At 45.6% G+C, this 143,353-nt stretch overlaps 7 protein-coding genes and 1 pseudogene across 15 annotated transcripts; 3 read left to right on the top strand and 5 right to left on the bottom strand.

The window, feature by feature from the left end:
* Positions 1-2,743: 2,743 nt before the first annotated feature.
* LOC308437859 (translationally-controlled tumor protein-like) lies at positions 2,744-3,248 on the bottom strand (annotated as a pseudogene). The gene has a single exon. The product of its transcript is annotated as a translationally-controlled tumor protein-like (transcript).
* Positions 3,249-5,440: 2,192 nt separating this feature from the next.
* On the top strand, positions 5,441-9,221 carry LOC308437732 (olfactory receptor 5BS1-like; the record flags this gene model as incomplete). The annotated part of the gene is made up of 2 exons (XM_080938864.1): positions 5,441-6,204; positions 9,059-9,221. The coding sequence occupies 2 exons, from the start codon at positions 5,441-5,443 to the stop codon at positions 9,219-9,221; spliced, it is 927 nt and encodes a 308-aa protein (XP_080794990.1).
* A 5,171-nt stretch (positions 9,222-14,392) lies between these two features.
* LALBA (lactalbumin alpha) lies at positions 14,393-16,184 on the bottom strand. The gene is made up of 4 exons (XM_080939293.1): positions 16,052-16,184; positions 15,604-15,762; positions 15,073-15,148; positions 14,393-14,604 (listed from the first exon to the last, which is right to left on the bottom strand). Exons 1-4 carry the CDS (start codon positions 16,179-16,181, stop codon positions 14,544-14,546), a joined length of 426 nt encoding a protein of 141 aa, XP_080795419.1. The 5' UTR covers positions 16,182-16,184; the 3' UTR covers positions 14,393-14,543.
* Positions 16,185-28,226: 12,042 nt separating this feature from the next.
* Positions 28,227-29,159, top strand: LOC308437772 (olfactory receptor 11A1-like; the record flags this gene model as incomplete). The annotated part of the gene is made up of 1 exon (XM_080938929.1): positions 28,227-29,159. One exon carries the CDS (start codon positions 28,227-28,229, stop codon positions 29,157-29,159), a length of 933 nt encoding a protein of 310 aa, XP_080795055.1.
* A 16,775-nt stretch (positions 29,160-45,934) lies between these two features.
* On the bottom strand, positions 45,935-62,427 carry KANSL2 (KAT8 regulatory NSL complex subunit 2). 5 transcript variants are annotated; one of them, XM_080939210.1, is made up of 10 exons: positions 62,378-62,427; positions 61,607-61,865; positions 59,584-59,762; positions 59,173-59,287; positions 56,501-56,668; positions 56,103-56,265; positions 54,128-54,224; positions 52,705-52,856; positions 48,430-48,537; positions 45,935-47,556 (listed from the first exon to the last, which is right to left on the bottom strand). In XM_080939210.1, exons 2-10 carry the CDS (start codon positions 61,855-61,857, stop codon positions 47,425-47,427), a joined length of 1,365 nt encoding a protein of 454 aa, XP_080795336.1. In that variant the 5' UTR covers positions 61,858-61,865; positions 62,378-62,427; the 3' UTR covers positions 45,935-47,424. The 5 variants fall into 5 exon arrangements, with proteins under 5 accessions (XP_080795336.1, XP_080795333.1, XP_080795334.1 ...); XM_080939207.1 differs by having other exon boundaries at positions 45,936-47,556; positions 52,603-52,856; XM_080939208.1 differs by having other exon boundaries at positions 45,936-47,556; positions 52,603-52,856; positions 62,304-62,392.
* Positions 62,428-70,639: 8,212 nt separating this feature from the next.
* CCNT1 (cyclin T1) lies at positions 70,640-96,811 on the bottom strand (the record flags this gene model as incomplete). Of its 2 annotated transcripts, XM_080939558.1 has the most annotated exons (9): positions 70,640-72,146; positions 73,754-73,824; positions 73,974-74,137; positions 75,663-75,708; positions 78,014-78,076; positions 79,931-79,991; positions 88,032-88,160; positions 94,080-94,161; positions 96,651-96,811. In XM_080939558.1, 9 exons carry the CDS (start codon positions 96,809-96,811, stop codon positions 70,752-70,754), a joined length of 2,172 nt encoding a protein of 723 aa, XP_080795684.1. In that variant the 3' UTR covers positions 70,640-70,751. The 2 variants fall into 2 exon arrangements, with proteins under 2 accessions (XP_080795684.1, XP_080795685.1); XM_080939559.1 differs by lacking the exons at positions 73,974-74,137; positions 75,663-75,708.
* Positions 96,812-99,842: 3,031 nt separating this feature from the next.
* On the top strand, positions 99,843-121,038 carry SPMIP11 (sperm microtubule inner protein 11; the record flags this gene model as incomplete). The annotated part of the gene is made up of 4 exons (XM_080939678.1): positions 99,843-99,921; positions 115,088-115,210; positions 120,245-120,389; positions 120,906-121,038. The coding sequence occupies 4 exons, from the start codon at positions 99,843-99,845 to the stop codon at positions 120,952-120,954; spliced, it is 396 nt and encodes a 131-aa protein (XP_080795804.1). The 3' UTR covers positions 120,955-121,038.
* A 407-nt stretch (positions 121,039-121,445) lies between these two features.
* Positions 121,446-140,895, bottom strand: ADCY6 (adenylate cyclase 6). 3 transcript variants are annotated; one of them, XM_080939094.1, is made up of 22 exons: positions 140,794-140,895; positions 135,395-136,253; positions 132,119-132,268; positions 131,639-131,760; positions 131,374-131,542; positions 131,144-131,271; positions 130,258-130,416; positions 130,038-130,179; positions 129,791-129,919; positions 129,495-129,520; positions 129,126-129,273; positions 128,765-128,862; positions 128,555-128,642; positions 128,286-128,402; positions 127,904-128,062; positions 127,434-127,612; positions 126,571-126,606; positions 126,358-126,487; positions 125,779-126,042; positions 124,912-125,116; positions 124,101-124,225; positions 121,446-123,921 (listed from the first exon to the last, which is right to left on the bottom strand). In XM_080939094.1, exons 2-22 carry the CDS (start codon positions 136,250-136,252, stop codon positions 123,796-123,798), a joined length of 3,558 nt encoding a protein of 1,185 aa, XP_080795220.1. In that variant the 5' UTR covers position 136,253; positions 140,794-140,895; the 3' UTR covers positions 121,446-123,795. The 3 variants fall into 3 exon arrangements, with proteins under 3 accessions (XP_080795220.1, XP_080795222.1, XP_080795221.1); XM_080939096.1 differs by having other exon boundaries at positions 131,431-131,542; XM_080939095.1 differs by lacking the exon at positions 140,794-140,895 and adding an exon at positions 139,072-139,173.
* Positions 140,896-143,353: the final 2,458 nt, after the last annotated feature.

Here is a 143,353-nt window from a genome sequence, read left to right as displayed (position 1 = left end):
AACTACCCGAGATTACTACAGAAACAAAGACAAAAAAAAACAAGGAAGAAAATAATCAGTCAGACTCATCTTAAGAAGCTATGGTAACCCCAAGAGACCCATCTTCTGCTCTGAGTGTCAGGATTTCAGGGGCCACCATGCTCACCCAGTGCCACACCAAAGCAGTGCCATGCCCACACAAAGCCATGGCCACAAAGTGCCAAGCTCACCTCCATCACAATCAGCTGGCGCCATGCCTGACCGGTGCCAAGACCATTCAGTACCACACCCAACAAGTACCATGACAGTCTTGTGTTTACTTGGGTTCTGAGGATCCAAAGCCCTATGCACACGCTTCTGAGCCATCTCTTCGGATAAGTGCTGGTCTCCATTTACTTTGTCAAAGTGTGACAGCAGTTTGCAAGATGGCTTCCCCTTTAACAAAGCCAGAGTGGTTTGGGCTATATTTTTTAAGAAAAAAAATATGCATTAAGAATTTCATACAATGCATTTTGATCAATTCTCTCCTCTATCCCTGTACTGGCTGGTTTTGTGTCAACTTGACACAAGCTGGAGTTATCACAGAGAAAGGAGCCTCAGCTGAGGAAATGCCTCCATGAGATCCAGCTGTAAGGCATTTTCTCAACTAGTGATCAAGGGGGGAGGGCCCAGCCCATTGTGGGTGGTGCCATCCCTGGCCCAGCCCATTGTGGGTGGAGCCATCCCTGGGCTGGTAGACCTGGGTTCTATAAGAAAGCAAGCTGAGCAAATGAGGGGAAGCAAGCCAGTAAGTGACATCCCTTCATGGCTTCTGCATCAGCTCCTGCTTCCTGACCTGCTTGGGTTCCAGTCCTGACTTCCTCTGGTGATGAACAGCAGTGTGGAAGTGTAAGCTGAATAAACCCTTCCCCCCCCCCAACTTGCTTCTTTTTCATGATGTTTGTGCAGGAACAGAAACCCTGACTAAGACAATCCCCTTCCCGCCTGTTCCTTTCCCTGTTTCCCCAGACCACTGTTCCCTTCCAATAACATGTAATTTGTGTGCACACACACATACACATCCATATTTGTGTATGTGTATATGGGCTTAGATTTTTCAAACCCTATTTAAATGGGATTCTTAAATGCTTTAACCTCCTTTGTAGCCTACTGACCAGAGATAGCAGAAGAAGATGAATAGGAAAAACTGAGGTTGTGTACCTGTTTAGAAGTAGTTCTTTGGGGTGATTTCTTTATACTCAGGACACCAGCAGTCCAACAGCAAACATCAAACACAAATCAGTAGCAGCTGCTAATCCAGAGGCACTGCAGTGCTCCACCAATCAGTACATGTCAAAGCAGCAAGACTCCAGTGAAAGACCAGAAGTTAGTTCTTTGGTGCTTTTCTCTCTGTGAAGTGGAGACCAACATAGTGTTGTAAGGCATACCAATGCGGGAGCTTCCTCTCACTGTCTCTGGAGTCCTGTTTATATTTTTCCTAAACATCACGTGCCCTCTCACGTGTCTGCTTCAGCAAAATAACCTCTCACAAGATAAACCTCACATGAGATTGAGTATGTACACAGCTTCCAGAAAAACATCACCTGACACAACTGGGTTTCCAAAGAAAGCAGAAATTTCAATTTTAGACAATTCATATACATATAGACATACACATTACATATACATATGGTTTTCTAAAACAAAGTATCTCCATGTAGTCCTGGCTATCCCAGAACTTGCTGTGTAGACCAGACAAGCCTCAAATTCAAAGAGATCTGCCTGTCTCTGACTCCCAAGTGCTGGGATTAAAGGCATGCACACATGAAGCCCTGCTTATTTTTTAGAATTTCACTAGAGTACTGTATTTACAACATCCCCCCTCCCTCTTCTCCTTACACCCCTCCCATGCTCCCACTTCCCCAACTCATGAAGCTTCTTTTTGAAGTACAGGTCACTACAGACAGATAAGTGGTCAAAACCTACAGAACCCTGGACAGAGGGTGCCTGACACCAACTGATTCTTCGACAACACAGCCACCACACTGAAGGCTCAGGGGACACCATGGATGAAGGGGTAGAGGGGTCACAGAAGCCAGAGGCCCAGGGCATCTGTCTATATATGACAGGGAAGCTGTACTCACTAAATCTCACCAACGTGGCCACCTAAAGAAAACCTGAAAAGTGACAACAGCTGACATGCCATGGTGGATGGGGAATCAAGGCCTTGCCCCTAGATGAAGAACCACTAGCAAGGAGTGACCACTAAGAGAGGAATTAGCCAGTCTGCTCAAGGAATGAGCCCCAGACAGGAGAGCCTACTCCAAGCAAGCAGACCTAACACATGTATGTGTGCATGAGCAACACTAAACTCCGCAGGTCATATTCATAAATGTGAGGTCAAGCGTGTGTGTACAACAATAATTCAAGAATAAATAAGAGGCCACAATTTAGGCTCTTCGAACTTCATGTCTGAGTAAGCTCAATTGCAAATGAGTTTACTGTAAGGAATGTTTAAGTTGAAAATACCATAATAACTTTATCATGGTTTTATTTCACTTAAATAAACTTTATTTTTAGACAACCCACATGACATGTTTTTCTTTAATTAAAATATATATATATATATATATATATATAGCCTCCACTACAAACAAACTATGGTCAAAATAAGAGCTCAGGATGACATCAGTCCCATTTGTCCTAAGTCGTGATGTTGAATGGATGGTGAGAAGAGCCAATTAGGATGACAGGTGATAGATCCAATTGGTTAAGAGTTTTCCATCTATAAGCCACCCTTCAGGAAAATCATGAATGGAGTCACACCATCATCATGGTAGTCCAGGAAAGCAACAATGCCATCTGGATTCATGTTTCACCAAAAAAAAAAAAAAAAAATCTGGTAGTTAATGAAGTGAGCAAAGATAGGCTTAATGTGCTCTGCGGCTCCAGTCATGAAAGGCTTCACTCTTTCTGGTTTATGTTCTTTGAGTTTGCCTTCGAGTGAATTCATGGACTTTAATGTGCTTTTTGTCGGCCTCTTTGATGAAGCTTGTAAGTGATGGACGGTTCATGACAATGTGAACACCGGTGGGCACTGGGCTTTCCGTACCTTCGCCCTCTGACCTTCAGCGGAAGCATTTCCGTCAATGAACGGGTCATGGATGGCACCCTCTGTTCTGCTGACCATCCTGCTCTCCACCTCCAACACAGCCATCGACGATCTCCTGGATGTTGTAGATGTCAGAGAACAGCTCTCCGTGGCTGGTGAGGTCCCCGTAGGTGATCATGGTGACCCCTGGGAACAGCAACCTGAGCAAGGCAGCCCAGAGCCAAGAGAATGGAGCCAGAGCAGCTGGGGGGAGAGAAGGCAGAGGAACAAGCAGAAAGGCAAAGTTTTTTTTCTTTTCTTCTAATGTTTTGGTTTTTGTTTGTTTCTTTGATAGCTAACATTTTATGAGATTTGTAGAGCTATGGAAACAACACCATGACACTGTAGTCAATAAAAATGCACTTTTGGGTAAGAAGCCTAAGAGAGGAGGCACCGTAGAAATGAAAGCAGAGCTGAGCCATACCAGAGAGAGAAAGGGGGGTGCACCAGATGTCTGTGTGCCAGCTCCTGTGGGTGAGCATGTGAATGTGTGGTTCATAATTTTGTACAAGTATACCATAAACATAACCATAACCTACTATTATATCAGTGGGATTTTTATATAATAATAAAAGTAACACCAGAATCCTGGCCGCCTCAGGTCTCCCTTGTATGATGTAACCCATTGCAGCAAGAGCAACACAGAGAAAGAGTCAGTCAGGAGGACCCATAGAGAATCAGAGCTGACCTGCTTAAGGGTCTCTCTAGGGACTTATTCATCCTCTCAGGTCTGAAGATGACTTCAAGTCCCTCTGGCCATTATTATTTGAAAGTGGAAGCTTGGAAAACTATGCTTCCCCTTAGACACAAAGACTATGGGGGATGAATCCTTATTCAGAAGTCTCTTGAGTGCTAGAGAGACAGTTCAGCCATTAAAGGCTAGGGCTCAAAACCAAATTTTAAAGAGCTCAGTTCCCAGAAGTCCCTTGCCTGCATCCCCTAGGACAGAGCCAAGGGAAGCCCACGGAAAACAAGACCCTCGGCTTCGCGCAGTGTGGGAAGGATGTGCTCTGGGCATCTCCTCCACACTCACCAGGTTTGGCCTCGGGATGGAGGAAAGAATAAATCTTTTCACATCCATTTCTCCTAAAGGTGCCCAGCTGGGGAACCCAGAATTGGGTAAGTTGTGAGGAGAGGGAGATCCCCACTTAGGAACCTTCTAGCTATGTTCTGAGAAGAAAGGCACCTCTTTCCCTTCCTCTGGTCTCAACTGAACCTTGTAACTGTCCCTTCTACCAAGTAAGGTTTACCCTCCTCCTATGGGGAGATAATATGTGTAACATTCAGAAGCTGAGTCTCTAACTGTGGTCTGACTTTAACTATATCCAATTCAGAATCTCAGGTCTTGTGCTAAACCCTGGGAATGCAGTAGGAACGGAGCACATTGTGACTCACTAAAGCTAGAAGGCTTTGGAAGGGCTCGGGAACACAGCCCTCACATCCATTTTAATGGCTCCCTCCATCTCGCTTCCATGAAACTGTGGCCACCTCTGCTTCGAGTAGCAACCAGAATGACAGGGATTTCTATTCAGTAGTAAATGCACCCCCACAAAAATACCCAGACATGTCTTTCTTAGCACGTCTTAAATGGATGGAGATTAGAAACCATCTAGTTTTCCAGATTTTTCTTCCTTACATTTCTTGGATTGGTGCATGGTGCCCACTGCATACATGTGGGTCCAGAAGACAACTTGTAAGAGGTCAGCACTCTCCTCCCACTCCGGGTCCAGGGACAGGACTCGGTTCATCATCCTTGCTGCCAAGCACCCTCACTGGCTAAGCCATCTGACCTACTCCACTGATACCTTTTTTATTATAAACCTTACAAGTGATTTGCAAACCTAGAGGACAGAGAGGGGTTTGTACCTCATGATGTGTCAACAGTGCCTCTAGCACTTATTCAGACATCACTATGGTCTGTCACCTAGAGGCCAAAATGTTTGCTGCTGATTTCCTAGACCAGTCATTCCTCTTGCAGTTTGAACTTCACTCTCTTGGGAAGGAGAACAGAAGCCTCTCAGTGTCCTGGGATCTGCCCTCAGCTTCCTCCCATTCTTCCTCCTGATTTCTAATCTTCCTTCCCCTTCACTGTCTCCCCAGGTCTCCTGTACACGTTTTCCACACACCTCCACTTCGGCCAGGAGCTCACTGCCCTGAGCTAGAAAGTACTGAGGATCCACAGAGAAGTAAAGCCACATCCGGGCAACTGCCCACACCCCGCTTTGCCCTCCCCCCATGTCAGCCCAGCAGTGCAATTCGCCATCCTGGGCCCACAGTCAACAGAGCAGCTGAGCCATCTCTTCAGTACTGGTCTCTCAGGTTGAATGCTTCATGGAAGTTAGAAATGTCACTGAGTTTGTGCTCCTGGGACTAACCGGCAGCCCTTGGAGCCAGGTACTGCTCTTTGTACTGTTCTTGGTGATTTACCTCTTGACCCTCGGGGGCAACCTGCTGATGCTGATGCTGATCAGCTTTGACGCCCACCTCCGTACCCCCATGTACTTCTTCCTGAGATACCTCTCTTTTGTGGATGCTTTCTATTCTTCGGTCATTGTGCCCAAGTTGCTGAGGAGCCTTATTTCGGAGTGTAAGACCATATCCTTCATTGGGTGTTTCGTTCAGGTCGGTTTGGTCCTATTTTGTGGAGCTGCAGAAGCCTGCCTCCTTTCCGCCATGGCCTATGACCGGTTCCAGGCTGTGTGCCACCCTCTGTTGTATGTGGTCACTATGAATGGAAAGGTATGTTTTGGGATGGTGGCTATATCCTGGACCATAGCAATGATTGTTACCATTGTAAACACCCTCCTGTTAGCTCGGGAGAACTACTGTGGCCCAAACCTCATCCACAATTTTGCCTGTGAGCTTCCTCCAGTGCTCCTGTTGGTCTGTTCTGACCCCCACACGACTGTTGCCTCCATGCTGACCACCTTCGGGATCTTGGGGTTTGGTTCACTTGTCCTCCTGCTGGGATCCTACAGCAGAATCATCAAGACAGCCCTGGGCATCAACTCGGCCACCGGTCGGAGCAAGATCTTCTCCACCTGTTCTTCCCATTTCCTTGTGGTTACCATCTTTTATGGTTCAGGAGTGTTCAGGTGTGTCACGTGATAGTCCCTACTCAGAAGTGCCGAGCATCCCTCTCCTAACCACCCTTGACCTACAGAACAGCATAGCCATGTGGCTAGAAGGAGCCATTCTGAGGCTCTGTATGGGATTATTAAGGACTTTAGCTCCTCTACAGCTCTGCAGTAAACTGGCTGAGAGGTTTGCAAATGTGGAAGGAGGGAGGGAGAGAAAGCAAAGAGACCGAAAAAAAGGACGGAGGAGGAAAGGTCGTAAAAAGGGAGAGAAAAAAAGAGACATGGAGGGAGGGAAGGAGGAAAGAAGTGATTGGGTGGGGGGAAGAGAGAAAGAGAGGGGAGACCCTGTAGGCCAGGCAGAGGGGCATATGCCTTCAATCCCCAGTACCAAGAGGATAACGAGTTCAAAGCTGGGGTTGCCCAGTGAAACCCTTTCTCCAAAAGGAAGGGCAGTGTACTTTTACCCAGTCTGAATTGTCTATTCTAGAATGCAGCTTAGGTAAAGACTACACATTTTTATGCCTCACTAATCTACAATTTGAGTTCTCAAAGAAAAATTTAGAATCTTTGGTAGATTTTTATGTAGTGCTTGAAAAGAAGAGAAGTCCAGCATCTTTGATGGAGACACCAGCTCCCTTCCGACTACAAGTTGATGTCAGCACAGTTGGTCCACACTGTTATTATTAGGCACTAACTGTTCACTAACTTCTGGGTGTAGCCAGGCTCCATATTGGTGTGAGGTCACTCCTACTGCTTTAACCCCCATGTCAGGTAAACAGCTTGAGTTTGCAGAGGGATGAAGTATTCATCAGAAATCCCAAAGCAAGATGGCAGTGGCCCCAGCTAAGTGTATCCCATGATCTTGCACTGTCTCAAGGAAGAACTGTGACCATTGAGCTTCCCCTACCTAAGACAGATAAATAACGCCTGTGCTTCTGCTGCTGAGCTGGATGTGAGTACACTGCCTAGTGTTTTTCCCCTTTGCTGTGTCAGGGAGAGAATTGATGTGGTAAAGCTGGGTATGGGAGAGCTCCCCACAGCTGAGGATAAATGTCAGAGATGCCATAAAGCGTCCATAAGATTTCTCCTACTGATTTCACAGAAAATTTAGAAAAAGAGATAATTTAAAATAATAGATAGCTAAATACCTTCCCCTTAAAGACTATGTGTGCACATGTCTGCATGTTTGTGTCTCTGTTCATATGTGTATATGCATGTGTGTGAGTGTGCATGTATGCATGTGTGTATGTGTATGTCTGTGTTCTTCTGTGTTTGTATGTATATGTATGTATGTATAAATGTGTATGTACTTGTGTGTATGTTTGTATGTTAGTATGTATGTGTGAGTATGTGTGAGTGTGCATGCATGAGTATATGGATGTAAGTGTGTGCATATATAGGTATATAGGTATGTATGTGTGTATGTGTATATATGGGTATATGTGTGTCTGTATGTAGGTGTATGTGTGTATATCTATGTATGTCTGTGTGTCCATGTGTGTCTGTGTATTTATGTATGTCTGTATGTATGTATGTATGTATGTATGTTTATTTGTGTGTGTATGTATGTATGTATGTATCTGTGAATGTACATGCATGTGTGTCTGTGAGTATATGGGTTTGTGCACGTATGTGTGTATGCATGCACTCACATGTGTGCAGAGATCTCCGGAGGACATTAGATCCTCTGAAGCTAGAGGTACAGGAGGGCCTGAGCTGTCTGACGTGTGCTCAGAAGTGAACTACAGTCCTCCATTAACACAGCTGAGTCCCGGACCACTGAGCTATCTATCTCCCCAGCCCTCGACCTTTTAAATCAAGTCCACAGTCCATGAGAACATTCTGGATATGTCACATTTGTCCCAGTGAAGGTGATGCTGTTGAAAAACATAATGATGTTTCTTTGAGAAATAACCCGAGAAATACTTAGATACATCCAATGGTTTAATCTCAGGATGTTAAATTGACGCCACATGTTCTGCTTAATCCACTTTCATCTCTCACGTTATTCACAGACTTTGGCTCCTTCATAAGCCAAAGAAAAGTGAAACTAAAAAAATTGTTCTGCCAGGCATTATAAAAATAATGTGCTGGGGCTGAAGAGATGGCTCAGTGGTTAGAAACAATTGCTGCTCTTGCAGAGGACCCAGGTTAGGTTCCTACCACCTACATGGAGGCTCACAACATCCTGCTCCAGGGGACCCGGATCCATCTCCTGAACACCATGAGTACCAGGCATTCACACAGTGCACATGCACATGTACATGCAAACACTCCAACACACAGGGTGTGGTGATGATGGTGATGATGATGATGATGATGATAATTTACTGTGATTGAGAGTAATTGTCAGGGCCATGATGTGAGAAACAATATCAATTTTGTGAACTAGACAAGTAGTTTTACAAAGGAAACAATCATCACTGAGTGAGAGTCTCCTGTTTCAGAATTGTTGTGATTATAGAAAAGGGGTAGTGCTGTTGTCATGGCTACAAGCCATGAGGCTTGGAAGAGTGGGAAGGAGGTGGAAAGGACTTGGTCTGATCCTTACCAGAGCCCCTCAGTCCACAGAACTTGTTCTCCTCTCTGTGCATTCACTCCTGACTGGAAGCCTGTGAGGGCAGAAGTGACCGACTTCCCAGTGAGGGTGACAATGACAGTGGAATGAGGTTCCAAACTAACACCCAGCCTGACCACAAAGAGAACTTAGTGAACAGTTGGTGCTGACAGGTCCCCTGTTGCCATGGTGACCCTGAGGTACACTTTGAGCACTCTGAGGGAGTGGGATGGACCACAGACTTGGGTGGTATCCTGATCCCCATCCTGAGTTCCTGAGTTCACGTTGCTCCTTTGTGTAATTCCTCCTAAGGTACATGACTCCAGCATCCGGCTCAGCCTTGGAACAAGTGTTTTCTTTGCAGTACAGTGTGGTGACCCCACTGCTAAATCCCCTCATCTACAGCCTGAAAAACAAGGACGTCAAGGCGGCTCTGAGGAGGATGCTGAGCAGGAAGTGCAGACTGACCTTGTAGGCAGACTCTCCTGCTCCATCAGGGGTAGGAGTTGTAGGGAAGGTGCTGGAAAAGGTCTTGCCATCTCTCTGTCCCCTCCAGAGAATAGTTTCTCATCCTCTGCTGCCCTGCTCCAAGTGGCGGGATATTAGGAATCCTCCAGAATAGAGCAGTGACACCTGAGCCATCCAAAAGACCCTCTTAGTAACTAGGGAATCCTCGGAGCTTCACTATTCATTTCCATGCTATTGGTTTTCTGTGAATCAGTCTCTCTGACCACCAGGGAGAACAGTGCCATATTCTGTGTAAGTATCAACTTGCCTCAGTTAGATTCAACTCCCATTTGTTTCCATCTTTCCTACCCACCCCCAAAATTTCATTGCAAGGCCTAAAAGTCAAAGTATCTGAAAAAGAAACAAATTAACTGTGTCTCTAGAGTCCTGTGTGGAGGCCCAGCTCACCCAATCCACAGTAGTTACTTGTGAGCCACCTCAGGGCTGAATGAAGAAGTAGTTAATCCATCTGAAGATGCTCTTCTCCTGTGTGAGCCTAGGAGACTCAGAAGGTGAGGACCACCAACCAATTTTAAGTGTCCTGAGGACAGAACTCCTAATAGCTTCTGTGTCCCTATGGTTTCATATATGCAGTTACTTAATAGTTACATTAGATAAATGACAGAGATTAGTGACTGATGGAGGAAGGGAAGGGACCGAACCCTGAAGAGGAACGTTGCCTTGCCAAGGATTGTGTCAGAGAAAATATCCCAGAGGAGAATCAGAAGAGGATGCAGGGGACTCCATCTTGTAGAGCACTATCCAGCATCCTCACTGAGCTCAGCGAGGGCTCTAGGACGCCTTCCCACTTCCCACCTGACCTCCCACAGAACCTGAGTAGCTTCAGCTTCCAGAACTGTTCCAGCCCTAGAGGGAAGAGAAGTTGCAGAGGCAGAACAAATGCCCAGCTGCCATCCTCCGGGACACTGCTCACAAGAGTCCACCCAGACAGAACCTCAGTTTCCCATTCTGCTTCTTCCCAGATGTCAAGAGAACTGCTTATGTCATGTCTGCTGCCATAAAGGGTAGAGTGTGGCTTGGTGGTGTGATACGTACATAGGAGAGGAAGGGAACAGCACCCTCATCATCCCATCTGACTGTCCTTTCACTTGGAAGTAAAGCTGTCTATCAGTTGAGATAATCATGTTTGACCGAATCAAAAAGCTAACATTTGTTTTTACAAAACAACTGGTAATTCTGCAAATCCTTTTTAATTATTGAATGATAAATTTGCAAGCTAGTGTGGGAAAGAAGAGTCCAGGCACCAGTGCATTCCTTAGGGCTGCTAGTGCTGACTTCAAATGTCCTCTGCCGTACCTTGTACTAGAGAACATGGTCAGTGTGCTTTACTTACAGAGTTTTTTCCCACTTAACACACAAAAGCCGAACTAAGGGAAAGTACAGTTTTTAAAGAATTTATTCATTTATTATATATGAGTATACTTCAGACACACCAGAAGGGGCATCAGATCCCGTTTCAGATGGTTGTGAGTCACCATGTTGATGCTGGGATTTGAACTCAGGACCTCTGAAAGAGTAGTCAGTGCTCTTACCCACTGAGCCATCTCTCCAGACCAGAAAAGATATTTTAAAGACTGTTCTGTACATGCAGTTGTATGATAACCTTCTGTAGCAATAAATTACTTGTTTTAAAAAAAAGCTGATTCCATGCTGGGTCTCATGCTGGTTCCTGCTCCCCCACCCTAGAGCAAGGTTGTAGGACCTTATTGCTCCTGTCCTCCTGGTGCAGTTTCTCAGTTGAAGGGGTAATCATTCAACCCCATGTGCAGTCCTGCTGTGATACACTACCATGGGCCATCCATAGCATTTGATCTGATGCACAGCCAACCACCATTTGTAACCATCCATCCACCATTTGTAACCATCCATCCACCATTTGTAACCATCCACCCTCCATTTGTAACCATCCACCCACCAGTTGTAACCATCCATCTGCCAGTTATAACCATCCACCCACCATCTGTAACATTCTATCTGATGCACCGCCATCTACCATCCCTAACTCTTGATCCCACCTGCAGTCCTGCAGTCGCCCACTGCTCTTCACCATCCTCACAGAAGCCACACTGTGAGAGTCTCAAATCTTGGACCTTGAATTCCTGAGGTGATGGAGCTAATAAACGCATATCCTTATGAGAGAGCTGCCACAGGCATTCACAGTAATAACACAAAGGCAGACAAGATGGCCAGCACCTTGACACTCATCAGCACAGCACAGCTTTGGTGGCATTTCTTTTCTCACCATTTGGTGGCGCTGCTTCCTTATATTTTTCAACCATGAGGCTGTCTGAAGCAAGTTAATGGCCAAGAGAAAAACATGCAACTTTAATTGAGCCCCAACTCTGCCCTGTCCCAGGCACCCATGATCAGAACATGAATAAACTCTGAGGTCTGGAAGAAACCTTTGTACTATAACTAGTGTGGGAAAGATAACATGCAGTGTCACAGGAGAGACTTCATACTGTGTGTATGTTTACACCACAGTCTAAGCACAGCTACCAGTTATTTCATGGGAGTGTTTTCACAGATGCAAGGCAGATCTACGCACACACACCACACACACACCTCACCTGATTGTCTGAAGCCCCAAGGGTATTGGGGTAGTGCAACAGTTTCCATTATCTCTCAACTGGGTTTAGAATTGCCCTGGAAATGCACATCTCGGGATGTAAAGAGGGGGTTCCCAAAATGTTTAGGCAAAGAGGAAAGACCATACCTCGAACATGGGCAGCAGCATACCATGAGCTAGAGTTCCAGACTGAATAAAAAGGAGAAAATGAATGTAAGTCCCGCATTCATCTCTCATGACTCCGTAACTGCACACAGTGTGTCCAGCCTTCTCTACCGTCCTGCTGGATTACACCCTCAAACCAAGAGCCATTAAAACCCATCCTTCCCTAAGCTTTATCACAGCTATTTAAAAAGTAACTAATACCGTGGAGATCTTTGGAAAGTAGAAAGAAGATAATATTCCATTCCCTACTCATTCCAAATGTAGTAAATCCAATTGCAGTATTTTAGCTTTGAAGCAGGAAAGGTCCGAAAACCAGCTAACCCAAAGTTTTGTACAATAAAGCAGGTCGTGCACATGGGACAGAGGCGAGCAGCTCACACTCAGACCAGCAACGAGCAGCAAGAACGAATGGTAAGAGCAGGATCTGATTCCTGCCACACATCCTGCCGTCAAAATAAGGAAAGTTCTGCAAGCAGTCGGCTTAAAGACAAGCAAGGTTCAAGACATGAGGTCCAGAAAGACCAAATCAAAAGGCCCCAAGTGAATGAATTCTTAAGAATTGGTAATTTGGGCTGGAGAGATGGCTCAATGGTTAAGAGCACTGACTGCTCTTCCAGAGGTCCTGAGTTCAATTCCCAGCAACCACATGATGGCTCACAACATCTGCAATGGGATCTGATGCCCTGTTTTGGTGTGTCTGAAGAGCTACAGCGTACTTGCATACAGAAAATACATAAATAATTTATTTTTAAAAAGAGTTGGGGGGCTGGAGAGATGGCTCAGCGGTTAAGAACACTGACTGCTCTTCCAGAGGTCCTGAGTTCAATTCCCAGCAACTACATGGTGGCTCACAACCATCCGAAGACAGCTGCAGTGTAGTCATATACATGAGATAAATTTTAAAATTTTAAGAAAGAGATGGTAAGTTTATAATATTCTGTATGTGTGTGATTTCCAAAGAAGAGGTCTTATTCTGGCTCACCTTGAAAAAAATCCATTCCTCATTTCCTCAAATCATCTGTTGACTCTTAACTACTCTGTTCTATCGTCCACTGGCCCACATCCTGTCAAAATCCCACCTATCCTTCCAAATCCAGTTAAATTCCACCTTGATGGTCTAAGTGTGGCCTCCCACACCTGAAATCCCCATGTTCTGGAGGATAAAGAATGAAAGTTCAGGCTGGAGCTATACAGTGAGATGTTAAGAAAAACAATCTACTGCTCTCATACTCTGCAGGAACTGAGGTATAGGTACGTGTGTGTTTATGTCAGGTACACGTATGTGCATGTGAGTGCAGAAGCCAGGGGCTAACCTGGGCTTTCATTTCTCAGGAGCTAACTTCATTGTTTTTTTTTTTAAGTTTTATTATTTATTATTTATATGAGAACACTGTAGCTGTCTTCAGACACACCAGAAGAGGGCATCAGATTCCATTACAGATGATTGTGAGCCACCACGTGGTTGCTGGGAATTGAACTCAGGACCTCTGGAAGAGCAGTCAGTGCTCTTAACCACTGAGCCATCTCTCCAGCCCAACTTCATTGTTTTTTTGAGACAGAGTCTCTGATCTAGGACCTGGGGTTCACAAATTAGCCTAGACTGAATAGCCATCAGACCCCAAGGACCCTCCTATGTCTGCCTCCCCAGAACTGAAACTACAAGCTCATGTCCAGCTTCTTATATAAGTTCTTAGGTTCAAACCCAGGTCCTCATACTTCCTGGGGTGGTTCTTTATCCTCTGAGCTAATTCCTCTGCCCCAGAATGCTTTCATGCAAAGTATCTTTCCTTTTAAGGTGATGCAGGGCTGGGCTGGAGAGTTTGGAACACTAGCTGCTCCTCCAGAGGACCCAGGTTCGATTCCCAGCAACCACATAGCAACCACGCCTGTCTGTAACAACTCTGGTTCCAGGGCCCCTGATGCCTTCACACAGACATAGACACAGGCAAACTACCAGGGCACATAACATAAAAATAAATGAGTCATTGAAAAAAAAAAACTAATAGTGTACAGGACATATTTCTAGCCTCTTGTTAGTCTTATAACACCACCCCTGTATTACAACTATCTCCACGGTCTGTCCTATGGTCTTCATAGGATGAATGCCTTTAACTGCTTTGGATCCCCTGTGGTTGCTAGATGACAAATAAATTGACAGAGAAAATGCTGTTCATGTTCCGGTGGTAAGTTCACTCCTTCTGTAGTAAGTGGATTGGCTATGACCTGGAGCTTCAGAGCCCCGCCCCATGGAAAGAAAAATGCCGACAGACACATCAAGTTGGGCCCTTTATTTGGGACAGGAGAGAGTTTTCATGTAACCACCATCAAGACCCTCGCTGTCACTAAGCAAGGGTTTGCAGTCTAGTAAGTCAGTCATACTCCCGTGGAAAAAGGTCCTCTAGAGTCCAGTGGTGTCACTACAGGGTACAAGACTCAGAGACAGATCATCTTCACAGCTATAGAAAGAGCCAAACTGAGGTAGCCTTAAAGAAGAGGTGTTCCTGAACACGGGGCAGGAGAGGCAAGGACAGGAGCTCACGGCTTCTTGCAGGCCCACTGTTCCAGCTTCTCCGAACACATGGGTTTGTAGGCCTTCCTGTTCACAGAGAAATGGGCAAAATGAGTTGGCTGGCAGCAACTTTCTTTGCATCTTGACTCTGCCGAGCAGCAGGTTCCATTAGGACATTTTCGTAGATGTGTATCGGTATACTTTGCTCAGTTATCACACGCTCACGTGAACACATACACAAGCCTCTCTCAAAAGACCATAATAATAATAATGACAAAATCAATAATAGTTCAGATCTAGAAAAGATATAGAATAATACCAAAGGCTTTTATGCTAAGAGCTGGCCAGGGGAAGAGAGTCCTGGACATCAGCCTTCCAACAGGGAACCTCGTATCGGGAAAGTTGTCATACAAAAAATGACACAGAAGGGCATATTAAATATAGATAGACCTTTGGGACCCCAGATAGTTTTGTTTCGAAGACTCCATTCAAGATAAACTGTCTGGAACAGAAAGTTCCAATGCTCTCCTGAAGAGAACAGAGACCATGACTTACCAGTAATCGATTCCTTTGATAGCCAGTATCTTCTTGGCACATGATATGTCGTCGGCAAGCTTCTCATCCAGGAACTCTAACAGAGTGCAGGAAGGAACAAGACAAGTAAGAAGTAGGGCTCCCTGGACTGGTTCCACTAGTCCCAGGGTCGGGGGGACTGGTTCTGAACTGAAGGTTTGGCCTCAAGACTTTCTATATGGCCAATCTAGTAATGCCTCCCCTCAGTGGGAACTTCATTCCCTTCCCTAGAACACCTCTCGAGAAATCATCAGCAAATTCACACCCTGAAAATCCACCGTATCAGACTTCAAGACTCGCAGTGTCTCGAACTACCCTTCTCTGAACCTTACAGGACTGTCTGGGCATGTGGAGATCGTGGCCAGTGACCAGTTTCTTACTAAGCCCTGCCATCTCAAGGCTCATGGTATCGAACACACCCGAGACATGCTGGGTACCAACAGGGAGACTGTCTGGAAGAACCCGGAGGCAGGCTGTAGGACACACAAGAGCATGGCGAAAGAGGATACTCACTGTCACAGGAGATGCCACAGATGTTCTCTGACTCGGGGAACTCACTACTCTTACACCAGAATCTGTCACTTATCTGGAAGAGTCCGTACTCTGTGCTGCCATTGTTTTTCACAGTGGCTTGTAGGTCGAAGCCACTGGTATGAAATAAAATACAGGTCCCTGAGGGGGACAAAAGAAAGAACTTTCTCAGAGATGGCTCAGAGCAGCATAATTGAGAAACTAGTTTCAAGGCAGGGGTCAGGGGGGCTTCCCAATCAATCTCCAAACGTGAAGTCCAGAGTATCTCGGCGAAGTAAGAAAGGCCTGACAGGGAGACAGGAAGGGCAGGAGAACTAACTGAATGGAAGAGATGGAGGTAGAGCAAGAAGAACTTTAAGACCATGAGGAGACAAAGGAGGAGAAGGGAGGGGAGGGAAGGGAAAGAAGCAAGTGAGTGGTATAAACTCACATTCAAGCAAGGTGATGCCTTCAAAGCCATCCATGTCTTTAATGGCTTGGGACACCTCACATTTTGTAAGCTCCGTGGCTTGAAAGGCAGGCAACAAAATACACACCAGGAACAAAGGAACAAAATGCATCGTTTTGGCTGCTCCCAGACCTTGAGATGTGGACACCGCTCACTTCACCTGCTTTTATTTATGAGGAAGGACTCTGGCCCAGGAAGATGCTGATGAAGAGGAGCTTATGCCAAGCTAGAAACGCTGAGCCTGCCAGCTTCCCCGCATCCTGCCACCCCACCACCGCTTCCTGTATCCAGTCAATACCAAGTATTGTTTTCTGCCCACATAGTTCCACACATGATCCCGTTTCTCGCTCGGCTTTGGTAAACCTTCGTTTCTTTTAGGGCTGCTTCTAGGAAGCAGGATGTCCCTGGCCTACTTTAGGAACAAAGGAGGCTTCAGAGACAATACAAGAGAGGTGACCAGACAACACAGGTGGCTATAGCCAACTCCGCTCTTACCCCTGAATACATACGGAATGTGGGAAGGGGATGTATCCAGTCCTAGGATCAAAGGTGGTGTTCATGTAGCCCACCTAGCCATAGGACAAAATCCAGGAAAGCCCCCACAATATGGCAGTTCACAGCTCTGGGCCTCAGAAAAAGGGGTGGAACATGGTGACATTTGGCATGAGAACTAAATACAACTTGGATGTGAAGACTTCCTACGAGGAAGATAGATAATGTGAAAAGTTTCGTGTGAAAAGATCTCGCTGTCCCATAAGAAACTGCCCTGCTCCCTGCCCCCAGTTACCACTGTCATAAGTAACTAGGTATTTCTTGGTGTTGTTAATATATTGTATCAGTCTGAGGCTAATTTCAGAGTAACATTGTTCTTGGGTAAGTCCTTGATAGCCCCAAGGTTGGCCACAGACAGGAAGTAGGGTCCTGGGTAAGTTATAATAGTCCTCTTCTCCTCCTCATTTCCCCAGTGTAAGATGCCAGGATGTTGAGGTGGGAGTGGTTGGGTGGGAGGGGGAGCATCCTCACAGAAGCAGGGGAAGGAGTGATGGAGGAGGGGGGAACTGGGAAAGGGGATAACATTTGAAATGGAAATACATGAACTATCCAATAAAAAAAAAGTAGCCCTCTCCTCTAAGCAAGCCAGGGCCCAGTACTAGTAGCAAGTGATTCCTGTAACTTGATGTTATGGAGTGCTACATTTGTGGTGTCAGTGACCTTTGCCTTCCTTTTTGCCTACGCTCATTTTCTAAACCTGATTTTTGACTTCTCCCAAGGTCTCCATCCTAACCAAGCCACCTAAGACTTAAAAACTGGAAGTCTTCCAGTTAGCTATTACCTGTAAGTCTTCAGGGACAAAGGCAGTCTTCTCTGTTTAACCCTATCCCCTCTACTCGGACTGAAACTCCTGCAGAGGATGTGGAAACCCAAGATGGCTGAACAGAAGAAACTCCTGAATGGGAAGAGACGCGTGCTCAGAAGCACAGCAAGCGTGCTGCCTCCGTGGGTCTCTTCTATTCTCCCCAGAAGGACTGGAAGGGTATGTGACAAGAATGGGAGTTCTGTCACACTGAGCAAGCCACATGGAGAATGTGGGTGGGGATGGGAGGACCGTGAACCATACAGAAGAGGAACACACAGAAGGTCGGATGGAGTCTTCCAAAGAGTGGTGTCTGTATAAACTGCCTCTGGCCCTGGGCTGTAGGATCAGTATGACAGAGGGAAATGGGGGTCCACAGTCTTAGACCCTACACACTCCCAGCCACATCCGATTGCCCGTAATATGATCTTATCTCTGCCCTTCTCTATAAGCAATAAAGAGCGGTGTAAGGTCCAGGAATCTCAGCTAAGTCCAGAAAAGAAATCAAGTGTGCCCCAGGCAAGAGGAAGCATTTGTTTGTCAGAGTGGGGCCACCTGAGGACAGAGAGCCAGTGCGAACCACGACAAATGTCCAGTGAAAGATGTCAGTTCCTGGAGATGGAACAACAGACACCACGGCACTGAAAGAGGAAGAAGCGGTAAGACAGGAGATGTGGCTAACGAGGAAGCTTCCTGTCCGATTCTCCTTCCCAGTGGTGGGGGAGGTGGCGGGTCGCTGAGGATCCGTCACATAGAAGCTGAGATGCAAATCAGAGGGTGGAAACGTATTTACCACACCCTTTTCGGGATTTCTTCAGAGATATCCCAGAAATTCCTGTTCTACTTCTTCCCTCAGGAAGAGTTAGTGTTTCTAAAACCACACATCACCTTCTGGGGACTTCTGGAAACTGGGTCTGGCTCCTGCATATGTGACCCCTTCTTTACAATTCGCTTCCGGATAGCTAATTTGTTCCTTTGAATTAAGCCAAGCTTCTCCGTCTCTGTGGCAGTCGGGTTTTGTCAACGACACAAATCCAGGCAGACACGTATCGTCTTAGAAGAGGAAATCTTAACTGAGAGAATGCTTCCACAAGATTGGCTACTGGGCAAGCCCATGGGATATGATCTTGATTGATTATTGAGGAGGGAAGGCTCAGCTCATCGTGAGTGGTGTCATCCCTAGGTATGTGGCCCTGGATGGTCTAAGAAAGCCAACTGAGCAAGCCAGAAAGAGCAAGCTTTTAATCAGTGTGCCTCACAATCTCTGCTTCCGTTCCTGCCAGCAGATTCCTGTCTTGGCTTCCCTGGATGGTGGGCTACAAACTGTAATAGGTAATAAACTTTCCCTCCTCAAGCTGCCTTAAGTCTTGGTGCTTTATCACAGCAATAGAAAAGTAATTAGGAGGGCTGGAGAGATTGCTCAGTGGTTAAGAGCACTGATTGCTCTTCCATAGGTCCTGAGTTCAATTCCCAGCAACCACATGGTGGCTCACAATTATCTGTAATGGGATCTGATGCCTTCTTCTGGTGTGTCTGAAGACAGCTACAGTGTACTTATACATAATAAATAAATAAATCTTTTAAAAAGAAGAAAAGTAATTAAGACAGTTTCCCCAGGTATCTTAGACAGGGTTTCTGTTCCTGCACAAACATCATGACCAAGAGGCAAGTTGGGGAGAAAAGGGTTTATTCAGCTTACACTTCCACATTGCTGTTCATCACCAAAGGAAGTCAGAACTGGAACTCAAGCAGGTCAGGAAGCAGGAGCTGATGCAGAGGCCATGGAGGGATGTCACTTACTGGCTTGCTTCCCCTGGCTTGCTCAGCCTGCTTTCTTATAGAACCCAGGTCTACCAGCCCAGGGATGGCTCCACCCACAATGGTCTGGATCCTCCCCCCTTGATCACTAGTTGAGAAAATGCCTCACAGCTGGATCTCATGGAGGCATTTCCTCAACTGAGGCTCCTTTCTCTGTGATAACTTCAGCCTGTGTCAAGTTGACACAAAATCTGCCGGTACACCTGGCTACTGTTTTATTAGGACTTCAGTATTTGAAAAACAAATACCCAATCTTGAATGTATGGTTCAATATAGATAAGACTTTCTCTGTGCATCCCAACTGATGATTCTGGACCCATTCAAGCTCTTTCTGTGGATACCTCTTTTTTGGGTTTGTACAAGTACTCTCCTAATTTAAAAGGTTTGTTGATTGCTATTCAATGGTGTCTTCACATCTGAGTGTGTTTGTGTAGCTCCTCTTTCACTGGAGACAGCTGTAGTACAGAGGTTGTAGATCAGGGATAGAGCATTTCACTGTATGAAACACTGGTCTGGGTTTACATGAAGGGTGGTGGTTTGAATGAAAATGGCCCCCTGTAGGTCCAGGGGGTTGGTACTATCAGGAGGTGTGGCCTTGTTGGAGTGGGCATGGCCTTGGAGGAAGTATGTCATTGGGGTTGGGCTTTGAGGTTTCAGATACGCAAGCCAGGCCCAGTGTCTCTCACTCTCTTCCTCTGCCTTCAGATGTAGAACTCTCAGCACCATGTCTGCCTGTGTGCTGCCATGCTTTGTGCCACAATGACAATGGACTAAACCTCTGAACTGTAAGCCAACCCCAATTAGTTTTCCTGTATAAGAGTTACTATGGCGGTCATGGTGTCTCTTCTCTTCGATAGAAACCCTAACTTAGACATCAAGTGTCAGTTTCTAGTACTGTAAGTGTGTACGATGACGTCATTATACAACAAGGCAGGTCCAGCCTATCACTGGATGAGGAGGAAAGGTAGGCGGGGAAAAGTCTAAGAAGCAGAGAGGAGGAGGAGAAACTGGGAGATTCGGGAGGAGGCAACATGGAAGCCGACGTGGATGTTTCTCTCATTGCATCTCTATATGGATAAAGTTGTCATGAATATATTATAAGGGATGGAATTGTACGGGATCATTTGACTTATCAAGGTGGGCAAATTGTATCATACCTCTTGGATCAGAGTATTTTGGTGTGTTCTTTGATGTGGCGAATTAATTGAGTTCCAAGTGGCGGGATGCGCAGAGCCCACCACAGAGTTGGGATGTGTTTGTGCAAGGCTTGGCAGCAACTCGCCAAAGGAAACAAGAAAAACAACACGCTGGGGCGGCCGTGGACCACCCGGGACAGAAGCAGCCGCGGCGGGCGGAGTGGACCACGCCTGGGTCAAAAGAAGCCAGGTCTGTGAGTACTTAGAGACAACATGGCGCCGCTAAGATAAAGATACCCCACACTGCCCCGTGGCCCTACGGTTGCCAGCACTAGCGCGGGATAAAAGGTTACCACATTTTATTTTTACCGACACACAGATGTGATCCTGGACCTTGGTTTGGGTACACGGTACGTGGATTGTGTGTGTTCTTAGCCATCTCTACCTACGCCCCGTTCCTGTCCGTGTGTAAATCAGTCAAAACACGAGGCAGGCGAGCGCGGCACTCTTGGATGAGAATGTTGGTGTATGCTTCACCATTTTCCCTTCCTAGCAGAAGTCGGGAGTTGGGGGGTTCCTGAGCCTCTCGAAGGCACAGGTAAGACAATGCAAATTTCCTAATAGACGCTCATGGTGTCGGCTTCAAACTAACAACTCAAGGTGCACAACCGTGTTCTGCTTCAGCTTCTTACAATGGGAATTGGGCGACGTGATCATATAATTATGGTAACTTCGTGCTAAGTCGGCATTGAAACGGGGGAACCCAGCTACCTTTCTGACCCTCCTGTTTTAATCCTCAGGTTGGTGATCGCAGGCATCTGTCTGTCTCCAGCACTAACCATTCTCCTGGGCGTTGCGTATAACGGTTGTCATGTCGTTGAATGTCTCGACTTTGGAGAGAGGAGGAGTTGCAGCATTGTGCTGATAGCTAGTAACTACTTAATACATTGAGGTTGAATAGAACAGAACGCATACTGAAATTTAGCTTAATCTTTTTAAGTTCTGTTAGAACACATCTCTGATGGTACACGCCTCCATCCCAGCACTGAAGAGAGAGAATTAGACAGATGTCTGTGAACTTGAAGCTAGCCTGGTCTCCACAGCAAGTTCCAGGCTAACCGGAAGCTACAATAAAGTTCTGTTTTTAAAAAAATCGTTCATTCATTCATTCATTAAAAAAAAAAAAAAACCTAGACCATTTTTCTCTTAGGATAATTTATCCCTGTGGGCTGTCTGAAGCATTTATGGATTGCTTTCAGTTTTCAGTGGAATTTCTCCACTCTTGTTGGCTAGAACTCAAACCTCTTCCCCCCACTACAAGTTTCATTAGTTTACAGCTCCTAGTAGCACCCAGTGTGTCACGGGTTCTCTTACACTGGTTTCTAGATTTCTCCCTGTGTATACATCCTCTTCTACCCTACAAATCCAAACAGCCCATCTCCCCAAAGTCTGTTCTCTGCCTCCTCAGCATGGCATGCTTCACCATGCTTCCTTCTTCCAGAACCCCAGGTCTAGAAAGAACTCCAGGCAGACACTGGGCTTAATGGTGGTGCTTGTCTGGTTATTCCCTTCTTCCCCCGGGCATTGAAACCCTCTGCCACGCTTCTCTGCAGCTGAGAGCAGACGTTTCACAGCTTTTGTGCATTTTGTAGTCATTCTATCAGGAGAATTGCCACGAGACCCACCATGTCCTCACAGGTGGAAATTGCAGTAGTTTTTTAAAAAAGAATTATTTATTTTATGTATATGAGCACACTGTCGCTGTCTTCAGACACACCAGAAAAAGATATCTGAACCCATTACAGATGGTTGTGAGCCACCATGTGGTTGCTGGGTATTGAACTCAGGACCTCTGGAAGAGCAGCCAGTGCTCTTAACCTCTGAGCCATGTCTCCAGCGCCCCCTCCCCTTAACTTTTTAAAACTTGTATTACCTTCTAGTTCATACTTTACATACTCTACTAAAGTCACCTACTTCTTTGTAATCTCAGTGAACCCTGAGGCTCTCTGAGGGCATAGTATGTTATACTGGTACGTAGTGTGCTGTAGTGAGTCTGCAGGTAAGTCTTATATCTTGAATATCCAGTAATGACTACTGTGTTGTAGAACTCAAAAATAGTGCTGTAAAAGCCTTAGCATCTAGTGCTAAAGAAGGATTCAGCAAACGATTGTTTTAGCATCGTTATTTTGCTCTCTGGTTTTAGTGCACAGATAGATAGGTAGGTAGATAGATACATAGATAATTATATTGATACTATTAATCGATATACATATAGATACATATATGTGTATGTGTGTGTGTGTGTACTCTCACCATCCTTTCCTGAGACTCTTATCAATGAGTTGGGAAGAGAAATAATAGAAGCTGACCAAATGAGGTTGAGCCAGACCACGTGTCTATAACTGAGAGGCCGCAACTCAGTGAAAAAGGACATCTGATAAGAAAATGATGGCCCGTTATTAAAGCATAAATGGTGTAAAGCCATAAATCCATATTCTACTAAATCTTGTGTTGTTTCGTGCTTTGTGCCTATAGTCTTAGGAAGAACAACTCGTAGGCCATAAGACTTCCATAAATATTTATTGGGTTAATTAATGTTACAATACATGTTTATACAAAAGCATAACTTAACGTAACTTAAAACAACCTAGAGATCAACATTTCAGAACATGTGCTAAAGTTAAAGCAAACATATAGGCACAAGTTGGATATTCTTCTCACAATTATCATAAACTATAAGTCAATACACACTGGTGGGTTTTTTTTTTTTTTTTCTATGCAGAAAACACCTTAGCCTGTGTCTCCCTCGGGATACTCACATAAGTCAAAGCCTGGATCTCTGTATTGTAGTCTAAGGTAAAATACGCTAATTAGCCTTCTTTGGTCACCTTCTAGCCCAGAGCTCTGTACTCTGCCCTCTGCCTAAGTGAGATGCTTGCCTGGTGCTCCCAGGAAGAGCGGGCTCCAGCATTTATTAGGAAGCCCAGCTCCCAGCCAGCTGCAGGGCTCCTCCTCCTCATACAAATCCTCCTCACACAGCAGGGGCTCCATCCTACAGGAAGATGGGTTTCCTATTCACAAATCTCATTCAGCTACATGTTGACTCCATGATTTTGAAGAAACCTGACCTTTTTTTATTTCTTTGTATAAATCTATCAAATTACACAGGTTGGCTTCAGAATTCTGTAGTCATTTCCTGCATCGTCTTCCCTGATAAAAGACAAACCAGACTGGGTTCCTAACCCACGCCAGACTGTTAACACAGTCCTCTGGGCACACCCCATACCAGAAGTGCAGGGACAAACCAGAGCACACTTCACAGTGCCTCTCAGGGTCCATTCTGAGAACTGGTTTGTCACTGGACAAGTTAATATGTGCTTTGTTGGGTATAAATATTTGATAAATACTGGCTTTAATTGTAGCTTTTTAATTTATTTACTGTGTGTATATGTATCTGTATGTGTGCCTATGTGTGTATGTGTATCTCTCCATCTGTGTGTGGGCCTCTGTATGTTTGTATGTGCCTCTTTTTGTATGTGTGTGTGTGTCTGTATGTATATGTATGTGTGTATGTATGTGTCTATGTATGTGTGTATGTATGTGTATGTGCATGTGTAAATGTTCATGCCGCAGTGCTGGTGTGAAGGTTAGAGAATACTTGTGGGAATCCATTCTCTCCTCTCCCGTGTAGATTCTGGGGAATAAACTCATATTGTCAGGTTGGAGGTGAATGCCCTTACCTAGTGAGCCATCTCTCTGGTCTCACCATCCCATCTTGCCAGTCTTTCCAGAGCTCAGATACAGCTTGTTATTGCACTAAACAATGGTCCCTTGAGAGCAACTGCATCCCCTAGAACCTAGGCACAGAAGCAACTGCTCCAGCTGGCACCAGGCTCCAGTTCTGCTCCAAGAAGGAGCTTCTCCCACCTCCACACGGGAGGGATGCCACCTGCTTTATAAAGGGCAGCCAGTGTCTGCAGCAGCACATTCACAACAGTCTTCTGTGAGCCCCCTGGGTCTGGGGGAGGCTATGAAGTGGAGGCTTCATGAGAGAGAAGCAGGGAGTCCTGAGAGTTATCTGCTGACGGAAGAATTGAGTCCCAGGGTAGACAAGCAGGAGAGCAGCAGTTGACTCTGAGCATGAAGAACAGGTCAGCCCGCCCCACATCATAAATCATAATATCAACAAACAGCCCTTAATCTCTCTCTCTCTCTCTCTCTCTCTCTCTCTCTCTCTCTCTCTCTCTCTCTCTCTCTGTGTGTGTGTGTGTGTGTGTGTACGCCAGAGATATTGGATCCCTTAAAGCTGGAGTTACAGACAGTTGTGAACTACCCAACATGGATGCTCTGAGCCTACCTCCGGTCCTCTGCAAGAGTTTTGCTCTCAACTCCCGAGCCATCTCTCCAGCACCAAACTCCTCACGGCTTTACACAGACACTTCCCACCCCAGTTCTCACCTTTCCTGTGCTTGTTCAAACGTATCACTGAGGCAGGCGTGTACACTTTAAATATGCATCTGGTCATCTTTTTCACGTTTCAAATGGCAAGGCTTATTTTTTTTCTTTTTGACGTTATAATTCTGTTGCCTGGAATATTGGTTCCCCTTTAATTTATATCATCTGAGCCTTTATGGATCTTGCCTATTAATCATGTGTACTGAGTTATAGATAAATACGGGAGGAGGGGTGCAAGGTCTAAAACACCTGCATTTTCTGTGTTATTTTACTAAAATCAATATGTCCTTTTCTAGAGCTTTCTCTGACCTCCTTAATTACTATCTCAATAAATGACATTATATAAGTTTTCTCATAGCAAGCATCACAAACCTCTTGGTGATTCTTTGGTGGGAGGTTGAGGCAGGGCTTCTCTGTGTAGCCCTGGCTGTCCTAGAACTCACTCTGTTGACCAAGCAGAACTCAGAGATCCTCCTGATTGTTGGCATTAAAGGCATGCATGACCACCAAGCCTCTTGATGATTCTTTAAGAGACAACTGTTCTATGGAATATATAATTAAGAACTTCACCAGGAGGGTCAGGTGTGGCGGCATTCAGGAAGCAGGTGTATCTCTGTGAGTTTGAGGCCAGACTGTATATGTGACAAGTTTCCAACCAGCCAAAGTTACAAAGTGAGAGTCTGTCTCAAAAGATCAAAAATTTTTAAAAAAAGGAATTTTTCCAGGACTGACATGGTGCTGCACATTTGTGAGCCCAGCACTTGGGAGGCTGAGACAGGAAGACCATGAGTCTAAATCCAGCCTGCACTATAGAGTAAGTTCCAGGCAATCCTGAGCTACACAGCAAGACCAAGTCTCAAATAAAACAGCAACAGTGGATCAGTAACATGACTCAGGGGTAAGAGCAACTGTTGCTCTTTCAAAGAACCTGACTTCAACTCCTAACACCCGCTCAATACTTCACAGAAATCCATAGCCCCAGTTCCAAGGGGATTCTATAACCCTTCTGACCTCAATGAACCTATACACATACACACACACATACATACATACATACATACATACATGCATGCATGCATGCAAACAAAATAATCAGGCACATATATAAAAACTTTTAAATATAATAATCTCACCAAGGACCAGTATTCACTCAGCAAAGGCATTAGTAACTTTTTATCTAAAGTAGGGGTTCACAACCTTCCTGACACTGTGACCCTTTAACATAGTTTCTCATGTTGTGGTGACCACCCCCCAACCATAAAATTACCTTTGTTGCTGTAATTTTGCTACTGTTGTAATGTAAATATTTGTGGTCTCTGATGGTCTTAGGTGACTCCCGTGAGAGGGTTCTTCGACCTGAACGCCACTGGTTGAGAACCACTAACCTAAAGCATTAGTTCAGGGTACAGACTTGAGGGGTTTGTGAATAGTTCTCTAGCTGGTCTGTTTTACTAGTCTGTTCAGACTCTCCAGCAAATCAAGTGTCTATTCAAGTCCCTTCCTGGGTCCTTTAGAAGCTGTTATTACATAGAAGGTAAAATAAAAAATATGTTCAGATACATAGAAAAATGTCCCCATGGGATCTGTCTCTTTAACCCCATGAGATGTGTGTGTGGGTCTGCATGGTGCAAGCCAACAGCACAAAAGAGAGGACAGGGGCAGGCACAAAAGCTGCGTGCTCTTGCTGCTGTCTATTTTTAACTTCAAAACTGCTGCTTCAATATCAAGTTGGATTTGCTATCACACACACACACACACACATATGTCTGTCTGTCTGTCTGTCTCTTTGACTTTTGTCTCTATCCTCGATCTCAGTTCTGTCTCTAACTTTGAGTTGGCAGAATTTCAATATTTCCTTAGTTAGGAGATGTCCTTTATCACCCACTTAAATGCCTTTCTCCACCAGGTTTAGAGCCTGGTGCCCATAATCCCAGCATTTGAGAAGCTAAGACAAAAGAATCACCAGAAACCCAGTGCTAGCCTGAGTCTCAAGGCCAGTTCTGAGCTAACTTGGGCTACAAAGTGATGCTTTGTCTCAAATGACTGCCTTCTCTCTGACCCAAGTATTGACTGTTACAGACTACAGTTTCCCCTGGCTGTTCGCCAGAATCTTGCCTAGATAATTTGTCCATGACTTATTCCTTCCACCAGAGCTCATCAAAAGTCCACCTTGCATTCGGTGTTAGTTCTGCAGTAAGAGGAGAAACACTGGGGGTTTATAATAAAAGACACCAGGATGGAGATTGCTAAAGCACTCATAGATGGGAAAGATAAATTTGAGGAATATAAAACAGAGGAGCCAAAATAATTAAGGAAAATAAACTCTTCAGATTCTGACAAATGACCAGAACCTAGACAACGTTTGTAAACAGCCTTGTCTAGCATTACCAAACCACTTGTCCAGGAAAATAAATAACTTCCCAGAGGAGCAGGTTCTAGACTAACCCGGACCTAACTGCACCTCATGGAGTAGATGACAGTCTTCCTTCCTTCCATTGTCTGTCTGTCTGTCTGTCTGTCTGTCTGTCTGTCTCTCTCTCTCTCTCTCTCTCTCTCTCTACATATATATATATATATATATATATATATATATATATATATATATAATTTTCTCTCTTTCATGTGTATGTGTGCGTGTGCACATATGTGTGTGCTTGTGCACATGTCCCCATGTGTGTGGGAGTCAGAAATACAAGTTGGGAATCTTTCTCAATTGCATTCCACCTTTTTTTGGAAAGCAGGGTCTCCCCCTGATCCTGTAGGTCTTCAGTCGGTCTAGAATAGTGGCCAAGAAGCCCAGGGGATCCCCCTTCCAACTCCTCTGGGGGCTGGGATTACAGCTGTGCAGAGGTGCACCTTGTTTCCATGTGGATCCTGGGGATCGAACAACAGGCAGATCGAGCTGTCTCCCCACCCCACCAAGTCTGGTCTTCCTAGAAAGAGAAAGTCTCAAACGGGTTGCTGGCCCAGGAAGCACGCACGACCTCAGAACAAGGCTGCATCTGCTATCTCACGACTCACAGCCTTCCAGGGAAGCGTGGGTCTCCTATCGGTACCCAGCCAGTCTCGCCATGTAGATAGCTGTCTGCTGTGATGCTCTCTGGTGCATGTGCACTGATGCTTGTGGGAAGGCACTAGAGGATGGGTGTCTACAGGACAGGCTGTCATACAGGAGATTTAGACCCAAGCAAATGGACTCAAAGCATCCATCAGAGTGATCTAGAAGAACCCATGTAAACTGTTGGGTGTTTGCCCCTCTTAAACTAACAGGAGACAGTAAAGCCTGTCTCCGGTGCTTGCTAAGATACGTAAACAGTAAGCCAAGCATGAGTGTGGCCCGAATAGACTATTGCTCTCTAACGGCCGTCTCCCTCTCTTCTGGTCTCAGATCTCCATGAGTGCTTCGGGTGAGAACCAGACCACCTGGCTGACACTAGTGGGCTTTGGGAAGCTGAAACATCTGGGCTTCCTCCCCTTTGCCCTCTTTCTAGCCATCTATGCGGTGACGGTTGGTGGCAATATCCTCATTGTGTTTGCTGTGGCTTCCAGTCGGACCCTCCACACACCCATGTACTTCTTCCTCTGCCATTTCTCCCTGCTAGAGATTGGCTACACATCCAATATCATGCCTCGGCTGTTAAAGAGCTTCCTGGAAGGCGGGGACGTGATCTCATTGGTCAGCTGCCTCGTCCAGTTCTACGTGTTCGCCGCTCTGGCTGCAGCGGAGTGTCTCATGCTCTCGGCCATGGCGTATGACCGTTACCTGGCCATTTGCCATCCCCTTCATTACCGGGTTCTCATGAGCACCTGGTGCTGTGGCTGCCTAGCCACGGGTGCCTGGTTCAGTGGCTTCTTCTTCTCTGCCTTCACCCTGGCCTTGGCAGCCCCTCTGTCCCTCTGTCCCGGCCGCAGGACGATTGATCACTACTTCTGTGACTTTGCTCCAGTCGTAGGGCTGTTCTGTGGAGAGGTGTGGATCATGTGGGGGGCTGGCGTGAGCATCTCCGGCTGCCTCACGCTCACCCCCTTCCTGTTGATTGTCACATCCTATGTCTTCATCCTGAGGGCTGTGCTGAGAATACCTTCAGGCCATGGGAGACAGAAAGCCTTCTCCACCTGCTCCTCCCACCTCAGTGTGGTTGCCATATTTTACGGAACTCTCATTGTGGTCTATGTGGCCCCCACGAACCACATGCCCACCTTGCTCCGGAAGGCCTTCTCGGTCCTCTACACAGTGCTCACCCCCATGGTCAACCCCATCATCTACAGTCTCAAGAATCAAGAAGTAAAAGGGGCTCTGCATAGGCTCTGGAGGCAGCTCCTCTGAGGACATGCCCCCCCCCCCAGGTGTACCGAACAGCTATTAACTTCCTCTTTGATTTTTTTTACCTTAGCCCCTTCCTCAAAGTCAGATGGAGAAAGAAAGCCATTGTGCTGAAAAGACCAGACAACGGATTGAAAGCAAATACCTAAAACAGGACATAACTTCAATTTTCCATTGTGAATGGATAAAGATCATGCCTCAAACAGGGCCTAAGCACCGTGGACATTTCATAAACATCCATTTTTAATGAATTAATACTAAAATGAATTTGAGAATGAGCTGAGTAGTAACACCAGACAGGGAATAGTTACGGTTTCTTATTATTTTAACGGTTTCTTATTATTTTTGTTTCATGTATGGGTGTTTTGCCTGCGTGTATGTCTGTGCATTACTGGTGCCTGACACCACAGAGACCAGAAGAGGGCGTTAGATTCCTTGGAACTAGATTTATAGAGAGCTGTGAGCTGCCATTGTGAGACCAAACCTGGCAGGTAAAGGGTTCTGTTTGCAGTTAATGCAGTTAAGAATAAATCTCTAATCAGGTGCTGGTATACACACCTTTAATCCCAGCACTCAGCAGTCAGAAGCAGGCGGATCTCTGGGAGTTCAAGGCCACCCTGGTCTACAGAGCTAGTTCCAGGACAAACAGGGCTACACAGAGAAACCCTGTCTTGAAAAATAAAACCGAGGGCTGGAGAGATGACTCAGTGGTTAGAGCACTGGCTGCTCTTCCAGAGGTCCTGAGTTCAATTCCCAGCAACCAACCACATGGTGGCTCACAACCATCGGTAATGGGATCTGATGCCCTCTTCTGGTGTGTCTGAAGACAGCTACAGTATACTCATACATAAAATAAAGAAATCATTCTTTTAAAAAAAAAAACTGAAACGAAAGAATAAGTTTCTGTTTGTCCTGTTTCAACCAGATGTGCTTGATCTCATGTGGGTGGGAGGCACATGGGGAGGAAAGATGTCAGAGCACACATGCTTGCCCCTGATTGGACCTGCTGGAAAATACAGTGTTCCTTTACAGGCCTCAACAAAATGTGACTCGCTACCAATCTCCTGCAAACCCCTGGAAGGTTCCTGTCCAGTATTTAATTAAAGCTTGCTTCAAAACTGGCTCAAACATTGTGGAACTGATTCCCGGGTTTAATGCCACGTAGGTGCGGAGAACTGAATTTAACCACTGAGCCATCTCTCCAGACCCTGCTTACAGATTCTTAATCCAAGGCTGCCAGGTTTAAGGTTGGAAGCAAAGGCAAGGGGGATTAATATTGTGGCCCAGAATTAAGATAGGGTTCCCTGCCCAGCTTCAACCGCTATCTCAGACATGAAGTACTGAAACTCAGCCCTAAAAGTCTCCCTGGTGGTGCTAGCCAGAGCAGTTGCAGACAGACAGACAGACAGACAGACATAGGTCTCCCTTGAAAGACAAAGGTCAGAAGAATCAAAAGCTCAAACTACTCAACCCAGGAGACCAATTAGGCCACTACTCGTTGAGTTTCTGTTAGTCCTCTTAATTGGTGTTGGACCAATAAATAGTAAAGGAAGGAAGGAGACAATTAAATGAGAAGAGAAGGATAAGTTAAACTCAGTAAGGTAACTCTGACTCTCAGAAATATCTCTGCCTCTACCACAGACCTTTAAGAATGGCAAAGCCAGAGAGAAGTAGCATGTGCCCTTAGTCCCAGAGGTTTGGGCAGACTGGACCACAGAGTAAAACTTCATTTTTTTAAAAAACAAAACAAAAGACAAAACAGTCTCGCAGGCAGTGGTGGTGGTGCACGCCTTTAATCCCAGCACTTGAGAGGCAGAAGCAGGGGGATCTCTGGTCTGCAGAGTAAGTTCTAGGACAGCCAGAGCTACAGAGAATCTCATAAAGGAAAAGCAGACCAGAGCAGTCTGAGGTATGTTTTAATGACAGAGCAGGTGCGGAGCATGTATGAGCCCCTCGGCTAAACCCCCAACACAAAAACATTTCTAGCCTTGTCCTTAAACTAAATTAATGCACATTTCTTTTCAAAACATGACACATAATCCACCAGTGTTGGAATGATCTAAAGTAAGTGTCGTCTCCAAGGAGCTGAGGTATAGCCGATGGCTGTGCTTGCCAAACACAGGCAAGGTCCTAGCTTCAAGCCTCAGGACTATAAAGGTCATTAGCTACAAATAAAGATTTCTGAGCAATCTGACCTACAGAATCTGGCTGTCTAGGAAGGGGGCCAGCCCAGATCTGTCCTTAATAAACAACATGGCTGACTCTCTCTTAGGAAGAGAATACAGTGCCTAGTGGTGAGGGGGTCTCAGTAGTAAAGCCAAGCAGGCAAAATGGGAAATACAGATGTTCACAGATGTGGACACAGAACAGAAGGAAGAGGAAGAAGAAATATACGAGAAAGGGCAAATGAGGGCATCTGAGAGCATCTGGAGGCGTCTGAGCGTGTGGAAAATCTAGGACAGGCAACCTCCCTGCCAGGGTAGAACAGAGGAAAATAATGGAAATTCCTCCATCCAGAAGATTGCTTGGGAAATGGGTCAGCCGAATAAGAGTGTTTGGAAATATCCAAAATATCTCTGTTAAGACTGAAAATGTCATTCCGTGGTAGAGCAGCTGCTTAGTGTGCACAAAAAGAAAACGTTGTGGTATTTATTCTTTGCATTAAGGTTAAAGGGAAGTTGGGTGGTGGCAGCGCACACCTCTGATTCCATCACTCAGCAGCCAGAGACAGGCTGGTCTCTGTGAGTTCAAGGCCAGCCTGGTCTGCATAATGAATTCCAGGACACCTCGCTACAAAGTGAGCCCTATCTCTAAGATTCTGTGTTGTCTGAGAGTCCTGGAGAGAAGACAGAGACAGTGTACAAGGAGCAGAAAAGTCTGTGGGACAAAGGGTGCAGTGTCCTCCTCGGGGAGCACCCCCACACTATGCCCAGGACTCTGTTTCTACCCCCATGTAAATGTCACTGAGGGTCCAGGAGGCTCAGGAGACATAAGTCAGAACCTCAGAAGCCTGGATTCCATACTCAGAACAAAGCACATGGCTACCTTCAGCCACATAAATAAAAAGCGTACCTAAATCCCTCCACCTGCTCTACCTGGCAGATCATTAGACCATCCAGTAAATGTCAGCTCCTTCCTGCCCGCGACTTCCTTCCTAGAACACCTGGAGACTCGGTAAGAGCATCACACCAGGCTTTTCATTGACTGGGTCCTTGCAGCATAGAAACATGATGTATGTCCAGTCCCTCCTGTCACTTGGAATGGATGGACTGAGGTGACACCAGGAAAATGACAGGTCACCAGAAACCGGACCTGACTAGAGGTCAAACCCTAGAATCAAGGGTCAGAAAGGAGAAGTAAAAACATAAGAAGAAGGTGTATGGGGGACAGAGAATAGGGACACACAGAACAGAGACACATAGAAAAGAGACACAGAACAGGGACACACAGAACTGGGACACAGAACAGAGACACATAGAACAGACACACAGAACAGGGACACAGGACAGGGACACAGAACAGGGACACAGGACAGGGACACAGGACAGGGACACAGGACAGGGACACAGAACAGGGACACAGGACAGGGACACAGGACAGGGACACAGGACAGGGACACAGAACAGGGACACAGAACAGGGACACAGGACAGGGACACAGGACAGGGACACAGGACAGGGACACAGAGAGGAGAGGCAGAGAGATGGTGAATGAGTGCAGAGAGATGTAGAGAGAAATAGAAACACATAAGAAAAGACAGGACAAGAAGGAAGGTTCAGAAATCTTCTTGATTCTCCTGCTTGAACCATGTGTTTATTTTTCTCAAAAGGAAGCCGACTGGGGTTTCAATGGACTGTTAGAAAACTGGTGGTACAGGGGCTGATAAAATGGCTCAACACGTGGACACCAGATGCCACACCTCAAGACCCGAGTTCAATCACAGGGACCCACAAGGCAGAAGGAGAGAACTAACTCAGCCTTCCTTTGACCTTCACACAGCACCACACACACACACCACACTCTTATACACACACATACAACACACACATGCACACACACTCACTCACAAAAATGCCCACACATGCACACACACAACAAACACATGCCCACACATGCGCACACACATGCACACCCACACACACACAAATTAAAATTTAATAAAGTTTTTTAAGATTTACTTATTTACACATAAGAGTGCTCCATTTGCATGTGTGCCTATATGACAGAAGAGGGCATCAGATCCCACAACAAGTGGTTGTGAGCCACCACGTGATTGTTGGGAATTGAACTCGGGACCACTGGAAGAGCAGTCTGTGCTCTTAATTGCTGAGTCATTTCTCCAGCTCCCAATAAATAATTTTAAAAAGAATAAAGATGAGAAAGAAGGAATGAAGAAAGGAAGAAAGGGAGGGAGGGAGGAAAGAAGGAAGGAGGGAGGAGAAGAGGGAAGGAAGGAAGGAAAAACTTTAACAGACCTGGTGGCATGGCTTCCAACGTGAAAGCACTTGCTGCTCTTACACAGGACCTCAATTTGATTCCAGAACACCCTGCATCAGGTGGTTCACAACTGCCTTTAATTCCAGTTTCAGAAGCTCCAGTGTCCCCTTCTGGCCTCTCAGGGCACTGTATCTGTGACTACCTCTACAAAAATCTACAAGGAGGAGGAAGGCAGAGCACCCCTAAACGAAGATCCACGCCCAGTTGATGCCTCTAAGTGAGACAGAGTCATTTTTGTTCAACGACACCTCTGTTGGTAGGTCTCATGGTCTGTCCTTCTCCCATGTGCATGTTGGTAGCACTAATTGGTCTCAGGGAGTAATAAAAATGTTTGTAAGGAGAGGGCATGAAGTTGAATGGGACACATTGGGTGGAATCCAGGGGAATGGGAGAGTAAAACTTGTTGTAAGACAATTCTTTGGTATAAATATAATTTTCCTATTAACTTACAGTCAAAGCAAACTTGCATATTAATGGCAAACCACCTCTAATCTCTAGGATTAGTGAGATTCTGTCCCCAGAAATATATGGTAGAGAGCAATAGAGGAAGACACATGGCAGCCCCTGGTGTACTGGCTGGTTTCCTGTCAACTTGACACAAGCTGGAGTTAGCACAGAGAAAGGAGCCTCAGCTAAGGAAATGCCTCCATGAGATCCAGATGTAAGGCATTTTCTCAACTAGTGATCAAGGGGGGAGGGCCCCGCCCGTTGTGGGTGGAGCCATCCCTGGCCCAGCCCATTGTGGGCGGTGCCATCCCTGAGCTGGTAGACCTGGGTTCTATAAGAGGCTGAGCAAGCCAGGGGAAGCAAGCCAGTAAGTGACATCCCTCCATGGCCTCTGCATCAGATCCTGCTTCCTGACCTGCTTGAGTTCCAGTCCTGACTTCCTTTGGTGATGAACAGCAATGTGGAAGTGCAAGCTGAATAAACCCTTTCCTCCCCAACTTGCCTCTTGGTCATGTTTGTGCAGGAATAGAAACCCTAAGACACCTGGCTTACACACATGTGTATATGCATCTGAACACACATGCACATACACACACGTGTGTGCACACACACATGTACAAATACCTGCACATATGTGCATGCACACATGTGTGTGCATGTACCTGATCACACACACATGTGTACCCATACCTGAACATATTCATCCACACACACATGTGGCACACAGTCTCCTGCTACCTGAGGATCAAGGTGTAGAACTCTCAGCTCCTCCAGCACCATGTCTGCCTGCACACTGCCATGCTGTCCACCAGGATAATAATGGACTGAACCTCTGAGACTGTAAGCCATGCCCCCAGTCAATGCTTTCCTTCGTGAGAGTTGCTGTGGCCATGGTGTCTCCTCACAGCAATAAAGCCCTGACTAAGACAGACAGTAAAAGGACTTCAGTTTACAGTGTGCGTCCAATCTGGGCCAAATGTCCCAGACAGTACTCAGCAGCCCTGTTGGCTTTGCACACACTGTGTGTTCAAAACCAGGCTTCAGGCCAGAAAGGTGGCTCAGGGGAAAGGGGGAATGATTCCTGCCCTGAACTGATAAAATCTGAGGTCAATTCCCACACGTCAGAAGGATCGAACCAACTCCTGATCATTTCCTCACACACACACACACACACACACACACACACACACAGTGCCAGAGGAGGCCAGAAGTGGGCTTGGAACTCCTAGAACCGGAGTTCCAGGAGGTTTTAAGCCTCTTCCTGGACAGTGAGGGTGAGCTTACACCATCTGTGAGAATAGCCAACATTCTTAACCACTGAGCTATTTCTCCATCCCCTGACCACGATTTTTAAGAGACAATAGGAAGTCAAAGAACATAACAGACACAGTACCAGAAGAAGCACCTGGAACTCACATTTGAGTTTTGAATTACTCTTTTATTGTTTTGCATTCAGAGTAAAATTTTTCACTCCCACACTCACACATGACCCCATAGGAGCCGCATGCGGATCACCACCCAAGACATTCTCCTTGCTGGTCAGAGGCTAAAGCTGTCAAAAGAGGCTAATCTAGTGTCTCCTTTACTCCCCGATGAAATAGACCACAGGGAAGAGGTCTGGGCACTTTCACACACACACACACATACACACACACACACCCATACTTCGAGGGTCAGAGGCAGATCTTTGACCTAGATCTTTAACCTAGATGCGAACACTCCCTTTCCCAGCCTGACTTCCTCTTCCTCTCTTGCTGGGTCAGGTGCTCTTGCCTTAGGATTTCATATGAATTCTTTCCTCTTGGTTCAACCTCAGCGAGTCCTTGTCTTATGCTGATGTTGAAACTTTTTGTCTTGTTGAAACAAATCATCTCCCAGGAAATCAGGGAGTCCAGAAGGAAAAGGAGCAAAAGGCAGGACTGTTAAAATAAAATATTAAGTCCAAGTTTTTCTTTCCCAGCCCTACCTCCTGGCATAATGCGCTGAGACTAAATATTTATTAATAAATGCCTAGGATGGGCTGGAGAGATGGCTCAGAGGTTAAGAGCACTGGCTGCTCTTTTACAGCTCCTGAGTTCAATTCCCAGCAACCACATGGTGGCTCACAACCATCTATAATGGGATCTGGGGTTGTCTTCTGGCCTGCAGGTATACAGGTAGGCAGAATGCTGTATATGGGATGGATGGATGGATGGATGGATGGATGGATGGATGGATGGATGGATGGATGGATGGATAGATGGATGGATGGATGGGTGGGTGGGTGGGTGGATGGGTAGATGGATTGGTGGGTGGGTGGATGGATGGATGGATGGATGGATGGATGGATGGATGGATGGGTGGGTGGGTGGGTGGATGGGTAGATGGATTGGTGGGTGGGTGGATGGATGGATGGATGGGTGGGTGGATGGATGGATTGGGTGGATGGGTGGGTGGACGGATTGGGTGGATGGGTGGATGGGTGGGTGGACGGATGGATGCTGTAAGTTTTGACTCATTACCTGACTAGCTCTTTAACTTATTTAACCCATTCAAACTACTCTATATCTACCACTTGGTAAGTAACCTCTCCTCAGTCCCAGGCCTCTTCTTCTCATCTCCTCAGCATCTCCCTCAGCATCTCTCGGAGTTCATCTACTCGATGGCTTACTTCTCTCCTTGGTCCCATCTCCTCTCCAATCTCTCACGGCTCGCCACTAGTCTCTCTTTTATTGCTTCCTACTACCCAGAATCCTCTCTCTTACTGCCACGGTCCCACCTCCTACTTCCTGCCTCAGCTTATTGGCTATCGGCTTTTTTATTGACGGGTGATGTTTATACGCGAATCTTTCTACACAGAACAGTGCCCCTGGTCCGGTTTTTCTTGTGTCTGAGCTATAGGGCCTTCTCAGAATCTTGGAGTGCTGCCTGCGGTGAGCTTCTCATACCACCATCGGGCCTGCTCGCGATCCCCTAAGTCCTGGCCAAGGTCACCACATTTCAAAAGTCAGAAGAACTTTGACGCAGGAAACAGCGTTATTGACTGAAGTTCTCTCCAAAAGGTTTTCACAAGTCCTGAGTGTCCCGTGTATCCATGAACAAATGGTCAGACTCCTTTGTGTGAGAGTCAAAGCTAACAGGACTCAATTAAGAGACCTGCACCGAGACCTTTGTTTGCATGGAGACCTGGCCCGGATACAGAAAAAAGCAATAAAAATGTGAATGGACTGAGAAAATGGACCTCAAGTCCTGTTCAAAGCCAAAATGTCTACCACGAAGAAGGCAGTTTGAAAGGTGTAACCTGGATGACTAAGTCCCTGCGTCTCCCCCCAAACTGTTTTCTATAGTTGCTGTTATCTTGGGGTTCTGGGGGTTTCTCTTTATTATGTTTTAATCATGCTGTAGCTGCAGGGGGTTGGTCTGGGCACATGAGTGCAGAGGCCAGAGATGTTCCCTCTCCTGGAGCTGGTGTCACAGGCACCTGTGAGCCACCTGACATAGGAGCTGGGAACCAAATCCTGGTCCTCTGGAAGAGCAGCAAGTGCTCTCGAACTCTGCCCCATCTCTCTGGCCTCTCCAAGACTGGCTATTATTCTAATCTCCCCATTCCTACCAAGTGACCAACCGGAAGTCCTGGATTTGAGGTGAGACAGAGTCAACAGTCTCACCATCTTTCTAACAGTGAGAATAACTTCATGATACTCCTGGACAGTAGTTGGCTGTAGGGTACCAACAATGGGCCTTCGGCATTCCTGAGGACGGAACAGCCTATGAGCCATTTCTCCCAGATACCTCAGCTACTAAAAACCTTCTTCTTAGAGAGTGCTCAACACTTCGTGCTGACCCACCTAATCCACAAAAGCCCCGGGAAGGAAATACCATTACCGGGGCAGTTTGTAACTGGAAAAAAGACAGGCAAGAGTCAATCTAATGCAACTCACAGCACAGTCTTTATTCTATTCCAGCTAGCTCTACTTTCCCCCCCCCCCCAACACACCACCATCATGCAGGACAGTTTTGGTGGTGGGGGAGCCCCAAACATCTATCGGGGCAGCAAGCACTTGCTTTATAGTAAGTTGCAACATCTAATTGGAAAGCTACTGTGGCCTTTGACTGGCCGGTGCTGGGAGTCATATCATAAACTTAATTTCTGTTCCCCTTTGCATTGGTGGTTGTTAGGCAAGGGGTGAGCTTGTAACCTGGGGGTGCAGGTCTGTTGAGGGAATAACCTGGAAAGGCTGGTCTTATTGGGGATTAGCCTAGAGACTGGAGCTATTGCTCCCTAGTGTGACCATGTGAGAGGCCAGATCTTTTAAGTTCACACTAGGGAGTAAAAGCATGCTAACTGTCCAAAGATTCCTCTTCTCCTCTCTCTCCAGCACTCTTTCTTGGTCTTGCCACCATTTTCTATAGCCTGGTGGAAAGATCAGTTCAAAATGCAAACCATGAAACTAGGAGATGCCCCAGAAGTTAAAAGCCCTGGATACAGTTTGGTTGTTTGTTTGTTTGGAGACAGGGTTTCTCTGTGTAGCCCTGGCTGTCCTGGAACTCACTCTGTAGACCAGGCTGTCCCAGAACTCAGAGATCTGCCTGCCTCTGCCTCCTGAGCTCTAGGACTGAAGGTGTGTGATACCATGGGCCTTCTTTTTCTTTTTCTTCTTTCTTCTTCTTTTTTTTTTTTTTTGTTTTTGTTTTTTTTTCTTTGTTTGTTTTTTTTGTTTGTTTGTTTGTTTGTTTTTTTTTTTTTTTTTTTTTTTTTTTTTTTTTTTTGAGACAGGGTTTCTCCATGCAGCCTTACTGCCATGGAACTAGACAAGGCTGGCCTTGAACTCAGAGATCCACTTGCCTCTGCCTCTCAAGAGCTGGGATTAAAGGAGTGTGCCACCACCACTGGGTGCCACACAGGCCTTAATGACAACCTGGTCTCGGTCTCCAGAACCCATGTGGTAACTCACAACCGTTTGTAACTCCAGTTCTAGAAAACCAGAAGCCCTCTGCCGTCCTCTGAGGGCATCAGGCACATATGCAGCGCACATGCGCACAAAACACTGATACACATAAACTAAACACAAATGTTTTTAAAAGGAAATTATACAGATATCAGTATAATGGTACAATGTGATCAACTTGGGCCTTTCCCAAGGCACCAAATCTCCGTCTCCAAATCACAGTGAATAGTAGGGCTACATAAATATTCCTAGGATAACACGAACACACACACACACACTCACACACACCTCCGCATACTCCCACCCCACATGACAATGCAGGGACAGACACTTGCAGTGCAGGTTTTCGTCAAATGCCGCGCAGACCACACGGGGGCGCTGTCGGGCTGTGTTTTGTCCGTATTTTTATCAGCTTGTTCCCCCAGCAACCAATGTTGGCATACACAGACCACCCCATATGGGATTGGCAGCCTTTCTGGGGAAGGGTGGCCAAGACTCGCAGTAGAAATACATTTAGAACTTTAGGTGTGTCTGAGCAGCCAGCCTCGGTCCCAATGCAAGCAACGGCAGGTTTGGGGGTTGGGAGAGCACCCTACTGTTTGGCCCACAGAAGCCAACTATTTCCATTCTGTTTTCTGTTTGATTGTGAAAAGAGGTGAGAGATCTCAATGAAACTCATTCTCTAAAGCACAAGCCGAAACTTTTCATTTCTCTCTCGGTTCCCATTTGTGTGCTTCGGCTTCTCAGCACATTGTCTACTTCCGTGGGTGGGCTTGCGTTGTTTTCTTCCCCAGCACTGAGGATATTGACCATTCGCATGCACACGCGCGTACATGCTAGTATGTGAGCTACAGGCAGACCTTTAGGTGTAGCTGTGAATGCGCTTCCGACACCCTTATTTTGTGATTATTTACCACAAATTGAAGTGAGGCTCCCTGGCCTTAGAGATTATGAAAGAATTTTTTGTTGTTGCCTGTTTGCTCGCTCGCTTTTAAGACGGGGTCTCTCTGGGTAATCCTGGCTGTCCTGGAACTCACTCTGTAGACCAGGCTGGCCCGGTGCTCTTAACTTCTGAGCCATCTCTCCAGCCCCAGAATTCGATTCTTATTCAAAATGTAATCTAATTGTTTTCTTTTCCCTATATAAATCCACCAATGTTAAGTTTAGGTACCTATTACTGTAGATGTTAACTCTGAATTTATAAACTAAAAATATTACAGTTGGTTTTAATGCCAGCTTGTCACGGATTAGAATCACCTGAATAGGGACCCTCACCAGAAGAAGCTGCTCTAATTGGTGTGGGAAGGCCCACCCTGATTGTGGGTGGGCCTAGTAGCAGCTCAGATGAAAAACATTGTCCCGCCTTTTGTTCTAGTGGCCGTCCCTCTTGCCTTTGAGTTTGTTTGCCCGGGTTACTGTTGATCTTCCTCTGATGTCAGAATCAGCATTTCCAAGTTGTCATCAAAGGGACCAAAGGCTCCCCTGGAACCTTCTAGACTTCTATGTGATAGATTAGCACTAAAGCCACCCTGCCTTGGGGGTGGAGCAAATGTCAGCCATCAGACTGCCCCTGTGAGAGGTCACTCCTGAGGGACCATTGGGAGGTGTTCAGCTTCAAGGACCAAGAACCTCTCAGATAGGTCTCAGCCCTGGTACGTCTCTGCTGTGGTTACTGTTTAAAACTGGCACGTGCAAAAAAGGGTGATTCGCAAGGGACTTCATCAGGTTTGTGAAATGCGAACGGGTCAGGAGGGACAAGGCTAGAGACAGATGGTGTGGTCACTGTCACAGGAAAAAGTTGTCCTCCGCATTCCTCCAGACTTGGCAGGAAGCAGGGCACGGAGCCCAGCTGCTCTGTTCGGCTTCTTGGAATTTTAGGAGTGTTAAAATTATGTAGATGGAAATTTTGAAGACATGGCCACAACAGAAAGGCCATTGCGAAAGAGGAATGGAAACCTAGAGTTCTCCCCAAGAGGAAACAGAAATGCAGTTCCTGCCAGGGCTCGAGAAGCCAAGGCAAGAAGAGAAATGGGACGGCCCCGACCGGCAGGGTTACTCAGCAAGATCCCTGTCTCAAAACAGCTACAGCCAAGGTCCTCTACCTTCCTAATGCTGCGACCCTGTAATACAGTTCCTTATTGTGTAGGAAACCCCAACCATAAAATTATTTTCCTGCTACTTCATAACTGTAATTTTCCTACTGTTACGAATCTGATATAATGCAATATCTGATAGTAATGTTAATAATGTAAATTCAAGGTATCTGATATATGGCCCCAGTGAAAGGACTGTTTCATCCACCCCCAGGGGTGATAACCATTGAGCTACAGGATCCTCAACACACCCAAAATGAGTTATAATCATCAATGTTGTTGTTTTTATTATTTTTAAGTCGTATGAGTGTAGGTGCTTCACCTTCAAACATGTGCATGATGACCTCAGACACCAGACAGGAGCCAACCTGATGCAACTCACGGCACGGTCTTTACTCGAGCTAGCTCAGATTCCCCCTAGCACACCGCCATCACGCAGGACGGTTTTGGCAGTGGGGGAGCCCTGATTGTCTATCGGGGCAAGGCTTTATAGTAAGCAACAAGCACTTGCTTTATAGTAAGTTGCAACATCTAATTGGAAAGCTACTGTGGCCTTTGACTGGCCAGTGCTGGGAGTCATATCATAAACTTATTTCTGTTCCCCTTTGCATTGGTGGTTGTTAGGCAAGGGTTGAGCTTGTAACCTGGGGGTGCAGGTCTGTTGGGGGAATAACCTGGAAAGGCTGGTCTTGTTGAGGGTGTAACCTGGAGATGCAGGTCTTGTTGGGGGAGCAACTTGGAAACTAATGCTAGGTACCAGCCTGTTAGTTTACCTGAGTTCAAACTTAGGTCAGCTTCTCTACATAGGAGTCTGGACTTAAAAGATCTGGCTTCTCACTAGAACTGAAGTGACAGACAATTGTAAGTCATGTGGGAACTGAACCTGGGACCTCTGGAGCAGCAGCTAAGCAAGCCATCTCTCCAGCTCTGGAGTGGTTAATCTTGTCACTGGATTGGCTTGAGAGAAAGCTAAGAGATTATGCACAGAGGTGTCACCTGAAGACATTTGTAGATATGATTAGATCACAAGGATTCTGACCAAATTAACAGGTCACCTCTGACCAAATGATGGAGTCATAGCTTTACAACATAACCAAGAGATGGGGCCTACTGGAAGCAGTTAGGTGCCTGGGAGGTGTATCCTCAGGGCTATATCTTGCCTGGGTCCCTGGCCACCATGATGTGAACTGCTCTGATTCTACACATCTTTATTGACATCTCTGACTGTGAGCCAAGATAAATCCTTCCTCCCTTAGGTTGCTCTATCAGTGGCTTTGCCACAACGATGTACAAGTTACTAATCCAGGCTCCTTTGTCGGGGGGTTGATCTTGGGCACTGTCTATTTGGATGTTGATTTCTGTGCCCAGAGACATTAAAGTAACTTTTCTCGTAGTAATTGTTGTCTTGGAGGCTTTCTGCCTCTGTGTAAGCTAGGCCTACGTAGGCCTGGAAGATTTTAGTTTACACATAATCTTATCCAGGCCCAAGACATTTCAGCCTCTGAGACTTACTGCTGAATAAGTTCACCCTTTCTTGTTCTGAGCTCTGAGTGGCTGGTTCAACTCAGCTGTTCAGATTCAAACCCCCTGCAAGCTGACTGATTCAATCTGGCTTCTCTTGACATCTGACTTTTTGCTCTGCTTGGCCTCAGTCTAACTCTAGCAATTTGTTCTGGCTCCCTCTCATTCCTTTTTCTCGCTGTTCTTTTGAGAGTTGGGCACATCCTATTTTGACAAATCTTTCTCTGATTCATCAGTTTGTCTGCCACTTAATTAGACATCACTTTTTTTATTGGATATTCTCTGTATTTACATTTCAGATGTCATCCCCTTTCTCCCTAGTCCTACCCCCCTCCCCCTCCCATTGCCTCCGTGAAGGTGCTCCCTCTCCAACCTCCCTTTCCCACCTCAGCACCTTGGCATTCCCCTACACTAGGAGAACAAGCCTTCACTGGACCAAAGGCCTCTCCTCCCATTGATGCCAGACAATGCTGTCCTCTGCTACATATGCACCTGGAGCCATGGGTCTCTCCATGTGTGCTCAGTGATTAGTGTTTTAGTCCCTGGGAGCTATGGTGGGTTTGGTCAGTTGATAATTCTGTTCTTTCCATGGGGTTGCAGTAGGCATCACTTTTAAATACAGGTACTTCCTTCTACAAACTAACTTTACCTTCATTGTTTGCAATTAAAGGTGTGCGCTAAGGTAACAGGCAACCCAGAGATGTGGTTACAATGCAGACACCAGCATTGTTGTGATGTGAATGTCTCTTGTAGCCATTCTATGTAAAGAATGCTCCCCCATTATCTCTGATTGGAAAGTAAAGAGCTGTGACTAGGAAGGGGGGACAGACCAAGATGTGGCCATGAGGCAGAGGGTCCAGAAGCGGTGAGCAGGTCGCCAAGGGATTTGTCAAGAGCAGAGCAAGCCAGGGAGAGACTCAGATTGAAGATAAAAGAACCACGAGGCTGAGAGAGGCTGGGGGGTTAGAACAGAGGACTGCTTGCTGGCCTGCCTAGGCTTCCAGCTTTCTAATAATAACCTTAATAGGTCTCCATGTCTATGACTTGGGAGGCCGAACGGGAACAGATGAGGATTTTGTTTAAATCACAGACTATGCTCCTTTGGCCTTATTTCGGTTATCACCTCAGCATCACGGGAGATGCCGGTGGTAGTCCAAAGAAACTGAGGTGTGGAAGAAAACACTGCTGCAGATGCAAATGAGCCTGACTGACTCTGGGACAAAAAAGAACATGGGTCGCTACACAAAGAACTAAAAGAAGGGTAAAGACGCCTTAAAGGGGGTGGGGATGGCATAGTCAAGGAGGCAAAGGGAAAGTGAAGCCTATGAGGCTGAGAGCTGACCTGGTGAAGCAAAGGTGACTAGGAATAAAGGTGGTTATGATGCAGCTTCCCTTTGTCTAAATAAAAGAAGCTACTTGGGGCTGGAGAGATGGCTCAGTGGTTAGAGCACTGACTGTGCGCCCAAAGGTCCTGAGTACAATCCCCAGCAACCACATGGTGGCTCACATCTGTAATGGGATCTGATGTCCTTTTCAGATGTGTGTGAAGATGGCAACCGTGTACTTATAAAAGGATAAATAAATCTTTAAAAAAAAATATCCTGGGCAAAAAAAAAAAAAAAAAAGAATCCATTTGCATAAACTTTGGTTTGTTTATTTGAGACAGGATCTGTCTGGGTAGCTCTGGCTGTCCTGGAGCTCATTATATAAATGAAGCTGGACTTGAACTCCCAGAGGTCAGCCTGACCCTGCCTCCCGAGTGCTGGAATTAAAGGCATGCACCACCACACCCAGATTGCAAGCTATCTTTTTCTTTTAAAGATTTTTTATGTGTTAAATTTTGCTTACACTTGTGCACCCTGTGCATGTCTAGTGCCCTTGGAGACTAGAAGAGGGTGTCAGGTGCCCTGGAGCAGAATTTGACAGCCACCTGTGTCCTCTGGAGAGCTGCCTGTTTGGCAGGTAGGCCACTGGATAGACCCAACACACTAACTCATTGTTAAAAAAAAAAAAAAAGTTAGCCAGGTGTGGTGACATATGCTCTTAAACCCAGTACTAAGGAGTGAGAGGCAGGAAGGTCTGAGTCTTAAGTCAGCCTGGTCTACATAGAGGGTTCCAGGCCAAGGCCACTTGTTGAGACTCCATCAAAAGAGGAGAGGTGGGGTGTGGGAGATGAGAGGCAGAGAGGAAAGTAAGAAAATAATTTGTAAGACTGTATAGGATTTGTCTATTTTTTTTTTTTTTTGGTGGGGGGTACTTTTCTGGAAAGACTAACCAAGCATCCAATGGGGCTTAGACAGACCTGAGCTAAGGTTTTGCTAATGCAGAAGTTCCGCAGAGATTAAAGCAAGTTCTTCCCTGTGCACAGTAGCAACACACGGGGCCTGGCACTTTTCTCACCAAGTAAATGCTAATTCACGGCCAGCTACTTTGTTGACATTCTGAGTGCTTCTAAACACCAGATCGTTACAATGAAACAGGCCTTTGAAAAGAAGGTATGTGACCAAAGGGCTTCCCGGGCTTGTACTGTTTTCTTAATTGCTTATAGGCCCCCAGAAGGTCTCCATGGGCTTAGTAAGGAAACATCCATTCCTTCCAGTACATCATTTATCTTGGTTCTGTTCCCTCTCTAGCCTTCAACTCTGCTTCCTTTCCATCATTTCCTCCTCTTTCCATTCACCTGTCTCATATTCCTCCCACTCTTCCTGGTTCAGATTGATTGCCCCAATCTTAAAGGTTGGCTGAAAATCAGTAACAAAGATTTGAGCACGTCTTCCTAGCTCCCTCTTGTGGTCAGTACTGGTCACTGCAGTCACACTGTTTCCTAGGGAAAACCGACATGACACACCTAAGAAATTATTCCAGTTCAGTGAACTGCTGGGTTTATTGGTTTATTTACAGAAGCATGGATGGTCCAGATGGGTACATCACTGAAAACAGGTTAATCCCCCTAAAATGGTGATAACTCACAGAAGTTACAACCCTGGAGCTCCCTACACAACTTGCTGAGAGCTAGTTTGCAGTTTGCTGGCTTTAGAGTCTCCTCTCCCCAGAATAATTACTGCTTACACATCTTTGGGAAGATGACTTGTGAACCTTGTAGGCTTCAGGAACTTGCTGAGATCTCTAAGTTTCACTAACTTCCTGATTCCTCGGATAGCTAAGAGGATACTGATGAAGGAATGTTAGCAAATCCAAAACAGCACAAAGCCCTTAGTACTTGTATCCATCTGTCAAAGACAATGCTGGGCACAGCAACATGAGCAGGAGCCACTATCCCATCCTGGGGTACTGTGGGTTCTCTGCGTGTCTCAGCAGTTGGGGGATTACACAGTTTGGCCTGCCTCTAACAGATGCACTCTAGCCCGCCCTTAGTGCTGTTTGGACCTGCTCCCCTTCTTACAATCTGGTCCAGTACTATGCTTTTGGACTTTCCACTAGCCAAACCCAATGTGATTATTTGAATGAGAAATGCCCACCAGTCTCTGGCACTTGGACACTTGGTACCCAGTTGGTTGCAGTTTTGGGAGATCTAGATGATGGATAAAGTTATCACCAGCGTTGGACTTGGAAAGCCTTCCAGGTTGCTGTCTCACGTTAGTGTGAGCTCACAGCTTCCTGATCCTGCATGATGCCTTCCGGCAGTTTTAGTCATAAGCAACAGAGTGTGAAACACCCAACAGGGGTCTGGGCTGAGCAGAGGATCTTCACTCTAGTTTACTTCCTTGCAGGAAGAAATGGAATTCATGCAGTAAAGCGGTAACTGCCCACCCCAAGTACAAGCTTAATCTTTTCCTTTGGTAGTTTTATTAGCTTCTTTCTGTGAATTGTTATTCAGGATGAGCAGCTAATTATTTCTGTCTAGATGTTCCCCTAGAAAGCGGCTTGACGCAAATCTACCAAGCTGTCTGCTCTGCCTCTCTATCATCCTCGCTTGGACTGAACCAAGGCCCTAAAGTTCCATGCCAGGACTTGAGCCCCTACTGAATTCTCCAGTGAACACAGTTGATCTGGCCTGGGAACTGGGTACCAAGCGCCACCTCTGTCATTAGTCTCTCCAGAGTGCCTGTCCTGGGGAAATGGGATGCACCTTCCCCACCCGATGGCAAAGACCCAGAAAATAATACAGACATTTGCAAATACAAAGAAAACACAATTAATTAATTCAGACTACTTTACATTTTCATAACATTTCAACATTTAATAGAAACTATATACAGTAACTTTACTATATCTTACATAGAGGAGCCACCACAGAAATTTACATAAGTTAAAAGCAAGAAGAATTAATTAAGGAGAGCCCAGACCTGTGAGCTGCTTTCCTCAGGCACAGCTCACTGGGAAAGGGTTTCTAGTGCCCAGTTTTGTGGAGTGGAGGCTTGAACACAGGCTTAGATACGGCCAGGCAGACACTAAGAGCCAACTCCTGAAGAGCACTGTTCTTGACCACAACCTCACCTAGACATCCATGTGGGTTTCTGTCTGCGGTTTAGAAGTCCCACTACAGCAATCAATGTCTTTTCCCCGGCAAGTCTCCAATACGCACTGCATCCCAAAGGATCACCTCACGCTCTTCCTCTTCCTTATCAAAAAACCCCAAAACTTAAATATTAAATATCCATTTCGCACAAACTTGGATTATGTTTGTCTGTAGCACTCTAAAGCCCCGAAGGAAACAATGTGGTCTGAGTCGTCCCTGTTCGGTGAGAGATGACCAGAGATACGCTTGTCTGAAGAATGGGAAGTTCAAATCCAAAGGCGAACAGTTCCCAGAACAAACTGTCAACTGATAGAAGTGGGTTCCGGTTTTCCATTTGCAGCAGCCAATCCACGCTGAGGGAATGGTGCACAAGCTTTCTCTACGTTTCCAGGTCCCTGGGATCTGCACCCATCCCCAGCCACCTGCACCTGTCCCTATTAAAAGAAATAAAGGCATTCTGGTTAGAGACTCCTCCAATGGGCCTGACTTATCAATACCCATTTACAATACTAAAGAACAAGACCAAAGAAATAAAGTAACTAGGTTGTTGCTTTTCCCAGTACTCTGCTGTTCCTAAGAATCAGAATCATTACTGAGGTTGTCAAACCAGAGAGAACAGGGGCTTGTTTCTTCCCAATGAAATAGTCATTCTCTATTCAAGTCCAGAATAGCTAATGAACCACAGGAAGACAGTTTCTTTAGGCGTCTGCTTGAAACCAACAGCTACAGTGCAACTGCTGGTCTTCAGTGAGAGCCACAGTAACCTACTTCACCTGTACTGGTATTAACTGAGTGAGTGATGAACTCTGCCTTAGGAGGGACAATTTATCTATCACCTTTCACTCAAGTACATGTATACCCCACTCTATTCAGGGTTAAGAACTATTAGGAGTTCTATGGCTCCTCTGGAAAATTAGTACCAGACAGGCATTCAAAAGCAAAAGAAGACTGTTTTGTAAACAGTGTCTCCACGGCCTCTGCATCAGCTCCAGCCTCCAGCTTTCCATTGTCCTCCCTCATTGAGGGACGCTGCCTGAGTTAAGGGTAACTTCAGTCCTTGTCTACTTGAGTTGCTCTTGGCCATGTGTTTGATTAAAGCAACAGACAGCCCACAACAAAAACCTGTTTCCAGTAAAAGGAGGTAGTTCCATCTGGTGGTATTCACTGAGAAAACCACCATCTTGGGCACTTCTGCACTCTACTTCGGAGCCACACTATGCCCTGGAATTCATGCTAGCCAACAGATTCCTGCCTGGCCTGGCCACTACATGAGGGAACTTAGCTGACAGTCATGTCAAGATACTCACTGGGCCTCCAGCAATTTCTGTGACTGAATGATCTTCAAGAGTCAGAGAAGGATCAAAGAGCAGGGGTGACGGAGGGCATGGCATGCCATCGCCCACAACATCCAAGTCCTACAGAGAGAAAAAGCCCATCAGCAATATCTAGGAGATCAGTAAGCTAAAACTGACAATTTTCACCAAACCTCAAAGTAATTCTCAGAACCCCTCCTTCTCCCCTTGCTTAGAATGATAGAGCAATTAAACAAAATCCAACAACAGTAAAAACTATTTCCTAGCTGCTAACACAATATAAACCAACAAACCAATTTCTACTAGAAAATCATAAAGTAAAACTGACTACCATGAGTGGAGGGAAGAGAGGTTACAGTTACAGAATCTGATTACATCACTGGAAGAAAAGGATGACTACACAGCACCCTGAATCAACACCAATGACCTGTAAATTCTAAAGTGATTAAAGTGATAAATTTTATTAGGCATAAACTGAGTTTGAAACCCAGAATCCACATGATGGAGTGGACAGACTTCCACAACTGTCCTCTGATGTGCACACAACACATACATATACATACATACATACACACACACACACACACACAAAGTGTAGAATACTTTCAAGAGAAAATACAGGGCTAACAGGGTGGCTCAGTAAGTAGTCTAACGACTTGTATTCAGTCACAGGTGGAAGAACTAACTCAGATGCATGCCATGGTGTGCGTGCGTGCGTGCACACATACGCGCACACACACACAGTATAATATAATACATAAGCATACTCTAAGGCTAATTATAATCAACATCTAAGTTCCTCACTGAGGCATCCAATAAGAACCATCAGTCTATGGGCATAGTAACAGAACACCCTGCTGGGAATCATTTGACAATATAAGACTGACCAACGTTCACAAAGCAGGCAACAAAAGAGGAAAGGAAGGCTGGAAGAGAAATGACAGACCACAGAAACTCAGATGTTTCTAAATGGCAAAGACAGAATATTATGGTTAACTCCAGATCCCTAGCATAAGCAATGTGGCCTAAGGTCAGGCCTCTCTCACAGCTGACAGACATTCTACACTGAGCTACATCTCAGTCCTCTCTCCTTTGAAATGGGTCTTACTAAGTGGCCAGGCTAGCCTGGAACTCACCCTGTGGCCCAGGCAAGACTTGAACTTATGATGCTCTGCTTCAGCCTCCCAGGGGCTGGGTTAAGGCCTGTGCCACTGGCCCAGCTAAGCTCTGAGTCTTAAACTTAACATAGTTAAGCATTCTGTTTTAAAAAAAAAAAAAAAAAAAAAAAAGAACATTATATTTTAGACTATACTTTTTCCATATGACAGCCATTCCCAGAGTAGTCAGCATAATCAAAGACATTATTCTTGGCTCCTTTCTAAAACCAACACTGATTTAGGGTACAAGTCACTACAGTGATTCAAAAATCCATTGCAACCCAAATTCCAAGCCATCTCAACAATTTCAATTAATGCTTTTTTTAAATCTCTAGCTAAGAATGTACAGGTCCCACATTACAGAAGAGCAGACAGAGGGAGGGAAAGGAGAAGGCACAGTAAGAAAAGGCTGATGGGAAAAGATCTCAAAGTACATCATAATCCTATATGAAGATGTCACAAGAAAACATCATTTTACATAATTATGTATTAAATGTAGATGTGTTCATCACCAGGAATAAAAATAACCTTTTCATAATTAAGAAGGAGAACCATTTTTAAAAGTCCAAAATTTTAATCCCAACACCCAGGAAGCAAAAGACATCTAAGTTTGAAGCCAGCCTGGTCTACAAAGCAAAAGACCTTATCTTAAACAAATAAAAGGCCAAACGTAATTTTCAGTGAGGGCTGGAAAATAGCTCAGCAGTTAAGAGCACTTCCAGAGAACTCAGGTGCAGTGGAACTCAACACAGAACTCTAACTCCACTCCAGGGCATCTGGCTTTTGACTTCTTAGGGCACCAGGTCATGGACATGGTGCACATACATGCAGGCAAAACATCAGTACACACAGAACAATCTTTAAAAACAATTCAGTCTAAAGCCAAGCACGGGAACACATACCTTTAATCCCAGCTCTCTGGAGGTAGGCAGAGGCGGGCAGATATCTGAGAATTCAAGACCAGTCCAGGATACATACTGTATCCTTAAAAAAAAAAAAAAAAAAAAAAAAAGCCTTAAACAGGAGCAATTTAAACAAACTGCCCAGTGTGAGCAGAACGAAAGAAACAGCCACATTTCCTACTACTCATCAGAACCACTAGTCATCTCTCTATCCACAGAAACCCACACTCACAGCACCGAGACTATGCTCACGATGTTTCCTGCAATCTTTCTTTTTAAAACTTGGGGTAGGGACTGGAGAGATGGCTCAGTGGTTAAGAGCACTGACTGCTGTTCCACAGGTCCTGAGTTCAATTCCCAGCAACCACATGGTGGTTCACAACCATCTGTATTGGGACCAGATGCCCTCTTCTGGTGTGTCTGAAGAAAGCAATGGTGTACTCATATCTCATGTTCATATGATAAATTAATTAAAAAAAAAAAAAAAAAACTTGGGGTTGGTCCCAGCTCTTTCCACCCATAGGTACATTATATAAAAAAAAGTCTAATTCTGAAAATGCCAGGGACTGATTGGTCAAAAGATTGTTGTCCGTATCAGGAAACTAGAAAACATCTATTTTTGAGTGGGAAGGAAAAGGAAAGGCAAGTAGGAAACCTGCTCTGGACACTACACCATGAACTGAAAAAGAAATCCCCATTAGCCAGTTGCACCCTATGGAAAGAAGGGTCTCTAACTTCCCATCACTGAGTACTGAAACTCTAACTCTGAAAACAGGGATTAGACATTTTGAGCCTCTAGATCAGAGTAGAAATAAAAGAGGTAAGATTTACTTATAGCACGGAGAGCACTCCAGGGGGTTCATCTCCTAAAGCCATAGAGGAAAGTGCTTAAAATGTTAAGCCATGTTTGCCTTAAAACAATTACTCCAAATAAGAGATTTATAGACTATATCCTAAGCTGCTAAACTCAGAGCAAAAAGAGATTGGCATCACCTCTCTCCAAACAGAGGAAAAGCAGTTTGTACAGGACACAAACAAGTCTTCCCAGGAACACCATCCCCTGGAAGCAGTGACAAAAAGGCTTTAAAAACACAAAGCCATTTCTCTTAAGAAGAGATTTATATTACACATCATTTGCTCTACCAAGTGCCTCCCAAAAGAGCTCACTGTAAACCCTGTAGCTCTATGAAGAGAAACAGCAGACTTTGTAGACAGAAATTCTTAGTACTCTTGCAAAGTATCCATGGTGGCTCACAACTGGCTACAACTTTAGTCCCAGGAGATCTAACTTCTTCTGACCTCTGATGTCAGGCACACAGAGCGTGCACAAACGTACATACATACATACATACATACATACATAAACAAACATTACATACAACAAAACACACACATTAAAAAAAAAAACTTTAAGAAAGTAAAAAAATGCATCAAATGCCAGTTTTTAGGTCATAGTATAAAGCTGGTTTTCAAGTGGCAAGCAAAAAAAGAGAAATGTTCAGATCCCATTCTTAACAGCATCAAAACACTAAATTAGAATTGAACCACATAAAGTGTGAACACTGAATAAATTTTGTAATAAAATCTGTCAAAAATAAGGGTGAGCAGTGAAAACCCCCGTCTACAAGAAGAGGATGTTTAAAAACTACCAAAGCAAATACAGAATCATGTTTGTACTCATCTCATTACAAAGTATGGTACAAATATCCTTAGTAATGGCAGGTGCCTGCATATAAACACCTTAACAAAGACGGCATCATACACTTCAGATAGTTAAGCTGTGCTCTATAAATCACATCCCAGAGAAATAAAGGAGCCCAAGAATGGGTGGTACAGGTCTCTAACACCAACACTTATGAGACAGACAAAGATCCCGAGTTCACATTCAACTCAGGCTACACAGTGAGCTGAAGCTACAAAGTGAGGTTGTCTCTGAACAAAGTCTGGGGAGGAGAAAGGTAAAGCACAGAGTGTCGAACAAATATGGTAACAGGCACACACACATTGCTAGCATGTCATCCTCTTGGCTGAAAACTGCTAACTATTCTCACCACTAGTAACAGGGCCTTCTCTCAAGGGCCAATAAGAGCAGAGCTTCTCTAACTTACATCACTGAACTCCAGTGGTAAACTCTCAGTGGGCTGAAGCTCGGCAGCACTCAAGTACAGATCCATGGGGCCGGCTTCCAGATCGTCTGGCACAGACAGTACCTGCTCGGGCTTATACATCTGAGGAGGCAACTGGAGGTGCAGTGGACAGCAGGGGTCCTCAGACAGGCTTACAGGAACTGGTTTGTTGCAGGGTACCTCTTCAGATCCCTGGCAGCATTTGAAGAGAACCTGATTTGTATCCTGACAGATATCTACAGAACAGTTAAGGAAAATAAACCACAACCCACTGGAAGAATACGGGAGTCTGCAGTGCCAAACACAAGTCTGACGATGCAGAGAGCCACCACATTTTTACTGAAAGCCAAATACAACAAGTAATCTCCAGTTACTTCTCTAAGTGTAATTTTGTGCACATAATTTTTTATTTATTTGCAACCTCTTTTCCGGGTTTCTAGCCATTTAAACTAGAGACAGGTGTTAAGTAGCAACAACTTTCCAAGAAACTTACACTGACAAAAGAAAACCCATATGGAAACAAATAAAAAAGGCTTGTTGCATTAAATGTTAATGGTTGTTCCTAATACCTCACTACCAACCCAAGGAGAACTGACTGTGTGGCCAAGCAGAACTTTTAAGGCAAGCCATTCAGACATGGGTATAAAAATTAACTTCAAGGAGCAGGAGAGGTGGCTCAGTGGTTAGAGCATTGACTGCTCTCCCAGAGATACTGAGTTCAATTCTCAGCAACCACATGGTGGCTCACAACCATCTGTGATGAGATCTGATGCCCTCTTCTGGTGTGTCTGAAGACAGCTACAGTGTACTCATAAAATAAACAAATCTTCAAAAAAAAAAAAAAAAAAAAAAAAAAAAAAAAAAAAAAAAGACAAGACACTAAACTAAGAAAATATTCTGATTTCTAAATATTTGGCATATGAACTTTAATATACATAAAAACTCAAAAACCAAAGTTTCTAACTTGAGTAAAATTAAAGCATATAAGTTAGGACACGAACAATACTACTGCACAAAAATTCACAGTGCAGACTCAGTTCTGGGCAGAAAACCCAGCAATCCTCTCTTCTTGATAACAGTTTTAACATAACTTAATGAACAAAAGCTAAATCAGTAAAGTATTAGTATTATACAGAAACTGCACAATCTCATTATAAAGACTATCAGCCATACACACCTGTCATACCTTTGGTTGGCTTTCGTCACCTACCCCAATTCTCTCTCTTGCCTCACCCCACCAAGAGCTACAATTACAGAGCTGGGTACCATATCCAGCCAGATGTTCCTTTCTAATGAATTGACCATTACATTTTTAAATTTCTGAAATGGCCAACAGACCATAGAAAGACATTTATTTAGGCGCCTGCTTGAAACCAACAGTTTCAGCAAACTGCTGGCCTTGATTCAGGGCCAAAGGAACCAAGATCTTCAGAGAAACTGATGGAGATCCTAACTAGCCACTGTCCGACCCAGACACTCAGAACTAAACACACGGCTGTAAAGATACGGGTAAGGCAGTGTCTGGTCATTGGAAGAGACTGATTGGAGCAGCGAACATCATCCACAAAGGCCAAGCACCTCTGACTGGAACGAGTGGTATGAGCCTAAAAGTGAGAAAACAAATATAAATAAGCCCCACAAAAACATAAACTGATAGATAGTAACTATGATATGATTCAGTTACACGAGGAAAGTCAACTCCTACAAAGTAGGAACTGTAACATTTAATAAACCCACTCATCAATACTGTAAGAATGAAACCTCATTATAAAATGGAGTTAATCCTGACCCCAATGCACCACTTCACACTGTAGAGGTAACAAAAAGTCTGTCCCTTAACTAAACACCTGCATGAAGATACCTACACCAAGTTTCAGGGGTAAGGGAACAAGACCGTCTCCAAAACACTCCTCTACTTTAGCCAGACACTGTGGCCAATCACACAGGACAACCAGGGGGCTACCCAATGGGAGCCTGACTCAAACATCAAGTGTTTTTGTAATGATAAGGAATAAACCCAGAATCACACACATATGCTCTAACACCAAACTTTACCTTTTAACAATAAGGTTTTTCAGAGTGCCAGCTGTGATCTCAAGCATGCTGGGCAAATGAATGAAGGCCCTAAGCTATGATCCTACCTCAGCTACCTGAGCTACCATGATTAGAGTGGCACCAAGCCCAGCCAACAAAACACTATTTTGAGTCCAGAGGTCCTGAGTTCAAATCCCAGCAACCACATGGTGGCTCACAATCATCTGTAATGGGATCTGGTGCCCTCTTCTGGAGTGTCTGAGACAGCGATAGTGTACTCATATACATAAAATAAGTAAGTCTCTAAAACCCTGCATATTTTAGAGATTCATCTCACTAGCTGAGAAGCAATTCCACTAGTAAGCCCTTAGGCTCTGTAAGACTTGGACTGAGGAGGAAAGACCCACCCTGACTGTGCTCTGCACTGAGGCTCAGACTAAGTCCCAGACGAAATAAAATGGAATCAAGAGGAAGCCAGCAACCAAGATGTTCTGGCATGCTCTCGGCCCTGATGCACTAGAGCCTCTAACAGAGCCAACACCGCCTTCATCCAGGGGGTTGTTTACACTGGCAGTTCTTTCCACAGCCACAACTGACACACAACAAATACAACAAAAACCATGACCATATAATTATTCAGCTTTACTCTGACCTTTGACAGATACTACTCTCACTCTATTTTTACCCCTGTCCCCATCGATTTTGCCTTTCAAGATGGGATTCTCTGTGTAAGAGCCCCGACTGGCCTCCACTTTGCCTCCAGCATGCTGATTAAAGGTGTGTCACCACACTCAGCTGCCCATGTTTATCTACAGTGTCAAGTGCCAGAGGAGCAGGAAGAGGGCTTTGGGTCCCTTGGGACTGGAGCTACAGCTGGTTGGAGTGATGTTGGAGTGGACCGTGGGTTCATGACTCAAACCTGAGTCCTCTGGAAGAGCTATCAACACTCTAAACCACTAAGCCAGCTCTCCAGCCATTACTAAACTGGCTGATTTGCAAAACACTGTGTGCGGCAAGCTGGTTTCAAGCTTACTGATTCTGCCTCGGCCTCCCACAAAGTGATGAGGCTGCAGACAGGCAAGCACCACCACACCCAGTTTGCCTCTTTAAAAAAAAAAAAAAGATTTCCAAACTGCTTGGTAAAACTTTTGCCAATTTTTTGAAATAAGGACTGACTTCCTGAACCAAATAACTTAGGACTCGATCCCTGAAACCCCTGTTTGAATACTGAGTTCAGTAAAGCTGCCTGTGCAGGCACAGTACTGACAGACAGAACAGACAGAACAGACAGGAACTTGTCTTGCTGACAGCCCAGAAAGTGCTGTCAGTAGAAAGAAGTTGGATCTCAAAACGAGGACTGTTTTGTTAATGTTCTGATGTTCTTATCAATAAAGTAAATGTGCACACCCAGAATAAAACAATCGACTTTGGCATATTTTGCAAATCACCTGTTGAGCAGCCCCTTCTGTGGCCAGCATCCTGCGCTCCTTCAGCTGTCTGTGCAGCAAGGCTTCTGCTCCATAACGTTGCCGGTATCGCCTTAGACATTTTAGTCGCTTTAAATTCTCTCTCTCTTTGGCCAAAAGTCCCTCGGGGCCAGTCAGGAGACTACTACCTAGAGAGTAACCAAAAAATAAATAAATAAATACATACATACATACATACATATATATATGTATATATATCAAGTTTTCTAAAACAGAAACTCTATCTGGCCTTGAGCTCACAACAAACTTCCTACCCTCAGCCTCAAGTACTGAGTGGAACATTACAGTCACCACCTGAAAGGCTACAAAGTCAAGGATGCTTTTCTAAGCTGTAAAACAGGCAGTCTACTCCATCCAACTTGCCTAAAGCTTCGTGTTCCACTTTCCGATTATGTAAATAACGGCGCTTCTTCTCTTTGAGCAGGTGCTGGAGTCGTTTAAACTGATCAATGTACAAAGATTGCAAACGAATCAGCTTTTCTCTCATAATAAGAGCCACTTCTTCAGCTGTATAAACACCAGCATGTCTAAAATAGAACAATAAATTGATAAATTCAACAAAGCATTAAAAGAAACCAGTAATAAAGATAAACATGGCAACTGATATGTGCCAATAATCCCAGCACTTGTTAGAGGAACAGGAATTCAAGGACTATCTGAACTACACAGCAAATTCAAGGTCAACCTAGATTTAAAAAACAAAAAAAAAAAAAAAAACCTATCTCAAAAACAATGAAAACAATAAAGGAATGAATAAAAATAGCCTCAATTTGTATTTAACAAAGTCAACCCGAACTGACACTTGCAGCAAGAATATTTTCAAACAGCATTTTACTAAGGCATTAAAAAAAAAAAAAAATAAAGAAGGCTTGGAAGAGAGCATAGCTCAGAGGCAGAGTGCTTAGCATGTATAACAAGGTCCTTGGTTCCATCTTCAGCACTGAAAACAAACCAAAAACTTTTTTTTAAAAAGGAGAGTTACAAGTGATTTATGAGTGGTCCCATGTGGGCGTTAGGAACTGAGCAGATTCTTTGTAAGAAGAGATGGGAGGGAGGGAGGAAGGGAGGAAGAGGGGAAGGGAGGGAGAGGAAAAGGGAGGGAGAGAAGGGAGGGGAAGGGATGGGAAGTCACTAAAGGACACCAATATGTTATCTCACAAATTGTATGGGAAGATGTCTCCTAACTTATACATTGAAAATGAGTAAAGACAGCCGGCATGGTGGTGCATGCCTTCAATCCCAACACTCACTCCTGAAACAGAGGCAGGTGGATCTCTGTGAGTTCCAGGACAGCCAGGGATACACAGAGAAACCCTGTTTCAACAAAAGTAAAAATGCGCAACAAGAAAAGTTATGGCAATTAATCTGGTCTACTTGAGAAAGGCTCCCTTGTCAGAATAACTTAGTATTTTAATTACAAAACATGTCAGGGTCTGGAAAGAATGGCTCAATGGTTAAGAGCAGAGGCTCTGGGTTTGATTCCCAACATTAAAAGCTCACAACTCTTAACTCCAGTTCCAGGGGATCCAGCACCCTCTGTGGGTTCCGTGTGCAGACATACATTCAGGCAAACTAACATACAAAAGTATCAAATGACTGTGACTTCTAATTTTCCTTTAAACACAATCTTTTATCGAGACTTTGGGCCTTCATGGTTGAAAGGACATAGCTTAAAGGTAGACCTCTGGTAAAATGCACATATAGCACATGCAAGGCTCTGGTTCTGATCTCACCACCAAAACCTACACATACCTCCCTACACACACACACACACACACACACACACACACACAATCACTATCATGATAGGTCATGACAGGCCAACTTTCTTCACAATATTCTCAAAATTCAGTGCCCTAAACTGACCCTTTATTGCAAAAATGTAGGAGAGCTATATATCAATTTTATTAGTTTGCCTGTCAATCACAAACTTTAGAGACATTCTAGAGGTTAATATAAAGGTTGTTTCCTGCTTCTGAGTTAAGTAATTAAAAACTGGAAGATTAACTTTGGGCAAAGGCAGGCAGATCACTGAATTCCAGGCCAACCTGGTCTACAAAGTTCCACAACAGCCAGAGCCACAGAGAAACTGTCTCAAAAAAATAGTGTAGTGTGTGCATGTATGTGTGTGTGCACTTGCACACTGTTGAAGATAAACACTGTCTAACTGCTAAGATGATTCAAAAACTAGTACTAGGAAAGCCCAAGTTTGGTCAGCCTGACTCAAACACAGAGTTCCAGGCCAGTCTCAACTACATAATGAGACCCTGCTTCAAAAAATTACAGATTTTGAAACATCAACTATTTTGATTTTCTAAACTCTTAAGATGACTTAGTGGAGGGCCGGAGAGATGGCTCAGTAGTTAAGAGCACTGACTGCTCTTCCAGAGGTCCTGAGTTCAAATTCCAGCACCCACATGGTGGCTCACACCATCTGTAATGGGATCCGATGCCCTTTTCTGGTGTTTCTGAAGACAGCTACAGTGTCTTATATATAATAAATAAATAAATCTTTAAAAAAAAAGATGACTTAGAATAGACTAATATAATTAAAATTTGGGTTTCTAAATCAGTTTTCCTATTAGGCATGAAACCAAAGCCAACTGCTGAACACATTATTTCTCATTTAAAAAGTCAGAATCATAAAATTTTGCAGCAAGTGTCTAAGTATGATTCGCCTTATTCCTGAGACTCACAAGCACCTCTTTAAATCTGTCCTTCTCGATGCCGGCAGCACTTGCTGGTCTCCCTCTCACTCCTGTGTCAGAGTCTCTTCCTCCCTAAAGCCTCTCACAGGCCTGACCCAGTCCCAGTAACAAGACTCTGCAAACAATCGAGAATCTTGCCTTGGAGCAAAATGGTGTTGAACCCTGACACTTACCCCCACCTACATGTATTAATTAACCACATGCCATGCTACATTCTACATACTAACTACATAAAGTATGTAAGCGCCTCATGTAGAGTCACAACTTACTTCTACATTCTACATACTAACTACATACAGCATGTGAACAGCATCACAACTTACTTCAGGGGGTCCTCTTGGTCACTGTCTATGCTATCAGCTTCACTGTCAGGGTCACCTCTCCATGTCTCATCCACAGTAATGGGTTCCTGGTCCCCATCACTCCAGCTGTCTTCATCTGAGGCAAGGAAGGGAAGAGCAGCCATTAAGACTTCCCACCTCTGTAACTCCACATATGAAGCTACATTACTTAGAGATCAACCTGAAACCTTAAAATTCAAAGTTTTTAACTTTTTAAGATTTTAACAGAAGGAAAGGTCACCAGGTTGGGAGAAATATATCTAAACAAACTCTAAATGCAAAACAACTGGCAACTAGCACAAGCAGCCTTGGCATTCTCACCCAGTTCCCAGAGCACTGCCAAACTCACTTGGAGGCATCTTCCTTTTTGATCCCAGGAGACATGATCCTTACCCAGTATCCGGCTGGCTTCACTTCGGCTGCTCTCTGGGGTCTGCGAGCCCAGCTCTGTTTTAGCATATGAGCTCAACTGGCACAAGAGGGTTTCACCCATAGGGCCTGGGTTGCTCTTCTTCATTTGAGCATGAAGTGCTAGGGCATTCCTTCGAGCATGTTCAGCACAGAAAGACACCCTAAGGAGACAAAACATCATTAATATTTAACAGGTTCTCTCTTAAAAGAACCAGCAATATTCAGTTACCAGTTGATTTTTTTCTTATGGAAATATAAATGACTATGGAACCCAGGCATGGTGATTCATGCCTTTAATCCCAGCACTTTAGAGACAGAGGCAGATGGATCTGTGAGTTCCAGGTCAGCCTGGTATGCACAGTTCCAGGATAGTTGTGGGGCGGGGAGCAATGTGAATCAAAAAAGTTAAGCCATTTGGGGTTGTTTGTTTGGTGTGGTGTGGTACTGTTCAGTCAAGTCCAGAGCTGTGTGCAGGGAAGGCTCTAATACATGCTCCCTCCCTGGCTCATAGAAGCTGCTATCAAAGAGAAAGACAAGTAGTTTAACCAGTGTTCTAGTCATCAAACCAAACATTCTGACTATAAAAGTGTCCGCAGTATCTCAAAGAAAATCAGAGCTGCTTCCATTTTTCAAAATAAATTCTAGAAACACATCTTAATATCAACCCACTATAGGCAGACATAGCTCAATTCTAAAACTAGAAGATGTGTACAAAGTCATGCTTGTACAAATAAGTACACAAAACCATGAAACCCCTTCCAAAACACACACATACTCATTCACAAGGCTTGGCAAGTGAGTCAGCACTGCGGCATGAAGAATTAACTTACAGCACCAATTCAGTGACTCAGCAAACAGAAGCACCGACCACCAAGGCTGGACCACCTGAGATCCATCACCACCACACACAGCAGGAAAACCAACTCTGGAAAGAAAGCTGTCCTCTGACCACATGTGTTTAGCAGCATGTGAATCCTCGTAATTAAGTGTTTAAGGAAGAAGAATTTTAAACTGAATATGGAAATAATCTCAGAACTCCAGAAGCTAAGGCAGGAGAATTAAGCGTTCAAAATTAGTCTGACCATAGTCAGAACTCAAAACCTTAACTTTACAAGTTAGCAATTAACTAAAATGTCCCTGCCTAAGCAGTTGCAAGTGTTCTCATCATTGGTGTGGTGGAAGGGTTAAGACAGGGCTTTGTTTAACCAGCCCTGGCTATTCTGGAATTCACGCTGTAGCCTACCTAGGCTTGTCTTAATTCCTTATCACCCCAAGTGAGCTTCCCACGTGCTAGGATTAAAAGGCTGCACCAACACCGCCAGAATCAGTTCCGACCACTTCAGTGTTTTGACAAGCCTCTCCAGGAATGCATCCTTAATCCCAATTTCACAAACACATGACCTAAAACTCCACAAATATAACCAACATAACGACTACATATTATATTCCTCTTTTCACTTTAAGACTGAAGTCAGGGACAGGCTCACCAACATTCTGTTAGCTCTCCAGGAAACCCAACGCCCTCCCCTCCTCCTCAAGCAGGAACTTAGAACACTAACATACACGAAAGCAAAATACCCACACACACAAAATTTTTTAAAAACCGTAAAAGGTTCCCAAAACTGTTCCAAGCCTGCCTTGTCCATATGAAGAGTTCCAGAAATAGAGTGAAACTGTCTCAAAAGGGGGGCAGGGGATGGGGGAGTCTGTGGCGCTGGAAGCCAAGCCTAGCAGATTTCTATCCACCTTACCATGAGGTGGTAACACATTGGCCTCTGTCCGCCACACGTGTCCCTACACACACAAAACAAACTACAAACGGTAAGTAAATAAATGCTTCAAAATGTAGGAAAAATAAGTCTAAAGGTAGGAGGTTTAGGCGTTGAAGCAGGCTCGGTGATACAACCCGTGCTGTGCGTGCACCAGGCCCATAGTTCAAGCCTCAGCATTGAAAAGTAAGGAACGATTCTCAGAGCCCGAAGGCACAACCTTCCTCTACACATACCCATCTTTCTTCTCGGGCTTTGGGGCGGCACTGGGGCACCTTTTTCCATTCTTCGTCGAAATGTAACTACATTGTTTGAAGGGCGCATTCTTGTCTTCAAGAATATGCTTAATGCAAAACTCCTGTCCCTCCAGACGCGGCTGAGAACATGGGCGGTGAGTGAATGAACAAGAAAGGGGCTCCTGCGATCTGGGCACTGGGGTGATCCTCCCCCGATTCGTTGGCAAGACGTGAATCCGAATCCTGTTCATACCAAAACCTGCGGGGAGGCGGTCACACGAGAGATCAAAACGGCCTTAACCTTGCCAGAAGTCCTTGTCTACGTGCTACCGCAGGTCGGCGGCCGCAACCCCCGCAGCCCTCCAGCCTTCCGCTACTAACCCACCCACCAGCCGCCCTCACCTTCTCTCTACCCGCCCGCCGCTCTGGCCCCTACCACGTTGGCGGAATCTCCGCAGCAGCCGACCGGAAGCGCGGCGCCTGTCCCACGCGGCACCACTGCAACGGCGCGCCCCGCCCCCACGCCCCGGCACGCCGCCTTTGTCCCTGGCCGCCTCAGCGCTCACAGCCCCGGCCCGAGAGCCTATGCCGTCGTCCTGCAAGCGCCATCTTGTCCTACGGCTCCCGGCACGAGAGAACCTGGCTCCCGAAAGCCTGGCAGTCAAGAGTGACTCCGACGCTGCAGGAGACGACGTACCGCGCTGAGCTGATAGAAAGGGCGAGCAGCAGCCTAACAGCAAAGGACAAGAGCCCGGCACGGCGCCATCTTACCTCCCCGCCGCGCTGCGCCGCGCAGCTTGCCCTCTGGCTGCTCCGCCTGCACGGAACGCGGCCTGCAGCTCCTAAGCGCTGATTGGTCGCTGTTCCGAGGCTGCTGTGTCTCTATTGGTCAGGACCAACACTAGCCCCGAGGAGGGCGGAACAGTGAGAGACTCCGTAACGGGAGTGGCTGAAGTGAAGTGTCTGTCAGAAACTCGTCCCGTGAGTGGGCCGTCGGAAAGGCGGGCCACAGCCAGTCGCTGGGTTCGGATGTTTTTCCATCTGTAGGGTTGGTTTTCTGGTCACGGAGGTGTCCGGTCTTCGCGAGTACTACCTCATTGCCGTACCTACACAGCAGAAAGTTGAACAATGGCTGGCCGTGTTTTCTCTTTAGACATGAAAAGGTTTTATTAGTTTTCTATTGTGAACAGCTCAGCTAATTTTTTTGGTCATTTCATGTTAACACTCGAACTCTTTTTTTTTTTTCCGGTCTCAAGAGTCATATGTACTAATTAATTTTTGTAGAGCAGCCCTAAAGGGTAGATATTATTTTCTCTTAGGTAGACAGTATTTACGGATAAAGTGATGGAAAATCAGAATGAGACCTGGCGTAGGACACGCTTCTCTCAAATTCTCTAACTCCCTGCTGAATCGTGTATTATAGAAACAGCAGGCTATTCCGTTTTCATGATTCTTTATTCCAGTCACACCTCCTATAAGAAATCCAATGGCTCTTTACCTTATTTTCTTAAAATAGTACCTCTCACTTGGCTGTGGTGGCGCGCGGCTTTAATCCCAGCACTGGGGAGGCAGAAGCAGGTGGATCTCTGAGTTTGAGGCCAATCTGGTCTACAGAGCCAGGTCCAGGACAGCCAGAGCTACACAGAGAAACCTAGGTATGGCCCCTATAGTCCCATGTGTTTAAATGCTTGGCCCATCAGGGATGGCATTAGGTATGGCCTTGTTGGAGGAGATATATCACTGTCAGGTGGGCTTTGAGGTTTCCTATGCTCAAACTATTCCCAGTGTCTCAGTCTCCTCCGGCTGCCTTCAAATCCAGATGCAGAACTCTCAGCTCCGTCTCCAGCACCATGCTTCCCACCATGACAATAATGAACTAACCTTCTGAACTGTAAGCCAGCCTTGAGTGTTGTCCTTTATGAGGTGCAGTGGACACGGAACCTGTTCACAGCAATAGAAATGTAATTTCTCCCATTTAAAATAACAAAAATGTTTACCTTGTTTCTTCTTCTTCCAGCTGCTGTTCCTATTTCTGTACCTAAGATATGATCTCCTTATACAGCTCAGTCTAGCCTCAAATAGCTACTCTCCTGCCTCAGCTTCTTTAGTGCTTGGGTGGAGGGAAGCTGGAGACAGGTGGATCCTGGACTGCTCCAGAAAGTGTGTTGTCACTCCCAGATTTCTTACTCTCTTGAATTTTCTCTGGTTAGGCTTCTCACCACAGCAAACTGGCATTCAAGCTCACAGATGACTTTTCTCACTTGATTAATTCAAATGAAGCTTCTAGGCTTCTTCTTATAAGACTGTTTTGTAATATCTAACACATTGAACCTCTTCCCTGACCAGAGAAGACAGTCTTTCTGTAGCCCAGACAGACCTTGAAATAATGGTAATCCTTCTGCCTCAGCTTCCCAACTGCTGCAACTGTAAGCATGTATTTGTAGGCACACTCACAGGTGAGCTCAACTTTGCTTGTCAATATGGAGACCAGATGTCATTAGATCTAGAGTCCTCACTGTTCCTGGAGCTTGCAGTCTAGCCGGGATTCCGGGTGCATCAGCACACCACACCTTCACACGGGTGCAGATCTGACCTCAGGGTCCCGTGCTTGCACGACAGCACTTAACCCACTGAGCCTTCTTAAAAACATTTTCTAGATCTCTATAGTCTTTACTTCCCATTTTCCTCGGTCACCCATTCTTGGCATCATTTGAGTCTCTTGCTCATCTTCCCCCCAACCCCAAGTTCTGAATGCTGACTACCTATCTCTCTTGGTTATCTCAACGTTCTATTCCATTCACAAACTGATGACTACTAAGTAGGTACCACTATCCAAGACCTTGCTTGGATGGTGCTCTAAAGCCTTCGGCCCATGAATTGTCAGATTTAATATTAAGGCCATCTTCCTGTTCCTTCTGCTACCATAAGCAGTAACTCTATCCTTCTAGTTGGTCAGGTCAAACATGGAGTCATCTTTGACCTGCCTTTTACCTTAGAACAAATTCCACTGACTCTATCTTCTAAATGTATTACAATTCTCATTGCCTTCAGCACTTGTGAACTTCTAGCCACCCTTATCTCTTAGATTGTTAAGAACCTTCACCCTTGATTCTATCCATATACTACCCCAAAGGAACACCGAAGCTGGGTGAAGATTCTGTTTGCTGGAAACCTCCCAGTGCCCTACAGTTTGTCTTTTTCTTTTTCTTATGAGTGTTTTGCCTACACCATGAATATACCTGGTGACCAGAGCTCAGAGGGGGATATCCCTTCTGGGATGTTTACTGGGAGTTAAAGGTAGTATTAGCCCATGTGAATGCTGGGAAGTGAACCCTGGTATTCTGCACCTTTGCAAAAATGGCAATGCTTTAAACCACTGAGCCAGCTTTCCAGAGGCCCTAGGCCTGACTCCCAGCAATGACCAATCACTTCCAACTAACTCTATTCCCAGAACCTCTTCCAGCCTGGAGGACACAGGCACACACATGGCACACAGATACACATGCAGACAAAACACTTGGAACACATGAAAAATAAAAGCCAAATGCAGTAACTACCGGTCATGTTGACAGGCTGAAGGCTCAGGCAGGAGTTGAGTTTGAGCCCATCTTGGGTTAGAGCTACAGGCCAGTCCCATACAGTGAGATAACCCTCTCCTGCCCCTCTATGCAAAATAAGACCAAAACTCAGATGAACAGCACCCAGCTTGGATTCCAGGACTTACATGTAGGCTTACAACTACATACAACTCCAGTTTTAGGGAAACTGATGACCTCACAGACATACATGCAGATAAGACAACACACATGAAATAAAATCATTTTTAAAAGTCTCTTTTCCTCTTAACTTTTATTATATTTATTTGGGGGGGGCATATATGTGAAGATTAAACCAGTGGGGGTCAGCTCTCCTACCACACGAAAGCCAGGGATTGAGGCCGGCATGGATGTCTGTACCCACCCAGTGAGCCACTGCACTGGCACTTCTTTTTCAAAGAACTGTTTATGTAATGAGTACACTGCAGATGTCTTCAGACACATCAACAGAGGGCACTGGATTCCATTACAGATGGTTGTGAGCCACCATGTGGTTGCTGGGAATTGAACTCAGGACCTCTGGAAGAGCAGTGACTGCTATTAACCACTGAGCCACCTCTCCAGCCCTCCTTTAATGTTTTTAAACTACTGGTAATCCTGAAGTCTGAAGTAGTTGTGCACAGTTGTTCTTGTCCTTTGTGTAATTTTTAAGATCTACCTTATGTAGCATTTACAGCTTTTTCATGTTATCAAGAAGTGTGAGTTTTCTTCAAAATACATGCCAGGCATGTAGTCCATGGTGTATCCCAGAACTCAAGATTGAGGCCAGACAAGCTACACCGTGAACCTGTCTAGAATAGAAACATACTGCCCACCAGAGATGGCAGTTCGGCTGTGTCTTGATGCTTGCTTGCTAAGTGAGCTCCTGCTATGTACAGCATGAAAGCCCCCCCCCCCCCCACAAAACACCTAATCCACCAGGTTCACTGTTAAAATGAAGTCTCAGTTCTTTCCAACAAACTTAGCATCCATGACATTGTGTGATAGAACACTGTTAAAACCAAGGCAGAGTGGTAAGAACTCAACAAAATCGTTAAAGACAAGTTTAAGGACACGGAGCACACAAACAGTGATCGGGTATTTTATCATTAATGTTTATTGATGGGATGGATAAATACAGATTGAGAAACATACTTGACAGCAAGATATCAAACTGATAGCCAGACTATAAAATGTATACAATATCCTTCTTTAATTTTTTTTTGAGTTTTTAAAGTTTTTTTTTACAAAGAGCCCTTATGATAATGGTCACTTCCATCCTAACATCATTCCTCTAACAGCAGTAGAGATCCTAGAAGTAGCACCCAAAACTGAGGTGCCCCACAGAGGACAGAGGCAACAGCAGAATATGCTGAGCAGTACAAAAATCAGACAAAAAACCAAAAAAACAAAAACAAAACCTCACCACAAAATTGTACCTGAGTGACATAAACTGGTAAAAGTGTGTTACTTTGCTTTTTTCATTTTTTTTTTCTTTTTGTTCTTTGGTCTGATAAGAAAATGGACAGTTTTGCGTGTGGAGAGTCAGGTAATACAGATCAGTTTCCAGTTCAGAACCCTAAATCACACATACACAAGGCTGCTGCCCTGTTTTCTTTGGGTTCTTAGGCCAGACAGCCCTTCTGCTTTGTAACTGATTTCATTATGGCCATCAGCTAATCACTTCCTTGGCATACACTGGCATTTCCAGATTACCTGACAGCAGACATACTTGCTCTGGCTTCCATTAACATGCTGTCAAGCATCTCTCTCGACATTCATATGGCAACACAAACCCCACGAGTTTCTTCTCTTCATATAACCAGTACTTCGAACTCAGAAAGGGAAGAAGTAGACACTGATTTTTATTATTTTCTTCTCCTTTCCCTTCCCATTGCCAAGTTCATATTAACACTAGAATACTAAAATGGAGAGCTCACCCACTCAGGAAACAATTGTAAGTTTAGACCACTCCATCAGGTAAGATCACAGTACCATTCTTCTTTTAAGCTTCCATCCACTGAGGGGTTAGAAGGAAATGACAGTGTGGTGCAGCGAGAATGCTTCCTAAATATCAAGATCCAAACCTCAAGACATTTGAGGATGTATGAGAGTCACTGAAAGCTCAGTGGAATGGTAGAAAGCCATTTCTCACTATCTGATGGGTTGCATAGACTGCTTAAACTCTCCCAAAGCCAGGAGAATAAAATAGGCATTCCAATCTCAAGATGGTTGTTTCTCCCTTTTCCTAGCATGAGTATCAAAATAACTCATCAACAAAAGAAAAAAATCTTTAAAAAAATAATTAGTTCCCAAAATAATGGAAACGCATATATTTAGATTCCAACCATGCTAGGATAGATAGGACCCCTCCAATTGCCTTTGTCTAGAAGCGAGGTGTGAGAGGTGAATTACACTGCAAAGGCTTCAGGAACCCCAGCAGTGATGTTACCATGATTTTGTTTCAATATTTAAATCTACTGCTGTTTGCAATTGGAGACACTCAATTTTTCTATCACCACTGGTGAACCTAATAATATAGAAATATTAGGATACACTAAACCAAAACACTAAAATCATTTACAAGAAGGAAAAGATGCTGAGTCTCAGATACAAAAACACAATGATTCATGAATGAGAAAAGTAGACTAATATTTAGGTATTTTCTAAACCCAAAAGGCATAACTGGATACTTCAGAAGACCACACTGGCTTTTAATAATTCACCAGAATTAGCCAACAACACAGGTAATATGACTAAAAGCCCTAAAGACAATCCACAGGTATTTATTTCTGCCAACATAAAAGTCAAGAAAACTCTTAGGAATGAAATTTACAGAAGTTGAGGCTCCAAGCCTGCTTACCACTCTCTCATTTCTTCTTGACAGTTTAGATTAAAAAACAAAGCCATGTTTCCACAGATGACTTTAGATATACAAATACTACTTCTCACCCTTTGAAGGTATAAAGGTAGGAGACACACAGGGCTTAGAAGCCTCATTTGTACAGAAACTGGACAATATGCACACTAACTGGCAGGTGCGTCTGCTAACCACGAAATAATGCAACGCAGCCATTCATGCAGAGCCCATGAGGGAGCTTCAGGACCTATGCACAGACTTAGAAGCAGATACTGCATATATCTAGACAGTGCCAGGAGGAACTAATATAATAAAGTCTCTAAACTAACCAAACTCAGTGCTGAGCTATGGTAAAAGACCAGACTACAGCATGAAGTAGCCATTTAGGCTCTAGTAAGCAGTTATTTCTAGTCCACTACAGACAGAGTTCTAAGAAACATAACTACAGTTTACTGTGAAGAAATGCTATGAAGGCAAATATGACAGCTTTTGTGGTAAGGGACTGCATGTGATTAGAAAATACGTGACATTAATGAGGGTAATTAAAAAAAAAAAAAAAAAAACAGCCATGTTCCCAAATCAAATAATCAATTCCAGACAAAGATACAAATTAAAGGGTACATTCCCTTTTGGGAAGGTCAGGATGAAAAACAAAATCTAAACAAATACCAAGCCTAAATTTAGTAATCATGATGACACATCTATCTTGCACAACATAGGAAATACCGAGAAAGAAAATGTTACTTTAAAAGTTACACACCAAGAAATATCACTGGTTTATCAGCCAGGAGCTCCTTTTTTTGAACAGCAATGGCAGGCACTCCAGACATTTCAAACATGCAGATTAAGAACCACAAAGTCACCCTAAGATAGATCCCTTCCTATACATTCTTTCCTCTATCGGGCCAGCACATCAGCAACAGTAACTGCCTCTGTTTTTCCCAGTCTCTTCCTGGCAAGCAGCACCCGTACAACTTCTGTGTCCCTATGACTTTCAATGAAAAGAATCTGATTTCTCCCTAAAGACTACTTGGCATGACAGAAGCTTCATTAATTAAAACAAGAGACAAATTATTTTCATAGCACCATCTTATCCATAGTCAAAAAAAAAAAAAAAAAAAAAAAAAAAAAAAAACAAAAACAAAAACAAAAACCCTACAATACATAATTTGCAACAAACCAAATAACAAAATTTATCTGGGGCTAGGTAGCACTTTCAGCTAGACAGCTTGGCTGAAAATTTTTATCTAGTCAGTATTTCTTCAAAGATTTCCTTCATCAAAAATATTTACTTCTAATGTCTGGAACAATCAAGCTCCACAAAAGGATTCCTGATCCACTTTTTTTTAAAAGGACTTTTAAGAATCTGTCTAGAATCAAAAGCCACCCACTAAGAAATAATCTAAACACAACATTGTCTGTTGGCTAGGCTCGCTTACTCATCATACCAATGCTGTTAAATTCAAACTTGTCTCTGAAGTCAAATAGGCTGCAAACTGCAAGTGTGCAGTTGTTTTCCATTAGATAAACAGATAAAAAGCAAGTTTTACATTCATAATGTAACTTATACACAAAGTCTTCAGAATCCCAAATCACAATCTCATTGTTTTTAGTATCGGTAACTTCCTGGCTTCTCTCAATCCTTTTCTCACACATGGTCTGATCTTTTCAGACAGGACTTGCAAGCACACCCTTCTTCCCTTCAGAGACCTGAGCTTTCCAAAAGCCCAACCTAAAAGGCCCAATTCTGTAGGGAGAGGCCAGCCTTGCTTTTAGGCTTCTTCCTCCAGCCCACCTCCATTCTGCATTGAAAACACAAAAAAGGGGTAAAGGGGGAGTTTCCGTAATGGTGCAAGAGTCAGGTCATTGGCTACACCTGCCCAAACTAGAAGCTAGAAGTTCTACTCCATTACAACGTAGGCATGTGGTGGAGGGCGGACTCACTGTCAATACGTGCCTCTTGATAGTTTCAAGGCCAACTATGCTCTCTAGTAGAATGTTGAGTTGTGAAAATGGCTAAGAGTGGGAGGGAAAAGGTAACATGATTTTCAACACACACTCCACGCACGCACGCACGCACGCACTTTAAAGATCTCAATACTTCAAGTGGCCTGAGACTATTTCACTCTTGGCCAAGAGCCTACCCTCCCCCCCCCAACCTGCACACATTCCCACCCTCCAACCCCCTCCCCCCAGTCATTGCTATGTTCCTCATACACACAGCAAAACCCCTTTCCCCTTCCCAATTATATAAAAAAAAAACTAAACAGATAACTTACTTTCTTTAAATTATTTTTTAAAAGTCTCTTAAAGATTTGACGTTTAAATACTTCCTCTCTTCTGATACGTTAAACACAACTGCTTAATATGCCCTCCACATTTCAGTTCTGGCAAGAAGAGGGAAGATAACTACTCCAATCAACCTAATTAGGATGAGGAGAGGCCAAGAATAGAGTGTTCTTAATCCTTCACAGCTTCAGCACAATCTTGCCTCTCTAATACCAGTACGAACTACAGATGTATGAGGCAGCAGACAAAATAACCACGGCCCCCACCACCCTCCCACCTGTCTCAATAGCAATTTATTCCTTAGGTGACATATTTCATAAGGGATGTAATTTTCGTAGTCTAGTATCAGTAGTCAAAACAAAAAAACAAAACAAAAAAGTGTTTTTTGTTTTTGAAGTTTTTGCCTCTTTTTTCTTTTTTTTCACTTAGGAAGAGGTGGAAGTGGTGGAGGGGGTTCTGATGGGAGGGGTGGTGGCCGAGGTTTGTCTGTATTGCCAGATCTGGAGGAGATGCCACCAGCTCTGGGATTCATATATTCACCGTAAGAATGGACAAATTCAAATGCAGGGGGCTGAGTGGGCTGAACACCCTGGGCACTAAGCAGGGAGTGGAGCATATTCACAGTATCTTGATAATCTATTGACTGAGTTGTGTTGTGACCATTAGCCCCAGGAGGACCTTTATCCAGTTTCATATGAGGAGCTCGAGTTTTACAGCTAGGCTGGGCAAAGGGCAGGCCACTTGTGTCTGAGCTATGCCCAGGCAGGGTCATTGTGGGAAGAGGCGGGAAGGGGAAATTCAAGGAAGATTTAGTACTCTTGGCAATCTTGGCTGGATGATCAAATACTGCTGCCCCAGTCTCTTCTGGGGGCCCCCTTTTTCGAGTAGAGCTTGAAGAAGACAAAGTACTAGACAAGCTATAGGTTTTGTGTGCTAAGGTGCTTGTCTGGCTGCTGTGTTTTGGATCACTTGGGCGTTTGCTCACAGGGCCAACCGGCAGCTGTAAGTGAGAGTGCTTGTGTGAGTGATGGTTGTGATGGTGGTGGTGGTTAGACGGGTGAGTCCTCTGCTTCTCTTTGTGCTCTCGGCTCTTGGCAACACTGTCTTCTACAGAATTGTGCTTGTCACCTGCAGAGTGCACTTTGATTCGCATTTTTATCTCCTCTGGCTTGGAAGAAGCTGCTTTATCTCCGCTAGCCGCTGGGAGTCTCATTTTCAGAGCTGATTTGTCAGCCTTTTCCAGAAATGGACGCTCAGGGTTTTCTGAGCCCTCAATGGGCATTTTTAGAATAACCGAAGAATGGCTGTCATGAGACAGGAGATTCTGGGCAGCATATGCATACTGTGACTTTACATTGGCCTCCATATTCTCCAGCTGCCTCTTCTGAGCAGCCAACTCTTCAGCGTGCTTTGCACGGTATTCTTTAAGTGAAACTTTAGCTGATGGCACACTCTTGCTAGTCTGCTTCTGGGAAGCAAATGCATTCGAGCCATCGTGTTGCAAGGAATGATCAACTCCAATAAGTGCTAAATTCTCACTCGTCCGATGACCCTGAGAGGCTTCAAGTTTAAAGGGAGGCTGGGAAGACAGCCATCGTTCACCTTGCAACATATCCACACTAGTCAGACTGCCTGACGACTCTTCAGAGGCAGGCAGGGAAGGCACTGCACTTGTAGACGTAGTTGACATGCTCATTAAGCCTGCGATAGTTGTGTCTGAAGAGGTCTGAGAAATCATATTGAGGATTGTCTGCTCCGATGTGTTTTCATCCGCTCCTCGGTCATCTGGTTTGGTTTTCATGGCAGCCTGGTATGCCTAGAATTAAGCAAACAAATCTTCACTCCAAGAATGCACTAAGGGGTAGTGCACAGAAATGACAACCAAGGAGAACTTCCTGATGACTTCTATCCCTTTGTATGTACTTGGGGGGGGTGTTGAGATCAGGCACGTCTCAAACTCAGAGATCCTCCTGTCCCTACCTCCTGAGCACTTAAAGGCATTCATTGTTACACCCAGAATATAAAACCAGTCTTAAACATTTAGTATAAACACTTAGGGCTGCAGTTAGCCTTTAAATAAATTCTAGAAAACTTGAGCTTTTTTATAAAAATAAAAGATTAAGTAACTCTAAGCTTCTAAAGGCAAAAATGATCTACAACTCACCAAACCTAGAATTGATCTGAACTAATAAGAAATAAGGGACATTTCATGCATGGTGGCACACGCTTGCAGAGCACTTATATGGTAGAGGCAGAGGCAAGAGGATTAAGACTCCAAGGTCAGCCTCTGTAACAGCAAGGCTCAGGCAGCTGGAGCTATAGGAGACCTTATCGCAAAAGGGTTTAGGAGAAGGCCTTATTTCTTTTCTTTTCTTTCTTTCTTTTTTTTTTTTTTTTTTTTTGGGGGGGGGGGGTTGTGCTGGTGATAAAAGGCAGGGCCCTGTACAGGTTCAGCAGTCGAGAAAACTTGCTGCTGTTGCAGTGGACCTGGCTGGATTCTGTCCTCAGCAACTATAGCAGCTCACGCCCACTTAAAAGTGCAATTCCAGAAGATCTGACACCTCTGGCCTCCACGAGTACTGCATGCACATAAATGTAGGCAAACATACACAAAAAATAAAAATAAATCTCCCCCAAACCCCAGGTCTCAGTATATGTAGCCCCAGGTAGTGGCAAGCTCAGAGATCTTCCCGAATCTGTCTCCCAGTGCTGATATTAAAGCATGCAGCACCATGCCCAACAGTAATGATAAATCTTTCTAAAATGAAGGAAGGACTCTTGCTCTTGCTCTTTCCTTCTTGCTCCCCCATTCTCCCCATTACCTCCCCCTCTCTATGTGCTCATGGCTGGCCTCTACTTCTCTACAATCTCTGCCTTTCTCTGCCTCTATTACCCTCTCAACTCCCCTCCCTATGCCCTGAATAAACTCTATTCTATACTATTTTTAAAAAAAGAAGAAAGGAGGAGAGGTATGGAAGAAGAGAATAATACATTTTTAAAGGTTTCTCTTTTTTAACTATTGAGTTAATTAAAATTTTAAACGTAGGAGTGCTCTATCTGCATGCATGCTTATACCCCAGAGAGGCATCAGATCCCTTTATAGAAAGTCATGAGCCACTATGTGAATGCTAGGAATTGAACTCAGGACCTCTGCAAGAACCACTGAGCTACCTCACCAGCCCTAAAATATTTTTAAAGTAGCTAATATCAAAGAGAAAATCACACTCATCTTTTAATTCCATCTATACCTTGTGCCTGCAGTCTTTATCCCTTGAAGAACAAAATCTCAATTTGTATACATACTATAAAGACACAATTAGTGCTAAGAAGGAAACTCCAAACCTAGTGCACACATCCAATTCTGGTATATTCAACTACTGCAGTTAGTTAAGAGAAAGAAAGTTTGTCAGCAATAAGTCTTACCCTCCAGTTCCGAATACGTTTCAGCCTGCTTGGCGTTTTCTCTAGAATCTGTAGAAATTCATGTGTCAATTCTACAAACAAAACAGTCAAGAGATGCTCAGAGACAAGAATGAAATCAAACGATAATGACCTTAACTAACTCACTGTTTTCAAGTCATGTCTGGCCAGACATGTGACAAATCAAGATGTGCGTTTCAAGGTCCCTTACACTAAAACTTACCATCTAAAAGTTCCAAGGTCACAGTGGCGTCAACATACTCCCACCAGTGCTTCCCGTCAGTTGAGACTGGGATCTCCCAGTTGGACCACTTGCAAGCCAGATGGATGCAGACACAGGCCACCACAGGAGGTGTGTACTGCAGGCTAAATGTGGTCAAATGCAGGCTGACATCAAAGGGAAGGAAACAGAGAGTGTCATGAGCCCTCAATTCTCAACCCTAAACTAAAACTCTCCATTATTTAAAAAACAAAAAACAAAACCAAAAACCACGGGAGAGTGAGAAGAGCAAGAAATATCCTGTGCTCTGATTCAGCATTCAACATGATTTTCTTCTTTCCTTTTTTGCTTTTTAAGATTTACTTTCGGTTATGTGTACATGTCTGTGTTGGGTATAAGCACAAGTGAGGTGTCCGGGGAGGCCAGAGGTGTTAGACCTCCTACAGCTGGAGTTGCAGGTGGTGGCGAACCTACAACAGGCCCTCTGGAAGAGCTGTGTATGTGCTGGGGACCAATCTCTTCAGCACTTCAATGTGAGTTTCTATTAAAATATTGTTTGGGCTAACATTTCTAAATTTCCTAGTATCACACATTGGTTAGTGAATAGGAAACCAAAACAAAAAGAACAAAACAAAACAAAACAAAACAAAAAAAAAAAAAATCTAGGTAGTCAGCCTTGGTGAGGCACCCCTTTAACCCTAGCACTTGGGAGGCAAGGGCTGGCTGGTGGGTCTCTGTGAGTTTGAGGCCAGCCTAGTTTACATGGCAAATTCCAAGACTGCTTGTCTGTCTCAAGCCAAAACCGAAAGAAAAGAAAAACAACCAAAGCCAACATAGCAGATGCTTATGATCCCAAAACATGGGAAGTAGAGTTCAAGGCTGGCTTAAGTAATGAGATCCAGTCTTAAAAAATAAAAAAAAAAAAAAGTTGCTGTCTCAAATACAAATACACCTGATTGGTTTTTTTCAAAGATTCTATTTGGGTTGTAGACAGGTGTCATTCTTTGGCTGCCTCAAACTCACAGCAACCCTATCTCCCAATTACAGTACTACTATACATAAAGCCTGACTCTTCCTTTAAATTTGTTTCATTTCTCCTCCTTCCTTGTGTGGGTGTGTCTGTCTGTTTGCCCTCCCGCCTGCCTGTGCTTAGCAGTGCTGGCTTACTAAAACTGACCTCACACTTGGTGACTGAGGATGACTGAGTAAACAATATGGAAATCAGGGGAGAATAAGCAGGTCACTTAACAGAACAAGCTATATACTAACAGCTTTTACAATATTTTTTAAATTTATTTTATAATATATATATTTCAAATACATGTAGACTTTCCCATTGCTTGGGCAAAGGAGAAGAAAATCAACAACCCCCAAAATCCAAAATGACATGAATGTTCAGGTTGTGCTCTTGGACATTTTTTAGCAAAGACAGTGCATAGAATTATGTATGCTAAGTAAGTACAAAAGCTCTAGCAAATTAAAGGGATAGAACAAATATGGGATAGGTAAAAAGAATCTGCAGAAAAATCCATTCTCCAGAGCACTGTCTACAATACAATATCAAAGGTCATTTCTATGGTCTTTTAGCTCTGGTTCACTAAGTGATACTATAAACCCCTCAAGAGGTGACAAGCCCAGCCCAACCCAATTCCAAACCCAAAAACAAAAGAGGAGGAAAATAAAAATATAAACCTGTTGGTTGCCATGAAGTAAGATGTCTGTGCTAAGTCCTTGCTTGCTAACAAAAACAAAAGAAAAAGACATTATTAGTTCCATTTTCTCTCAACAAACACTTAGTAAACATGTCCTACGGCACTGCAAGTACTGCAGACGGTGGGAAACTAGGCAGCACAGAGAGTGTGGCTGGTCACCTAGCGTTTATATTCTACTCAGGTAAACAGATCACTGACTTTGGGGTCAACTGGGATGCTGGCAACTGAACACAGGGTCTTTCAGGCCAAGCACATGTTCCACTGACTTCTAATCTGAAGTTAACAATTATGCTGCTTCCAGATCTAGAGACTCAAGCTTTATTTAGAACAGGACAGAGATTCTGATTCACGAGGTCACTGAGAAAGACCAAGGTAAGAGAGGAGCCAATTGGACCTGGCTCCAAAGTCAGAATCCAGGAGGCCTTGACATTATTTGGAGAAAGGAACTCTTTGTTTTAAAAAAAAAAATTTCAACTGAGTAGACTGTGATTTAATCCCTTGAACATCAAACAACACCTGTTTCAAAAACTACAATGAGAAATAAAACATTCCACACACCCCCCAAAAAACAATCAAGCAAGACAACCAATTTTTATCTTCTGTAGAATTTCAGAGACTTTTCTAGAAAAGCACATATCCATGTCTCTCAACAGCAATCCCCAAGAGCAATCGAGAACTGACTCCCAAAGTTACCCTGCAGCCTCCTCTGCTTGTGCCAAGTGGCACATAAACACCACCCCCACACCTTACCTATGACACATACTAAAAGATGTTTGTTTTAGGTTTTAATGTACAGTACTTGTAGAAACTCATACATTTTCTAAAATTTCAATTCTCATAAAACAATATTAAAATAAGACTAGTCTCCAGTTTGGCACATAAAACTCTAAAAGACAATGCACAATAATATTTGTCTTTTCAGGTTTTAAATACAACCCAGGACTTGGTGTGTATTAAGCAAACGCTTCACCACTTAGCTGTACGTCCAACCCCAGATATTCCTTTTTCATTTGCTGTTTGTGTAGTGAATAGGTCTTAGGATGCAGTCTGTTTATCTTGAACTCAAAATATAGCCCAGGCTAGCTCAGAACTTAATCTTCCTGCCTCAGCCTAAGTATTGGGAATGTAAGTGTGTGCTACCACACCTGCCCCCAGAGACTATGGACACTATCTAAATAGAGGGAACCCTTGAGGAATAGGAATGTTACTCAATGGTAGAGCACTTGTTCTATGTCTAAACTCTGTAACACAAAAACAAACATAAGCACAGGGCAGGGCACGGCAGTACTGGCATCTAACTCTAGCATTTAGGCGGCAGAGCTCTCAACTCCACCCAGCCTGGTCTATTTAGCAAATTTCAGTCAAGCCAAGGCTACAGAGTGAGGCTGTGTCTCAGAAATAAATATTTTATACCATTTGAGAACTAATTTTTTATCAGTACTGCACAGATAGTTCCTTCAAGGTGACTCTTAACCAACTATAAATCCTGTTCCAGTAGATGTGACTCCCCCATCTAGCCTCCAAGTATACCAGCTACACATGCCAGTCACAGACACTCAGGCAAAACACCCATGTACATTAAAGTAATAAACTAGTATAATTTTTAAATCCTACCCAATGTATTGTGATTAATAGAAGTTCAAATGAATTCTGTATCATCACTGGGATTTCCTTTAATTACACATGAACTAAAAGAAGATCATCCATGCTCAAAAAGGAAACTGTACTTGTCTACATGTGTTCATACGGGATGTGGGGTTAGGGCACTAGAATACTACAACTTTTGGAAGTCAGTTCTGTCCCCCCACTGTGGGATCCAGGGTTCAAACTCAGGGGACTTTTCCAAATCTATCCTTACACCCGGTCAAATACCCCAGACAAAAGTTGACTCTTAGTTCCTTTTCCTGTTTGGCTCACAGTCCAGCCCATTACAGTGGAGAAGCCACAACAGCTGGAACATGAAGCAGTGTCACATGTATGGAGTCAGGAAACAGGGCTCCACTTCTCTACTGCACAGCCTGAGATCCTGGCAGGGAACAGGGCCGCCCCACATCTAGTCTTCCCACCTCAACAGAATCAACATAATTCTCCACACACAAACCCAAGGGCCTGTCTTCCAAGTGATTCTGTCAAAATGACAATACTAACCGCACTGTCTGGTTAAATTAAAAGATCTAAAAATAGTTTCCAATTGGTCAGAAGCCAGTGTATGACTCCAGCCAAGCAGGTCTTTCAGTCCGAATCTGGAACAAGGTGGCTGTGTTATGCCTGAGTCTAGAGCCAGGTACAGCCCCAAATAACTAAGCAATTCAAGCAGTTAGGGTTACTTACCTCGGACAAGTTGGGTACACTTTACCACATGTGTATGTGGGTGATCAATTGTTAGTTCAAACCCTTTATAAAGAAAAAAAAAAAGTAACTGGTTACTTTTAACAAAGCTAAAAATATTCAATACACTTAATCTCTGAATTACTAATGGCCCATTCACTTTTCTCTCTCAAAAGTACTTACTGTCCAGAGACTAAGTGACTCAAAGTATCTACCATCTCCAAAGCGCTAGCAAAGGTACAACAAGTAAGATCTAAAGACCACGGGAGGAGACCACCTTTGAACACAACAACCTCTTTTTATGGAGGTAGAGAGAGAGCTTTAGGTTTAGAGTGGGTGTTTCAGAGAGCCGAGTGTGACCCAGCACCCACATGGTGGTTGCAGTTCCAAAGATCTGACTCTTCTGATCTCTGTTGGCACCAGATACATACATGGTGCAGACAAAAATGAAGGTAAAACACTCATACACTTACTTATATAATGAAATAAACCTAATAGAGGAGGCTGGAGAGATGGCTCAGCAGTTAAGAGCGACTGTTCTTCCAGAGGTCCTGAGTTCAATTCCAACAACCACATGGTGGTTCACAACCATCTGTAATGAACTGATGCCCTCTTCTGGTGTGTCTGAAGACAGCTACAGTATATTCATTTACATAAAAAATAATTACTTAAAAAATAAAAATAAACCTAATAGAATGTTTGAATGCTTTTCAGAAACAAAAGAATATAGCACGGCTGAAAGAAACAGCCATACAAATAATGGTGGCTTCTGAAACTTAATTAGTCTCTTTCATATGGGAAAGTAAAGAGTAGGAAGAGACAGTACCACGTAGCCCAGGCTGGCCTCAAACTCACTATGTTGCTGAGAATTACTGAATTTAAGATCCTCTTACCTCCAGCTCCCAGATGCTGGAATACAAGAATGTGCTACTACACTCACTTTGGACCTGAGGACTAAATATCAAACATAGGGTTTGTGAATGCTAAGCATTCTACCAACTATTCACTCTGTAGCTGTGCTGGCTGCAACTCTTGGCAATCCTGCTTCTGCCTCTGCCACCTGAGAGCTGTATTACAGCATCTTAAAACCTCACTGTGATCCATTTCGTCAGCTCCACTATGATGTGTACTGATTGTTTGATCCTATTTCAAAAGGTCATTTCCAAAATTACTCAACAGGGCCAGTATACTGAAAAACTGGCATAAGTAAATTTTCTTGAGTGCATAAATAAAAACCCCAGTCATGTATAGTAGTACACTCAGGAGGCCTGGCAGATGATGAGTTTTTAAAGTCAACTTGCCTACAAGGTGAATCCAATCTAAAAACCAAGTAAACAAAACACAGACACATACATAAAGAGAGGCGGGTACACACAAGCAAAATGCTATTATCCAGATACACTGTCAGACTATTAACAATTCACGGGAGAATGAGTAGCCCTTTTGGTCATTATTTATCAGGTTAAAAACTGCCAAACTAGCCAGGTTGTGGTGGCACATGCATGCCTTTAATCCCAAAAAATGGGAGGAAGAAGCAGGTGGATCTTTGAGTTCAAGGCTAGCCTGATCTACAGAGTGACTCCAAAAGAGCCAAAGCTACACATATAAACTCTCCTGAAAAACAAAACCAAACAAAAACTAGCAAACTACCAGATAAATCAAACATTACAATGAGAAAAATTAAAAATAAAATCTTGACTAAAAGCTGTTTCAAGGGTCAGCAAAAACCTAACACTGTGGAAACAGACCAGAGTTAAGTAATGAATGGTCTGTTTCCATTTAATGAGCCCCACAGCCATTATTAACTAGGAACCAACTCGTCCCAAAGCTTTCAAAAAATTTTCTCCCAGTCTTACAAACTTTAACATGAAATCAATATTCTATACACATTTTTCATGCTTTAAAGGAAAATTAACTTACCTAAGGTCTGCAAAATTATGCTCTCTAAAATCACCAGATCTTGAACTTGTTGTAGGTAGGCCTAAGGGGGGAAAAAAAACAGAAGTTAACGTCCCACAAATGTGTAAACAATTTTGAAAACAAAACAATGAAAAGGTATGGATGGAGCTCCCTAAGAGATGGCTCTTCGGGCTAGAGATGGCTCAGTGGTTAAGAGCACTCACTGACTGTTCTTCCAGAGGTCCCGAGTTCAATTCCCAGCAACCACATAGTGGCTCACAACCATCTGTAATGGAATCCTATGTCCTCTTCTGGGGTGTCTGAAAATAGCTACTTCTGGTGTGTCTAAAAATAGCTACAGTGTACTCAAATAAATAAATCAAATCTTTAGGAATCCAACACTCCCTCTGGCCTTCACAGGCAACGATTATATGCAGCACACTTAAAACTTCATGTAGGCAACTACTAATACACGTAAAATTCCTAAACTCTTAAGAGAGGTGGAATGGAAGATAAAAGCTAGTGTAAGAACTGGAACATAGTTTTTATGCCTATCCCATTCAGGTCAGAAAAAGCCCAAACATCAAGAGATAACACTTTATATGTAAGGCTACTTAAAAGCACAACTGCATTTTCAGATATTTTAAATCTTATAAATTAGATAATCTAGAAATGAGAAATAACACACGAGAAATTGTCACATTGTATTTGCTCTTTAACACTGCTCTAAGCATCTAACATAAAAATTTACTCAACATTAAATTTTTCTCTTGTATTTATTTACAAGAGTTCAAAGAAACTAGGCATTGTAGTTCACACCTTTAATCACAGCCCAGGGAACAGGCAGGTGAAATGGATCTCTGAGTTGGAAGCCAGCCTCTCTGTTGAGGTTTGGTCTGTTGCTATGTAATGCTAAATTCTGTACCCACTATGAGTGTGTTCTCACGTTTACAAGCTTTGCTTGTGCAAATCTTGTTCCTTAGTCTAAACCTAATGGTTAATTAAAATACTGGAGGGATTAGATGTAGGTGGGTTTTGAGTTACCTGGTTAGGGGAGAAGGAAGAACAAGAGGAAAGGAAGATGTAAACACAAGATAAACCATCAGCACAAGGCTATGAGAAACAGCAAGTATCTGAGGTTACACCTTTGGAAGGTAGCCAGGCCAACAGTTAGAAAAGTATATTAGGGGGAACATCCTCATAGAAGCAAGGGGAAAAGGGATGGGAGAGGGGGGAACAGGAAAAGGGAATAACATTTGAAATGTAAATACATAAAATATCCAATAAAAAATACACCCCCAAAGAAAAATAGATAAGGGGCTACCCACCATTAACTGCCAAAACCGAATCAAATAATCAGTCTGAATCCCAATTATTTTTAAGCTAGTCAGGGATACGCTTAATAAATTGGTTGTCCTACATGTCAGCGAACCAATGTGTGGCAAGAACTCACTTAGAATCCAAGTTTAGATCTTAGGTAAAGAAAGTCACAGCACTCCATGAAAACCCAGCTGAACTACAGCTCTCAGAAGGCTTGGTTTGCACTCCTGTAGCTGCTGAGAAGAGACACAGCTTGCAGTTCTTCCAAGAGCTGCACGCTGCTCTGGAAAGCTAGCACTCTTCCAGGCGGAGAGCATGGTTAGTGCCAAGGTCCACAGAGAAAACCTGCAGCCTAATCTGGGCCCACTGAGTCCCCAGCTCGGTGTCTGGTAAGACACCGCTCCAACCAAGCATGGTAGGGCACGTGGGCCAGGGACCAGTGAAGGCTGTTCAGGGAAGGTCTAAAGCCTCGCAGAAGCACAGCAGGCTGGAGAGGCCCGGACAGGTCTAGCAAAAGGTATAAACTAAAAAGTCTCAAGAGTCTAAACAGATAAGGTATTGAGCTTAAACAATAAAAGGGAAATTAATATAAAAAATATTTAATTTAAATAAAAAAATAAAGTTCTTAGGGAGAAGTTTCAAATTAAGAAGGAAAACTGTTTTCTGTATTCTGGACAGAGAGAAACAATGCCTGACACACTGCATCCAAATTGCATGTGGTCTTGCCTCACTCATTAGCACACTGTGTCCTCTGTGGGAGAAATCATATTAAGACAGTCTTGAAAAAAGAAGAGACTGAGAAATTAGATGCTAAATTAGAGATCTTTAAGTCAAAATAGGAAACCCTTAGAAGAATCCAATTTGGAACATACAGTAATATCAAAAAAACGTAGTTCTAGACAGGAAGGTTGCATAGGGGCTTGAGAAATTAGAATGGCAACGCATATAAATATATGGGATTAAGATTCCAGTTTCTGCTGATTGAAGGTAACTTCAATAATTAGGTCAAATAGGTTGTGTTTCATTTTATAGTTTTCAGAATTGAGATATGTACACATGTTCATACATCATACAACTGATATATACATGTTCAGAGCTCTACTGGACTTCTGCCTGGAATGATTCTGAGACTGCATTCATTAGAGATGATAGCTGTCCTGGAGATGCCTTTACAGATTAAAGCTGATGATGCTCAGACATATGCCCATTAAATACAAAAATTTTATGAACATTACGGTATGAAGCCTACTCCAGACATAGCTTACCTGTAGGTCAAGCCATTATAAAAATACCTAACAGAATTTTAAGAAAATGTTAGGGAGATATGATATCTCCCAAAAATGGTTTAAAATGTGCTTGGTGAACTTTCACTTTAAAAAGAAAATTTTAAAGTGTGTATGTGTGTGTGTGTGTATACACATGTACACTGTAGCTGTCTTCAGACACACCAGAAAAGGGCGTAGGATCCCATTACAGATGGTTGTGAGCTACCATGTGGTTGCTGGGAATTGAAATCAGGACTTCTGGAAGAGCAGTCAGTGGTTAAAAACCATCTCTCCAGACCTGACTTTTTTAAAAAAGCCAATGAAACAGCACAGGTGCTAAGATACACTGGGTAGAAAGACTGCTGATACCAAAATGAAAAGAATCCCAAAATGAAAAAAAGGAGATAGGTTATGTATCTCCTTTTTGTTCCAACAGGAAAAGTTGTATTTTCTATCCAAATTATTGAAAAGATTTAACTCTGGACCACCCCCAGAAGATCTTGGCTACAGACAAAAAGAGGGAGATTGGCAACATTAACAAAGCAGGTAATGCATGCACTGATCCTGCTACTTAAGAACAGCTGAGACTACTGACAGAGACAAAAAGATGTATCTTTGCATAACCAATAGAGTTGACTACCAAATCCTCAAGACTTTTCATACCATTCTTTTAAATGGTATAGATAAAAATATTATAATCTGATATATAATCTAAACTAACTTCTAAAGACAGATGTCTTTCATCTGCTCAAAGATCAGAAAGATCCTTAACTGATTTGTGCACCCTGCATATATGCATACAGATGTCTATTAACTATGTATTGATTGTAAGGTTTGTCAGACAGGCCTTATCGGATTCACCCTCAGGGATGCCGAGATGCTGTTCTGCTCCCTGCTTGATTTTTCCTCAACTGCAAAGCTTTTTCCTCTAAAACCTTGCTTCCAAGACATTTTCAGAATAGCTAGTTCACTTGGCCAGGCCTCCAACTGTCCAATCTGGAGTTTCTCAACACACAGAAGCTGAACATCGAATGCTACAGCCAGCTCTCTTCCAACTCAACCATTTTCCCAACTTCCCTTTGGGGCCCAAACAGGAATTCTTTGCACCAATTCAGCAGGTAGCAATTTCATCCCAGTCCCTTAAGTTGAGGTGTATGGTTTTGCTCATTTTAGAAATGAGGCTTATGTTGTCGTTTTAAGGGATGATTTACAAATAATTATGGTCTTGGAGAGTGAAGAAACTAAATAAGGACCTTAGACTTAGGGATTTTTATCTTTCCTTTTTTTTTTTCATTATCTTTTTTCTCTTTTAGATAAAAGGATTGGAAAAGGGGGGCTACTGAAAATTAAAATATCATTGTGGAGTGAAAGGTGAATTTACTAAACTCACTGTTTTACATTTGTTTATGGTTCTTGGGAGAAGAGACCTGCACACTTTAGCTTGTGTGTGCAGGTAAGAGGACAACTTGGAGGAGTCTGTCTCTCTCCACTCTCTTTCCCAGTAAGACCACTTGCCGGCCCTACACTGAGCTTTAAAGTCTTAGTTAAAGGTAGCCAGGCCTCACATAAGCTAATAAAATGCACTACCACTGAGCTATGCCTCCTCCCCACTCATTGAGAATTACAATAAAGTTTAACAAAAATTTATTCTTTCAAATTCTACAAATATGGTTCTTCTATTTAAAGAATTCATCTCTAAAATGAAATGAGTTAAGGTAAGGAGTTAAGAGATCATACTGGCTAAAGAGATGCTTAGCAATCAAGAACTGACCCACTCTTCAAATGACCCACATTCAATTTCCCAGCACCCACAGCAGCTCACAACTATCTCTAACTTCAGTTCTAGGGAATCTGAATTTGTGCAGGCACAATATGTATACACACAATATAAAAATAAAAAATTGTCAGGCACTGGTGGCACAGCTTTTGAACCAGGTAATCTGAGGCAGGGGCAAGCAGATTGCTGAGTTCAAAGACAGCCTGATCTACATAGTGAGTTTTATGACAGCCATGGCTACACAGAGAAACCCTGACTTGAAAAACCAAGCAAACACATAAATAATAAAAGTTTACATATCAAGAGAGAACAATTTGAGTACTCTTCTTGTCACAGAGCTTCATACTTACGGTTCAAAACAGAGACTGGGGCTGGAGAGATGGCTCAGTGGTTAGAGCACTGACTGATCTTCCAGAGGTCCTGAGTTCAAATCCCAGCAACCACATGGTGGCTCACAACCATCTGTAATGAGATCTGATGCCCTCTTTGCCCTCTTCAGGTATCTGAAGACAGCTATAGTATACTTATATGTAATAAATAAATAAATAAATCTTAAAATAGTTAACTTCACAAGCTCTCTTCTTCACATACTGAAATAAAAATCTTCCTATTATCACTTCATTTGGGCTTAGTACTCAAAGTAAGGAATAATGCGACTATGCTTTGGAGAGGGGAAAGGTGTGTTATGGTTTGAATGTGAAATGTCTCCCACAGTCTCATGTGTTAAAGGGTTCAGGTATCAAGCTAAAGAGATAGTTCAGCAATCAAAATGTTGTCAAGTTAAGCTGTTGCAAGGCTAGGAGCCTGAGTCTGATCCCAGGAACCCAGCTAAAGGGGGAAAGAGAGAATCTATGTCATGAAGCTGTTCTGGCCTCCAAACAGCTGGCTGTCATGCACACGCACACACACACCCCACATATTTATAAGTTAGGGTGTGGCTCTCAGCTGATGGGCCTTTAGGAAGTAATTGGATCATGAGAGCTCTGACCTCTCAGTAGGTTAATCCAGATGCAGTTATAATCTGATGGCACTGTTGGGAGGTGAAGGAAACCAGAAGGCTGGGCCTTGGAAGTAGGTCACAGGAGCACACCCTTCAAAGAGTGCATCTTGCCCCTGGCTCTCTGCTACTGCTCTCCCACCATAAGAGCACTTTGCTCTCTCTCTCTTGCTCCTTCCTGGCCATGATGCTCTGCCTCATAGCCATGGGACCAAAAGTAATAGAGCTACATAACCATGGGTTGAAACTTTTCAAACTGTGAGCCAAAAGGAAGCCCTTCTTCCCTTAGGTTGTTTTTTAGATGCTTCATCATAGTGATAAAAAGTGGGTACCAATGCTTGCTTTTTGTAGCATATATTAAAATTAGAACACAGAAATTTCCTAAAAGTAAAAACATATAAAATTCCATATATCTTCTTCATAAACCGTGAGTCTTACACCCATAAAAGATTTAAATAACCTAGTAACAGAAATCCTAACTTTTCCTCAATTATGCGTGTTAGAATTCTCAGTGTCAATCTCTGACTTCTAACAGCAGAACTGGAGGCAGCTCAGAAGTCAGGAGCACATCATGCTCTTCCACCCAAGACCCCCATCAGCTCACTGCCACTCATCCCTCCAGTCACAGGGAGCCAAGATCCATCTCCGGCCTCTATGAACACCCACACTCACACAGACACATATGTGCATATTTAATTAAATACACCATCTTTTTAATAAATGAACAAAATCAGAAGTCAATTTGTTTTTTTCTTTCTTCTTTTTTTTTAAGACACAGGCTGTCACTCTGTAGTAATGGCTGCTCTCAGACTCACTATATAAACCAGATTGACCCTCAAGGAGATCCACCTGCTTTCTAAGTGCTAGGATTAAAGGCATGCACACCAATCCAACTTGGGGAAGAAAGAAGCTTTGCAACAGAATGTTTGCCTAGCATTTTCTGAGATCCTAGATTCAACACCTAACATCACCAATACACACACACCCCAAGGAAGCATAAGTGAAAATAAAACACGTATACACACAAGATGAAGGTCCAGAGTACCTATAGAATTGCATTCAATAACATTTTTATCACAGAAAAAGAGGTGAACTCTAATCTGAAATAATTTTTAAGAGTTTGACCCCTGACTTGAAAAAATAATGACCATAATGTTTCTCAGCCTTTTGGCTAAAATCAAATGTAGTAATAAACACACATAAATTTTGCTATTTCTAGGCATTTGGTTCATTTTCAGACTGATGTTTAAGTATGGCCCTTTCTCATAAAAAAATTTCCACAACAAAACTTTACCTTTAAAAAAAGCTTATAGTATAGCCAGGTAGCACATGCCTGTGATCCCTATATTCAAGATGCAGAAGCAGGTGAATCTCTGTGTTCACACCCAGTCTGTTCTACAGAACCATTTTAGGACAACCAGGGCTACACCAAGAAACCCTGTCTTGAAAAGCAACAAAAAATGCTTGTAACACCAAGAAGCCAGGTGTGATGGTCCACACCTTTAATCCCAACACTTAGGATACTGAGGCAGTCTGGACATTCTCCTTAGTTCAAAGCCAGGTTGGTATAGAATAAGTTCCGGGTGAGCCAGAGCTACACACAGAAACCTTGTCTCTACACAAACAAACAAACAAACAAACAAACAAACAATACAATACAATATGAACAAAAAAGGAAGTTAGAAAGGAAGAAAGGAAGGAAGGAAGAAAGTGGAACAGAGGGAGGAAGGGAGGGAAGAAAGGAAGGAAGGAAGATAGAAAAAGAAATAACCAACAAAAGAATGCTTATACCATCAATAAAAAGCTGGGAACATCCAGGTGATGGCACACACTTTTAATCCTAGAGCTCCAGGGGCAAGGCAGCCAGAGTTTGAGGTTGGACTGGTCTACAAAGTGAGCTCTAGGACAGTCAGGGTACATAAAGACCCTGTCTTCAAAGCAAAACAAAAACAAAAAGCTGGAAACGATGTGTGCTTCTTGACAGAACGGTTAGAGGTAAATGTGCATGTGTATGATAAACTACTACCTGGACATTTTTAAAGAAGAGAGAATAAGAAATATTCTGGATATAGAGGGTGGAAAGAAACTTATTCAAGTGATATAATTCTTCTTTGCACTTATGCAGCTTTCAATTTTAAGACAAACTTTTAGATAAAACTGATATATATTTTAATTTTCAGAATTCAACACTGGCAGTGCTGAAGAGATGGCTCAGTGGTTAAGAGCACTAACTGCTTTTCCAGAGGTCCTGGCACTCCAGTACTCCTTAGGTCTGAGCCAGCCTGCTCTACATGCTGAGTCCTAGAAACTACATAGTGTGATCCTGTCTCAAAAAATAAAAACTTTTTTTAAAAACTTATAAACCCATCTTTAAAAAAAAAAAAAAAAAAAAAAAAAAAAAATACAGGCCTGGAGAGAGGTCCTAAGTTCAATTCCCAGCAACCACATGGTGGCTCACAACCATCTGTAATAGGATCCGACACCCTCTTCTGGTGTGTCTGACAACAGCAACAGTGTACTTATATATAATAAATAAATCTTAAAAACAAAACAAAACAAAACAAAAAACTGGCAGGGCGGTCGTGCACAGTGGAAGGACTTCTGAGAGTTCAAGTCCAACCTGGTCTACAGCCATGGCTACACAGAGAAATCCCATCTCAGGCTAAAAAATAAAAATAAATAAAAATTAAACTCTGAAAATTTTAATAGCCCAGAAATAGCCCAGATTCAAAGTTACAAAATGAAGTGTAAACAATCACTCACCTCACTCCTTGTGTCAGGAAGTGACTCCTGTGGATGGAGGCAGGTGTGTGCTACCTTGATGACATGTTCCAGTTTTTTTGGTTGTTCTTCTACTTTTGCTGCTAGAAACAAGGCCGCTGGAGCCATAGACTTCATAGAAGGGGAAAAAAAATCATACTTGTTATTTATTTATTAATGATAATCAATCTAGGAAGAACTAATTGTCAAACAAATCAAGTCTCTGCCACAATCTCAGACCTCTTGCTAATACTTTTTGCCACCTGTGAAACCATAGCCTAGTCTTCAGCAGGCCCTCAGGTATTCATGTAAGACGGCAGACCCTTAGCTGCTGCCCACTGGAAGACCTGCTAGAGAAGGTCAGCGCAAATGCTCTCAAACAAACACGGCTCATCATGGCTGCCTAATTTTGTGAAATGTGGGTGGGAGAGAATTGTAGAATTCTTAAGAATAAATTTGGGGGGCTCATCAGATGAAGTGGTGATCTATGTCTGAAACTCCAGCACACATACAATCCAGGTTTAGCAGCACATCTATAATACCAGAATTAAGGTGCAGAAATAGGTGGATTCTAGGGGCTCAGCGGTCACCAGTCTAGCAAAAATAGCAGGCTCCTCTGTCGGTGAGAGATCTTATTTCAGAAAAATAGATACTAATAGAAGACTTGATGTCTACCCTCTAGTCTCTGCCCCCTACACACAAACAAATGTATACAACACATGTACTAAATAAAAATGTTTTTGTTGGATATGACAGCCCACACCTGCAATCCCAGCACTCCTTAGATCTCTGAGTTCAAATCTAGCCTGGTCTACATGGTATGTCCCAGAAACTGCATAGGAGATCCTGTCTCAAAAAATAAACTTTCTTTTTATTTATAAACCCATCTTTAAAAAAAAATTACAGGGCTGGAAAGAGATCCTGAGTTCAATTCCCAGTAAGCATATGGTGGCTCACAGTCATCTGTAGTGGGATCTGGTGCTCTCTTCTGGTGTGTGTGGAAACAACCACAGTGTGCTCATATACATAAATACTAAAAAAAATTACAGGTACTAGGAATGTGGTTCAATTGGTATGGTACTTACCTTCCATTCACAATGCCACATAAAAAAAGTGGGGGGCGGGAGGGGGGGCACAGACATAGTGGTACACCCTATAGTCCCAGCACTGGGATCAGTAAATTTAGTCATCCTCATTTACATAGTGAATTCATCAAGGTCAGCCTGAGCTACACAAGACTGCCTATAAAAAAATAAAAATAACCTGGCTGTGGTGTCACACACCTTTACTCCCAGCACTGGGGAGGCACAGGCAGGCTCTAAATTCAAGCCAGTCTAGTCTACATAGTGAGCTCCAAGACAGCCAAGGTACACAGAGAAACTCTGGCATGGGAAAAGGGGTGAGGACACATATCACACAACAAAAAAACTATAAATTATCAAAGTCACGAGACAGAAAATATTTAGGGAAGAAAAATAATTCAAGCCAATTTACATGTAAAGATCTCAAAAACTAACCATAAAACCCTGAAACATCGTAATCCTTATCTGTAACACTGCCTAAATTGCAATTTTTAGACTAAAGTCTGCAATACTGCAAAGATTATCTGCACAATTTTCTCTATTCTCCCATTACTCTTAAAAGCTAAATAAACTGGAACCAGTCTAGATGTCCAATCTGTTCTAGATGAACAGATTAAGAAGGACAGCATTGGGAGTGTATCCATTGGCAGAGTACTTGCCCTCATTCTGACCCAGTCTCCCCTACCTCTCCAGGGACTGAGTTCAGGTTGTCAGGCTTGACTGCAAGCACCCTTCCCAGTACCAGGCATGTTACTAGACCAAGACAAGATTTCCCTATGTTGTGCAATGCTAGCTAGCCTCAAACTGGCAACCCTCTGCCTCAGACTCCCTAACACTAGATTACAGGCACTTGTACCTACCTCTAAGAGGCAATTTTATACCAGTTTACACTATGCATTTCCTTCATTAAAAACAACAAAGCAAGCAACACCTCAGCTAAGCTTCACCAACTGCTTGTTTTAGACAGGAAATCTGAAGACAAATATAATATAAACTCCTGGGGGGGCTAGAGAGGTTGCTCAGTGGTTAGAGTTCAAATCCCAGCAACCACATGGTGGCTCACAACCATCTGTAATGGGATCTGATGCTCTCTTCTGGTGTGTCTGAAGACAGCTACAGTGTACTCATATATAATAAATATACATTTTTAATAAACTCCTTTGGAAACAGGCACTATTACTACTGAACATAAAGTCAGAAATCTGGAGCATGTGGTCACTTGCACAAGCCACACAACTAGTAAACAAATCAGCAAAATCCCAAGTCTAAACCCAGTGTACACACTTTTAGTAACTGCACTTTACTTCTCTTTTTTGTTTTGTTTTTTTGAGACAGGGTTTCTCTGTGTAATAGAGCCCTAGCTGTTCTGGAACTCACTTTGTAGACTAGGCTGGCCTGGAACTCATCAAGTTCCACTTGCCCCTGCCTCCTGGGTGCAGGAATTAAAACCATGCACCATCCCACCTGCCTAAACTTCATTTCTTATAAATCAACTAATGAGGGTAAAATATATCCAAATCTGTTGCTATTAAAATAAGAGTCTTTTTTCTTTTGGTGCTATGGATTGAACCCAAAACCTCTAGCATGCTAAATACACACCGTATGTCATACATAACCAAGGATTTTAAAATACAACATAAAACAAATCAGAAGTAATCTACTGAAACTATTTCCTCACTTGAGAAAAATTTGAGACAGTACTTGTGGGAATTCAGATGGTGAGTCCTTAATTCAAGTGCACAGAAGCAGCAGGACTCACACTACTGGAACCAAACACTGGGAGGAACTGAAACCAATACACTTGATAAATGCTTTCGGCAGGGTAAACTGACAACAAAACTTTGCTTATGTGTACCCTTGGCACTTATATTAAAATGTTTACAAGGGATTTATGTAAATGCAAGACTAAGGGGGGGGGAACTTTTTTAGATAAATAGATAGATAGATAGATAGATAGATAGATAGATAGATAGATAGATAGATAGGGATAGAGATATATCCTCCCCACCCACCAGGGTTTTCTCGGTGAAGCCCTGGATGTCATGGAACTCAATTTTTTTCCAAGGGCTGAGCCCAAAGCCTTGCACCACCACCTCCAGGCCAAGAAATGTTTTTACAACACAGCAGAATCAACCAGAGGTAAACTATTGTAATGATGAAAATATTATACAGCCGCTTCCTTTTTCCAGGTAGAGAATCTAGATTAGGGCTTCACATATGCAAAGCATGTAAACAAAGCCACACCCCCAAGTCCTTGAGACCCTTCTTATAATCAGTTGGGAGATAGAGGATTCAGCAGTTAAGAGCACTAGCTAATATCCTAGAAGACAGGTTTGATTCTTAGCATGGCAGCTCACAACCACTTGTAACTCCAGTCCCAAGGGATCTGGTGCCCATTTCTCATCTCCTCAGGCACCAAGCAAGCATGTAGTGTACAAACATATATTTAGGAAAAACATCCATACCTAAAGAGCCCCCCTCCCAAAAAAAGGTTTTAAATTATTTTCAGGGTGTTTGAGGACAGAAATGTGTTCCAATCTCTTTTCTTTTTTAAACCAGGTCTCTCACTGAACCTGGAGTTCGAGAACTTCACTAAATGCTGGCTATCTCCACCTCCCCAGTGATGCAATTACACCTAGATGCCCCATGTTAAGATTTTTTTTTAAATTCCTTTTCTAGACTGGAGAGATGGCTCAGCAGTTAAGAACACTGACCGATCTTCATAGGTTTTTGAGTTCAATTCTCAGCAACCACATTGTGGCTTGTGACCATATAAAGGGATCGGATCACCTCTTCTTGCAAGCAGGTATATACAAGCAGACAGCACTCCTACATTTTTAAAACCAATACGTAATCTATGATATTTTTTTCTATTTACTTTTATATATGAGCATGAACACCTGCATCTGGGCCACCATTTCTCCAGCCCCTGACCTACCACAGCCAGATTTCTTTTTACAGAACTTGAGAAGATCAAACTCAAGCCACCACACTTGACTGGCAGTTGTTTGTCCACGATGAGCTATGCTAGCCTCAGACTCTTTAGATCCTCCTCCCTTGGCCCTCAAGACCCGAAATGACAAGTGTACACTACCATGCCCTATCTTCTTGCAGCCACCTAAATAATGAGAAACAGCACAAAGAGAATGTTCCAGAAAGCTGTACAACAGGGATATGGTGAGGCATGGTCATACTAGTTCATATACAGAAGTAGGCCTGGGAAACTGCATGTCAAATATTGATCAATGATTACCTCTACAGGCACAGGGGAGTTTTCAATGCATATTTCTCTATCGTTAATTTTTACTATGCAAATTCATTATGTTTGTAATATAAATAAATCAAAATTCATAAGGCAGCTAGCAAGATAGCTCAGCGGGTTAAAGTACCTGACGGGCAACTGCCCAAATTCCACAACCTGACCCCACGGAGGAAAGAGAACCAAGATGTCCTCTAACTTACATATGTGCACCACACAAGTGTGAACTGCATTCACACACACTTCATGTACATTACATATGTACACACACACACACACACAAAAGCAGGCTCGACAAGCTTAACATCAAGGATATCATGCTTTAAGCCCTCTTAAATCTAATTTTAACTGATTACAGTGAAATTCAAATTATAAAATTAATGTTATATAAAGAGGGTGTGCCAATTCCAGAATATGCAAAAAATAAAATAAAATAAAATAAAAAATTAAAAAACCCAAAAAACCAAAAGCGAATCCTCTAAAAAAGATCAACTACTTAGTTAGGGCACCAGTTACGGTAATGTTTGCCTTCAATCTCAGTATTCTGAGGCAGGTGAATCTCTGTGAGTTTCAGGCCAGCCAGGGCTTGCATAGTGAGGCCATCTCAGAACAAGAAACAAATAAAAACAAACAAAATATGATATCCAAAAGAATGTACCTGTAATAAAATAATTATCAGGTCATTAACTCAACCAGCTTACTGCAGGTACTATGGAAATAAACAGAGGTCTGTCTTAACCAAGATTAGCACAAAGGCAATAAATAAGAAAGCACGTCATCAAATTGTCATCAAATAGGCAAATCCGTGCTAACACTTAAGTGCAGTCTTTATTACAATGAAAGAGAATACTTGTCAGGCATGTGTTCCTGCTCATAATGCCAGTGCCTGGTGATTCAAGCCAGCCAGAGCTAGACAGCTCAAGTTCAGCCATTACTATAGAGTTAAGAAAAAGAATGAAAAGAAATGGGGAAAGTTGAATGTAGGAAACCCTCATAATCACAAAGACAACTAGGGAATTCCTCTTTAATTCCATTCTTCATTCATTACTTCTGTTTCAGTGCTATCAAATCACCTCAATAAAATCTAATTGGAACTATGGGAGCTAAGGAGGAAAAGGGTAAAAACGTCTGATCACCCAAAATCAGGAATTTTAGGATCAAGAGTTTCCTGTTACTCCTAAGTTGAACTCTGCTGATTTCTTACAGGAATTATACTTAGCTTCGAATTTTCTCCTTATAGCATCAAAACAAGACAACTCAAAATGTATTATTTCGGCTAGAGATAGCTCAGTAGTTTGGTTCCCGGTACCCACCTAGGTGGTTCACAGCAGCCACGTATCTCTAGTTCCCAGGAAGTCCATGTCCTCATCTAGCTGCTGTAGACACTCACACACTCTACTGTTCACTAACACACACACACACACACACACACACACACACACACAAACACACAAAATCTTTTTTTACCCTAAATTTGAAACATGTTTTCTCAAAGACTTTTAAAAATGTTGAAAAATCTAACTTATATTTGTCTTCTTATGGCCATAACCACTCTGAAAGCTATATTTAAATCATGCTTGTTTCCCTAACCTTAAAATGACTAGCCCTAAATTCTAAACTTAAGACCACAGTTCAGTAACAACAACACCAATCGTAAAATAAGCATCTAGACTTGAGCCAGAGGGATTTCACATAGAAAATTATACTCACATATCGATGGAACTGTGTGAAAGACTGGATCATGTAGAACCGGTGCATGTACACTATAGCAGTATTGATCGTCAGTTGTGAGCTGAAGTGCTCCAGTTAAGGGTCAAAACCAGACAATAGAATCTCCTTCCCAAAGGAACAAATGGCCAAGCACAACAGATGATCCCACAGGAGAGTCAAACTTAATCTTCCAGCCCAACAGCAGACAGTTTTCCTTCACTAAGTAAATCAACTGCCAACTACAACATGTGTTCTACCTCACAGGTCCGAAGTATGAACTTATTGACTGAATAAACAAGTAGCAAGGTGTAAATAAATATGCAATACAAAGCTACATACATCTCAGGCTTCCTGTCCTGTCACTTGCCTTCTGCAAAGATGATCCTTTAGCTCAGTAAACTTTCATTATGCTGACTTTTGGGTGGAAGGGGCACGCGACAGCACTCGTGAGGTCAGAGGGCGGTTTGCAGGAGTCAGCTCTCTACCTATGCGTCCCAGGGATAGAACTCAGGTCATCAGGCTTGACCATTTCCTGATGGCCATCTTTGCCTGCCTAACTTGAAAACGGTTTCTTTTAAAGTGTATCAACATTTGCCTGGCTGTATGTGCACTGTCGTGGTCGTGTCTGGTGCCCCCAGAGGTCAGAAGAGGTCATGAGATTACCCTGAATTGCACTTACAGATAATTATGGGCTGCCATGTGGGTGCTGCCTCAACAGTAACTGCTGAGCCTTCTCTCTAGCCCAACAAGAATAACGTATTAAGTATATTTACCAGGCCCTTCCTTAGTAGGCTCTTGAAACTTATATCTCTCTTACCTTCAAAACTTCAGTAACTACATTTTCCAGTTCTACTTTCTTTTCTTTTGGTGGGGGGAATGGGAGAAATGGGAGTAGGGGCAGTGTTCAAGGCAGAATTTTTCTATGTATCCCTGACTGTCCTGAAACTTGCTCTGTAGACCAGGCTGGCATCAGAATTAGAGATCTAGGGCTGGAGAGATGGCTCAGTGGTTAAGAGCACTGACTGCTCTCTCAGAGGTCCTGAATTCAATTCCCAGCAACCACATGGTGGCTCTCAACCATCTGTAATGGGATCTGATGTCCTCCTCTTCTGGTGTGTCTGAAGACAGCTACAGTGTACTTATATAAATAAATAAATCTTTAAAAAAAATTTAGAGACATGTTCACCTCTGCATCCAGAGCAAAGGTATGCACCACCACACCCTGCTTAGCTCTGATTCCTTCAAGAAATATTACATGACCTCTGAAGTATAAAACCTTTGAAATTATTTGATGATCATCCACTGAAAAGAAACTCTTGCATTCCTCTAATTCAGTCTTTCATTAATGGGCACCATTCCAACCTCTCCAAAAACTTATTCCCGAGGACCTCAGCAACAGTCTGCATAAAGGTGACAAAATAATGGTGACAAGTTTAAACACACATTTAAAAGGTTCTGTAAATGCAGAAACTCAGAGAGGTTTAATTGTGCACTGACTGAAATGCTGGGGAAACGGATTTCAGTAGGAAACAATTAGCAATAAAGAGAACATCGATTTGGAACAATATACAACCTTCAGACTTAAACACTCTAAACCAAAACTCTGCACTTTTTTGAGACAGGGTCTTACTTGCCCCTAGTTCCCCAAAGCTCAGATCAAAGGCATGGGAGACCAGGACCAGCCCTCAGCATCACTCTTAAATGTTACATAAGTGAAAGCTGCAAATAATATATAATATATATATTATATATATTTTACACACACACACACACACACAAACTGGAAAGAACTTCATCAGTTTTGCCACAAAAGACCATATTTACATAAGGAAAAAACTGGGGGAGGAGGGGAAAAAAATCACTAAACTACATTGAAAATTAATGAATGAACTATCACTAGTACCCCAAAAAACAAAGACTTAATATTCTGAAAACTCTTTAAAGCATATCAACACGTATACCCCCCACACACATAAACCTAAATTGTCATCTTTCCTTCGTTTTAGATTCTATGAAACGAGAACGTCTGAATTTGTCAAGCATAGTGGTGGACATGGGGGGGGGGACAAACAAGAATTTGACAGGTTAGCCAGCAACTAAGAGAAATAGGCTTAGAACCACAACTGGAGCACTAATCCTAGACCACCTTCCTAAGTCCTTTGCGCACAGAATTTCCTGAAACCCTTTTTGGACACTTTGGGAGGTAAGAGTCGAGAGTGAAACGCCTTAAATGGAGCCTTGGCTCACGGCAGAAAGGAGACTCTCAAAAGCCACTAAAACAGGGCAGAATTCAGAGAACGGGCTCTGAGAAGGAGTAGCGAAAACACAAAGACAGGAGAGGTTCGAATTCGCAGCCCGGCCGGTGGCACCGGTGAGCGAGCGGGAAATTGACTCCGCCTCACTTCCCTCGCGCGAACAGTGGTTCGGCCAGCGCCATTGTGGGCTCTCCCCACTAGACTCCCAGCTCCTGCCACCACCTTACCCACTTCTGTCCCCGCCAGCGTCGCCGGCCTGGACGCCGAAGCATGGCCGGACGCGCTCCGAGGCAGATGGCCTAGGCCGAAAGGATACACGTTAAGACGTTGTCCCATGTCCTGGAGTAGATTGGCCGCCTGCTGGCGATAAGAGAGTTCTTTATCTGAGTCCACTCCAAAACGACGCGATGGGCTGTTTTCCAGCTGCTCTCGAGTAAAATACCACCGTTTGTTGTTGTTCTTCCTCTCTCCCTCCATAGTGCTTCAACCAAGAGGCAGCGGCGGGGGCTGCAAAGCACTTCCCAGCGTCACCTAAGCGGCGACACACATCCGCCGTGCCGAGACAACTGCGACGTGACGAACTTCCTCCAAGGGTCGACCACCAGGTTGTGACACACTTCCGCTCAGGAAGCCGGAGATTCGAGCGCCTACTTCCGGAATGAACCCTGCGACACCCCGTAGACGGATGGACAGCCAGTCGGCAGCTAGGAACTGACTGGCGGCCGGGACTCCAGCGCGGGTAATATGATCCCCGGTGGGCGGGACTACCTGAGGTTATTCTTTAAAAGTCTCGTCTCTCCGCGCGAGAACTGTGTTAAGGTCGCCTGGCCGGCGGCCCCTGAGTCGCTTCCGAGGACGTTTGTGATGGAGGCGCCTTTAATCCCGGGTTTACAGAGCCAGTGGCAGGGAAGATAGCCGAGACTCTCAGAAATCCGAGAAAAAACAAGACAGTGAGTGTCCCTGCCCCGTGTGGAAATGTTTAAAGCCGCTAAAAGGCTCCTGGCTTCTTAGCAGGGTCGAGAACCCCAGCCCGTTTGAAAGCAGTTCTATTCTGTGGCAGACTTTCCTCCGTTTCACTGCCAACAATCAACTGCAAGGAATAAAATTAACGTTACTGATGGCCATGCTTCCAAGTTCATACTTTGTTTGTTGGGTGTTGGGCTTCGGGGATAAAGGGATCTTTTTCTTTTATTTATGCTTTTCTCTTATTTATAATCTATTTATGGCAGCCCTGGCGGTCTTTGCCCGAGTGCTGGGGTTAAAGGCACCCGCCAAGCTCAGGAACACTACTGATTATCATTTAGGTCCTAAGGCCTTTTTCTTTTGCATTCTTTCCTCTTGTCCTTGAAGCGATAATCTCTCGGGTGCAGATTCCTGACCTCCAGTAATGTCCCAAGGCAATGTAAGCCCCAGCGCGGGTCAGGTCAGTAGTTCTAGGAAACCCACCCCGTAGGGAAAGTTTATCTAGCGAAGGAGATCAGGAGGTAATTTGTGCTCTGCTCTGTGAAAGATTATCTGGAGAGGGAGAGATCAAGAGATAATTTGTGCTTCGGACTCGTCACTCCCAGGTCCACTCAGTGGGGCTGTAAAAAGCAAGCTGGGGTTGTCTACTCCAGGATGTCCCTGCTCGCTGGCCTCTGTCGCTGCGATGAACTCAGCACAGTTGTTCACACAATCCCATACTACAGATCTATTGTTTACCAGTATCTTTGTTTACCTAGAGCTCGAGGAATCCCCGGTGTGGGGATAGGCAATCAATCTTGAACAAAGACTTGTCTTTGACACTTGCACAAAGACTAAATAGTTTAGAAGTCGCAAAGCATCCTAGGTTCTGCTCAAGGATGAACCAAAACTGCCTGTACTATGTGGAAAGTTCCAGCAGCACCATGTGGAAAATCTCCAAGTTCAAGGCCTCTATTAAGCCGTAGCCCAGTTGCAGCGTTTCAGTCTGAGCAGGATATTTACCTGGGATACATAACAAGAGCCAGGACTACATAGATCCTGTCTCAAAAAAAATTTTTTTTAATTAAAATATTTTTAAAGTTCTTATTCTTAGTTTATATCTTTCTCTTTTTGATTTTTTTTTTCTCTCGTATACATCCCAACTGCACTTTTGTCTTCCCAGTCCTCTTCGGCTTCCCCTCTCAAGATCTCTTCTTCAGAGATTTTTAATTCAAAAACTGAGTGTATACCACATGGTTTTCACATACCATAGTGTAAGCTAGAGGTCAGAGGATAGAGTGTTCTTTCTACCACAGGCACCAAAGATTAAACATGAGCTCATCCGGCTTAGTGTCCGATGCCTGTACTCCACCATGCCATCTCTATGACCCTCAAAGGAAATGGTTTTGTTTTGGTTTGTTTGTTTGTTTGTTAGTTTTTGGGTTTTGTTTTGTTTTTTTGTTTGTTTGTTTGTTTTTTGAGATAGGATTTTCACTGTGTAACAGCCCTAGCTGTCCTAGAGGCAAAAGCAGGCAGATCTCTGAGTTTGAGGCTCAACCTGGTCTACATCTTGAGTTCTAGGATCCTATCTCAAAAAGGGAGGGGTTTGGGCAAGGGTTGGTAGATAGAGAAGGGTGTCAAAAGCAGACTTCCCACACATCAGCTCCCCATGACTGCAGTCCAACAAGGACAGGACAGGGGCTCTCAGACCCCATCCTTGGAAACTGATGGTTGCTGACGGAGAGTCACTTTCTTTTGGGAATGCGACCACTGGTTCATTGCACATGCCACAGTGGATGGCCCCACACCCACATGCAGATAGCTGGACACACTCAGTACCAAAAGGAGGCCACGAGGTTAGGAAGGAGACAAAATGGAAGGCATCGGGGGGGCTTGGAGGGAGATGTGGGTGGATGCGGGTGATCAAAATCCATTGTACAAATGAGAAGTCTTTAAAGGATAAATACATACTATTTTTTAAAAGGTAATGAGCCTGGAAGCCAGCAGCGTTGGCTTACCCCTTTAATCACTCGGGAGGCAGAGGCAAGCAGATCTCTTAGTTCGAGGCCAGCCTGATCTACAGAGTGGACTCTCAGCCAGTGTTAAACAGAGAAAACCTGTTTCGAAAAAACCCAAACAAGCAAAAAGAGAAAAAAGTGAGTACACAAAATCTAGATATAAAGTGAATAAATTAATGGGGAAAAAAAAGTAATGGGCCTGGCAGGGTGGCACACGCCTTTAGTCCCACCACTTAGGAGGCAGAGGTTGGCAGATCTTTGTGAGTTTGAGGCCAACCTGGTCTAGAGAACAAGTTTCAGGACAGCCAAAGCTACACAGAGAAACCCTGTCTTGGAAAAAATATAAATAAATAAATAAAAAGTAATGATACTGGATTCCTCAAGCTTCCTGAAATTATTTAGCTCAGTTCCAACTCCATGGTGAACCCATAAATCTAGTGCTTCACTGGACAAAGGAAACACCAGTTAATGGTCACGCTTCAAGCCTTTACCATGGTTACTAGAACCTGGTGCTCCGGTAGACATTCTGAAGAGAAGGGGACACTGAGATGGCTTTCTTCAACTTATATCTACTAGGATATCAACATTACTTTCGGGGTAAAAAAAGAAACACAACTGAAGAAACGGGTAAGGAGGATTTAGCAGGGTGGGGTGGAGGGCCATGCCTTTCCCAGGCACATCCCAGCCACTTCTAGTCACTTCCTTTCCCAGTGGAGTTAGAGATGAACTGTCATTACTAACCCTTAGCACAGTTAAATTTTCACAGCGGGGCAGTTGCCATTCAGCTCCATGTTCTGTTATTTCATAGCATTAAGATACATAATAATTGAGCCAGCCAGCACTCAGGAGGCAGGGGAATCTCTGAGTTCAAGGCCAGCCTGGTCTGCAGAGATCCTCAACAGCCAGTGCTACACAAACAAACCCCATCTCAAAATACAAGCAAAAAAGGATACATAGTTTGTTCAACCAAATGATGTCATTCATTTGGCCAGCACCAGCTGGTCCCATACTTGGTGACTGTGGGTATAGAGATGGCTAGAAGAAGGCCTTCCTTATTGAGTAGCCGACGATCTCGGACAAAGAAGATAAGCAGCCATGCAAAACTTGTAATGGTCTACAATTAAATTAAATGTGGACTGCTAACCTTAAAGGGGAAATACCTGACTCTGTAGGGTGTGGAAATCAAATGGCAGAGTCTTTAGAGAAAATTCCACACAGGAACTGTCTCTAGAACCAAGTATGAAATGATACATGGAGTGCCTTAGAAAACCAAGAAGCCCGGAAAGGAAGAGGCAGATCCATATTTAGTAAATTCCAAGGGCTGGGAAGCATGGAAGGTAAAGAAGGTACCATGAAGCAGGCCTTGAAAAGAAGGCCAGGGCCAACTAAGTCAGGGTGCTGCTAACCCCGAGAAACATTTGAATCTCCTAGGGAACTGCTGAAGAATTTGAGTACATATTTAATCTCTATTGTGAATAAGTATTATATTCACAATAGCCAGCCATGCCTCACATGGAACAGAGGCTTAATATTTCCAGGATGAATGAATGGTTTTGATTGACTATGAAACAGAGTCGAGGCCAGTTTGTAGGAGATTACATTTGATTTAGGTCCTAAAAGTTGAGAGCACAGGGACTAGAAAGATGGCTCGATGGTTAGAGCACTGACTGCTTTTCCAGAGGTCCTGAGTTCAAATCCCAGCAACCACATGGTGGCTCATAACCATCTTTAATGGGATCTGATGCCCTCTTCTGGTGTGTCTGAAGACAGCTACAGTGTACTCATATACATGAAATAAATAAATACGGTTTTTGTAAATAGTAAAATATTCAATGCATACTATCAAACCTTTAAAAAGGTCAAGTGCTAACAAATATATATATGTGTGTGTGTTTTTTTAAATAAAGTTGTAAGAAAAAAATAATAATAAATAAATAATTCTTTTTTAAAAAATGCCCTCATTAAGATTTGGCTGTAGGACATTTTTCTAATTAGTGATTGATGGGAGAGGGCCCAGCCCAGGGTGGTCCTGGGTTCTATAAGAAACCAAGCTAAACAAGCCAGGAGGAACAAGCCAGTAAGCAGCACCCCTCCATGGCCTCTGCATCACCTCTTACTTCCACCTTCCTGCTCTGAATCTCTGTCCCTACTTTCTTCAATGGTGAACTTTGAAGTGGGTGTGTAACAGCCAAATTAACCCTTTTCTTCCCAAGTTGATTTGGTCACAGTGTCTCATCACAGCAACAGTATCCCTAAGACGTTCTTCTGTGAGACAATATGGACAGCCACTACTCACTCTAATTTACTCATTCTGCTGATGTGGCCTCAGAGCTTTGGCCAAACTCGTGGCCTATATAGAATTTAAGGTTAAAGACTGGACTTCAAACTCCTGCCTGCTGCTTGCTTCCTTACAATATAGACAGACTGGGCTGGAGAGGTGGCTCAGCGGTTAAGAGCACTGACTCCTCTTCCAGAGGTCCTGAGTTCAAATCCCAGCAACCACATGGTGGCTCACAACCATCTGTAATGGGATCTGATGCCCTCTTCTGGTGTGTCTGAAGACAGCCACAGTGTGCTCATATAATAAATAAGATGGCTGACATGTAATAAAGTGTTTGCTTCGAAAGCATCCTCATGACAGGATGAGACAGAGACACCTGTAAGCCCAGCACTGGGCGGGGGGGGGGGGGAGGTCAGGTAGATCCACAGGGCTCGCAAGCCAGCCCTAACTGGGAGGTTTAGATTCATTGAGGGCATGTCTCAAAAACCATTAAGGTGGAGAGAGAGCTAGAGAGATGGCTCTTGGCTCAGAGCACACTTTTCCAGAAGACCTGGGTTCAGTTCCCAGCACCCACATGGCCAGTTCACAACTGTCCGTACCTCCAGTCCAGCACATCTAAATTTTCTTCCGGACTCTGCCAGAGCCAGACACACAGAAGGTGCACAGAAATATGTGCAGGTAAAAGCACTCATACATATAATTAAGGTGGAGAGCAATAGAAGAAAACACCCAAAGATGACAGCTGGCCTTCACATTTCTATATAGGCGAGTGTGCATGCACACATACACACACCACTTGCATACATATGCATATACCACATACACACAGCCATATGGACACATGAAGCCAGATGTGATAGCTCATTACTGTAATCACAGAACATAGGAGTCTAAGCTGGAGGACCACAGGCCAGCCTGGGCTACAAACTGAGACTTGGCCAACAGCCTGACTCTGTCTCCAACAAACCAAAAAACATAGTCATTTCCTCTTTTTAGCTTATTTCGTGTCTATGAGTGTTTAGCTTGTTTATGGGTCTGTGAGACAGCACTGGATTCTGGCACTGGCTCCTCTAGATGTGAAACTACAAGTTAGCTACCTCAGAAGTGCTAAGAACTGAAGCCAAGAGCAACTAAGTAGCACTTAATAAGTAACTTTGTTTTATGTGAAGAAGTCCCTGTTGATGAATCTACAGTGGCTTTCTTCTAGGCTCACCCAGAGTTTCTCCAGATGGAGAACTCCAGTTTGGGGTAACTTTACTGGACTCTCATTTCCAGTTAGAAGCCTTTTTTTTTTCTTTCTTGCATATAGGTACACTGTAGCTGTCTTCAGACACACCAGAAGAGGACATCAGATCTCATTACAGATGGTTGTGAGCCACCATGTGGTTGCTGGGATTTGAACTCAGGACATATGGAAGAGCAGTCAGTGCTCTTAACTGGTGAGCCATCTCTCCAGCCCTAGAAACCTTTCTTTCTGAAATGTTTTCATTTCAACTCCCCGGTGTTCCAGAAGTCTGTAAGGACAGAATGCAGTGCAGATCTTTCCCACATTCTGTATTATCACTTACCCATTGTCAGGCTTCTTCAATATTATCTCTCAACTGTCGATGTTTACTGTGTAACGACTTACCTAAGACATACAGACTTAAACCTATGGCCATGTCTTCCCATGGTTCCAGAGAGAGCAGATCCAGAGGCAGCTTAAGCTGGAAGATTCTGCATCAGGGTCTCTTATGACTTCAGACAGAATATTAGGAGCTGCAGTTACTTGTGGCCAGAGTTTGGACCAAACAGGGGAAGCCACTTCTAAGCTGCCTAGAGGTCAAAAAGGTCAAAGCCTCTCTTGCAGTTAACAAGACAATTTTGTTTTTATCCATATTGGCCTCTCCACTCTCCATAGGCTATTTCTACACTGCAGCTAACTTTCCTTGTGTGTGGGGGGGGGTAGTGGGGGGAGATGGAGGTGGAGGGAGGGAGAGAGGAAGGAAGGAAAGGAAAGTAGAGGAGAAAGAGGTAGGGAATGCTAGAAAGGTGAAAGATAGACAAATGGATAACAGACAGACATATAGACATACATGGTAACAAGCACACAAAGGACTTTCTACGATCAAGAAGTAATGATCACATTTATCGTTTCTATCACTGTTACTTGGGTTTAAACCTCTCTTAAGGAGCCATGGGCTTAAAAGCTTAGTTTCCCAGGTGGGACTATGGGGATATGACTGGACTTTTGGGGTGACAAACAGAAGGTCTTTAGGTCGCTGGGGGTGCTCAAAGAGATTATGGGATTCCCTTCGCCGTGTCGTCTTTTGCTCCAATATGCCCTGCTACTCTAAAGAGTTGCCTCACCACACAGACAGAGTCAGGAACTCATAGACCAGAACCTCCGAAAATGTGGGCCGAAATAAAACCTCTTCTCTTTATAAATTGATCCGCTTGGACATTTTATTGCAGTGGCCAAAAGTTAATTAGTACAACTTACCAGGAGAGTCACTCTCAGGGGAAGAGAAGGTAGTCAGGTTTTGCAGGGGAGAAGGCATTGGAGCATCCTGATTTGGCTTTTCCAGTAGTTTCTACTTATCTGAAGAGGATGTATCCCAAAATCTCCAGTGCAAACCTGAAATAGGACAGTGTCAAATGCTACGTATGTTGCTTTTTCCTATACATACATAAACTTTACCTGTTATAAATTTTACTTTATAATTTTGCACAGTAAAAAAAACTAATAATAATAACTAATAAAAATGAACTATTTTAGCAATATTATAGCAATATACTATAATAAAAGTTACTCGAAACTTCAGCTGAGGGCTGGAGAGATGGCTCAATGGTTAGAGCACTGACTGCTCTTCCAGAGATCCTGAGTTCAAAATCCCAGCAACAACATGGTGACTCACAACCATCTGTAATGGGATCTGATGCCCTGTTCTGGTGTGTCTGAAGACAGCTACTGCGTACTTATATATACTAAATAAATAAATCTTTATAAAACAAAACACTTCTTCTGGGGGCCATGCACTAGCTCCAGCAGTCAGTTGCTTGCCCTATAAGCATAAAGACCTGAAGTAAGAACCCACTTTTAAGTAAACAAACAAAGCCAAGGATGGTGGCATGTTCTTATAGTTCCAAAACTGAGGAGTGGAGACAGTTGGACCTCTGGAATTTGTTAGCGAGCCAGCTGGTCTAGTTAGCAAGTTGCAGACCAGTGAGAGACCTGAACTCAAAAAAGATAATGTGGTGAGATGCCTGAAGAGATGGGTCAACAGCTAAGATTCTTATGCCAGAGATCCATCCTACATGGCCTAAAGTCTCCATAGCAACCGGGTACACACGTGGTACACAAACAACATGCAGGCAAAACATCTATACATATAAAGGGGGAAAATATATACTGAAAAGAGGGACCAGTTGGATGGATGCACTTGCCACTGTGCCAAAGACCTGAGTTCAATCCCTGGGTCCCACATGTGGTGGGAGAAGAGAACTAACTCCCACAAGTTGTCTTCTGACCTCTGCACATCCCCCAAGGCGATCACACACACACACACACACACACACACACACCAATAAAAACATACCTTCTTTTTGGAGACGGAGTATCTCTATGTGGTCCTAGCTAGCCCTGAACTGACGAAGAGCTTTCAGCTTCTGCACAGTGCTGGGATCAGATGCGTGTGCCACCACATTCTGCTATAAAACAAACAAAAACAAACAAACATTTTTTTAAAGTGGACAGTGACAGAGGATCAATACTTGAGAAGTTGTACTCTCTCCTCCATTTCTTCCTCCCTCCCTTCCTTGCTTCCTTCCTACCTCCCTTCCTTCCTTTCTTCCTTCCTTTCCCTCTTTCTTTCAGGGGAATTTTGCTTGAAACAAAGTATTACATAGCCTAGGCTGACCTTGAACTTGCTATGTAGGTAAAGCTGTCTTTGAACTGATCCCTGTCTCCACCTCTTAAGTGCTGGGATTACAGGTTTGTCTCCCGTGCCTTTTACTCTGGATTTTTTTTTTTTTTCTGTTTTGTTTGTTGGCTGTCCTGAAACTCATGCAGACCAAAGGTTAGACTCTAAACTCACAGAGATCCACCTGCTTCTGCCTCCTGAGACTAGGACTACAGGTGTGCGCCATCAAGCCCCGTTCCCTTTCCCGGCCTTGTTATAAGGTTCCGTTTGTAAAGTTGTATGAATGTGGGAGGAAGGGGAGGGTGTGTGCACATGAATACAGTCCTTGGGGAGACCAGATCCCCCAGAGTCGAAGTTAACAGTGACTATGAACCACCTGATTTGGGTGCAAGGAGCTGAGCTTAGACCCTTTGGAGGAGTAATGTGCGTTCTAACCTTTGGGCTCTCCAGCCTCTTATTCTAGACTGTTAATCTTTTCAAGCCATGACTGACCAAGAATAAATAAAACTCAAGAGTCTGAGAGCACAGAGGGAACCAATGTATATTTTAATTTCCAAGGACCATTTTCCTCCTCCTGGTTTTCCCTTTCTATATATTTTTCTCTTTTCTCCATGAATATTATACATTATTTGACATTATTTTCTGTTTCCTGCCTTAGCTCTTCTTTCTCTGAGGCTTTTCCCCTGAGCTCATAGAGGTCTGTGGGGTTTTTTTGTTTGTTTGTTTGTTTGTTTGTTTTGTTTTAAGATTTATTTCATGTATATGAATACACTCGCTGTCTTCAGACACACCAGAAGAGGGCATCAGATCTCATTACGGATGGTTGTGAGCCACCATGTGGTTGCTGGGGATTGAACTCAGGGCCTCTGGAAGAGCAGTTTGTGCTCTTAACCACTGAGCCATCTCCCCAGCGTCCTTTTCTGATTCATTAACAAATTTTGAAATAATCTTCTACATCCTGCTTAAGAGGGAACAGAAAAGAGGACATGGAGAATGTATTCTCTTTTGGAAGGGCGGGGGTGAGACAGGGTTTTGTTGCCCTGGCTACCTTGGAACTCTGTAGACCAGGCTGGCCTCTAACTCACAGGGCTCTGCCTTTCTCTGCTTCCCGAGTGTGGGATAAAAGGTTGTGCCACCCACCACCCAGCCTCATGACTATAGTCTCAACGTTCAGGGAGTGAGTGAAGCTAGGGGTCATCACAAATTCAACCCTAGACTGGATTACCTGCTGATTTTGAGTTCTGCTCCATCCCAGACCATAAATTGTCTTGGCGTTGGAGAGACGGCTCAGCATGAAGAGCACTGGCTGCTCTTGCTGAGAACCCAGGTTTGATTCCCAACACCCACATGGTGGTTCACAACCATGTGCAATTCCAGTCCCAGGGGAGTCAGACACCTTCTTGTGCCTCCTCAAGCGCACAGGGCACCCAGATATACAGGCAGGCAAAACACTCATACACATAAAATAAAAATAAATAAATCTTTTTTAAAAAGACTTATCAGATTTGGCGGTGGCCCACACCTTTAATCCCAGCATTAGGGAGGCAGAGGCAGGCAGATCTCTGAGTTTCAGGCTATCCTGGAGGTCTACATAGTGAGTTCCAGGACAGCTAATACTATATAGAAAGACCCTGTTTCCAAAAACAAAAAAACCAAAAAAGACTCTTGTTTTAAGAAGACCAAAGTAGGGGCAAGAGAGATGGCTCAGCAGTTAAGAGCACTGACTGCTCTTCCAGAGGACTCAAGTCCCAGTAACCACATGGTAGCTCACAACTGACTATGACTCCAGTTCCAAGGAATCTAACACTTCCACACAGATGTGAATGCGGGCAAAATGCTGTTGCTCATAAAATAAGAATAAAGTAATTAAAAAAGGAAACCAAAGTGATATATTAGTTATATCGATACTGTCAGCCAAGAATAGGGTGTAGAAGTCAGAAGACAGTTTGTGGGACACATCAGGATTAAAGGTGTATGCCAAGATGCTGGTTATTTTAGCAAAATTGAGAAAGAACAGAAATAAATTCATAGGATCAATCTATCATTTTTTAAAAGCATTTTTGGTGACATAATTTTAAAATTTTTTTTAAATGTAAGATTATTAGGAGGAAGTTCTCCATCCCCTTTGCCCTAATTAGTTGTCACCATTCTGACAGCCCTTGCTTTGTCTCTTACCCAGCTGTCTTTTTTTCTAGTTAAAAATAATTTTCATACTCTGCCTGTTTACCATAAGCATTTCTGTTGGTCTTTCTTTTCTTTCCTTCTCTCTCTTTTCTTTTTCTGTTTTGAGACATCATCTCAATACATATTTCTACCTGTCCTAGAACTAGCTAGGTAACCAGGCTGGCTCAAACTCAGAGATCCTCCTGCCTGTGCCTCAGAAGTGCTAGGATTAAGTGGGCCACCCACCCTGATTAAAGGTGTGGGACACCCCGCCTGTTTGCATTTCTTTAGAACAATGCCCAGGGCGAAGCTACTGTGTAGCAAACCGTTAGCACTTCTGTGTCATCTAATTACCTGTTCTGCCAATCAGCACACTAATGTCCTTACAGCAAAATGTTTCCTCCAGGGTCTAATTAAGAGTTGAGCTCTGCACTCGTGTCTCTTCGACTCCTTTAATGCCTCTGCTGCCTCTGTTTCACCGCACTGACATTTTTGTAGCGTGCAGGCAGGAAGTTTTGCAGCATGATCCTTAATTTGGGATTGTCTGATGTTTCCTGTAATCACATGTGACCTAAGAGCATTGGGGGTGGGACGGGGGGGGGGGTAATAGTGGCATCAGTTCTTCTTTTTTAAATTATGTATTTATATATATATATAGATAGATAGATATAGTAGTTGTCCTCAGACACACCAGAAGAGGGCATTGGAACCCATTACAGATGGTTGTGAGCCACTATGTGGTTGCTGGGGTTTGAACTCAGGACCTCTGGAAGAGCAGTCAGTGCTCTTAACCGCTGAGCCATCTCTCCGGTCCAGCATGAGTACTTTAAATTATTCAGTGGCCAATGCTAAGAACGATGCCTCCATCGTACATTTGTTCCATCCCATCGCCTGGCTTGCTTGCTCCTCACACCATCACCAGACAGTGGGGTACACTATGATGAATTCTAAGAGACACCCGATTTACAGAATTTTTATTTTAGCGTCTTGTTACTATTTCATTGCTAGTTACTATTTCATTATTAATTTCCTACTGTGCATGGTCCATAGGTCAAACCTTATTATGGGGATGTACAGAGAGGAAAATTATGGTCCAAATAGTACAGTGCTTCCCAGGTCCACGGCATTTACTGAGGGTCTTAAAGCAGAATTCCTGAAGACAAAGGGGGACAATGTACTTCCACCCCAGCGGCCTGACCGTTGTTCTGACGGAGTGCACTCACTCTTCAGCCTGTCCTGCAAGCTCAGATCAGCCACATTCTGACTTGGCCCTTCAGCCAGCCATACCAGCAACTTTGTAAGTGAACCTATGAATAGTCATCTTCCCAAACACTCTTACTACCATGGTATATTTTTATCGTGATTCTTCTTTGAAGGATGATTTTTTTTTTCCTTTCCTAGTGGGTGTGAGTGTATTAAAACATTCAACTCAAAAAAAGCTCCCCTTGTTCCCTTATTACAGTTGTAATGAAAACTCACTGAGGTGAATCAACACAATCAGATATTCCTCCAGTCCCGAATCCTTCAGTCCTTATCCTTCTGATTAAAACAAACAAATAAACTAAAACAAGGCTGGAGAGATGGCTTAGAGGTTAAGAGCACTGACTGCTCTTCCAGAGGTCCTGAGTTCAATTCCCAGCAATCACATGGTGGCTCACAACCATCTGTAATGGGATCTGATGCCCTCTTCTGGTGTGTCTGAAAGGAGTGACAATGTAGTCATATACATAAAAAATAAATTAATTTTTAAAAATCCACAGGGCTTGGAGAGATGGCTCAGTGGTTAGAGCACTGGCTGCTCTTCCTGAGGACCTAGGCTCAGTTCCCGGCACCCACATGGCAGCTCTCAATCATCTGTAACTCTAGTTCCAGGAAATCCTGATGTCCTCCTCTGGTCTCCATGGACACCAAATGCATGCAGTATAATATATGCACTCAGGTACACATGCACACATAAAACAAGAACAACTCCCTCTTAAAAGTATGCAAACCAAAGAGGAAACGGACAGAAAGCATGCTTCAATTATCCACAGCGCACAAGAGCTTCGGTTTCATGTGGTACCCAGAGTTGTGTGGCCTGGAAAAAAGCTAACACGATGCAAATCCAAAATGCTTCTGGTCCCTCTCATGCAAATGGAGATGATGTCCACCTTTTGGTCATAGAGATTAAACGCTAGTCAAGAGTGGTGGTTCACTCTGTAATCCCAGCACCAAACAGGGCAACCCTGGCTAAGCCGGGAGCTATTTTCACGGAGAGCATAGTAGAACTGGGAAATGGCTTGATGTGCAAAGCGCTTGTGAGTAGAACCTGACAACCTGAAATTCAGTCCCAAGAGCACACATGAAAGTCTGGTGCAGGGGTGCACTCTCCTGGCACACCCTATGGAGGAGGTGGGAGACTGGCAGCCAGGCTTATGCAGAGGTGAACAACAAGAGAGACCTCGTCTCTAACAAGGTGTAAGGCAAGACCTGACACCCAAGGCTGTCTTTAGACACACACACACACACACACACACAGACACACACACACACACACACACACACACACGGACACACAGACACACACACATACAGATACACACAGACACACACACACACATACAGACACACAGACACACAGACACACACACAGAGACACACACATACACACAGACATACACACAGACACACACACATGCAGACACAAACACACAGACACACACATATACACAGACACACACACACAGACACACAGACACATACACACACAGACACACACACACAGATATACACACACAGACACACACACACAGACATACACATACACAGACACAAACACACACATACACACAGACATACACACACAGACACACACACACACACACACACACAGATACACACACCTGTAGAGGAAGGGAGGAAGGGAAAATATTATCACTATTACCTGCTTAATCTTAGGCTTCTTGGTCTCTCTGAGCCACTTGGCTGGTGACCCACTTGCTGGGAACCAAGAGCTGCCCGCCTGTAAACTCCAGCAGAGGGTGCTGTAGTTCCAGCTGTTCAAACAGCCAGCACAGTTCCGGCCAACAGTGAACTGGGGGGGGGGGGGGTTCTGCCTTTGTAATAGTAGAACAAGTGTATGGAACTACATCCTGAAAACCTATTTGCTTATAACCGCCACAGGCCATCAAGTTTCATCCCATGAAACAAGACAGGGAGATGTCCATGCACCTCACAACCAGCAATGAAGCCTCCAGAGTGGGTCCATTTCCACACTGGGGACTTTATAGCAGCAGATGGGTCACTTTTCCTACAGGGGCCCAACCTTTCCCCCTTGCTCTTCGCCACTGGGACTGGTCCAGCTCACTGGGAGAGCAACCTACCAAGTCCCAGTCTTTTCTGCTTCTGGTGCTGACTTTCAGAAGTTATGTCCTGCATTCAGTAAAGTTCGGAGAGCTTAGGGTCTCCCCTGGATCGAGGCAGTGATGTCATCTCCCCCGTCCAATTCAAGTCCGTTTAGGTGAGAAGTCTCACTTGCTGAACACTTCCCCCATCATCTGTGCACAGCTCTAAGGGACTGATGCTGTCAGTCCAAAACCTCTGTCTCTCCTGGACACCTAGGTATTTCAAGAAGCAGTTGTGTATAGTCAGGAAGAGTATCTCCAGAGCCAAGCGATTCAGGTCATAAACTCATGTTTCTGCCACGTGTGAGTTTGTGATCGCAGGCAAATGATTAAACCTCTCCGGGTTTCTCTCTCTCCTTTTGTAAGACAACGGCCCCCTCTTTACAGAGGAGGGCGCATGAGTATTAGCTATCTTTGTCTCTAGGAAATCCACTTTACCTAAGCAGTCTGAAGCATTAAGTCGCTCTGCGGCTCGTGCCCCATCTGCTTTTCCTACACTCAGAATGAGCAGGCGCACCACTAAAGGAAGACGCAGAGGCTTGGAGCTGGCTGCACATGGCAAACGCGCCCTGAGGACCTGGTTCCCTGGGCTCCAGTTTCTGTCAGCTCCCTCCCGAAGCACAGATAATGACCTTGCAGCAGGGAAGACGCTAACTACAGATGGCCTTCGAACACACTTCAGCAAATCATCTTAATGTCTCGGACCAACCCCATCTGATAAAACCTCCTAGACAGGGATCATCTTTCAAGTTAAAAATGTCTGTGTTTGTATATTTGGTCCTTGTGTATATGGTGTCTAGACGTGTGTGCGAGTAATACAGCTACAGGTTACTTTATATGATAAATAAATCTTAATAAAAACAGGAGCCATGCATGCATGCCTGTAACTCCAACACGGAAGAGAAATAATAAACAGGGATCGCTGAGGTTTGCTGGCTGCAATTCTAGGCAAAAAGTGGAAGCTCTAAGATTTATTTACTTAATATGTGTGAGTGCACTGTAGCTGTCCTCAGACACACCAGAAGAGGGCATCGGATCCCATTACAGATGGTTGTGAGCCACCATGTGGTTGCTGGGAATTGAACTCAGGACCTTTGGAAGAGCAGCCAGTGCTCTAACCACTGAGCAATCTCTCCAGCCCCCACACCTAGCCTTCTTGTGGGTGTGAGAATATGAACTCTGGTTCTTAAGTTAGCACAGCAAGCTAACGTTCAGCTATCTAGCCCAGGAGCCGTTGTGTTTTTATGTACAATACCATAACATTTTCTCTCATCCTGACCTCATGTGAATTTCTCCTTAAGTGGCATTACCATTTGTAAACCGGCAAGGCCAAGACAATTGCAGATACTGTGTATTGGATACTGTCGCCATTTATGAACCAAGAACCTGGTACCAACCCTTAATTTAGAAGTCAGAATTCAAGGAGTCACAGAGTCTGTGGATAACTAGATTCTAGGACCATCCCCTGCTCACAAGACGGCCTATAATACTGAAAACTCTGCATCATTGGTTAGGATGAGGACAAGATCCACCCCTGTGCTCTCAAAGCATCCAAGGTGTCTTCAAAGGGCAGGTAAATCATTAAATGTACTCTTATGGCAATCCCCAACGTATGGCCAAATTCTAGAAGAGGCTATTCGCAGTCCTTCCTATTGTCCCTTCTTTCAGGGAAGGACCTTTCAGGGCATCAACCAGCTATGTGAAGAACCTCTGTTTACCACCTGCCAACAGGTGCTGATTGACTCCCCAACACAGTGTCCGTTGGAGAGAGCATCCCTCAGTAATTACAGCTTGCCTCTTACCCACCCTTCTTGCAGGTACCTTCCAAACCTGGGCATTCTGGGAAAGATATAAGGATGATATCTCCCAGTTTGACAGGAAAGAAAAATGGAAAACAAAACCAAAGGAACCCTAGGAGGGAGGTGTATGCTTGAGTCAAGTGGCAGGCATCCAAGTGGGTGAGACGGTTGCGTAGACTCCAGACGCAGACACCATCCGTATGGGAAGCAGAGAGCCGGCTGCTCGGGCCCTTTGAAATAGCAGAGAACATCATCTGGCTGTATCTTAAGAACAGTCTGACGCCTGAAGACCAGAAGGCGCTCTTGCTGTCACCTGCTTTTAAAACCATAATTTACTCTCAGCCCAGATCCCAACACCCACAGGAAATACACCCCCATTACTCCTCAATCCGCAGCAATTTGTCCATGGACATACTGCTACTTTTTCCTTGCATGAAGATGAATAACCAGGCTCAAATGATACCATTTCCAGAAATGACCCCTCATTGCTGGAACCCACGATTAAGTGCAGACCAGCCCCTGCTGCGGGCCAGGATCCCAGAACAGCATTCTAGCTGAGGAATCGGGACAGCGACACCTCTTACACCTGCAGCTTCCCAGAGGGGACATTTAAACCGTTCCTCACTCCTGTGGGGTCCTCAATCATTTTGTCCTTTGGAGGGCAAAATGGAGAGACTAGAGATGATGAGTGAAGACGGGCTAGGAAGAAGAGGAAAAAACGGGGATTGGGAAAGAAGGCCACAGAAATAACATCACTCTCGCCCTCGAGGAGATGAGTCAGCCATCTTCAACAGTGTCCAGAGAGAAGGGTAAATTCTGATCTCGTCCCTGACAAGCACTAAAGAAAAAGGAAAAATAAAAATAAAATTCCGAGGGAGTGGGTCAGAGCCACAGCTCCGGGGGAACAGAATAGAGACACAGAGACCAAAAGATAAAGAAAGAGCTGAGGTCTTACTAGGGGCTTGGCTAGAGGAAAGGTCAAGGGCCCGGCTTCTTTATGGCTTGCTTGGGTGACAAACTGTGTGGGACAGCCAAAGGAAAGCTTGGAGCAACCCTAGGCAACGCCCTTCTTTTCACCCCTGACCAAGCCACGCTGTCTTGCATCTTAAAAGTTGTCACCTCCACTCCGCTTTGGGGTTCTGAGATGTGAGCAGACACTGCTGCGCTGGACATCATGGTGGACACTGCCGGCCCCAGCAACACAGTGCCTCGGCCGCTGAGGGAACCAGGATGTGATGCTGCTGCCGGGGCTCACTGCTCACAAAAGCTCTGCATGGACCGACGTGGCTTTCTTGGAATCCAGTCTTTAGCTCAAAATTTAGATCATGGGGCTGGGGAGATGGCTCAGTGGTTAGAGCACTGACTGCTCTTCCAGAGGTCCTGAGTTCAGTTCCCAGCGACCACATGGTGGCTCACAGCCATCTGTATTGGGATCTGATGCCCTCTTCTGGCGTGTCTGAAGACAGCTACATGTACTCATACACATTAAATAAATAAATCTTTAAAAAAAAATTTAGACCACACCTTAATCCACACTGGGGAAACAGGTATTGTAAGGCCAGCCAGGTCTACAAAAAAAGTTTCAACACAGCCAGGGCTAAACTAGATAAATAAATAAAATAAATAAATAAAACTAACTAAATAAATAAATAAACCTAGATGTATTTGATGCAAGCTTAGCCCGGTGAAGGAGAGCTGGCCTGTGTGTGTGTGTTTGTGTGTGTGTGTGTGTGTGTGTGTGTGTGTATGATGCAAGATCTGCTTTATAAGAGATAACTCCAAAACGCAACCACCATGTACCCACTTATGAAACCTTTCCAGGTTCCCGATGCCAGTCCTTTGCCTGGTCACCCAGCATTCTAGAAAGTGTTCTCTCTCTCTCTCTCTCTCTCTCTCTCTCTCTGCTTCTGAAGAAGCTCCCATCCTGCTGCCTGAAGCACCTTCATAATTCTATGCCAATGTCAGTCTCGGGAAAGTCTAAGCCTGTCTGCATCTGCACTGGTCTAAGTATCTATCCAGTGTCCCAAGTCCAGTGGGAAGCCACTCAAAATCTGGGAGTCAGAGAAGAGTGGCAAGGGCTTGGTGAACCCCAAGTTCTTTCTCCCTCCCCTCCATCACAGGCTTGATTTAACTACTGGGATCCTGAGACCTGAATGTCAGAGCCAGGGAAGCTCCCTGTGTACCTAGTTGGCACAGCAACCAGGAAAAGCAGTGAATAAAGCAGCCCCATTTGCCAAGTACTCAAAATGAGCCTTCTCGTTTCAGACCAGAAGGATACAGCGCCCACAAGGTTTCCCCAGATCATCTCGGAAGACGGTAATTATTCTGTACACCAGAACAGTCATGAAAAGTACCAGGAAGCTGTGCGGAAGGTGTTGTTAAAAACGTGTAAGTACTTTGGAACGGGAACCAAGGGATGAGTCTGAGCGGCTAGGATGTCACAGGCATGGTGACGGGCAGAGGGGGTGCTGTCCTGCTTTCCATGACTCCCAGAACTGTGAGAATCACGGCATAAAACTGAATGAGGTGTTTGGTCACACTACTGCACCTGCTGGGGACAAGGAGAGCCAGCACCAGCTTTGTAATTTGAACTGAGCCTAGACTCCAAACAAGTTGGGTGACCTCTGTGAAGTCCCTTAGGCCATTTAACCTTTCCCGGCCACTTGAAAGCAGGAGCTCTTCAGCTTAATCCAGAAAAGCTCGTAGGACAGACTCAATGCTTATAGTCGAAGGAATCTTCAGGGAATTGTATTCCCTACAGACAGCTGTTCCTAGCCTGGCAGTGGTGGTATGAACCTTTAATCCCAGCACTCGGGAGACAGGTGGATTTCCGAGTTCAAGGTCGGCCTGGTCCACAGAGTGAGTTCTAGGAAAGCCAGGGCTACACAGAGAAACCCCTGTATCAATAAACAAACAAATTAAACAAACGAGGGAAGAGGAATGGAAGGGGAGGGGAAGGGAGGGGAGAGGAGAAGAAGGGAGAGGAGGGGATGGGAGGGGAGGGGAGGGGAGGGGAGAGGAGGGGAAGGGAGGGGAGGGGAAGGGAGAGGAGAGGAGGGAAGGGGAGGGGAGGGGAGGGGAGGGGAGGAGAGGGGAGGAAAGGGGAAGAGAGGGGAGGGGAGGGGAGGAGAGGGGAGGAGAGGGGAGGGGAGGGGAGGGGAGGAGAGGGGAGGAGAGGGGAGGGGAGGGGAGGGGAGGGGAGGGAAGAGTGGTTAAGAGTCCTTATGCTCTTCTACAGAGCTGGAGTTAGGTTCCCAGGACCTACATGGCTGCCCGTCCCAGGGCATCTGACACTCTTCTCCCCATGGACACCATAATGTGGTAGACACAACACACACACACACACACACATGTATACACCAATAAAAAAGCCATTTCCTCCGACTCTGTTCCACCTTCCCTCCCTCCCTCGTCTCCCTCCTATAGTAAACTCCCAACTTTGCTTTATCAAAGAAGGCCAGCCCGGAACAGCTCACGATCTGGCTTCCATTTGTGTGGTATTCTTAGAATGATAAAGGTACAGAAGGGAACAGATCAGCGGACCAGAACTTAGGGATGGCAACCCTGGATGTTTGGAAATTACCTCTTACAGTGCCAAGACAGTTTGGAATTGTCTTGCTAGTCGTGCGTGTTAATGTCCCAATGTGACAGTGTACTGTGGTCAAGTAAAATGTCACCACCAAAGGTCAGGAAATCTCCCAGTTGTGTTTCTTATAACTCTGTGACTCTGTAATTTCAAATGAGGGTTGATTTTCTTTCCCCCTAGAACTGGGGGGTCAGGGTTTGAACCTAAGGACTTCAGGTGTATTTCACTCTGCCACAGGGCTATACATCAACCATATACATAACTCTTTTTAAGATTTATTGTACATGAGTATATTGTCCCTGTCTTCAGACACACCAGAAGAGGGCATCAGATCTCATTACAGATGGTTGTGAGCCACAATGTGGTTGCTGGGATTTGAACTCAGGACCTCTGGAAGAGCAGTCAGTGCTCTAACCACTGGGTCATCTCTCCAGCCCCATCTCTTTTTTGCATTTTTGTTTTCAGATGGACTCTCACCACATCGTTCAGGCTTAAACTTACGGCCTGCCTGCTTCAGCCTTCTTGGTAACTGAGATTTACTCAGTTACAGGCATTCACCGCAGGTCAGGCCAAAACCAAACTAAAGACTTCTAGAGATCAAAACGCGCAAATGTAAGAAAAGGGGTATTTAAGTTATTCCTAACAGAAAAAAAAAAATTACAGCATATTTGTTAATAGGAAAACAGCTAGGCAAAAATGTAATGTTAGTCAATGGATTAAAGATTTAAAAAAAATAAACTCTCAATATTACAGAGAAAACCAGACAATAAGCTGGACTGGTAGGATAATGCTCTGCTGTAAATAAAAAGCCCAGGATCCCAACAGGAGCCTCATAGCTAGCCAACAGCTCATGAACATGAGCAGCCAGCCAAAGGTCCCCTGAGCAGGTATCTGTGCTGCTCTACACGGTCCCTGTGGAAAGCCAAGTGTACTGAGCGGTGTCAATGAAGCAAGACTTTCATGATATGAAAAGTATTCTAGCGAGTGGCAGGGCTGCGGCGGCAACGCCACACGGCAGGAGTCACAGAAGAGCTTATTGCTGTGCCTTCCATAGACAAGCCACTTCGTAAGGAAGCGTAACTGCTTTATTCTTTATATTCAAAACATTCTTTAGGTAAATAAATGTGGGGGTGTTTGTGTAGAAGTTAGGAACTAAACACTGGTCCCCTCTGTTTCCGTTTCATTTTCTTCTTTTAAACAAAAAAAATTTTTTTCTTTTAATATTTTTTGGCTAGGGATTTTTGTTTTGTTTTGCTTTGTTTTGGGTTGAGTTGTGGTGTTGAGGTTTTTGTTTGTTTTAGGCATACAATTCCCGAGGTAATTTGATTTAAAAGTATAACTGACTTGCTTTTTAATCACATATGTAGTAGCTAATGCTTAATTTGTAATTTCTAATAATGTGGGCATTATGGCTATGTGCACTCGGAAATGATTAGTGATATCCTTATGGTTGTCTTCTTTTTTAGCTGAAATTTACCTCACGTATGGCTCCGATGAAGTTGCAGTCAATTTAAATTTTAGTAAAAAAAAAAAAAAAAATCAAGTAACGTATAAACATTTTTAACTAAATCATTTAAGTTGCAATTTTACAGTCATTGACCATAAAGCTCACTAAAAATGTAAATTATTTTTTAATAACATCCAAAATGTAAAGACAGTTATAATTTTTACAAAGGAGGAAGCCGAATATAAATATTTAGACCAGCACACAATTTTGACTTAACATTTACTGTATTTAGCTTTTAGATATTTCATACACATTTTAGGTAAACATGCCATTGAGACCAGAACATGTAGGTCTGGTCTTTGAGGCACGTGGGGAGCCAACTTGGATCTGAAGTGCTTGCCTCTCAGAGTCAAACGGTCTCTTTTGAGAGCCACGGGGACATGTTTTACTCAACTTTCCCTCTCTACAGCGACAGCCACCTTCCTTCCTTTGTTTCCAAACATCGCTTCTCATATTGCTTTCTGTCTCTTGTCTATAACCAAAAATTGTGAGAAGCCCCATTTGATGTTTAAAAATGTAGGGGGATTAATCAGACTTCACATATAAGTAAGGTCAGTCTGATAGGGATGCATGGTCCAGTATAACAAAAGTCGGACCAGGTAAAAACATGCCACTATTTTAAAAAATTGTGTATTTGGTCTTTTGTCTGTGTCTGTTTTTTTCCACTAGAGTAAATATGTCCTTGATGTAAATACAAAGCATTTATTAGTTCGTAGATGTAGACTTTACAATATAATTCAATAATAAAGTAATTAACCTCTATAAAAAAGAGAGAAAACCAGAAAATACTAGACCATAATATGATCTTAAAAATATGAAATTTTGTAAGGTACAGAGTGGCCCACCTTTAATCCCAGCACTTGGGAGGTAAAGGCAGGCAGATCCCTGTGAGTTTGAGGCCAGCCTGCTCTACAAAGTAAGCTCCAGGACAGCCGGGGACATGAAAAGAGACCCTGTCTCAAACAAAAACAAAACAAATTAATTAAAAACATTAGATTATTAAAAACAAAGCAATAGAGGAAGGCAGCCAATACTAACCTCTGGTCTCCTCACATGTACACAGGAATGAGCACACTTGCACACTCATGTGCACACCACACTACACACACACACACACACCACATACCATACACCACACACACAAACCATACACACATACCAGACACACCACACACACACACATACCACATACCATAGACACACACACTAAACACACACACCCACACCACACACACCATATACCATACACCAGACACACACACCACACACCCACATACACCACATACACACAACACATACACACACAAACCACACACACACCATACACACCAAACACACACACCACACACACACACCACATACCATATACCACACACAAACCACACACACACCAAACACACACACACATACACACCACACATAGACACACACACCTACATGAAGACAGCTTAGTCGGTAAGGTGTTTACACTGCAAGCAGAAGAACTTGAGTTCAGTTCCTGGGCATGGAACTTCACTCTCATAACTCTAGAGCTGCAGAGTAGACAGGTGTATCTCTGCACAGCCAACCTGGCCTAATCACGGAGCCCCAGGTCCTAGTGACAGATTTTTCTACATGGCTTCTCAGGAATCTTTGGCTTCCATGTATACCTGAACACACACTTAACTTGTACATTGGCACACCTCCACACACACACACACCTTATATAATATTTTGAGCAACATGTACTTGATAACATCTGCACATGGTTTCTCAAAGTGGGTGGGGCCGTTGTTTTGTTTCAGGGAACTCCCTAGAATTAGCAGATAAGGCATTATTTCAGACAGAAAGGAAACAGTGAGGGTGATTAAGAAAAGATATTGAGGGAGAAGATGCTCCTAGCCTATAGAGACTTGGTGTGTTGGGTGGGGATACCCAAGAGATCCCACCCACCCAGAGGAGAAAGCAGAGATGGGGGGGGAAGGATTGTAGGAGGAGGTGACTGAGAGGGGACATTGATTATAAAGTGAATAAGTATAAAAATAAAAATAAGAAAGATATTGAATCAATAGGCTCCATTTTGTACACTTCCCAAGTGAGTTTGTACCTATTTTCCAACCTTCTTGGCAAGTCTTAGAGATGTACTTACTTAATAACAGGAAAATCCAAGACTGACCATGAACGGTGTGAGACGCTGGGATCCAGGAGTGAGATAGGGTGTAGTGATCACATACCCAGGATCCCTCCCCACCTGGTCCCAGCAACATCCTGGACTGTGCTTTTTATCCTGAGACAGGAAAACAAGGGACTCTGGAGAAAATTAACCCCCCCTTTCTTCCAACCCACCCAGTTCCCAATCAGATCTTCAGAGTCCCTGTGACCAACGCGCAGAACTTCAGCTTTTGGCTGTCCAACAGCTCGGGTGTGCATCCAGAGAAAGTCCTTCCATGGGTCAGGACTCCACGACATTGTCTTATCAAAAGCCCGATGACCAGGTGATGTGTTGGCATCACCCGATGCTGAGGAGGGTCAGGGTGGGAGACCCACACTGAAACCTGTGGCATCTTTTTGCTCCATTTAAATAAGGAGCACCATTAGTCCCAACACTCAGGAGGCAAAAGCAAGTGGGTCTCTGTGGTCTGTGAGTTCAAAGCCAGCCTGGTTACAGTTCCAAGACAGCCAGAGCTCACAAAAAGGTGTGTGTGTGAGGGGGGTATGTGTCAGAGTATAGAAGAGGTTTGAGTCTTATCAGGAAAGTGGGCCTCAGACCCTGGGCAATGTGACCTCTACATGGTGTAGCCGGATCTGTCTGCTTTGCTTTATAGGTGACACTTTGAACAGACACAAAGTGTCTCTAACATTCCTGTGGGATCCTGAAGGCGTTCCCACCTCAACCAGCATCCATCAGCAGTAGTCCTAGTCCAGAGGCAGTCACAAGGACCACTTTTCAGGATGCTCCTTTCCCTTCATCCCAGCGTGGCTCAATCTGAGACCGTTTCTCTCTTTTTCAGATATGTGGATCATTTTCGTCTCAGTGACAAAACCTTCAGTCTATACTGAGGAGGGCGTGCGTGCATGCAGGACGAATACAAACTGGAAGGGAAGGCGGGAGGGGTGAAGATGGCCAAGTCGCCAGAGAAGGGGGAGGAGAGGGGGAAGAGAGTGCAGAATAAACTGAACTAGAAGGCAGGGGAGTTATCCCAAGGCTGTGACTCTGGTGTTGATTCCTGATGAGGCTAGATCGTGGTGTGAGAGATGTGAAGGGTGGCCACAGAGATCTGGACCTAATGCACGCCAGGGGTCAGAGGAAACAGTGGTGGGACACATTTGTCCTTATGCCACTGTTAGACCTAGAACAGTCATGCCCTCTGAAGGTGCTGCAGCTTTATCCTGACAGGCAGAAAAACCACAGGAAGCTGTTAGATCACAGGCAGCAGAGGCTCAGAGAACCCTGGGACAGGAGCTTGCCTGCCTTATCAGGCTTTGTCACTTTCTGACCCTCAACCCCGCACCCAATCAGCTGCAGAGAACAGGGCATTTTTTTTTTTTTTACAAAGAGTTTGATTTTATTGATATTTAAATATATTAAATATTTCACTGAAATACATGGTACGTCACCCTCCCCCACTCCCACAGTGGTTACATTATAAAACCAGAGCCCGTGGCCTCTTGTACCCTGACTCCTTCACCGACTGGTGAGGGGAGAGGCAACAATAACTCAGAGAAGGACATGACTGGCTGGCACTGTGGTACGGGGAACCAGGGTGTGGACAAGCCCCTCCAACCTGGCAAGAGGCAAAGTACCCAAAGCCGAGGTCTTCCCGCTTTGGCTTTATACCTCACGCCAACCCTAATGGCATCGAGTAGTCCCTATCCAGGGATAGAGTATGGCTGGGGCTGACAGAGGCAGTTTTCTGTCTGGACCAGCTAAATCTTCCTCTCCTCTGCCTTGGCTAACCGAGTGCCAGTGGTCCATCAATTGGTACATAGAGAGTCCCAGGACGGCAGTACCAAGTCAGAGACCGGCCTCTGTGGAGAACTGAAGGCCAGAATTGGAGAAAGGGCAAAAGTACAGCCTGCCCCTTCCACACCTCCTAAAACCCTCCTCTGCCTCTCCTGTCCACATCTAAGACAAAGTGATCGTCAATCAAAATTGAGGCGCAATGCCTCTGGCTTAAATAGGTACAGACAGAGAAACCAAGGCACCAGCTAATTCAGACCAGGGGCAGGGAGGCTGCAAGGGTAAGACAGGACAGACTACAACCCTTGCAGGCTTCATGAGGATTGGGAGCCAGGCCCAGAGTCTAGCCATGCTAGATTCAGGCTGAGGGCTTGGAACAACCAAGTTCCAAGTTCCTAGGCTCCACCCCCTAGTACCAAAATCTGGGTCCTCAGAGAGGGATCCCACACCACCCTGGTCAGAAAGTATACCACACCCCAAGACACAAGCTGAGGAACCCAGGAAATGCCTGAGCCTCTGCCCACAAACCTCCAACAGTTCAAGTCCAAGGAACACTAGAGATTAAGCAGGTGCTTGGGTCCCCACCTTGGGCAAGGGGACAGTCATACTGCACATGTAGCCCCAAATGGCACTTAGGGATTTGGCACAGAAAGGACTCCTCTCCCCAGACCACTCTCATTTTGCTACCAAACCCCATTCCACTACTGTGCAAGCTGGGCATTACCCTCCATCCCTTGACATAGGGAACCCTGCCCTAACACCAGAAGACAGGGGCCCATGGGAGAGAGGCAGTCCTGGTGAAGAGCCAAGGAGCTGGAGCATAAGGACACATGGAGACCTCAAACACACACACACACACACACACACACACACACACAAGCACGCACACACACACACATACACACACATATACACACACACCAACATGCACACACAGTTACACAAACATACAGGGCCTCCCTAGTACCAGACTTTGGAGGCCAGGTTTGGGGTCAGGGTCATCCTATTAGAACCCTGACCCTTTAGTATTTGGCAATACAGGGGGTAGAGATGCTCCAGGTTCCCCCCACCAGCAGACAGCAAGTGATTATGTGGGCCAAGGGAGCTGACCCCGGGCACACTGGGGCCTCAAGTCAGTGTGGCCTCCTCCTCTTCCCTGCCTGCTGCATTCTTCGGCACCTGCAGGTGAAAGTCCTGTTCCCGTTCTTCTGATGACCTCACACACAGGCTTGCTCTCTGGCTGGTCATTTTCACAGTACCAGTGAGGCCAAATGCCCCTTTTCCTGGAGCATGCAGGAATTGAGGCTAATTCTTCACTGTCAGAGGTCCCTTTGTTCCCCTTTGGGGACAGATCATGGGACTAGGATTTGGCAAATGGAAACATTCCCCTGAAATATGGTCAGAGCTAGGTCCCACAGCATCTCCTTCCTTTGCCTCGTGCCTAGGAAGGAGCTATGGCTGGTACTGGGAGTGCTTAAGACCAGGCAAGCAAAGGCAAGCGTTCTTCATGCCTGCACCAGTCTTTGTACAAAAATAGTCCCAGAAAAAATAGGGAAAAAAAGGACCCAGCCCTGAGCCTGTTGCCCAGACAGGGAAACAGTAGGCATAGTGAGTTTACTCTCAAACAGGAGACTTCCTGGCCTCTGCTGCAGCTCTCTCAACTGCATCCAAAAAAGAGAGAGAGAGAGAGAGAGAGAGAGAGACAAACAGCCCTACTCCAATTAAGAAAGTCACTTGGATAATCCTCTCCGAGTGTCCCTTCCTTTGCCATTCAGAAGGCAGATGAACATGGTCCAAGCACAGTCTACTGGGGTGTTCCCTTTTGCGGTCAGCAAGATCTGAAGGCTCAGTGCGCCCCGCCACAGCTCCACTCAGCGAGCACAAAGTCTACTCAATGCCCACCTTGGTCCCTTCGGCTGAATCTCAGCGGCTGTACTCTGCTAACTGCTGGGCCCCCCATTGAGGAAGTAGGTGGTCATCTCCCCCTTTCCCTTCACCTTGACCACCCCTCGGCACTCCAGTTGGTAGCCCTTGGCAGCTAGAACCTGGTACAGATCCGTGGTCACCTGGGGAAGCGGGAGGGAAGCCTGCTTAGCCTGGGATTCTTGATGTATTGGTAAAAAGCCCAGGATTGCTACCTCCCTGCCAGCCCAGCCATAGGAAGTAGGCACCCCTCCCCCGTCCCATTCAGAGATCAGTGAAAGCCCTCAACAACCATCGAGCTCAGGGACAGACATGCCCTCACCTGTATTCGGTCAGGAACTCCTGTGCTGTCCATACGACTGGAAACATTCACCGTATTTCCCCAGATGTCATACTGTGGCTTCCGGGCCCCGATGACACCTGCTACAACCGGCCCCATGTTCAACCCTGAAGTAGAGACAACAGCAAGAGATTGAGGCTGGGATGTCCCAGGGTCACTCCAGACAGTCATCTCCCCTTGCACCCTGAGAAGAACTCAAAGGAAAGAAAATCAAAGGGGACAATGCTTCCGGTGGTTTAAGGAAAAAAGTGGGGGTGGGGCTGGGGGGGTTGCTGAGCATGATAGTTGAGTTGGCTCCCCTGAGTCCAGACAATTGCAGCTCATCTACTTACTGAATGCTTCTCTGGGCACTTGCTGCTCACATTGCTGCCCCATCTTATGGACAAGTGCGGCTGTGGGGAGTCAAGCTAGACTCTGGACGTGTATTATTTAACCACAGACTTCCACCAGAGCATTTGAGCCTGGCCACAGAAATCAGACTGACCACACACTTAGATAACCAGGCCTTTAGACAAACCTGCCTGCTACTTCCCTATCCTTCACCGAGTCATTTAAGCCCTGAGCGCTACTCCCCTTGTCTTACAGAGGGGCCTTGAAGTACTACTGAGAAGGTACTCGAAACCCCTAGGACAAAGGCCCCAGCACATGGAAGACTCAATTAAACACTCTTTGTCCTCAGTATTAGACTCTACAGGAAGGTGGAAGGTAGAAACCCCACAGGAGTCCTGATGGAGAACTCGCCCTGCCCAACACACAAGCTCAGCTTTACCCACAAACTGTCCCGGGCCCTCACCGATCTTCATCTGGAAATTGTTGAAGGAGTGTTCGTTGATGTGCTTCATCTGCTCCATGAGCCGCATGGCATAGTCTGCCAGGGCGGTGATGTGTGAGCGGCCGACCTGGTCGTAGGTGCTGGCGTTGAGCCCAGAGGCGGCCATGTAGGTGCTACCGATTGTCTTGATCTTCTCCAGCTGCCGGAACCTCTCCTCACTGATTATCTGGACAGCACGGGGGTGGGGGAAGCAGGGGACGGGGGGGGGGGGGGGGGGGGGGGGGGGGGCTGGTCAAGGCAGACCCAGATCTTTCCAAAGCTCACTCCCTGTCATGCCCCTCCCCCTCCAAGAGCCCCATTGTTTTAATGGGTGAGCCCCCTTCTGATTTGCTCTCCACAGCGCAGGGCTGAGAAACGAAGGCAGTCCAGGACCCCAGGCAAGGACTTGACTAGAGCTTCGGAAGGTCAAGCCATAATGGTCCCCTGCAGCAGAAACACTCTGAAACCCGTGTCCCAGTGTGTATGTGTGTGTGTATGTGTGTGTGTGTTTCCTCCAGAACAGTGAACAGCCCATCCCTGACCCAGGTGTCCAGACACTTCGTCACATTTGGCTCGTATTTTTGCTCTCTGAGAGACAATCTAGCTTGCTTGGTCTGGCATAGATTTGCCCACAGACTACTGTCTTCCTCCTCAGTGATATCATGTGATACCTATCCCGTCACCCTGTCCTGGAGCCTCCGTTCCCTTCTGCTCCTCAGCAAGGATGACCCTGACTAGGCGAGGGACACTCACCCTGTCTAACCCCCAGCTTCTCCTCCCAAAGCCCGCTCCATTTCCCTGGTCCCCAGCCTGCCCCTGCTCTGCCAATACTGGTCAATAAGCAGGTACCTCGTCAAAGTCCGCGATGATCTCATTGAGCAGCCGCAGGCACTCCACGCCTTCATTGTTTGCCTCGAGTTCCACGTAGAACTCAGAGAAGTTGGCGATGGAGGCGAACATGACGGCCACACACTCACAGGACTGGTAGTACAACTCGTCGTTGCGACGCTCTCGGGCCAGGAAGTGGGCAGCCACGTCCTTGGGAAGAATGTTATGCAGCAACCGCCGGTTGTACGCCTGCAGCTCCTCCATCTCCTCCTTCTCCCCTGTTGCCTGTGGGCACCATATCCATCAGCCATTGCCCAACGCTCACAAAGGCTGGGCGCAGTGGCTGAGGCCGGAAGATGGGCATCACAGGGAACCACGTGGAGGAAGAAAGGCACAGGCAGAGTAGGCCTAAATAACAGGCAAAGGAGTGAAGGGGGCAGGTACAGGAAGGGACAGGAGACGGGAGACGGACACGAGGCATGGAACCAGGGTGGGCTTGGGCAGCCTCAGCCTTAGCCAGTTAACAAGACATGCATTACTGGCTTGGCCCAGGCTCTGCCCCCAGAAGCCTCTCCCTCCCACGAAGGCCATCCAAGTCACCTGCAGTTTCCACAGGAAGTCCAGGCGGGCAGTAGATTCCACCTGTTGTGCATGCAGATACAGGGCCAGGGCAAACAGGAGCAGGATCACAGGGGTCATATACTTGAGTGCTACCCTCCCTACAGCTGGGCTGAAAATCATCAGAGACAAGCTTGGTGCCTGAAGGAGATCTCTACCAGCTTCTTCCTTCGCTGCCCTAGGGCCCCCACTTACCAGTCAGGCCCATCAAAGGTCTCATTGGAGGAAGCCCTGGCAGGAAGATAACAAAAGTCATTGGAGGCTGTCTGCTGGGAGGGCTACTGGAGGGGAGACTAACCCCCCCCCCATCTACGAGCTCCTCCCTTAGCAGCTAAATGGTCCAGGACGAATCGTTTATAACTCCCTAAGCCTCAGTTTCCTTGTCAGTGAAATGGGTCAGCTCTAAGTACCACTTCTGAAAGGTTTAGCATGTGCTTGGAGTGCCATCAGGCTTCAGGGCTGTTTGTTACTGTAACAGAGGGCCTGAGATGCTGACACTTACTGATAAGAAAACTCAGGCTTAGAGAGGTTACCAAGGTTACAAGGCTAATGAGAAGCAGACCAGTGACTCAAACCCAGAAGACTTAATTCTCCCTACCACACTACGGCCATGTGTTCATGCCAAAGGGCCAGAACTTTTTGTCAAAGCTATGGCACCACACAACTCTAAGACGTACGAGCAGAGGGTAGAACCCTCAGGAGATAGAGGCAAGCAGATCTTTGTGAGTTCCAGGCCAGCCTGTTCTACAGAGTGAGTTCCAGGATCTCCAGGGCCATTAGCCAGTACAAAAGTAAATAACCCAGTGGGTAGGGAGAGCATTGAGCAAATGTGGAGGCTTTAAAAAAAAAAAAAAGCCTAAAAACACAGGACTTCTTTGTCACAACTGGAGTTTCTTTGGGGTAAACTACCTGAGGTCACATGCCAGGAACAAACCCGTCCTTCCCTTCTCTTCCTCCCACAAATGGGTTGTGCCTTCCAAAGGCCTGGATACCAGAGACTCAGCCCAGAAGGATCAAGGAGACCCCAGAGAGATAAAAGGGGTTGAGAATTAACTCACAAGCCATGGACGCCAAGCAGAAGATCATAGTTGTCAAAGATGGTAGCTGGGGGGCCCAGCAAAAGCAGCACCAGATAGATGAACCCCAAGACAAAGGTCATGGCCAGCTTGCCAATGCTGCTGATGTGTAGGAAGACAGAGCTGGCCAAGAGACTCAGCAGCACGTTCCCGACGAAGTACTGGGGGGGAAGGGTAACAGCAGAGGCAGCGTTGGGTGACAGCAAAGACCAGGGCATCTAGAGCAGGAAGAGCCCTATTCCCTTGCCTGACTGACCTCCCTTCCACTGCCTTCAAGCCCCAGCTCCCTATTCAACCCATGCCCAGCCTCACTGGGCCCCGATTGCCCCTAAAGTCGGGGAATGCTTTGAGTTCCAGGCTCCCTGGTGCCCATCACCAGGCCTGGCACACGGAGGGGCCGGTAACTGTGCCAGAACAGAACAACCCCCTCTGCCTGAACACTGCTCGGACACCTCAGGGAAGCTGCAGGTGGGTGCGGCGCCCTCACACAGGGGAGCATCCAGTCCCAGAGAGTAGTTAAGCTGTTGTAGGTGGCAGGCGGTGACATCAGCCGGTGTTAAGTTCAGCATCCGGGCCGCACAGGTCCTTATTGGGGTGTGATTACAGGTGAACTGCAAAGGTCGGGTGTGTATCAGGATAACCGGTGATGGGAAGGTTTTCGAGGTACTCAGAGGTACTTTTTAGACTAGAGCCCTCAGGCATGACAAAAGAGGAAACAAAGACTAAGAACAGGAGATGCCCCACCCACAGGGACAGCAGGCTACCCTAAGGTTGGGAATCCTCAGAACAGCTGTAGTTCTCAGAGAGCGCCTGACACAGGCGCAGGGGAATTACCATGTTGGCGATGGCAGAGATGAATACAAGCAGGACCGAGAAGACTCCGACCGCTGTGCTGTGTACCCGCGAGCGGACGATACTGCGGGACAGACGTTGCAGGGCATTGGGGAAGAACTGCCGTAGTAAGACCAGGAGTTAGAAACCGTATCAGCGAAGGAGGAAGACCAGCCAAGAGCAGGGACTAACGGAGAGGCATGGCTACTTCCTCCCTTTCCCATGGGAACCCCCTCCTTCACCAAGAGCCTCAGGGAAGTCCCCCTACTTACAGAACCACAGGAGCACACGGCACAGATCAGCACAGTGACCAGCAGCAACACAAAGATACCGGCATAAATCCCAAGAATCAGGGTGGAGCTGGAGCAGGGTAACGTCAGGGGGAAATGTCAGAGAAATCAGGATGCCCTGGTCCTAGCCCCAGAACAGACTAGCATCCTACACGGGCGTCAGGATAGTTATGAATGCAGGGATAGACTCACTGTGGGAACACGAGGAGCTGGATGAAACAGATGAAGCAAAAAACCAGGAGGGCACAGGCGACGTAGGCTCCAAAGCGAGGATCTACCTTCCGTGAATACTGAGGGAAGAAAGGAGCCCGAGCTGGGTGCTGAGCTCCACCCTGGCAGGCACGTATTGCAAGAACAGGGTCGCAGAAGAGTCTTGGGAGAAATGCTTGGCCCAGTTTATACTAATTTCCACCCTGTGCTGTGGTCTCTTCCCATCCCTGACGCGTTCTCCTGCCCCTCAACTCGTGTTCAGTGTCCGAGCCAGGCCCTCCCTCTTCCCAGCCAGGCCCTCCCTCTTCCTAGCCCTCCCTCGTTTGCCCTGTATCCCCCAAACCTTCTTTTCAAGATCCTCTCTCTGGAAGGTGAGCAGGAACCGGCGCACATGATCCTTACGCAGTTGGTCAATGCTTCGGGCATCGATGGCTCGGCCTAGGAACTCATCCACCTCATCTTCAGGATTCAGAGCATCTTGGGCACCCCGGCTGATAATGGGACGCAGGTTTTACCAGGTGCATGGATAACACCACGACAAGCAATGAGGCGAGCAGGGTTCAGGCAGCAGCAAGAGAAGCCTACGTGAGCTGTGTGTGTGGTACCCGCTCCCTCGTCTTGCCAGAAATGGGAGGTCTCCGCCCCCACAGCCCATCCCAGGATGCAGATGCCTTCTCTCTCCCTCCCTGACCCATCCCGTAGACCAACTTACTTGTCTTTGCTAGAGTCATCGATGCCCTGGAGAAAGAGACGGAATGTGTGAGGAGGGGAGAAAGGAGCTGACTGCTTTCACTTCCGGGACCTTTCCTATTTCAGTACTAGGTTGAGAAGGTTCCCCATACACACGTAGGGAGAACAGGGGCCCTTTGGGTTAAACATCTCTCTCTGCTCCCAATTTTAGAAAGAATACATGGAATGGAGGAGCCAGCTATGGGAAGAAAGGGGACACTTTGAGGGAGACCAAAAAGTGAGCCCTCCATCCCAGTCATGGTACAGAGAGCCCCTCACCATCTGGCGGAAAGCCTTGGAGTCCTTGGTGCGGGAGAAGGCGCGGTCAGGAACCCAGCGGGGCATCAGTCCTTCCATGGAGTTGGCCCGAGTCCGCTGCAATTTGGCCAGCATAGCCTTCTCCTCTTTCTGTGGGCAGCGTGAATGAGTACAGGCTCAGAAGCGGAACCCCAAGAAGGCCTTTGCTAGCACCTCCCGGTCTGTTCCTTTCCCCCTGCCCCTCCCATCGGTCGTGCCTGATCCTGACCCGTTTTTGGCTGGCGCCAAGTATGAGGAAGGTCTCAATGCACTGCTCCTTGAGGTACGCATTGCGCTCACCACCACGGCCTGGCTCCACCTCATAGTCCCCGTTCAGGTACTGCAGTGTGGCCCGAGTGATGTGGATGCGGCTGTAAGGGGCCAGGAGGTTAAGACCCTGGCCATCCACTCACCCCCCTCCAACCAACTGGACCCTTCCTTCCACTTACCCAGCCCGGCCCCCGGCCTCCATGTGGTTGGCCAGAGTCACATCATTGGACCAGACATCAAACTGCCATTTCCGCAGGCCAAGGACACCGCAGTGCACGCGTCCACTGTGGATGCCCACACGCATGTTCACGTTCACACCTGTTACCTCACGCACCAGCCTGAGAAGATGGAACCCTAGATCAGCCCCAAGCTGTCTTCTTATCTTCTAGTCAAGAACTCAAGCTGAGGCCAGCAGGATGGCTCAGCAGTAAAGGAACTTGCTACCAAGCCTGATTCATCCCTGGAACCCATACGGTAGAAGGAAACCAGTTCCAAGTTATCCTCTGAGACACCATGAATCTATACACTATGGCAAGTGCGCACACACATACACACACACACATACACACACACACACACACACACACACACACACACACACGCAAGCACAGGGTAAATAAATAAATGTACTTTAAAAAAGACTCCAGACAAAGACAGGAGCAGATGGAAAGACAGGAGCATGGCTTTGACTAGATACGGGCAGGAAGCTACCTGAGACTCAAGGACAAAGGTTTGAGAATTCTGTTCGGCAAGGACTGCCACCATCCTGTAGGGCTGAGCTGCCACCAGCTCTAGCCTGCTAAGCTGACATTCTCTGCAGGCTCAAACCCTACTGCTCCAGTTCCCTGCACCCTCCAGCCTATGCCCTCCGGCAGGCTAGGGTTGGGAGGAGCACAGGGGTCTTCACACAGACTGTGAACCCACTCCCTCCACTTCTTCCCCAGTGATAATGCCTCTCAAAGATAAGGAGCTCGTTAAAATGGAGGAAAGTCCCAAAGACAAGTCAGAGTAGGAGCCACCCAGGTTGCCCACAGTCCCAACAGCCCGGGAAGGGGTACTGCTTACGAGATGGCCTCGATCATGTCTACCCCCATCTCCACACAGCAGTGGGCATGGTCTGCCCGGGCCTCGGGCAGCCCTGACACACAGTAGTAACAGTCTCCTAAGATCTTGATCCTCAGACAGTGATTCTCCTAAAGGGGGAGAGGCGGGAGATCACCTCACTCTCTTGATCACCCAACGCAGCTGGCCCATCATCGTCAATGCCACCTCTGCCCCTGCCCCCAACTGCCCACCATCAACACCGTACGGTCATCACGTCTGGCACCGCCTCTAAGCCCCAGTCCCCTCACCGCAGCCAGCTTGTCGAACCGGGCAAAGAGCTCATTCAAAGTCATGACCAGTTCCTGGGCGGTGCACTGGGAGGCCAGGCTGGTGAAGCCCTCTATGTCTGCAAACAGGATGCTGTGGATGACGGCAGGAGAGAGAGGGGCCTCATAGCCTTCAAGGACTCCTTGGCGCCCTGCGACCCTCCTGGCAGCATCCCCTCCCCCGTCCTACCTGACATTATCATGCTTCTGGATATAGATCTTATGAAACATCATGTCTTCCTTCTTCGTGTTGATGTCTTCTTTCATCTCCATGGCAACGTGCTGGGGCAACACCGACAGCAGCAGCCGTTCCTAGACCGGTGGTTCCAACCACTATCCTCTCTGCTTTCCACTTTGATTCTTCTTGTTCCATTCGCATCCCCGGAGCCCTCCCGTGCCCTCGGCGACCTGAGCTTCCCTTTTGGAACTTGACTTGACAGGGCCCAACCCTGCCCTTGGAAGTCATCCATCCTGGTTGTCTCTAACGGGCCACCACTCAACCCCCGCAATGCACTCCTGCATTCTCCCTCCCACCCCCAGACAGAACAGGACCCCAAGGGCACAGTCCTCGGGGACCATTCACACTGTGTTCCAAAGCAGTGGACGAGGCAGCAGGTCTAATCTACAAGGTACTGGGGGGGAGGCCCTAGCCGAGGGAAGCGGCCCCCACCTGCTGGCGATTCTCATGCTGAAGGTGCAGCCGCGCCTGGATGTAACCTCGGGTCTCCTGAAAGGCTTGGCGCTGAGACACTTCAGCGGGGTAGTGTGTGCAGACACCGATGGCATTGGTGCAGAGGAAGAGCACCACGTTAGCACCGAGCTGTAGGAGGGTGGCAGAGATGGATGAGTGACCACCTGCTCAGCACACACGCAAGTATACACACACATACACACACATTCACACACACATACACACACATTTACACACTCACACATACACACACACACACTCTCACACATTTACACACACATTTACACACACACATGCATACTCACACAGACACACACACATTTACACTCACACATACACACACATACACACATGCACACTCACATACACTCATACACACATTTACACACACATACACACATTTACACTCACACTCACACATACACACATGCACACTCACACACACATTTACACACATTCACACATACACACACATACACACATGCACACTCACATACACTCATACACACATTTACACACACATACACACATTTACACTGACACATATACACACATGCACACTCATTCATACACACACTCACTCACTCATTTACACACACACACACACACACACACACGTACATATGCACACCAGCTCTCTCAGGACAGACTGAGCAGGAAATAAAATCCTGTACTGTTTGACCCCAAGCTGTACCATCCCCAGGATTCTTTGTCTCCCCTGACCCCCCTGGACAGATCCCAGCCTGCCTAGATCACTCTGTAGCCAGAAAGATGAGATTTTCACAGCTTCAGGAGCAGGAACACCAACCACAGCCACCTGGGTCACAGGCCCAACCCAGGCACCCTCTAATCTCCTGCCCCACAAACACCCCTAACAAAAGATGAGTGTTCCTTCTGCGTGTGGTCCTCTTTACGGAGCAACACTAAGCAGCTCTGAGCTTCCCATCCTCTTCCGAGTGAACCAGGGCAAGTCGCTTCCTCTCCTAGGTTTCCACTTACTCATCTATAACCCAAACAGGAGGAATAGTATCTCAAAAGCCTCCCACTGCCCTGGGGACCAAATAACAGAATGACCGCTGTCGGGTTGTTGTGGTTTGGTTGGTTGAATTTTTGAGATAGGGTCTCACTGTGTAACCGAGCCAGCCTTAAACTCACGTAGCTATGATCCTGGGAATCACAGTTGTAAGCTAATATTACCCTTGGTATTCCAGTAGCTGGTTTGCTAGCCACCCGCCATGTCTAGGATCTGGGGGAAGCATTCTACATGTTAACCAGTGAGATTCTTACAAGTAAGTCTATGGAGCCAACAGCACCCCCACTTCACACGCAAGTGACTCAAGAGCCCAGTAGCTTGCCCAAGATCACACGGTTGGCTGTGGTTGGCGGGAGAACTGAATCCTGGTCGATCAGATTCCAAAGCCTTTGTCCCAATTCCACAATCTAACGTATTCCAGATTTCTGAAAGCGCTCTCTTCACGGACTCCAGCTCTTGAAAGGCAGGCTCAAAGCCTCTCTTTGGCAGCTATCCGTTCTAAGAGAAAGACTGCATGGGCCACCCCTACCACAAGACCTGATTCTCCTCCTCTCCTCTCCCCTCCTCTTCCTCTTTCCCCCAACTTTCACCATAGGACCTCATGCCTAAGCCCTCACCCTCCGCATAGCCAGTCCCAACCCACTGACACTAGAACAAACTAGCCGATGACTCCCAGGCAAGCCTCCCAGGCAAGCCCGCTTCCGTGTTGCTAGAAACTCAGGGGTTAACTGGCACTGGGACTCCACCCAAGCTGGATGGGGCAGGGATATGGTTATGATGAAAGGAGGGAATGCTCACCAACTGCCCTGAACCAGAACTAGGCCTGCAGACAGGTCATTTAATCTTTGATTCCTCTGTGTAAAACCAAGGTCTGGCTAACTCCTAGCTCCTAAACTCCAGCATTGACCCTCTAGGACTAGCTTTCAGCTGCCCTTCCCAGCCCTCGAAGCTTCCAGAAACCTACACAGAGCTTCCCCTCTCAGCAGCAGGGGTGAAGAGGGGGCACTCTATCTCCCTTGGGGGCTTCTAAGAATAGCCCCCAGTGGGGGGGTGCAATCCAGGCAACTTCCCTTCCTGGCCCCAGGAGCCCAAGAGGAAAATGTGAGTCACAGCGGAGGGAAAGGGAAGAGGGATGAGGGACTGAAATAACCACACTCATCCCTATCTATCGTGAGAAAAAAAAATGGATGCCAAGGCTCTGGAGACGACCCCAGCCTGGTCCCTGCTCAGGTTGTTTCCATGAATCAGGACAAGTTCTTCCTAGGGACACAAGTGGAGCTGTGTCTGGGAAAGGATTGCCCACAGAGGCTACAAGCCCCTACTCTGTGCAGAAACTCACAGCCCCCAATGGGCACATGGGCTTGTTCTCAGTTCCAAGCCGCTGAATGGGGCAGCCAGAGCCCTGCAGACGGGCCCAGAAGCACAACTTTCTCTACCATGCCAGGAATGTAGAGACCCCACGGGGTGAGACTGAAGCCAGGCACCCTGGGGAGGTAGGAGGCTGGCAGTTCAGGCCTCCCAGGCTCAGCCTCCCATCAGGCACAGGGCTGGGCCCTGGGCACCATGCCAGCCGAGAGCAGGGAAGAGCCACACACCCACCTTCTGGCAAATCTAACAGAGGGGGAGGGGTGACACCACTTCTGAGCGTCTCCTCCCCCAGAAGAACAGTTCGACCTAAACCCCTATTTTGTTGGCAGCTAAGAAGAAGAGAACCCAGGAACTAGCGCAGAAGGTCTGGCCCTTTAAGAGGTCAGATAGTGTGCCCTGTGGCTCCACAACAAACTGGCTATAAAGTTACCTTTAAAAGGTATGTTCTTTCCCGGCAGGGAAGAGCACCAAGCCAGAGCACCCAGCTCCTCACCCCAGGAGCCCCAAGCAACTTTCTGTTTATGAGGCCTTGGTAGGCTACAGGCCTCAGCTTCGGGCAAGGAGAGGCCTTGCTTATGGACGCTTCACAGAACCAACTACAGTTGCTTCTCAGGAATAAGAACAGGCTTGAATCTCAGAGGTCAACACCAGGTCAGAGAGACCTACACACAGCCCACCCACGGACTTAGGCCAAGGAGCCAAAGTCTGGCCTGTCCTGCTCCACGGCAGTGCCCGCCGATAACAGTCCCAAGCAGAGGCTAGTCCCCGAAACCTGGCCTGATATAGCTAGACACATAGAAATCGTGTCCCTCCCTGGGCTAGCCTTCTTCCTTCTCTCACTCCGTTGCACCTACCTGCTTCCACAGGAAGGGGTCAGCACTGTTGAGCTGCCAGGCCAAAATCAAATGCAGGGTGGAAAGGCCCAGGCCGCTGAGCACTGCGGCTCGCATCCGAATGGGAAGAAGCGTGTAGGTGATGTAGACGAAGAACACGGGGCACCAAAGGCCTGCCGAGGGGCTGTGTGGGTTGGCTGCCAGGGCACCCCCGACTTGCACGGCTGCGAGGATGCCCAGAACCACGTAGCTCACCACCCACATGGAGTCCTGGCGAAAGCTATGTCGGTTACACACTACCATGAGTACCACGAAAAGGATGGAGGCACAGGTCAGCAGGGCCACGTAAGCAGGCTGAGGCCGGGCAGGCGCAGCGTGGAAGGTCAACAGCACAGTCATGAGCAGGACGAGTACCGCCATTAGCAGCGTGAGGCTGCTCTGGTTCATCTGGAAGAAGTACCGCTGGTACAGGCGCTCCAGCTTGGCGGAGCGGAACTGCTTAGACTCGAACACCTGCCCTAGCCGGTGCCAGCAGGACCTGCCGCTCCTAGGCGATGTATCGGGTGCCGCTTCAGCCGTTCCCATCGGCGTGGTCGCCTCAGCATCATCAAAACCCAAGGCCACTGACCGCAGCCCCAGCTCCATACCCCTGCCGGGGCCGGCCCTTCTGATGAAGGCTTCATCCTGCCAGGGGCACCGAGTGTGAGCCACAGGAGTGGGGCTGGGTGGCTCGGCATTCTTGAGGCAGCTCATGTAACGGGGTGCGCAGAAGCCACCGGCTCTAGTCGCGTGGCGCGGGCGCTTCTGCCCATTGCGTTCACCCCAAGCTGTTTTCCGTTCATCCACTTTGGGAACCAGGAGGCCACTAAACCATGACATGCTGCAGGGGAGGAGAAGCGGGGAACTGTATTAATACCACTTCATGGTCACAGCCACCATAGTAGCTTGTGACCTTAGCACTTCCTACAGCTCTGTTCTTCAATCCCACCATCTTGATAAAACTGCCCTGGGGGAGGCAGCTGCATCCCCTCTCAACAGGTAAGGAACCGGGACACAGACATGTGGAAAAGACACAGCAACCATGTAAGTAAAAGAACTAGGATTCTGGGGGCTGGAGAGATAGCTGAGTGGTTAAGAGCACTGACTGTACTTCCAACGGACCCTGGTTCAATTCCCAGCACCCGAGTAGCACACCTCACAACTGTTTATGGCTCCAGTTCCAGGGGATATAACATCCTCACACAAACATGCAGGGATTAAAACACCAAGGCACATAAAAGCATATTTTAAAAATTAAAAAAAAAAAAAAAGAGAGAGAACCAAGATTCTAAATTTGACTTGAGGCATGAGGACCACCTAGCATCAATTGCCTGGTGTGTCACTGGTGTGAACTTCTACTTTTTTTTCTTTTTTTCTTTTTTTAAATGTAGACACACCAGAAGAAGACATCAGATCCTATTAAAGATGGTTGTGAGCCACCATGTGGTTGCTGGGAACTGAACTCAGGACCTCTGAAAGAGCAGTCAGTGCTCTAACCACTGAGCCATTTCTCCAGCCCCTACTTTTCTTTTTTTTTTTCAGTAGAAGCCAAAGAAAACCTTGGATTTCAATGTGACAACTCCCAATTTTGAAAATTTGATAATCAATATACATTTTACAACACTACACACAAAAGCCAAGTGATGATCCCAGCACTCCAGAGGCAGAGACAGGTGTATCTCTGAGTTTGAGGCCAGCCTGGTCTACAGAGCAAGTTCCATGACAGTTAGGGCTACACAGAGAACCCCCCCCCCGTCTCGGAAAAGAAAACAAAACGCACTACACACAAGCCGAATAAATCTTGTCAATGGAATAATTTCTGCTGTGAACTATCAATCAGTGACCTCTACACACAAGGGATGCTTTCCATATTCATCCTCCCTCCCTCTTTCCTCCCTTCCCCCTCCCCAGCAAACTAAATTCAATTTCTCCCACTGGTCACAGTTCAAGCGTTACTTCCTCACGGAAAATTTCCCAGCCCCACCCCTAAGTTTGGTCCAGTTTAACCTCTGTTCATTTCCTTCACGGTACTCACTGCAATTATAATTAAATCGTTCCTTATCTAACATATGTCTCTGTCCCTAGGAGTATAAGCTTTGTGCAGGTAGAAATTATACCTATTTTTTGTCAGCACTTCATCTCCAGAGCGATTGGGGCCGGCAATAAACGTAGGAGCAAGAGATGGGGAGGAAGGTAGGACCCGAGTACGGCTCAGTAGTAGAACACCTGTTTAGCATCATGCACAAGGTGCTGGGTTCCATGCTTAGGGCCACAAACAGAGACACGGGCGGAGAGCCGAGAAGGAAGCTTGAGGTAAGGAAGCTATAAAGCAGGCCGAAAATAACTGCTAATAACGACAGTCCTGATTCCTCATCTTCCTTATCAAACCTGTCACATCAGTGTGTCTGGTGTTCCCCAGGACACTGAGCTCTGCCCAGGCTGGTACACTGGTACTTGCTGTTCCAACAGGAGCTCCCTTAGGTCACAGCCCAAGTGTTATCAGCAATTCTCTTACCAGCCTTTTAAAATAGCAACTCCCTTTCCTGGGGCTCCCTATCTCCCTCCCCAGCCTTATAATTTTTCTCTCTCCATGGCTCTTATCGGCAACTGCCGTTCTATAATTTTCCTTTTTCTCATTTGTTCTCTGTCGCTCGGAACTGGAACGCCAACTTGGGAAAGCCAAGGATTGGGGCGACTTGCTGAGCTCCTCAGTGTTTGCCAGCCCACCGTTAGCTATATTACATTTTCTTCCTGTTGGAAACTTCCAATATCTCTTCACATGCCTAATTTCCTCTCTCCTTCACCAAAGGCCTGTGAAGCTAGCTGGTCCTATGACCGCCCAGGGAACAGAACAGATTTGAAAGAGAAAAACAGAAAACTTGACATTCAGAGCAGTTTTCCACGGCTCACCCATGTCATAAAGACACTCCCCAGGCAACCAAATCAGTCTTCGATCCTAAAGTTTCAGGAAGGACACGATTTGGACTAGGTGGATGACTCCATGACAACCACCTTACCACATCTCCTGGCTGAGCCCAGGTTGTGAACATGAAAGGTACTGATGTCATCCCTGGATGATGTCACCCCCAGGACCAAACTCCCCCATGCTGCAGGGCACCCCGAGGGGCCCCTTGTATTTACACCTGCTGAGCTGGCAGCGCTGACATTTGTACTCGATAGGACACTAGAGAGAAGCTTACACAGCACCTGCCCCAGGTGGCCACAGAGCCAGATGCTTCAGAAGGATGAACAGCACTCCAAGCAGCTGCTGGAGGGACCCAAAACAGAAGCTGGGAGCTTTCTTATGCTCCATCTCTAGGTTTCCCTCAGCCATGTTCTGCCAGCTTGCCCTTCAACTTCTTACCGGCGGACAGCACCATCTTGAAGGGCAGATCAGAAGTACGAGATTTCAGGTCAGGCTAGCATTTGGGAAAGGTCACCAAAGCAAGCCTGGCTCTTCAAAAACACTTCACTGAAGTGTGATCTTCGGTTACAAGATCAGGTTTCAATCTTAAAGTGATTTGCCTTCCTGCTGAGACAAGGTATCTATCTGCCTCTACCTCACCTGAAGAGCAGAGCCAGCACTGGTCCCGATGAGAGACGCTAACACTCCCCGCCACGCTACACACTGTAAACATCCGTTCTCCCACCGTACAAACCTTTGAATGCAAATCTCTGTCAGTGTCCAAAAGACAGAAAGACAACCGTCATAAGCAAGAACATGTCTCCCTCTGGCCAGTCAGATGCCTGCCTATCAGGCCCTATGTCCCCAGCTGTCAGCCTCCACAGCTGCTAGAGACAGGACACAGAGTGCAGTTTCCCACTATGTCACACCCCCCTCCCCAACACACTCCACACAACATGACATTTCCCTTCTGCCTCCTCCCATCCTTCAGCCCCCTTCCCCGTTCTTATCTGCCCCCCCTCTGCCCCCCTCCACCACCACTGGCCCAGATCTCTGTTCCCAAAGGACCTGTTTCTGGCCATGTTCCCAGCCCCTGGAAGCACATCCTTGCATCTGGCTCATACCCACAGAGGAAGGAGCAATCACTATCAGGGAAACGCATGACCCTTCAAAAATATTCTGACTCCCCAAGGGGGATAGCTCTGTAACCGTTCAACCAACTGCAAGCACCACACCCTGGGACTCTTGGGCACTGCCCGCCCACCCTAGAGGACTCTCGGGGCTCCGCCATGCCAGGTTCCGATAGCAGGAAAACAGTAGGCACTGTTCCAAGCCATAAAACTTCTCTATATGTTCCCCAAACCTCCCTGTTCGGGAACCCCGAACCACAAATTCCAAAAGTGCACACCACATCTCTTTTCTGACTTCAGGCTCTTGAGCCCCATGCCTCTTGACCTCCTCCTCCCAAGTCCATTGCCCCTTCTCACAGATGTGCTATTGCATATACAACCAGGTCCCACAACCAAATCATGTCCACTTAGCCCCAAGTGCCACAGTCCCAGGCCCAGAACTCAAGTCCCTCCCAAAACCTGATCCTTCCGCCTGAGACCAGGGTCTGGAAGTTAAGGCTTAGCCAAAAGAATGGCTCTACCCCACTACTTTGCCCAACCCTGTTCTGGCCATTTCTCAGCCAACTTCATCCCCAGGGTCTATCTGCCTCTGCCCTTGTTGGCAAAAAGATTCAAAAGTCTTCAGAAAGTTCACACAGAAGGCTATATGCCCAGGGGAAAGCCCAACACTCATGATGCTGAAACCCAGCCCTTTTAATTTCCAGACCTTTCCAGATGTAGAACTTCCCCCGGGCCTGTATCTGTAGGTTCAGCCCAGCCTTCCCAAGCCCGGGTTCTCCCTAAGGACCAAAACCACAACCAGCCAGCTCCAACCATACAACACCCCATCAGGCCCTCTGGCTACCGAGGGACTCTGGGGAGACATAGGTACCGAAAGGCTCTCCTACCGCCTAACCCCACCTCTGCTTTCTCAGTCAGGCTGCTGGGCCTACTCTGAATAAAGTCTGCCCACACCCCACCCCACCCCTGCCCACCCCGCAACAGGCCTTGGGGAAGTAGGCACTGACACTACCCTTTCATTCCAAAGGTTCAGGGTGAGGGCAGGGAAGGGGCCCCCTCTCCTCCCAGCGCTGTCTCAACACTCCAAACTCACCCCTACAACCCCCCTCCCCGATGCCAACCCCTGGGGGCATCCCCTCCCCTCGTGCACGCCTTCTCCCCTTCTCTGGGCAAGCCTGGAAACTCTGGCGAGTGCAGGAAGGGAAAGCTCGTGGCACGGAGCTAGGGTGGAAGCCTCCAACCCGGCCCGTGGAGCCCCGGGTCCCCAAGTCCTCCAGCACTTCCCAGGCGCCCCGCAACTGTCGGGACTCCGCTGCTCTCGCAGGAGCCCGCTCCCCCACGCTCACCTGCCGGAGGTTCCGCGCCTGCCCCGGGCCGCCGCCCCGCCGCGCCCGCGGGCCCCGGCCGGGAGGGCCGGCCGTCCCGCCGTCCTGCTCCGTGCCCGCGCGTCCCCGCTGTCCCGCCCGCCCGCCCGCCGCGCGGCAGAGCCTCCGGCCCTCGCCCCCTCCCTGCTGTCCAGCGCAGCCGCCCTCTACCCCGGATCCAGAAGTCCCCTCCCCGCCGGCTCCCGGACTCCCCGCCTTAAAGGCACAAGCTCCTTTTGTCTGGGCACCCCCTCCCCCTCCCAGAGGCGGGGGCACAGCTGCCCACTCCCCTCCCCGGAGCCCCGGTCGGGTGAGCGAGGCCAGAGTCCCGCGCGCCCCCTTCCCCTGTCCGCCGGGTCCTCCCCCGGGTCTCCGCCGAACAAGCGGCCACTGTTCTGGGCTTCAGACCCCGCGGGAGGGTCGGTGCGCCCTCCCGCCCGCCCGCGCGCGCTCCAGCCTCCACCCAGGGCGGCATCCTGCAGGGTGTCCTCCACCCTCACCCGGGGGTCCGCGAAGGCCGGCGAAGCCATCCGCTGGCGGCGAAGATGCCCGCCCCGCCCAGAGGGTCGGCTTCCTTCCTGTCGGGGTGCCCTGCGCCCCCTCCTCACCCCACCTTCCTCCGGGCCCCAGCCCCAAACCTGCCCGCTCGCCCTCCCTCTCCACCACGGCCCCAGCGGGAGCTGAGTTTAATAATTAATTAAGATTTCATTCCACAAGGCGCCAGGTGTGTGCGCCTGGCACCCGCTCGCCCGCACCCCACTTCTTTCCGTTTTCCCCAACCCTCTGGGGCGCCGGGCCCGACGCAAACCTGCTGCGCCCAGAACCGGTTCGGGCCACGGGCAGGGGCATTCTCGGTGCCGCCCTCTGGCCCCACGCTCTCAGGGGCAGCCCTTCCCCCGCACCTGCCAACTGGCAAAGTCCCTCCCCCGGCACCTTTTACCCAAAGGCCTGTGCTTCTTTCATGTGGGGGGCTGGGGTGCATCGCCAGGTTCATGAACTGAAAATTTGTTCTGAAATGTTTATTTATTTCCCTCGCAAGCAGCTGCCCAAGTTACCTGGGAGATGAGAAAATCATGTGAAAGCTACTTTAACCCTTTGAGGGGTAGAGTGGTGGAACCTGAAAGGAGGGAAGGGCTCAGTCCCCGGGAGCTGAGTCTGGTTTAACTTTGCCTTGAGTCCCCTCCCGAATCCCTCAGCCCCAGCTGCCAGTCCTGTCCCGAGGCTCAGGCGCGCTCCCCTTACAGTCCTTCAGGACCCAACAGTCCCACCACCCCAGATCCGATCTGAGATTCCCAACATTTGTGGTAAGGAAAGGGACCTTGAACTAATCCCCAAACCAAAGCAAGCCTATCACAAAGGCTTGTCATAATGGCACATGCCTTGGCGGATATCTGAGTTCGACGACAGCCTGATCTACACATAGAGAGTTCCAGGACAGCCAGGGCTACACAGAGAAATGCCGTCTCAAAAACAAACAAACAAACAAACAACATTACTGTGAATAAAACATCCTTTACTGTCTCAGAGCCTCATCCATAAAATGGGCATAATCCTCCTGCCCTTTCTCACAAGCAGGTCAGGTTCAGACAGGAGTGTGCTGGTTGAATATTTGAAAATGAGAAAGTAGAGAGATGGAGATGGGTCAACCTTCCTGAGAAGCTGAGTTTGGCTTCCAGCACTCACTCCACTTCCACAGAGCTGCACGCCCTCTTCTGGTCCCTCAAGGCACTGGAACACTCACAAGGACGAATTAAAATACGTATTTCTTTTTTAAAAACATTTACTATTATATGTAAGTACACTGTATCTGTCTTCAGACTCACCAGAAGAGGGCACCAGATCCCATTACAGATGGTTGTGAGCCACTACGTGGTTTCTGGTATTTGAACTCAGGACCTCTGAAAGAGCAGTCAATGCTCTTAACCACTGAGCCACCTCTTCAGCCCCCACATATTCTTTTTAATGCAGAAGCTGCACAGTGACTTCTGGAACTTCTCCCTTCAAGCAGTGATTGTTCCCACTGTTGTTTGAATTTCCTTCCCATCAGAATCGGGAGGACCCCTTGGCTTGCTTTTTGAAATAGCATAGTCTGGAATCAGTGAGGAATTGCAATGGACAGTTGGGACAGAGAAATGTGGTCTGAGGGTGGAGAGATGGCTCAGCAATTAAGAGCACTCGCTGCTCTTCCAAAGGTTCCAGGCTTGGTTCCTGACAGCTCACAACCAATCCTAACTCCTCTTCCAGGGCATCTGAGGGTCAGGCAGGCACCGGGCACACTGTGGTTGGTACACAGACATGCATACAGGCAAAACACCCATATGCATGAAATAAATTTTTAGTTTTTTGAGATAGGATTTCTCTATACAGCCTGAACTGTCCTGGAACTCCTTATATAGACCAGGCCAACCTTGAACTCACAGAGATCCTCTGGCCTCTGTCTCTGTCTCCCATGTGCTGGAATTAAAGGTGTGTCATCACACCTGGCCAAAATATTTTTCTTACACACACACACACACACACACACACACACACACACACACAC

This window comes from Micromys minutus (assembly GCF_963924665.1).
Source record: "Micromys minutus genome assembly, chromosome: 27".
Lineage (NCBI taxonomy): Eukaryota > Metazoa > Chordata > Mammalia > Rodentia > Muridae > Micromys > Micromys minutus.
Note: the sequence above shows the minus strand (reverse complement) of the source record. Positions and strands in the feature narration are given on the sequence as shown.

What these genes read in the sequence shown, in the direction of transcription:
- ADCY6 (XM_080939094.1), bottom strand. Translation starts at nt 136,252, where the DNA reads ATGTCATGGTTTAGTGGCCTCCTGGTTCCCAAAGTGGATGAACGGAAA. An exon ending in GAGAGGATCTTGAAAAGAAG is followed by an intron (nt 128,863 to 129,125) that starts GTTTGGGGGATA and finishes TTCTTCCCTCAG; the next exon opens with TATTCACGGAAGGTAGATCC. An exon ending in CAGCTCCTCGTGTTCCCACA is followed by an intron (nt 128,643 to 128,764) that starts GTGAGTCTATCC and finishes ACCCTGCTCCAG; the next exon opens with CTCCACCCTGATTCTTGGGA.
- KANSL2 (XM_080939207.1), bottom strand. Translation starts at nt 61,857, where the DNA reads ATGAACAGGATTCGGATTCACGTCTTGCCAACGAATCGGGGGAGGATC. An exon ending in AAGCCCGAGAAGAAAGATGG is followed by an intron (nt 59,763 to 61,606) that starts GTATGTGTAGAG and finishes TTGTCTCCTTAG; the next exon opens with GGTGTCTTTCTGTGCTGAAC. An exon ending in TGAAGCCAGCCGGATACTGG is followed by an intron (nt 59,288 to 59,583) that starts GTAAGGATCATG and finishes TCCTTGCCTCAG; the next exon opens with ATGAAGACAGCTGGAGTGAT.
- LALBA (XM_080939293.1), bottom strand. Translation starts at nt 16,181, where the DNA reads ATGCATTTTGTTCCTTTGTTCCTGGTGTGTATTTTGTTGCCTGCCTTT. An exon ending in CTGTGGCATCTCCTGTGACA is followed by an intron (nt 15,149 to 15,603) that starts GTGAGTATCCTC and finishes GCACTCTGTTAG; the next exon opens with AGTTCCTGGATGAGAAGCTT. An exon ending in ATCAAAGGAATCGATTACTG is followed by an intron (nt 14,605 to 15,072) that starts GTAAGTCATGGT and finishes CTCTGTGAACAG; the next exon opens with GAAGGCCTACAAACCCATGT.